General features: G+C 36.4%; 3 protein-coding genes and 1 long non-coding RNA gene across 4 annotated transcripts; 3 read left to right on the top strand and 1 right to left on the bottom strand.

Annotated features, from left to right (window-relative positions):
• Window positions 1-3274: 3274 nt before the first annotated feature.
• On the bottom strand, window positions 3275-5123 carry LOC121415368 (fork head domain-containing protein FD5-like). Its single transcript, XM_041608551.1, has one exon. It carries the CDS (start codon window positions 4481-4483, stop codon window positions 3443-3445), a length of 1041 nt encoding a protein of 346 aa, XP_041464485.1. The 5' UTR covers window positions 4484-5123; the 3' UTR covers window positions 3275-3442.
• A 29274-nt stretch (window positions 5124-34397) lies between these two features.
• LOC121415367 (arylsulfatase-like) lies at window positions 34398-45754 on the top strand. The gene is made up of 6 exons (XM_041608550.1): window positions 34398-34798; window positions 38101-38250; window positions 41227-41339; window positions 42096-42318; window positions 43942-44106; window positions 44567-45754. The coding sequence occupies exons 1-6, from the start codon at window positions 34468-34470 to the stop codon at window positions 45241-45243; spliced, it is 1659 nt and encodes a 552-aa protein (XP_041464484.1). The 5' UTR covers window positions 34398-34467; the 3' UTR covers window positions 45244-45754.
• A 7721-nt stretch (window positions 45755-53475) lies between these two features.
• On the top strand, window positions 53476-97037 carry LOC121415366 (activating signal cointegrator 1-like). The gene is made up of 11 exons (XM_041608549.1): window positions 53476-53571; window positions 56792-56936; window positions 58929-59093; window positions 59891-60154; window positions 61024-61214; window positions 63622-63949; window positions 71833-72017; window positions 85151-85272; window positions 91062-91153; window positions 95039-95135; window positions 96334-97037. The coding sequence occupies exons 1-11, from the start codon at window positions 53486-53488 to the stop codon at window positions 96399-96401; spliced, it is 1743 nt and encodes a 580-aa protein (XP_041464483.1). The 5' UTR covers window positions 53476-53485; the 3' UTR covers window positions 96402-97037.
• A 15379-nt stretch (window positions 97038-112416) lies between these two features.
• On the top strand, window positions 112417-113441 carry LOC121414769. Its single transcript, XR_005969909.1, has 3 exons — window positions 112417-112426; window positions 112810-112929; window positions 113402-113441. It is a non-coding gene; the product is annotated as an uncharacterized LOC121414769 (long non-coding RNA).
• Window positions 113442-138296: the final 24855 nt, after the last annotated feature.

Raw genomic sequence — 138296 nt, 5'->3', positions numbered from 1 at the left:
CAACACATCAACAGAGAAAAAACAATGGCACATTAATACCTTAAAATAGTGGGTGTCATCCTTGAGATGTCAGAAGAATAACAGATTATTATACATTTTTTTAGATCTTTTGAAATAAAAAGGACGATAGCAATAAAATATAGTAATAATGAAAGTAGAAGGATATGAAAAGAATCTATCAAATGATTGACACCATTTATGCCAGAATTAGCAAATGTATTTTGCAACAGTTTGTTACCAACTCATTAGCGTAAGTTGTATGTCAAGAATTAGCAAATGTTTATTGAATCCATTTGTTACCTACTTATTTAGCGTAACTAGAATGTCGTCTTAATCATGTTAATTTGATCTCCATAGACCCTTTTTTTAGAAAGGAATTATGTTTCTTTGTAACGGGCTTTGTAATACATAATTGCCAGCTAAAAACGTACACAAATTAAACTGCGATCCATGCAGCTATATATACATGGAGCTATATATATAGACAAGTACGAGTTTTACCTCCCATGGTTTCATTTTTCAAGCGTTATTTACCTTGCCCCCCCCCCCCCTCTCTCCCATTTGGTATTAAAATAATGTACCTGATTATTGTAATTAAATGATTCAAGTAAGTCAACTTGATATCAATATGTGATTCTTTCACAATACACTTTACTCGCACATATTGTTTTTAGTTTTTTTGTTTAGGATTGAGTAAACCTTTCATCTGCATACCCATATACAGAGGAGGGGGGCGTCGAGTGTGGGGGTATGTTAACAAAAAAAAAAACCAGACAACAGAAAGACTGGGATTAATCAAAGCTGAAACCATGAGAAAAAATATTGTTTGAAGAGAAATAAATAAAGGAAAATACACGAATAAAAGTGGGTTAATGAATTGCGGGGAAGAGGGGATTGAGAGAAAGGAAGGGGAGGGGAAGAGAGAGAGAGAGAGAGACAGACAAAGATTGAACGGAAAAAATAGCACACAAAGTAGATGAATAACCTATTGTAAATCATGTCGAAAACCAATCCCACACTCAACCTTTCTCTCGTCCCTCCCCCCCCCCCCCACAAAAACCCGAGCTAATCTTTCACCTGTACATTCACCAATCATTCATCTATAAACTCACGATGCAATTAAAAAAATCCTTCAAAGGACTAGGTTCAATTCGTTTTGTATACGTTTTATATTCAAACTACTTTTATGACAAAGAAACAATGCCACAGAAAAGAAGACACACATTTTATTAAAACATGACACGATGGCACTTCTGAGAATGGGTGATGCAAATTACAAAAGTACATGCATTTATTGTTTTTTTTTATTACGACTTTCATTACAGATTCGTTAAAGACTGAGATGCAATTGATCAAATTCTAAGGAAATGTTGGGATTTATTTTAGTTACTATCTTTTGGGGACCATGACCGTAGGCAGAATTTTATTTCCTGGGCAGGCAAGACGCGTAAAAAAAATCACAGAAACACGAGAACGATGGAGCAAAGCTAAGATTTCCATTGAGGTGCTTTAGCATTGTCTAAAGTCAGATTTAAAGATTTCGTGTACGCTCTTGTGATTTTTTTTTGTTATTTTCAGTAATTAATGCAAATTTTTAAAATTTCGGGAGGGGGACTGCTTCTCTGCCCCCCCGTAAGGACATCAATCAACTATTCTAATTTTGAAATATAATGATCAATAGAACCTATACAAATGTTTCCCTTCAAAATCTGTTTATGTCTTTGGTGAATTGTTAAATTTCAAATAAGTTAAAATGATTAGCAATTGCCGTCAACAATTGAAATAAAAAAATAGGAAATAAAAAATAGTTTAAAAAATGAATTGGATAAAATCAAATAACATTCAAATGATCACTCATCTTAAGATTTATATGATTATCATGAGGACCCATCTAAATTAAGAAACATTATTGTAGCTGAAAATAATATTGTGGAAATTGATAAATGAATGAATAGATGAATGAATGAACATTCAGCATAATGTATCCGAATCTTGTAATTGGACATAGATGGCCACAATATAATGCAAATCTAATTTGTGTATAAAGATTATTTCTGATATCTTACCCTCTCGTGTTTTTTTAAGAGATAAACAACGTAATTTTTCGTATTTTTTGTGATTGTCAAGCTTCCCCGATCAAGATAATCTCCATAAATAGCATAAATTGAAAACAAATCCAAATATAGTTATTGTCGTTTCATCCAATGCACTTAACGTCGAACATTCTTGGACAATTACACTATGCCGAGGAATCATTTCCCTATCATGATCAAGCTGATACTTATAAGGAAATTTTTGTCAGAGTCAGTGGGACAATAATACGCATCGTATATCCTACAACGAAAGAGATGTTGCCTAAGGTGTAGAAAATCTCCCGAGATGATAATTTGTAAATTAGTATGATATAATTTCCAAAATACTTAGAAATGTCATCTGTATTAGTGTCCAGTGCATGATTCGATTTGTTCTACAGTTTTCAGATATAACGGAAAAAGCACAAAAAAAATTGGATCACAATATTTGAAACACGACATTAATAAATAATAAGATTTAACACAGGAACAAAATGGTGTATTGTATACTACAAAATGTTTGGCACTTTGAGTGATATCACACAGTCAAAAAATCCTTCTAACAAGGATGGAATATAAGATTTGAAGACGATATTTACAGAAATGAGATGCGACAAACGGAGTAAGTATAAAGTTTTTAAATTTGGATCTGGGGAAACATTAATGGCTCCCTCGAAGCAAAGAACTGGTCTACTTTAAATAATAAATTTACTTTTGCTGTAAAAAACAAGCCTTTTTTAATTCAGATAGTCGAAAACAAATAATATGAAACACTCCTGGTCTGAAACATACAAGTACTATTATTGTTAAATATCATGATTCGTTATCAAATAATCTAAAATTCTAAATCGTCTGCTTTTGTATTTTTGTCGTCTGTTTAAGACAACAATGCCGGATTTTTCTGACATCTTTCATTAATAGCCGATTTTTTTTGTATGTATATCTTCGTTACACTCAATTACCCGATTCGGCTGCATACCATATACCCCCCCCAAAAAAATAATAATAATAAGTTGACTTTTTAATCCGTTCTTTCTGTTCGCAGGGTTCGGGCCCCAAATCTCCTGTTACAACTTGTTCATGTTATTCAGTTTTTGGTCAATGGTCATTTACTCGACTTCGATAAAAATGGTATTGGTAAAATAAAAGAAGGATGGAATTTCTTTTAGTGGGAGAATAAAAACGGATTTTTTTGGTGGGGGCGGATCTTATCGATAAATAAATAAAAAACAGACGGGATTCCAAATCAACATCTTAGATTTCACAGTAAACATGGTAAATATTCAGCATTAGGCCTATTTTGGGGTTCTCAGTCTTGTAAATTTGAATGATATTTCACAAAGTTCGTCATTTCTGTACGTCCTTCTTTATCATAAGGACAATTTTCGATTGAAGTGTAAGTAATGTGCTGCCGTTTGAGAGTTGTATGAGCTTCGACTGGGTATCGAAACATAGCCTGGGGGTCCCGCCGCAGCACCGGCCGGGTGATGATGTGCCGGTAGATCAAGATGTGACGAGAGCGCGCTGACGGGGAAATATTGGTTTAATGACGAGTTGTAGAACGCCGATAGCGATGGAGTGAAAACATCGAAAGGTACCCCTGATGACCATGGAGTATCGGCGACATCGTTGGCAGTGTGACGGAGAGAATGCGGTGATGATATTGGAGCGTATGGATGACGCTGTCTAGCATAAGGAGACGGGTACGGGGACCCCAGATAGGTGCTACAGAGATTAAAATGGCTGTAAGAGTTAATATGCCGAATCTCCGCTGGGTCGTTTTTACTCTTGTGTAATTTAAACCTCTTCGCACGCCGTAGAAAGCTCCCGTTGCTAAACATATCCCCGCACGATGGATGCAGGGCCCAATAGTTACCCTTCCCTGGGCGGCCAGGTGCCCGGGGAACTTTGATGAAGCAGTCGTTAAGTGACAAATTATGCCGAATCGAGTTTTGCCACCTTTGTTGGTTTTCTCTGAAGTACGGGAACTTGTCCATGATAAACTGGTATACCTCATTTAACGTCATCATTCCGTCTTTTGAGCTTTCCAACGCCATCGTGATCAATGCGATGTACGAATAGGGAGGTTTGACGTCAGCGAAACGTCTTTTGACCAAGGTGCCACCAACCGTCGTACTTGATTCGTCGTCACGATCGTATTCCCTCCGCATGTCATCGTAACAGTCTCCGTTTTCTGAACTTGTTTCTGAATTTGAACTTGACTTGCTGGATTTAGAAAAGTCATCTGCCTTCGGATCATCGTAATGTACATGGCAATTGCGACCGTGTTCTCTGTGGTACAGTTTAGCTATATCTTGATTTTGATAACGCTTTAGAGTGTCAGAACTTAGGTGCCCATACGGCATTGGTATTTCATCAATGATGCTTTTCCCTTCCATGATGCTTTCCATAGTCCACAACCGATATCAAAATCAGTTCTGAGGTAAACCTGGTTCAAACTGAAAATACGTAAATACACGTAAATCGAGCTTGCTGATACTAGAAGCAAGAGCTAATTGTTCAAGTTCTCTCCGATCATCAATAAAACTGTTCAAAATGCTTTATCACAAGAAAATATCATTTATTAAGTCATTGCAGCGCTGTTAAGTTCTTCTTTGCTAAAGCAACGTAATTGGCGCCGGATAACTATTTAATGAAGATGCCCACTGCTTGACCTCAATAGCGGACTAGCTCCAGAATGCCTGAGATAAACAGAGAAAATCAGTCCAGGATAAAATCATTTTCTGTTTGAGGGCTATGTAAGTGGTGGACTGCTTCTCAACAACCAAGCTACCCTGCTCATCAGGCGCCAAGCAGACTGGATATACTCGCCTCACCTGCAATCAATAGCAACTCGGTACCGGTGTTCGGGTGGTCAAAGGAAGTGGTCAGTCTCTTTAGATAGGGTCGATCGACTGTCTGGTTGCACTCAAGCGAGAAAGAGCCCACCGTTGTATCTTGTCATGTTAACATGATGAGTAATTGCATGGGAGGGATACTGGGCATCTCACGTCCCATGTCGGCTTGGACGGACACTCGCTTCTTTGATTACGTAAGACGTGTAACACAAAATGTCATAGGAGGAGAGGGACACCAATGGAAAACAGAAGTCAAGGGAAGAAACGTTTGCTTACCTGATTGGATAATTACTGACATCGCATGAACAAGGGCCCGAGGTTAAGATTCTTGGATGTTATAAAAATGAAACGCCCGCCCACAACCTCTCACATCCTGCATAAAACTGTCTAAATTAATTTGTTTGTTGGAATTAGTTCTCAATGATTTCTTTGAGGTTAGCAATGTGTTGTATAATGAGGCCTTTTTTCATGTTCTTAATCTCCATCTCTCCCCTTGATGACTTCCTTTCTCCCACTCTCTGTCATTTTCTCTCTGACGCCCTTTATCTCCGTGCCTCTCGTCCCACTCTCTTCGTTTCCTTTATTTCATTTCATTTCATTTCATTTATTCAATACTTTCATTAAAAAACATATAAACAATGTAGATATATACACACATATAAAGGAGTATAAAGAAAACATATAAAAAACAAACAATACAAATGTACAAATGAAAGTATTAGGAGAGGCAGAAAGGCAGAGCCTTATATAAAAAGCCAATCTCCATACAGATAAGAAGATTAAAAATTGAATTGTTGATTAAGAATAGCAAATTAAGATGAATTGAAAACAGTACATTTAAATCTAACACCCATACATTCACATCAGCACACATACACCAGTCATAATCAAACACCAGCAAACACACACACACATTATTCTTATTTAAAATATCAAACTGTTACAATTTAAAGGTACCTATGTAATAGTAAAAATTTCATTTTTCTTTTAAAAGTATTCAGCGTTGGACTCTGTCTTATTGTAAATGGTAATTCATTCCAAATTAATGGACCCTTATAAAAAATTGTATTTTGGTAAGTTGAAGTTTTTGTTAAGGGAAAATGAAAATTGTTTGAATGCCTAGTTTGATATTCATGAATATTTCTGTTCAGTTGGAAATATGATATGATAGATGTTGGTAATAATTTGTGGATACATAAATACATGAATATTGCACATTGGTAAACATATATATCAGGCATTTTCAGAGTCTTTAGATTAAAGAATATAGGGCTGGTATGGGCAAGGTATTGGCTGTGATAAACAAGTCTTATAATTTTCTTTTGCAGCACAAAAAGTCTATTAGTATTTTGCATACTAGAGCATGCCCATGTAAGAATACAGTAATACATATGTGGCAATATCAATGTGTTGTATAAGATCATTAGAGTTTCTTTGGGAAAAGATTTCAGTTTATAAAATAAACCGATACGTTTGGATATTTTATTTCTGTCACTATCTTATGCGTCCTCACATGTTTCTCCCCTGTCTCATATCTCTCAGTTATAAGTGCAATTTTAATAATATTCCCAATACATGCAGAGGTTTTGAAACCACCACACATACGCTTTTTGGAACGTTGATAATCTATTGTCTAAAGCCTTCCTCACAAAGCAGCCTTCGTCGAAAGTCGCTGATTCAAAACAGCAGTAATCGTCCGGAGGAGCGTTTCATCAACATTTTTGTCCGACAAATTGTCAGATCTGACATCGTTCCTTCATTTTGATTGGCTGAGAGGTGCTGTTCCTATGGTAACTGTCGAATAAACAGGACTTGTCGGATAAAACGACCGACAAGTCCTTTCATGAAACGCCCCCTGGACTCTAGACAAATGATGTATTTGCATTTTTGTCAATCGCAATTATCAAGCAATATAAAAACAAAGCAAACCAAAAAGAAAACACAAAAAAGTCACGCATGTTGTAAAAAATACTGTTTCACTTTCGATGTTTATAGAAAAAAGTCAGTACATGCTGCAAAGACATTCGCTCTGCAACGAACCCCGAAAGTAGATATTGTAAGATGTAAATGTTATGTTTATTTATTTGCTTGTGATATATTGTCAATATTTATTGACAATACCCCTGGGGAAAAAGAAATAATAAAACCAAAAAAAGGAATGAAGAAATATACAGCAGGATTAACTTGATAATTAATTTGAAAACGTATTTTTAATATATCTTTTAATTAATTTTTTTTACAAGTTTACCCAAAGTTCAGTGCACTTTACAAATTAAAACGCCCCAATTTGATTAACTTGATAATGACTTTTTTTCAAGTTTGATATTTTTCGATTACTAAACTATCATTATCTGAATAAACAATAAGTTTTTATTTCATTATTTATATCTCAGAGCTAATCGTTCCATATTATGACACAAACCTGCGAAAGAGTAAAATATTCTTTTACTCGCTTATCTTATATTCTAGTTTTCGTTCCTTCGACTGAGTAGAGTGATTGCATTCCAGTATGATGTATAAACGCATATTTCAGTTTGTTAACATTCCTGTATTATAAAAGTTATACCCAATTTCCTTTCTTATCTGTAAATTTGAGTATTAATGTTGTAAAATGATGCATTTCTAAGGTAATAAACAGTTGCAATAACCAACGAAGAATGAGAAGAAAAAAAATTAGCTTCCCTCCAGTGAATTCGCGATTTGGTGGGGAATGAATAATGCATTATCTATCAATCAGAGCTATGTATACTAGTCACCTATGAAATAATTAAAGAATCATACTTCCTACTTAAACTTTCTAATTATTTCTAGTGAACCCAAACAAAGTGGTAAAATCTATTTTAGGTCAATTAGCGTTGGTAAACTTACTCGATTCCGTTAATGGGTGTGTGTTTTTTAATCTGAAGTTTTTTAACCTTGTGTGAAGCCTATGAACTGTTTTTTTTTCAACCCTTATTTGATTTATTTCCCAAAGTTTTTAAGGGAAGGGGTACTAGGTTGGGCTTGTTTTCTCGAGACCGCCCCTAGGCTGTTAAGGTTGCTTCTACATCGGCCTTTGTATATATATTCTTAGCAGATACACTCGAAGAGAGCCAACTCCTTAACAATTGCAACCAGGAGGAAAGAGTTTTATCGTGTCAACAAAAGAATAATAACTTCCTTCTTTCTCTGTTAGAAAACAGGGAATACCTAATTCCTCCCAAATTTCGAATTTTTATTCCCACATAGGTTTTTTTCACGATATGAAGTGTTAACCGTGAAAATTCCGGACAGTTTGATTCAGTACTTGAGAAGGATTGGAAAATACATTCCTACTTTTAAAACTCTTAGAAACACCATGTATTAAGCGCTATATGATTATTATCACCATTAATTTGTCTACAGGGTCTTGTGAGTTTGTAATGAGCTATTCCTATGAATACTTTCTTAGAATTTCTTCCATTGAACCACTGGCAGATCCAGGGAGGGGGGGGGGGTGGGGGCGCTCGTGTCCCCCCTTTTGAGAGGCACGATTAAAATTTGTAACATAAGTGCGCCCCCACCCCCGTTTAAAGTGAAGACCCTTTTTTTTGCCTGTAAAATTGTTTCGTGGACAAAACATCTTTAATCTTTGGTTAAAAACCTTCTTTGTGTTGTTTTTTTTTTTTGCTTGTCAAATTTTTCCTCGGGAAAATGTCCCCCCCCCCCTTGGAAGAATCCTGGATCCGTCCCTGCATTGTACCCAGCAACCGAGGACGTCCCCGGTCCTGATAACCATGTCACAAGGGCCGCGGAACGGTTTTCAAGGGGGGGGGGCTGACCATGCAAAAAATCACAATCATAATGGTCATTTTTAAGTTTTCGTATACGGTTGTTGATCCTGTGGATGAAATTTGAACAAACCTAATTTCATGTAAGAAAATACAAAACAAGAATATAGGTATGATATCATCGCTTTGTTCGTTGAATATTAATGAATACATGCATAGAATAATTGTTTCACCGAAATAATAAAAATCTTTAAAATGTCAAAATTTTCATATTCCTTTAACGATTTTTATCAAATTTTCAGTGTTTTGTTTGTCTAATTTGTCTTTACCTGTCTAAATCATATGATATTCATCCTGGATAACCCTTTAAATTGCGTTTTGAAGATTTTATCATCAACGTGTCAGCCAGTTATGAACTTTAAGCACCCCATAAGTAGACATTCAAGTTAGGTAAAAGCGCAGTGTTGATTAAAAAATCATCAAGGAACATTCGAATAATTTGTTTTTTCTGTTTCAAAAACGGAAAAAGTGAAAACAGAAAAGTTGGGAAAATCCGTGTCTATTTTCATCATTTTAAACAGAAAAACAGTAGTATTTTAATAATTTATATCAGGGAAAATAATCGTAAAAATGAAAAATCGGAAAACGAACTATTTTTCTGTTTTATCAGTTTCTTGCTTTCCCTTCTTCTATTCATGAATTGAAAATTAAACACGGGGAGATCAGTGCTCTCCTTTCGTATCGGCCAAAACTTAAACCAGTCATTCGGATCTGCAGGCCCGATCGACTAGCCGTTTGGTACTATGGCGGTACTAATCAGCTAGCCGTTTTTGGACCGCCGGCCCCCGGTTCTATTCGACGACCACACCGGCGGTCAAAGAGATAGAGGCAGAACTTTAATCTTAATGAGATATCGAATATCAGAAGGGAATGAATAGAGGTGCCATTTAAATTTTCAAAGCTTCCTCGAATGCAACTAAAGAGCCCAAATCAAATTGTCTCTTGTACCGGGAGAGGGCGCAACATAACTTTTGCATAGAAATTGCATTGAATTCTAGCACGCAGCTGCAGCTTCAACATTATTCGATAGAAGGATGGAGAAAGGAATAGAGAAAGAGATCAATTTCCCCCAAGAATGAAATTTGAACATATTTTTTTTTCGGAAAGGGGTGGGAATGGGGGGAAAATAAACAGAAATTGTCTAAAGGTGAGGGATCGGAGCGACTGGGCTAATTGGAGGGATTTTTTTTTGTATTTTAGATTGAAATATAAGGCTGGTGCGTAGTGTAATTTTGTGACATATTGTGATTTTATCTGTCAATTTCTATTGATTCTCTATCACCACCATCATTTTATACCGCTAAACATGCGGGAAGCTGATTATGAAAAGATAGTACTTCTATAGTAAAAGAGCTTAGGCGCGTGTGACCATGGTGACCATACATCTAAATCTGCAAAGCAGCGGCAAAATAAATAAAAAAAGAGTAAAATTTTTCTAAAAACATGAATCTTCGAACCAAGATCAATCCCTAGGTAGAGGATTTATAATCACAGTATTCACTTACGCTTTCGGCAATTATGGCCAACGATATTAGTTGGCAACTAATTTAACAATATTTTATCAAGGGCCCTATGCGACCTGTGTCTACGAATTTGATTATTTTTAATATTAATGTAAATTTTTTCTCGAAAATTTAAACAGGGTGTCCTGATCAGCACAAAAAATACAATATATCCATATGAATCTGAATCTTTAGATTACAAGGTCATATTGTGTTAAGATTTTTAAAGGCGTAACGGCGTGAATAAAATTATGTCATGATTATTACATAAAAAAACAGTGGCGGATCCAGGAAGGGCACACACGACCCCCTCCCCCTCATTGAGAGCCATAGTAAATAAAGATGAATTTGCCGTGCATATATACGCAAGTGAAGACCTTTTTTTTTGCTTGTCAATTTTTCACGACATAAATCGCCATTAATTGGAAACGAGGACATTTTTTTTAAGGGGGGGGGGCTTGTTATTGTTTTTCTGTACAAAAATGCCCCCCCCCTGTAGAAATCTTGGATCCACCCCTAAACAAACCATCTTGATGAGGCAAATAGGCGATTATCGTAAGCAATTAACTTTTCAAAATAATTTTATTTCATGATTAGAGAATTGTTAAAAGAAACAGAGGAAGGGATAATATAATTCTGTGTTCATAATGCGTGTAAGATTCGAGGTGCGATTTCAATTTAACATATTATAAGATACCGCCAACTACGGCAGTATAACTTGAAGCTCTGATCAGCAAACTGTGATCTACATGTTAGGGTTCCATGGTATGAGCCTAATTACTACAGGAGGGCTAAAGATGTTCATTCGACCCAAGATTTTTTTTTTCAATTTGATATTGCTAATTGACAAAAGTGTAGGAATATAATTGAAAATCTAACACTAATTCTAGAAATGGTGACTACTTAACTTCCTTTGCCCAAATTGGGAAGATATAAATTGACTTTGGACCTATTTTTTTTGACTGGCGGAAGAATTAGGGCTATTTTACTGTTTGAGTTGATAAATTTGAACCCATCATAGCTATCTTCATAAATGACGATTTATTTTTTAAATGAGCTGGCTACAATACCCTTCTCTGGTCAGATATGGAATGTCAGATATATATCCTAACCAATGGTAGTAAACATTTGACCCTCTAATGTCACGTTTATTTTTTATGAATTTTTCATGAGTGCCTTTTTAACACATAAGTCTATTGGGAATGTTTTACGCGCGTGACACCTAGATCAATGGGTAGGAAGACAGCCAGGCCGGTTATCCAGGACCCGATGAATTCGAAATATAGTCAACCCATTAGGCCTATATTACACCATGGACAATGGCTTAGTGAATGAAGAGTGTGTGTGATGACGTAATGATAAACATTAAAGGCCCGAATTCACAAAAAACCTAGCTCCTAGTTTTTGGTGGTTTAAACGCCCTCCTGGTTTAAACCTCCTTTGTGAATTCGGGCCTTTGAGGTGTGCAGAACATGGCTATGGGACAATATTTTCTTAAAAGTTGCAAGCGATAAAAGCGAGCAGGAATTGTTTTTTACCCCTTCAAAATAGAAACAATTTTAGTTTGTAATAGATTTTGACCTAATATTGAAAAATATCATATTCCACCTTTTTGGCTTTGCTATCCCGTTTTTCCTCTTCGCTGAACTTAAACATGCTGAAAAAAAATACAATTAAATCATTTTGGGGGAGATGGGGGCAAGTGCCATCTAAGCCCCTATTTATACATTAAAGTGATTGTGTGCTTGTGAATAAGTGAGGGTGTGCATGGGTGTGTGTGGCAGAAAGAGGATTGAAAGGGGGCTCAGATAGGGGTAGTTTTATTCGAGAGAGAAATGTACGAGAAAAATGAATAGGATGAAGATAAGAATTTGGAGGTACTGGAAAGATTTAAAACTAGATTAAATTTGAATTTTTACGTGTGTATGCATTCTCCTGTAGGATGGGGGGGGGCAGTTCCGGACACTTAAAAATTTTGAAGCCTTCTTTGTTTTTGTATTACACACTAAAATTATTTCAATAGTTGTAATTTTCTTTAAGTTTGTTCGCTATAATATTGCAAAACATTTTGTACTAAAAATTGATGAGAATTTGCTTGATAATTGTTTCCAAATGGCCGTTTAAAATTGATTGTCTGGACACACAGCACCTGGGTATACCTTGTCTGACTTCATAATATATAGGACATCTTGACGACATGGATGAGGTAATAAGTCCAACACAGTTTATGAAAATGAAATCCTAATTCCAAATTGTAACATGTTTTCTCCAGGGATACAGGATAAACGTGGAATGATTGTTGCATGATTGATTGATGCATTCAATACCAAAAATCATGTTATTTAGGATTTTTTTAAGGAATTCTATTAGCAATCTTCCCGGCTACTTAATCATTTTTGATACCATTCTTGAGAAAGTAACCTTCATTACATTATTAGGAATGACTAAAGATGAAAAATTATATTGGAAATTTAACATTGACAGCATATGTAAAACTATTTCCAGAAATATCGTAACAAACAACAAATTAAGATATTGCTTCCAAACTTCAACTCCATTAATTTCACTTTAGTTCTACCCTATCTTGCTTGGGGAACCGCTTCCAAATTTGATCTTGACAGACTACTTTCTTCAAAAGAAAATTGTTTGTACTATTTCAAAAGGTTTTTACTCTCATACTAATCAAATTTTCTATTCTAATAAAATATTGAAAGTCGATGGTCTTTTTTCTTTCAATTAGGACAATTTATCTCAACCCAGACAAAATACACGAGAGGCGAGTAAATGCAGTTTCCGTGGAGTTTAATAAATTGTTTCTGAAAAGCATCTTCCAAATGATGTATACCGAAATGTCAAATGATGTGGCATCAAATAAAGCCAAAATAATATAATGCAAGAATTAAAACATAATAATACATGTATAAACGTAAAGCCTCCTGAGATGTGTCATATGCGAAAACAATATAAGTTATTAAACCATATGTTGAAATACATTGCAAAAGAATTGGCAAACATTTTTTTTTTTCAAATTTATTCACTAAAACCAGCTCAATACATAAGTACCCAACAAGACATTCAGACTCTTTTCGCATTCCATTAACAAGAACAGTATAGCAAATAAAATATTTACATTTATTGGCACATGACTAAATTCAGGAATTTAACAGATGGAAGCTTTAAGTACCTCACAGCTTGCATGCCTTTAAACAAAAATTGAAAAACACATTGCTTTCCAAATACATTTCACCTCAACATCGATTGACTTGCACATTAGATATCTGATAACAAAACACAAATATGGGGCACTGCAAGAAACTTATGTTCCATTGCAAATCAAGCGTAAGTCTTAAATTCAAATTCAAGCGTAATAAGGTCGAGTTGCAATAGCAGTTCAACTACATGTACATGTTTGTCTTTAATCAAAGGACTTACCCTTGATTTGGGACGTGTGATTGATTAGAAAATTTCTTGCAAAATGCCCTAATAACATTAAAATTGTTTTTTTCGTTTTAAGTTGTGTGTTCTTATTTTCGACAAGCTGTATTCCTGTCCAAGTCAATTTTTTTAGTTCTCTCCAAAACTGTGCTCAAAATCGTTTCCAAGATCGATAAAGATAAATTTTCTGTTGCATCATTATCAGTCCAAAACTTGCACCGTAGCTCCTGGAAAGAGTGAAGAAAAAAATGGCTATATCCAAATCAGTAAGAGGACATGATGGAATCTCCCAGATTGAAGTAGCGAGCAGAGACCAGAAGTCACCAGAGTCAGCAAGTGTGCAGATATGTGTGTAGAAGAGAGAAAAAATAAAGAAATAATTTAAATAATCAAATCAAAGTATGAATTTCATTATCTTGATGATTGACGACGTGCGGTGGCATGTAATTCCCGGTCAACAACAAATAATAGTAGGTTTAGACACCTGAAAAATTCCACTCAGAACACTGCGTTTTTAAACAAAAACAATATTTGAATCAATGTCTCACCATTTCAATTTCAGTTTGACGCATCTGTATAGGCCTACTTCATGAGCTTACAAAACATCTGATGATGATGATGATGTGCATGCGCTCATCAATAACAAGGGTATCGTCAGGCAGTGGATAATGATAATGGGGTGGGGGGGTATCCCTTCACTTTTAAGAGTGGGGACATCAAATTATTTGCCCCCTCCCCCGACAAACACACACTCTTTGACGAATCCTAGCCCAAAAATTTATCATACTTTTTTCAATAGTATAATGCAAACTGACTCTTCCCAATTCACCATATGCCATGCAATTTGCAGATCCTCGACTAAGCCCAAGGAGGCTTTTTAAAAACTTCTAATGAAACATTTCAATACCATTTACATCACCAAACCCCCAAATTTCACTTCCATATAACAATATTGGTACGACCAACTGATCAAACAATTCACATTGAATGTCCAAAGGCAAACTCAACACCTTGGCCTTACTTTTAAGATTAAACATTGCTCTCCTAGCCTGATTAACTTGCTTTTTCATAGCCTTGAAGGAGCCTCTACGACTTCAAGAGCAGTATCCCCAAACAAAAACTTTGGATATTTACGCACCTTTCCACGTGAGAAAATGACAACTTTTGTCTTACTTGTATTAACAGATAGTTTCCACTGCTCACAATATTGATGAACAGCCGATAGAGCAGACTGGAGTTCTTGAGCCGACTCAGCCAATATTATTGTATCATCAGCATATAATAAAACTAAATAATCGTAAGAAAACTTCCACATCATCATTACTCAGGTAGTCCCTTATTAGAGAAGAGCACATATTTAAGCCTGTATAATAACGACTGACAAAATATTCAAAATCATTTAGAAAAACTGCAAAAAGCAAAGGAGATAAATTTTCACCCTGACGCACTCCGATGTTACAGGTAAAGAAATCAGAAATGTTACTTTATGCATACTTTATGCATGATTTAGCATTTTCATACATATTATAAACAACACTAATAATCTTCCCATTGATTCCACGTGAAATCAACTTCGACCAGAGGCTAGATCTGTCAACAAGGTCAAAGGCTTTTCTGTAGTCAACAAAGGCACAGTAAATTCTTTTTGAATTATGTAGATACAAATCGATCAATCCATGTAAAGGTGGTGTCACACCTTGGCGTTTTAGACAGCGTATGCCCGACGTATCAAAATTTCTCTAAAACGTCGGCATACGCTGAACTTTGATATTTTTTTTCAACTCTGGGCGTATACTTAGCGTATTCATAACGAGTTGGACGTATACATAACGTATTAGGTAACTTATATCGAACGCTTCGTTAACTTATAAGTAACGTATTCCAACGAATGCTTAGCGTTTTGCTGGCGTACACAACTTATGCCCTACGATAGCCTAACTTACGCATAGCGCGCGGCAGCGTATCGCTGACGAACACGTGTCGTAGCCTATAAAAAGGCTGCCGCTCGGCGCTGTCACACCTAGGCGTTTTAGACAGCGTATGCCCGACGTAGGAGGAATTTGGCGAATACGCTGGCGTACGTCGAATACGTTACGAGTAAGTTTTGCTCTAATCAGATATTTCAAAAGGACTCATAGATTTCAAATTGGCTGCCCGGATGGCAACCATCTTAACAGGGGTGTAGTCAAGAGTAAAGAGTTCTAAACTTTAGCAAATTATTACTTTCGTGACCAGAATACCTTGCTGAGCAAAGTTTTTATAATGATTCATATTTTTCGGGGGTAATTCTTTATGATGTTTTCACCGAATTAATCTATGTGTGCACCTTTATTGTCACTTTCACTTTATCACATGGCCCTTAAATGTCAGTATTTACTCTACTATAAATGTTTTCGTTTAAAAAAAAATAATAATGTTGATATGGTTCCGATCGATTTGACATAAATTTGCACCTGCGGAATTTAAATCAAGTTCCACGAGGTATTGGATAGAGCGCCCCCTGCTCACGTTTGAGAGACATAGGGAATACAATTTTTTTGTACTCCTGAGACGCCCTCGAAATGCACCTCGAGCGGGCTTGTCAGGATAACGTATTAATACAGGGCAGGAGAGGTGGTCTTGCACAATTTCCTGGGAACTTTTCTTTCCTTTCTTTCTTTTACTTTTCAAACTGACATAATTTGAACAAAGAAATTATCATATTTTGGAAAAAAAAAGAAAAGCATATTTATAAGGCAACAATAGTCAAAACTGACTAGTTTGCCTATTCAAAATAACAACAACAACAACAAACAACAGCATACGTTAAGAGTACGCTAAAACACGCTGGTATACGTCGTCATACGGCGAGATCGTCGAAAAATTTTGTGCAAGCACAAAATTTTTCGACGTATGCCAGCGTATGGCTCATACGTCCCGCACACGCGGGCCATAAGTTGTAGGCAAGTTACGCGATCATTGATACACGTTGACACACCTTACTCGTAAGTTACTCATAAGTCGATGTACGTCGAGATAATGTCCAGCGTACCCTAAAACTAACTTCTAACCTATGAGTAACGTGCTTTGAACGTATGTGTAACTTAACTCCAACGTATATTGACGTATGAAGACGTGCTCCGGACGACCACAAAACTTACTGAACGTGTTTATAACTTACAGCTACCGTATAATGGCGTATTGACAACGTTTATAGGAATTGGTATATAAAGGTGGGGTTCACAGGAGTTTTCTTCGGCATGGCGGTGGTGTATTGTGCGGTTATGATTTGAATAGTCGAGCGGCAGCCTTTTTATAGGCTACGACACGTGTTCGTCAGCGATACGCTGCAGCGCGCTATGCGTAAGTTAGGCTATCGTAGGGCATAAGTTGTGTACGCCAGCAATACGCTAAGCATTCGTTGGAATACGTTACTTATAAGTTAACGAAGCGTTCGATATAAGTTACTAATACGTTATGTATACGTCCAACTCGTTATGAATACGCTAAGTATACGCCCAGAGTTGAAAAAAAATCAAAGTTCAGCGTATGCCGACGTTTTAAAGAAATTTTGATACGTCGGGCATACGCTGTCTAAAACGCCAAGGTGTGACAGCGCCATAACCGCACGATACATCACCTATCAATACCACCGCCATGCCGAAGAAAACTCCTGTGAACCCCACCTTTATATACCAATTCCTATAAACGTTGTCAATACGCCATTATACGGTAGCTGTAAGTTATAAACACGTTCAGTAAGTTTTGTGGTCGTCCGGAGCACGTCTTCATACGTCAATATACGTTGGAGTTAAGTTACACATACGTTCAAAGCACGTTACTCATAGGTTAGAAGTAAGTTTTAGGGTACGCTGGACATTATCTCGACGTACATCGACTTATGAGTAACTTACGAGTAAGGTGTGTCAACGTGTATCAATGATCGCGTAACTTGCCTACAACTTATGGCCCGCGTGTGCGGGACGTATGAGCCATACGCTGGCATACGTCGAAAAATTTTGTGCTTGCACAAAATTTTTCGACGATCTCGCCGTATGACGACGTATACCAGCGTGTTTTAGCGTACTCTTAACGTATGCAAAACTTACCCGTAACGTATTCGACGTACGCCAGCGTATTCGCCAAATTCCTCATACGTCGGGCATACGCTGTCTAAAACGCCAAGGTGTGACAGCGCCTTTATGTAAATATGTGATCAAGGGTACTATGATTTTCTCTAAACCCTGCCTGCTCATCGCCTAGAATTCCGGCACATTCCAAATAATTGGATAGCCTAGAGTTAATACAAGCAGTGAACAATATTTACCTACACAACTCAACAAAGTGATACCTCTATAATTATTATCAGGACCATCCACTGAACCTTTGTTCTTGTACAAGGGTTTAATCATACAGACACCAGGCAGTCGGTACGACACCAGAACATGAAATAATATTAAAAATCTTAACTAACATAGCTACCATATGGAGGAGCCGTGGTGTAGTGGTTCTGACTCTCGCCTTGTAAACAGAGGGTCGTGTGTTCGAATCCCACCGCGGTCTGGCGTCCTTTGGCAAGGCGTTAATCCACACTTTGCCACTCTCGACCCAGGTGCTAAATGGGTACCCGGTAGGATGTGAAAGTCATTGTAGCTTGTCCAGTATTGTGTGCGCCTCACAGGCGACTGACTGGAATACTCCCCAGGGAGTGGAGGATGTGCACACAATGTGTGCGGGAATGACTGATTGAATCCGATGACCGGGGTAATAATATATCTGTAAAGCGCTTAGAAACGTCGTTCCGATGGATTAAGCGCTATATAAAAGCGGATTATTATTATTATTATTATTACCATAGAATTAGGACAATTTTTCAAAAACCTCATTTATAACATTATCAATTCTACTCGCTTTGTTATTTTGTAAGCTTTTGATGATTTTTGAGACTTCATCATATTCAAAATCTCGATTTATATCTTCATTTAGAGAATGACTTATCTTAGTAGGATCAAAAGAGTGCCCTTCATCAATTTCTGATGCGTTTGTCTTCATACTCAACTTGCGAAAGTGTTCCATGAATTCATCTAAGGAAATTTTGCTGCCCTTTCCGACCGATTTACACTCTTTATTCAAAATATTCCAATATTCTTTCGAATTAGACTTCTTGAGATCCCGCAAAGATGAATGTAACTTCTTATTATCTTCTACATTTGTTCCTGATAGCGCGTTTATTGGAGCTTCCTCCGTTTTTAATTTATCTAATCTGCGCTTATCCCTTAAATATTCTTTTCTCCGACTATCGCATATATGATCAAACCATGAAAACGTACGTTGTGGACTCTTTGCATACGTGTTTCATACGCTATATATCAATCGAGCATCTGTCCTCTGTGATTTCATTGTTCGCCCATTTTGTCCATTGTCTAGATCGGATGAAAACGGATGGAGCCACCCCGAAATTCCCCGTGTCCGCTGTGTTACGAATACATTTTATGTCTGTCGGCCAGTGGGACCAAGCGTTTAGATATATATGCATTTCGACATTCTTAAGAGTTTGGGCTGAATAAAATCACAAGCAGATATCTTGTCCTTGCAGTATTCTACTACTAGTTAAAACTTAGGTATAGATTCGAGTGCAATGAACGCACGGTTGAGACTGAAGAACCGTACTACTGGATATTGTATATATACGTAACAAGCCGACTTCTTGATTCAATGAAAGCATCCATTTGTAAGAAGAACGAATTTCAGAATGTATTTAGCATACGAATGCTATAAGCTGACGTGTGATTAGCATACGAATGCTCAACCCATTCGATTGGAGGAATGCTCAACCCATTCGTATGCCACAAGCTGAAGTTTGGTAATACCATACACGTGCTTAACACACAAATCGAGCTTGGTGATTGGTCCATTAGCTCACGCAAAGGGTTGATGGAGCATACGTAAGGTAGTTGGCGTTAATGAGCGTCTTGGCCTTCCATTCCATTCCTTGAGGTTGTCATCGCTGGTAGAGTACGCCCTCTTGCAATGTTCTTGAAATAGATTGGAGGATAAGGTGGTTGTCTTGTTCACGTGTAACGAGAATATCAAAGAAATGTATTAGTCCAGGATAGGCCCCATAGAAACTTGACCAAACCTTGTTTTTTTATATATACAATATTTTTTGATGGTTTCTTGTCAATTCGAGGGTGCTGATTACGAATCTGGATGATGCCACTCGTGTAACCTTGAGCATTTTCCGCAAATTGGCAAAATCCAATATGGCCGCCAAAATATGCAAATTACCCATGAAAATCCTAAAATTGTCCGAACATTGGCTATGGAATGCATGAAAGCGTGTGGCAGGAGTAAAATACACTCTGAAAAAATAATTGTTGACAAAATATTTATTTTCCTGATATTCAAAATGGCAGCCATAGTCCATTGTATACTCTATTATGTACAATATAAATAGGGAAACCAATTTTCACAAAAATGAGCACTAAACCGCAAAAAATTGCAATGTATGAACGAAGTAATATATATGCAAATCATCATTACTAAAGAGATATATCATTTATTATATCATAAATGGGAAGATTTCTGTATTTTGATATCTAAAATGGCCGCCACTGGCCCAAACAGTATTGCGTACAATGGCAATGGGGGCCAAAAAATTCACAAGAGTGATCACTAAAATGCATATTATTAAGATTACACGAGTGGAATACTGACTATTATAAAACATAACTGTTAACGAAATATATCATTAATATGCCATGTATGTGATGAATGTTGTATTTTGATATTCAAAATGGCTGCCAAAGGCCCTAAAAGTATTATCCACAATGAGAAAGTGGGCAAAGAAATCACAAGAGTAATCACTAAAATGCATATATGTGTAATAAATTAATGAGATACTGTTTAAAAACATATTTTCTAACGAAATATATCATTCGGGTTTAAAGTGTGTGTTAAATACTGTATTTTTACTTTCAAAATGGCCGCCAGAGATATTAACAGTATTATGAACAATGCAAAGTGGCAAACCAATATTCACAGGAGTGAGCACCATAAATGCAGGTATTAGTGATCTATGAGTAAAATATTGTCTGAAAGCATAATTTCTATTCAGCAGTTAAGAGATATCATTTATTCTGCCAGTTTTGTGATAAATACTGTTATTGGAAAGTCAAAATGGCCGCTACAGGCCCTTACGATATTATGCACAATATGAATGGGAACAAATTATTTCAGCAGAATTTGGCTTTGCTTGGCCAGATGGTGCCAGGTAAAAATGGCAGAGGTAATAATGGCAGATGTAAAAATGGCAGATACTGAGGTAAAAATGGCAGAAGTAAAAATGGCAGAGGTAATAATGGCATAGGTAAAAAATGGCAGAGGTAAAAATGGCAGAGGTAAAAATGGCAGAGGTAATAATGGCAGAGGTTAAAAATTGAATTGAATTGAATTTATTACCAAATATTACTGTCAGGGTACAATTAAAAGGAATAGTACATCACATATAAACAAAACATTTGGTAAATGGAGCTAACATAATAGCAAGATGCTAATCGAGGTTAGCCCCAAATAATGTCATTATCATAGTTTTAAACAATAAATTTAACTAAATCTCAATATTGTACAACAAATTCAATACTAATTCTACTTATTACTGTTGCAGAAAGTTTCGATTATTTTCAGTGAACATATTTACACTATTTACAAGAAGAAAAAATCTTAATTATTCACAAAATCTTTACATAGAATTATTTGTTTTCAGGCAGTATTTTACCATATCAAATTAATTATAATCTTCCAGTAGCATTAATTTTAACGATTTGCTAAATGTCTTACGACTGGGGGTGTTTCTAATATTACTTGGCAGGAGATTCCATAAAGTAGGACCAGAAAATGAAATTGATTGTTTTCCCAAATTGGTATTATTTTTCTCAAGATTAACATTTCGCTTTTCTCTATTTCTTGTATTGTAAGGATGATCTATAAATGAAAAATAATCATTAAAACTATGTGGCAACCGATTATTAATTAAATCGTGCATAAATACTCCTATCAAATATTGGTAGTGTTTGAAAATATCGAGAATATTTAGATTATAAAATAAAGGAGCAGAGTGGTAAGTATGATGGTTGAACGTCATTATTCTAGCTATTCGTTTTTGTAGTAATAATATAGGGTTCAAGGTTGTTTTGCACGTCCCACCCCATACTTCCAGACCATACGTTATATGTGGTAAAATAAATGAGTTGTATAACATAACTAAGATTCTCTTTGTTACATAATTCCTCAATCTATAAAGTATTCCAATTTTTTTGCTTAGCACATTGCAGACAATGTCAACCTGTTTCTTCCATGTAAGGTTTTTGTCGATACATATACCAAGAAATAATGTTGAATCAACACACTCTAATAAAGTTCCTTTCAGTGACAATTGTCCTGATATCAAAATATTTTTTCGTCTATTTTTAAACAACATATATTTAGTTTTCGTAACATTGATTGTCAATTTGTTGGCATTGCACCATGCTATTATATTGTTTAAATTGAGACTAATTTCTGATAAATCAATGTGTTGTTCATCACAATTGAAGGTGTGAAATAAATTTGAGTCATCCGCAAAAAGTCGGAAATTGAAATAATTTGATGAGTTTGCCAAATCGTTTATATACAACAAGAACAAAGTTGGACCCAAAACTGATCCTTGTGGGATACCGCATGAAATCGACCTGTATTCGGAATTTACACCATCATAATTAACAAATTGCTTTCGGTTTCGTAAATAATCATTAAACCATTCTACTGCCTTACCACGAATGCCATAGTGTTCTAGTTTCTTAATGAGAATAGAATGATTAATCGTATCAAAAGCTTTAGCAAAATCGATGAATATTCCTACTGTCACCTTTCCTTCATCAGTATATCTTGTAATTTGATTAATAAGATTTATCAGTGAAAGTTTCGTACTGTATCCATTTCTAAAACCATATTGGTGTTCATATAATATTTCATTATTTTCTATGAATTTCATCAATCGTGCATTCACTAGTTTTTCAAATATTTTGCTAATCGCTGGTAAAATTGATATTGGTCTATAATTTCCAGGTAATTCTTTATCTCCCTTTTTGAAAACTGGTATAACTCTTGCAACTTTTAATTTATCTGGAAAAATATACTGAGGTAAGATTAAATGGCAGAGGTAAGATTAACAGCAGAGGTAAGATTAACAGCAGATAAAAAGAGCAGAGGTATAAATGACAAGAGGTAAAAATGGAAGACGTGACAATAGCAGAGGTAAAAGTGGCCGAGGTACACTATTAGAAAAAACAGAAGATTCTACAGAAGAAAAAAAAAAAACAGGTTTTACAGAAAAAAACAAATAATTTTGAAGATTATAATAACAGGAGGGTTTTCCACAATTTTCTAAAATTTTACAGAACAGATATGTTTTAAAAAGCGGAAAACAATTTTATTACAATAAATTTGTATCGGTACATGCACAAAATACCAATTTTCTGTAAGTCTATACAAATGCATGCATGTAGGATTACACAGTGCAGTAGCTAATTACCAAGAGGGTGCTGCTTATGGTGTACAAAATACTTCCGCTTCCAAGGGTTATGACCATCAAGCCGTCTATATCATATTGGATGCAATAGTAAAGAAGGTTCAGGGTCTTCTTTTATGCAAAGAATCTGAACCAGACGGTACCCTTCGATCGACCCCAAATTGGTTTACCAGTCAAGATTATTATTGATTTTCATAATCAGTTACATATTCAGTGCCAAACCTGGGAATGCATGCTTATTGTCATTCAAATATTTAACAAGAATAGTACAGACGACATTACAAATTAGGACATAATATTCAACCACAATCATTCGTGACAATTTCAAGGTCTAAGCTTTTCCTGCTATGTTCTTTTCCCACCTCTAACCCTCTCTGTCTCTCCACCTCTCTTATGTCTACTCTTCCTCCTTTTTGTAACGGTATTAACCTGGCAAAACTTTAGATAAAAAAAAACAGCTAGACAAAAGGGAATGTTACAAAAATGATGAATGAGAATAGTGCAGTTTCATTTTGCTCCTGAAGAATTGAATGAAAAAAACATTTGTCGTTTGATTTCTTTTTAAAAAGCCTTCACGGTACAACTCCAACGAATTCGTAAATAGCATTGTTAGGCCGATAAAGACATAATGATATGATAAAATGCCTAACCGTGACATGCACTTCTAATTTAATCTATGTACATGCGGGGGCTTTTTGACAATTCATTTCCGGGTTTGAGGCTGGCCATATTTTACCTATAGCTGTCATTTTTACCTCTCCCATTATGACCTCTGCCATTTTACCTCTGCCATTATTACCTCTGCCATTTTTACATCTGCCAATTTTACCTCTGCCATTATTACCTCTGCCATTTTTATCTCTGCCATTTTTACCTCTGCCATTATTACCTATGCCATTTTTACCTCTGCCATTATTACCTCTGCCATTTTTACACCGGGCCGGCCAGATGGTGATGTATGAGTAAAATATCGTCTGAAAACATGATTTATAACAACATATATATTATCTTATGTAATTTAGGTGATAAATACTGTATTTCAACATTCAAAATGGCGACCAGTGGCATAAAGAGTATTATGTTCAAGGGCAATGGCCGGGGAAAAAATGTGACAAGAGTGAGCACTAAAATGCATATAATTGAGATAAACTAGTAGAATACTGACTAAAAACATCATTGTTAATATGCCATTTATGTGATAAATGCTGTATATTGACATTCAAAATGGCCGCCATAATCCCTATATTTATAATGTACAATGCGAATGGAGAAACTAATTTTCACAAGAGTGAGAATCATAAAATGCATATGACTGTGAAATACGAGTAGAAATATTGTCTTAAACATGATTTCTAACTAAATACATCACATATTGGTTGTGGAGGTAATAAATGCTGTACTTTGAAATCCAAAATGGCTGCCATAGGTCCTAAAAGTATTATGTACATTGTAACATTGGACATTTGACTCTAAATATTGCCTATAATTGTGAATTCTGATGCAAGGGTGAAATGTTGTCTAAAACCATGATTTCTAACAATATATATCATAATTTCGTGTATTTAAGGTGAGAAACACTGCATTTTTAAATTGAAAATGGCCACCATAAGCCCTTATCGTATAATATACAATTTGAGTGTAGACAAATAATGTTCACAAAAAGGGCATATGGCAGCCATTTTGAATGTTGAAATACAGTATTTATACCACCTAAATTAAGAGATGATATATTTTGTTATAAATCGTGTTTTCAGACGATATTTCACTCATACAGCACCATTTGGCCAAGCAAAGCCAAATTCTGTTGAAATAATTTGTTCACATTGTGCATAATATCATAAGGGCCTGTATCGGCCATTTTGACTTTCCAACTGGCAGAATGAATGATATCTCTTAATATAAATTATGCTTTCGGACAATATTCTACTCATAGATCACTAATACTTGCATTTATGGTGCTCATATTGGTTTCCCACTTTGCATTGTGCATGATACTCTTAATGTCTATGGCGGCCATTTTGAAAGTAAAACTACAGTTTTTAACACAAACTTTAAAACTGAATGATATATTTCGTTAGAAAATATGTTTTTAAACAGTATCCCATTAATTTATCACATATATATGCATTTTAGTGATCACTCTTGTGATTTCTTTGCCCCTCTTTCTCATTGTGCATAGTACTTTTAGGGCCTTTGGCAGCCATTTTGATAATCAAAATACAACATTCATCACATACATGGCATATTAATGATATATTTCGTTAACAGTTATGTTTTATAATAGTCAGTATTCCACTCGTGTAATCTTAATAATATGCATTTTAGTGATCACTCTTGTGAATTTTTTGGCCCCCATTGCCATTGTACGCAATACTGTTTGGGCCAGTGGCGGCCATTTTAGATATCAAAATCAGAAATCTTCCCATTTATGATATAATGAATGATATATCTCGTTAGTAATAATGATTTGCATATATATATCACTTCGTTCATACATCGCGATTTTTTTTTGCAGTTTAGTGCTCAATTTTGCTAAAGCTAGTTTTCCCTCTTTATATTGCACATAATAGAGTATACAATGGACTTTGGCGGCCATTTTGAATATGAGGAAAATAAATATCTTGTCAAAAATTAATTTTTCAGAGAGTATCTCACTCCTGCCACACAATTTCATGCATTTCGTAGCAAATGTGCGGACAATTTTAGGATTTTTACGGGTAATTTGCATATTTTGGCGGCCATATTGGATTTTGCCAATTTGCGGAAAATGCTCAAGGGTTACACCAGTGGCATCATTCAGATTCGTAATCAGCACCCTCGAATTGACAAGAAACCATTAAAAAAATATTGTATATGTAAAAAAACAAGGTTACGCCTCTTCTATCCTGGACTATATGGAGTCACTGTCATTGGCGTAACTATGGGGGGGGGGGGGCATGGCACGTGTGTTACGGTCTTAAACTGTAAACTGTTGCTATAGTGTAACTCGCTCCCTAGCTTATTGAAAATGTGTGTGCGCGAACTGCCTCTGTGTTGTTTGGTACCATTTGTTTGCACACCAACGCACCTGATGCATGCATAGGATCCACTGCATGCACACTTACATGGTCGCCCATGATTTGCTCTAAATGAAAAAATATACTGCAGGTTTTTTTACCAGGTAATTATATATAATTATAAATATATATATGAGGAAAAGGGGAACAAGGGAGGGAAGGGGTCAGGGGATAGCAGCTTGTAACCAAAAGTTTCACAATCCTTTACTTCTTGATAAAACGTTGGCATATAGATCTTACTTGAAATGAAATAAAAACGTCAATTACCAGCTTATCAGTATTCGATTTTAGATTTCAAGCATGACGGGTTACAGGGTACTAGACATCGAATTATATTAAGAAATAATCCAGGCTGAAAATGCGAAGTAGCTTTTGTTAATCGACGGAGTGGAACATGTTTACGAGTCGGTCAGTCTTCTCTTGACCAGTGGCATTATGAGCGAGAAATGAAAATGAGAGAATAATAGATTCAATTCAATTCATTTCTTTTATTTCATTTCCATTCAAAACATAATACAAAGTAATATAAAGCAATACAAATCAAGTACAATTTTATAGAAGGGCATTCTTACTTCGTAAAACAGAAAAAAACAGTATAATATAGAGCATTAATAGAAATGAGGGGGATCCACTAAAAGCAAAGCTTGTAAAGTGTGGATCCCCATTGGAAATGAAGAAATTATAGTTGATTTATACTTATATGCGTACATGCATGTATTACAGGAAAGAAAAAGAGAGTAATAGATGCGTAGCTTAACTGAAGGTCCTAATTCAGAGCTGCCATCCTTTCTGAATCAAAGGTTGAAAAAAAAAACCTCCGCCTGGAATTAAACCCGGGTCCCTGGCTCTGAACGCCAGTACCTTAACCAGTAGACCACTCCAACTTCGGCTTGCGGCTTCTCATTGTCCATTACACTCATCTGCACCAAAACAATTAAGACAAAGAATCAATAGAAAGGTCGGAATTTTGCCTGCCGGTTAATTGAACTTGGTCTCGTCTAACTGCTGGCCCGCCTCCGTGGTCTAGTGGTTTTAAGGCATTGGCTTTCAGAGCCAGGGACTCAGATTCGATTTACGGAGGCATTTTTTAACATTTGATTCAGAATGGATGACAGCTCTGAGGGACCTTGAGTGAAGCTACTCATCTATTATTCTCTCATTTTCAATTGTTTCACTATATCTATATTCATATATCACTATATAAGTTTTATAGGACTGATTCAGTGTATGTATTAATACGTGTATGGGAAGAGACCCTCTTCGATACCCAAATCACCAAGCATTGTCCTTTCAATGACTTCATTTATGGTTCGAGTATCAGCGCCTGCAGGTCTGGAAAAAAAACTAACAATAAAAAGCTTTTCTAAGCTTCTTCAGTAGACTGTCATTACAAAATCTCAGACTATCCATTATCTTTTGTGTTTTTTTTTTTTTGGAGTGGAGAATCTTTATACAAAAGAATAGGATAAATCTTCCATACCTGGAAAAACAAGGTTCTGGGGTTGATTTGTGTTCTACAGTGCGTATCCAAGAAAGGTTTACACTTTGAAAAAAGCCCTGGGAATTAAAAAATATACAACATGTGGGTATTTTTTTTTCACTTCTAATCTTGGGTTTGGGTCTCATCTATCCAATGAAAGTAAAAGTTTTGACAGAATGTTACACTTGAGAGAGCCCCAGTGGCGTACCTAGGATTTTCCACAGGGGACAATTCTGCCCCCCCCCCCGTAGTGGGGTACGCTAGTGGTGAGCACTGTCCATTTTTTGTAAAGCTCGCAGAAATCTGTTTCCGCAGAAATGCTCGTTTTCACGAGGTGTCAAGGGGAAAGGGCGGAATCAAACTTACCCTGCGAAACATAATTAGCATAATTTAACAGTTACATGTAAAATGTTATCACTCTATTATCTAGAAACATGAAAAGATGAATAATAGAGCTTTTCTAAGGTATAATAGCGAATAATTCATTTATGCAAAACGATTTTGATTTTTAAGCAATATTTTATTAATAATAATGTTAATTATGTCAACTATGACAAATAAACTCTTCAAATGGCAAACTAGTGTCATAAATTAATTCCTCATCAAAGAAAACTGCATGTAGAAGCGATATATTATTCATTTTGTCAGGCTTTCTAGATAATTCTTGACGACGAATTCTATACATTGCATTATGATCAATAAATTCGTTAAAAATTAAAGTTAGTTTCATAATTGAATTCCTCGTCGTGGAAAATAGTAGTAGAGCTGTAAAATTCTCGTTTTCAGACTTTTTAGACAATACAATGGCAAAGAATTCTAAATACTGCACGCATAGGCCTATATATTATTTAGCTCATAATTTTTTTTTTACTAGTTCTCACAGATACAATAAAATACACATTCGTAGAAAGAGAAAATAGTGTCATAATGAAATCCTTGTCATAGAAAATCTTAGAAGAGATGTATTACTCATATTTTCAGATTTTCGAGACAATAGAGTGACAAGGTAATATATATGTTGTACATACAATCATTAGCGTACCTACGGGCTCACCAAGGCTCATCAAATCACAATCTTGAGGGAGCATGTTCAGAAGGGCAAAAACAATATTTGACAGTTCATTTCAAGTTTAATAACGGGAGATGCACAATGGTTGAGACAACGGGTCACGTCTTTTTCATGCCTAATTCCAACAATACTGACTTTTTTGTTTTTATTACTTTTTAGTTAATAAACTACTAAGTTCAGGTTAATTCGATGTAACTTTTTAAAAGACAAAGTCAAATTTTCTCTGGTAAAGGTCTTTTTCGCAAAAGGTGATGAACTTGTGGATTGCCCTTTATTTTTCGGTTTATTTTACTCATCCATCATTCACATTTTCTTTCAAGTTGGTGCACTAATTCCTCTTATCAATCATCAAACTTTCTTATGTTTCTTTGTCCTCCGAACATGCTCAACTTTATGATTTGATGAGTCTGGATATGATTAAGGAAATGTCCCTGCTCAGATCCTGGATGTAAAAAATGGGGGTTATCATGCTATAGACAATCCGTGCTGCAAACCTGGAATGGGCTAAAATGTACCACTGTTACGTAACAGAGTGTGTATTCAATTACATTTTCATAGACGTTTGATCAAGAGCTTTGTACTAGTGAAAAATTATTTTAGAATACTACCACAATTTAGAATTAATTCAGCCCTCTATCAGACGGACATTTTTTTTGTGACACACTGCTTTCTCCTGGACTGTAAAGGTTTGAACAGGTCCCACTGCATTAAGGATGCGGAGAGGATGTACAACGGAAAAGAATCTTGCCATCCGTTGGAAAACGTTATGTATCCGTCGTGTACTCTTTGCATACGTGTTTCATACAATTTGTCTCTTTCGGGCAGTGGGACCGGACTATCCTGGACGAGCTGAAGAATTCTATGGCTATTCATTTTTGTCGAGACGTACCTCGGGAATACGAGATACTTTTTAATACCATCAATCAACTTTTAAGACGCGATCCAGGCAACTTTATTCCGAGGAGCTATTTTTCCTCTTTACACTGTGTTTCACTTGACCATAACGTCCATGAAGACATCTTATCGATTTATTCTGGGACGTCCTTGTAAAATTAAAGGTATAAGTAAGTGGGTAAATAATGCGATTGCAGAATTAAGTGAAGCAAAGAGGATCGGTGATTACGGGGGAGGAAGATTAATAGGAATGAAAACAGTCAAGAATACATGAAGAGAATTCCTGGTAAATTAAAGCCACCCCCTCCACCCCCCCCGTTTGAAATTACCCTATTCCTTTCTTCTGTCGAAAGCCCGATTTGGGGCAATCGGCAGCCTTGTGCAATGGACATTTTATCGAGACGGACCCCGGGAATATACGGGATATTAAAAAAAACACCAACTATCTTTTAAGACACGATCCAGGTAACCAACTTATCGATATATTCTGGGAATCCTTGTAAAATTAAAGTATAATTAAGTGAGTCAAGAATGCATGAAGAGAATTTCTGGTAAATTGAAGCCCCCCCCCCGTTCAAAATTACCCCATTCCTTCGATCTCTTGGAAAAGATAGAGGAGACACTAATCTATATGGCCATTCATTTTGTCGAGAAGTACCCCGGGAATACGGGATACTTTTTAATCATCTTTTCATCTTTTAAGACACATACGATCCTTGCAATTTTATTCTGAGGAGCTATTTTCCCTCTGTGTTTCACCCGACCATAACGTCCTTGAAGACATCTTAACGATTTACGGTATTGTTAAGTTCTTGTAAAATTAAAAGCATAAGTGAGTAAAGAAAGCGACGGTAGACGTTGAAGCAAAGAAAATCGGTATTTACGCGGGAGGACGGTGAATAGGTATGAAGCAGGGGGCTGGGGGTGGGTTTCAGCCCCCTTTCTCCCCAATTTTTTTCCAAAACCGTGTACAAAAACGTACAAAAAAGACCACATGATTGTGATTTTTTGCATGGCCAGCCCCCCCCCCCCCCACTTTGAAAACCGTTACGCGGCCCCTGTGAAGACAGGCAAGAATACATGAAGAGAATTTCTGGTAAATTAAAGCTATCCCCGTTCAAAATTACTCCATTCCTTTCCGTCTCTTGGAAGCCCGATTTGAGGCAAACGGCTGTCTTGTGCTACATGGAAAAGCAGCTTATTGATCTCTTGGAAGCAATAGAGGAGACACTAATCTACAATTTACACGTAGAACATCTATTAGTTCATCGAAGCGTCTCCTTGAAGGGGTACTCCAGGCTAAAAATATTCATACCTAAATGAATAGAGAAAATTCACGTAGCAAAATACTGAAAAAAAATCATCAAAATCTGATGTCAAAAAGCGAAGTAATTGAATTTTAAAGTAAAGCAATATACTGTGTGAAAAAAAGTTATATACACGTCGTCATTATTATTCAATGGGTGGGCTGATGATGTCACATTCCTACTTTCCCTTTTCTTATGTTAATACATGAATTCATAATTGATTCATGTTTCAATACATGTGTGAATGATATGTCTCCCTTGTAATGAAATAAGTTGAAGCAATAAATATCTAATGCACTAATGCTAGTTGTAAGAAAAAAAAATGAATAAACCTTAATTTCATAATAGAACAAATGGAGATATGACATCATCAGTACTTATGCTTATTGAATATTCACGAAGACTTGCCTAGAACTGTGACACCGGAGTAATGCAAATCTTCAAAATGCCATAACGTTGGGATGGGGGATTTCAACAGGCTCGGTGTGGAGGATAAGCTTCCATGATCCATATTTTCGCTAGATGTAACTTGAGGGTTGTGTAAAAAAATATATATATATATGATAAAAAAAAAAAACAAGGGAAGCGGGCCTTGGACATTTATGGTTTAGTCGAGCGCCTAAGTAACTCGCTGTTCCAGACCAGCTCTGGGTCAAGTCGTACAATTTTGAGTTTATAAATGCCACGTGCTAAAATAGCCCGCGCCAGACTGGCAGGAAGGGGGGGGGGGATCGTAGATAGCAAAAACATTCATGAAATACTTGAAAATCGAAAATCACTCAAAATCATAGGAAATCTTCTTCCAATGCTTATTGTTAAATGCATTCACTGAACAAGCATCAACTACCTCTTCTGGGAGAGTGTTCCACACATCTATTAGTCGGTTAGCAAAGAAATTGAATTTATTCAAACCAGTAAAAGAAGTACAAACAAATAGTTACATAGTAATATCTGAAATAATGACAGGTTTTTGACCCCAAAGAAGCACAGCTTGTAATCAGGGGCCCCCTGACATGATATTTTACTCAAACATTATGAGAAACAAGTGGAGCGCCTCTGGCAGTCTCACCTGCATCGCGCAATTCAATATAACAGCAGTGCTGACTTTGAAAACTACTATGAAATAATTATTCACAAAAAACACCATTCATATAATGATAAAATACTACGTTCATTGACAATAAATGCCATTTGACCTTGATCATGCGACCTAAGACTTGTCAGTGATACCTGATTACCCCTTTATCTACATTTTATAAACTATATCTATTAACTATGAAAGTTATGACAGCAATCTTCTAATAATTACCCCCAAAATGGCCAAAGTTCAATGAATTTAAATGAACTTTGACTTTGGTCATGTGACCTGAAACTCGCATGAGATGTTTTATGATACTTGATTATTATTAATTATGCTTTTGTCACATCTGGCTTAGATAATTATTATTGTTATTATTTTGCACCGAAATGATTTCATGACAATAAAAGTGGCTTTACTACAAAGTTTTTTTTACTTAAATAGACAAAATAAATAGACAAAATACTGAAAATAGCTGGGTGACTTTGGCAGCCCCCCCCCCGAGCGATAAGGTTGCCAGCACCTCTTTATTTATAACAGTTAGATAAAAGGTTACTCCTTTGTCTTAAAGTGATTTCAAATGAATGAACGATGGTTTACTCCATAGTAGAAATGCCATCTGCCTCAATAGGGACTTCAAAATGGCAAATTTTCCGAGAAATAGACAAACTTCGGAAAAAGGATGGGGTGCCTCTGGCAGATACCCCCCCCCCTGCGGGAGGCCTTACGGCCAATGAACTCTATAAAAGAATTACAATTTAAAGAAATTTGAAAAAAAAAGAGTTTGAAGAAAGAAAATAAATGGAATATGGTTGGGATCAGGTTATATCCCCAGTGAACAAGAAATGCTAGTTGATTAATGTAGCGTTTGATCTCAAACTAACGGCACTACAAGATTGTGAAAGTAGCCTATATATGGTAGTTAAAACATATCTGAAATGTTTAGAAATATTGCCAAAATCTTAGTTTTGTTATGAATAACGCATATTTAGTCCCACTGGAGTTATAAAGAGCGCCTCATGTTAAACAACACAAATCACTTTAGCGTATTAATTTTTTCATATCTACTTGAGATGCAAGTGGATATTGGCCATGAGTGTATTCCTATTTTGAAGGTTTGATATCTAAATTTCACTTTTAAATTGTTACTGTAACCTTAGAGCTGTCACCCAGCAAATTTTTTTATACATGAATGACGTATTTATGGCATATACAAGCGGAGATATGGCAACTTACATTTAACCTAACCCTTAAAGGTTGTTGTTTTTTTGTTTTCAATTTTTGATTTTTATATAGCTCGTTCGGTTCGACTGTAGAAAATAAGTGATACCACAATCTGAGACTACTACCCACCTAGCAGTGATCTAGAAGGTCCATACTTCCCTCCTATGGCTTCAAACTCCTTATGAGATTTTGCTCCCGGACTATAAAGGCCTACATTTCATTGTTGTTACCACATTATTGTTATGAATGTGTGTTTAATTATTCACAATCTTGGGATTGCCTCCTAATTGTAACACCTCATGAATGGAATCCTGACAAAGCATGACTTTGAAAGAAAAGGGATGTGACAAGATGGCACATGGAAATGAACTGAAATGAATTTAAAGGCGTAGCTCAAATCAAAGTTCCCCAGAGCTATCTGCCCTTTGGAAAAATTGGTGATGTCGAAATAAATGTCTCTGGCGGAAATCGAACCCGGGCCCCCATCTTGGATTGCCGGTGCCTTAACCACTAGACCACAGGGACGGGTTAGTGGCTATATAGGGCGACCCCCATTTCGATTGACCGTCAGATGAACAGATTTTCGACACTATACCAATTTTGATTTCCTTTGTCGTGTGTAGGTGGGTTTTTAACAAGGACAAGCCGCCATGCCCGAGCCGGATCAAATCTATTGCTTAGATAATTACATGTACAGGCGACATTATACAAATGAGAGAAATTATACACGTACAACAGCTTTGGCACCTCTTGTATTTAAATATTGAGAGAAATTAATGAAGAGAACAATTGTAGGCTTTCACTCTTGTTCGCATGATCGTTTGCGATCATTCGGTCACAATGTTGCACAGAATCGCAACGGTTGTAAGGTGCAGTCGCACCACCGATTGTGAAAGGGGCTTATAAATGAACGATATGGAAAGATGAAGACTCACAACCCCGAAATCGTTAACAAAGTGTGACGCGTTTGATCCAGTGAATAGCTTACTACTGAAAATGGATGCATAATCATCAATTCGTGTCAATCGATTTGCATCAGTGAATCTTGAGTGTATATAAGATCAGTTCTTTTCTTGCTGCCGGCACTGTCTTCGGAGCAATATCTCTAGGACAGGTTGATACAAGAGAGCAGAAACATGAAGTTTGCATCCCTCGCCCTTTTGCTGGGAGTCCTGTGCCTGACTGCCGCTCAGGAAATCGACCCAGATCTTCTTGAGCAGCTGAGGCAAGATCATCCTGAATTGTTGGACCTCCTCCTGCAGGGTGGCGCATACCGCGATCCCTTGGACCGACCCAATGTCATCCTCCTCGTCGCCGACGATATGGGCGTCGGTGATCTGACATCGTACGGTCACCCAGCCCAGGAACCAGGTTTCATCGACGAGATGGCTGCCGGAGGTATGCGATTCACCAATGGATATGTGGGCGATTCAGTCTGCACTCCCAGCAGATCGGCCATCATGACAGGTAAGAGGAAAAAGAGAGAGGAGTGGGGAGAGATAAAGGGAGATGAATTAAAGAAAGAAAGTAAGAAAGAAAGCGTAAGATGAAGATAGGAGAGGAGGGAGGGGGGGGGGTAGTAAACCAATAGGAGAGAAAGAGATAGAGAAAATGCAGAGAGATGAAGAGATGGAGGTGTGGGTATCCAGGAATAATTGCAAATATCATGCGTGAAAATTGTTAGTTTGCGTTTATTATCTTGATTATTAGCGGATACTAATAGAGTAAAGGTAAATGAAATCATAAGATCAAAAAAGTAATCCGAAATAATTGTAAAGACAAAAGAGAAGAAAAAGGGGAAGATAAAACTGTGATTGGGTAAACAGTACAAAAGTCGGTCTCTTTGATTCGCAGTCTACGATGCCAAATAAGTTAAAGTCTACTGTTGTCATTTCCAAGTTTACATTCTCCTTTTAAAAACACACAGAAAGTACAAGCCATTTTTTTTAATGAACGTCTTGAAAAGTAACCTTGCTTATTAACCAGGGTCTTAAAACATATAAAACGGGGGTTTCGTACAATCACCGAAGTTCAGTTATACCATACTTTCTCTTACTTTTTTTAAGCGAAACCTTCTCATTTTTTCAATTGATATCCTTTTCTTTGGAGCCGAACTATTATGATTTATATATCTAATTTGTGAACTTTACCTCATGACTATAAGATTATATATCATCCCTTTTACATGATTATTATACATGATATACACTTTCGCTTAGACTGACATTGAGCTGGATGTTTGAAAATAAAATTCATCTATAGATTTTCCCTTAATTCAGACTTTTACTCGACTTCTATTCTATCCACAAAGTATGTTTCCTAAAGGTTAAATGGATATGAGCAACATAGAAATTTTGGGATTGCGAAACTTCCTGCCTTGAAATAATAAACATGATAGAGGGATTGGTATAATAACGATGATAATCAAAATGGGGAGGATGGGCAAAGAAAGACGATGATGATGACGATGGTGGTGGTGGTGCTGCTGCTGAAGAAGATGATATTGGCGATGGTGTTGTTGCTGATGTTTTTGCTGCCACTGCTGCTGATGATGGTGGTGATGATGATGATGATGATGATTACAGATTATTAACATTATGTAGTATCTTTATTCTTTCCCGACATGCTTGATGTTTTCCGTTTGGCCGAGCTGTGTATTATCAAGATTTTTCATTGTTTTCGTGTATACAATATGTATATATATATATATATATATATATATATATATATATATATATATATATATATATATACATATATAATTATATATAAATGAGGGACATACTCATTTTGTTTGAGGGCGTCTTTCTCAAAACAGTGTGCTATGACTGACCACTCCCTTTCAATGGCTGTTATCATTTTCCAATGAAATATTATTATTAATTCATTTTATGCTGTATTTTTTTATTGTTTGCATGGAAATGAATAATATATCAATTAATCAATCAATACTTGTAGAGACGTTAACGTCGATTGCCAAACGCCAAAGACATTAGACTGTTCAAACAATACGTTTTGAATTTCATCTATAATATTGTAAGTATTACTATAAATGATACATGTATCGTATAATCAATAATTGTCGACGGTAAATTCCCATTTTCTTTTATATAATGCCTCTTTTAAGAAATATGCAAAATTGACATAGCATTATAGTGCAATGCAGTTTTTTCATACTCTTTGCGAATGGTAAGGTTGAGGAATATTTAACACTCGTAACACACACACTTCGGCGACTTTCCAAAGCTTTCAAATTCCCTTATTCTTTGGCTTAGTATACATGTATGGCTCTTCTTCACAATAAGAAAAGACAGTTAAAGTGTGTACCCTAGCTCAACACTGGCAACTCCTTTCGATACAAACATTTCAACTTATAAAATCTGAACGATCAATGTTCCGAATAGTGGGGTGAATATCAAAATCGAAAATTGCAGTCTATTTCTTGCCTCCATGTACAGGACTAAAAGTAAATTCAATTCCAAATCGTGATGACGTCATCATTGGCTGCGACCTGAAGTCAATTTGGACTTTACAACCACAAGGCTTGCAGCATAGCAGAATTCTCATTATTATTTCAGGCATTATGCCGAACTTTGAATAACATTTTATTTTGAACTTTCAAATTTAATAAAAACTGCGACTTTTTTTAAATCGCGCCGTACATATAGTCGGACCCTATAGCGCGCGCCGTATAGCTCCATGGGTACGCCGTAATCACGGTAATGCACCTGTTTTGTTCATGTTGGCACACTCTATTTTTGGCACACACATTTACTGCCTTGGAGGCGAAACTTTACTACATATTTTAGGCAGCATTCATTTGGGCTTTCAAAATGAAAATTACACCTCTATTGAAGGGCACAACTCTGCACCATACAATGGCACAAAATGTGGTCAACTGCTTCCTTAAAGGACAAGTCCACCCCAACAAAAACTTGATTTGAATTAAAAGAGAAAAATTCAACAAGCATAGCACTGAAAATATCATCAAAATCGGATGTAAAATAAGAAAGTTATGACATTTCAAAGTTTCGCTTCATTTCACAAAAACAGTTGTATGAACGAGCCAGCTACATCCAAATGAGAGAGTTGATGATGTCATCCACTCACTATTTCTTTTGTTTTTTTTTATTGTTTGAAATATGAAATATTTTGATTTTCTCGTCATTGTCATGTGAAAGGAACTTTTCATTCCTCCCTGAACACGTGGAATTCCAATATTTTAACACTTTCAGGCAAGGAGGTCCCAATCGTCAAATTCGTAAAAATTGAAATATTGTATAATTCAAACAATAAAACACAAAACAAATAGTGAGTGAGTGACATCATCAACTCTCTCATTTGGATGTAACTGGCTCGTTCATATAACTATTTTGTGAAAAATAATCAAAACTTTGAAATGTCATAACTTTCTTATTTTACATCCGATTTTAATGAAATCTTCAGCATTGTGCTTTTCTGATTTTTCTCTATTGATTCAAATCAAGTTTTTGTTGGGGTGGACTTGACCTTTAAGGTGCTAAAGGCGTCTTCGGGTGCAAAGTTGCGCCCAAAATGGGGATTCAAGTAATGCAATGATTTAGAAAGGTATCGAAAATTTCTTCATTACGTCTTTATCATGTTTATCAAAGTTATTGAAATATATGAAAGTAATCCTTCTAACCGTCTCTCTTTTACTCATTCTGTCCCCTTTTCCTTTCTCTCTCACCCTCACTCTCGCTCTACACCAACTCTCCCCAACTTCCATTCTCCCCTCTTCTTCAACCCAGGTCGTCTCCCCATCCGTATTGGTACCTATGGAGAGATCCGAGTCTTCCTACCCTGGACAAAGACTGGTCTCCCCAAGAGCGAAGTCACCATTGCTGAGGCCATGAAAGGAGCCGGTTACGCAACAGGCATGGTCGGAAAATGGCATCTTGGTAAGGGATGATCAAAGTCTCAGAAATAAATGTGTAGATTTTCAAATATTAATCTGGAAATAAAATGAAAGACGTTAAGAATATAGGCTTTAACCGACAGTGATCCGCGATTTATAAACTGCAATACTATATAGGTAAGCCTATAAGCTTCTAGAAATTCCAAGAACAATCACCTTTATAAACAACACATCACATTCTCTTCAGAGATTTTTTTTCTTCACTTGTTTTCGTTTCGCTCTCTTAGACTTTTTAAGTCCCTCTGCTGATTCAAAGAGGAAAGTCAATGAAAACTAATTCTTCAGAGAGCACCCATCCACACAAATCTTTCAAGCTATAGAACATGTTGTTTGTGATATATTTCAGTACCCCTTATTACATATATTATGTATACCCCTTTAGGGGTTACATATATTATGTATACCCCTTTTTGGGGTTTTTGTGAGGGGCATCGTAATCTGTGTTCTTATCTTTTATGATCGCTTTCTATTCATCATACTATCACGATAATCTTTTACAATCACCCCAAAAGACTATGAAGCGAATACTGATTCAGAATATAAACCGGTCGAATGATCTCCAATCCATATAGAAGACTCTTACCTGAACAATGCATCTAAAGGTGTAACAGCCTTGATTATGATTATCGATGTGCAATACCGTGCAGTTTAAACAAATCTCATCTGATTATAAACCTTTCCAGACTACCGAAGCATTGGTAGCAAGGGTGGATTCAGGGTTAGGTTGTGTATGGGACATAATAATCCCATTAAATATATTTACTGTAACTTTCAACATATTCAACTGGGGGGGGGGCACACTTGGTAATTTTTATTGACTTTGGCTCTCAAGGGGGGGGGGGTGGGGCAAGGGTCGGATGTGCCCCCACCCCTGATCCGCCACTGATTGGGAGGTATTATCAATTGTTTGAGAAGAGCTATTATGCCCATTGCTTCACTTCGTCTATTATTTGAAAACAAACTTTAAAAAAAATATCTTACATCTCTAACTCTCCTTGGAAAAAAAACATGTAAAAAACAAATATCACATTCGTCTGGTTAGTAATAAGATTGTTTGGAACTTTTATCCATACATAGTCAAAATTTCGTTTCGACGAAGAATCCCATGTACAACTATTGCACTTTATTACTAAAATCGGATTGCTACTGATCACGTTACTTACAAGGCGTCTGGATTGAGCATACATGCACATCCATCTAAAGCTGAAGCACAGGAATTATATATACTTACAATATATTGCATTGTACGAGCATGGAATACATCATATATAATATTAAATTTGATGACTGTTTCACATTTAGGAATAATATTTGAATGTTGGAAAATTATATAATTATTTTTGTCATCGATTTATTCATAGTTCAGTATGTTCCTCACCTCTCCTCTCTCTTAATTAAATCAATGCACAATATTCATCAATCACTCATCAATGCCTCTTTTCTCTTTGACACATCATATAGGGTTAAGAGGGTTAATATCACGAAACCACATGGTTGTAACATAAATGATACAGTCAATTAATTATCTTAAACGCAACTGCAAGTTGCCGCAATCCACCCCGACGATTTGACGGGTCCTAAAATTATATAGCGACATAACAACTGTCAAGAGTTTTGAAAAGACTACTTTATTGTTCTCTCGCGTTCTACTTTGCATTCTTGGCGCAAACAAATCTTTATCCATAGTAAATGGACGTGTTTATATGAATAAAAGTGCCGAGTGAATAGCCAGGGGGAATAATAAATCAGAAAGTCGTATTAACAACAGACAAGTGGCCTGGAAACTCCTCTTTTGAACTGGACATTTCTGTAAGATATAAAGCATTTTATATAAATCCATCAAGGATGACAAGCTTTCAAAGAAATGTATTTAGGCCGAAAGCATGGAAAGCGTGGGCGAAAATAGGCTTAAGAAAGAAAATTTCAGGTAACAGTCTAGAATAACACACTAAAAGTCTTTCTATATTCTCCTTGAGGAATTTCCGTAAACCAAGATGGCGTCCAGAATGGCCGCCATTCCCAGAAATGGACATAACTCACTAATTATTCACGCTTTACATCCAATTTTTATTCTTAGGCACCCTGGCGCTCGTTTCAGAAAGAGTTGCAATCAATCGCAACTCTAAAACTTATGCGCAACTTCATTTTCAACCAATCAACAGCGCGCATTTGGGACTTGCAATTGATTTTTTGACTCGCGTTTAAACAGAACTCTTTCTGCAACGGGCCCCAGGTCGACTTGTGATTACTCTAACCTGTATTAATAGATTTTCTTTTACCCCCCTAATTTAGACCATGAAAACAATATGCACTAAAATTTGATTTCAAGGGTGATGGATATGAGTGAGTTATGTCCATTTTCATTAATTAATGCTTTCACTTTCGGTGTTTGCTTCAATGGAGCACAATATGCCACAGAGAAAAATATTCTCCGAAAATTATGAGCCATTTGTTCATAATAACGGAAAAGAAAACCCTTGGTAAAGAAGAAGTGTCTCGGCGTTGACTCAACAGTGTTTATCAAAGAAAATCTCGTTTAACGTGCAAGGAACGTCATTTATCCGTAAGAGTTGCCCTTTGCGCTCTTTCTTCTTTTTTCCGCTGGGAAAGTGACTAACACCATTCGGAAGCCTATCTTTTTGGCCTTCTGAAATTGTAAAAATCGTTCTTTAAGAGCAACCATAATTAGGCTGTTTATCAAATCAAAAAACAAAAACCGTTTAAATTTTGAGAGCATCTAATTCTATAGTATTATTCATTAGCTTTGAATGAACGCAGAGAAACATCGTCTAAGCTCTATAAAGAGGATTGTTTTTTTCAACAGCTATTCATAGCAACATCCATGATTTTATACAGTTATGTCGGTTTCCGCGATCCATCAAGAATGCGTATCTTAACGCGTGATTAAATCTATTACCATAAATACCATCATCTTACTATTATTATTTGCTATCATCAGGTATCAATGAGAACTCACCGACAGATGGAGCACATCTCCCATTCAACCATGGATTCGATTTCGTTGGGCATAATCTTCCTTTCACCAACAGCTGGTCTTGTGACGATACAGGGGTAAGACATCTATATACATCTTGTTTAGTGGTAAAAAAGGATAGTTAAGCTTTTTTCTACCGTATATGCTTTTATTGCTTCTCAATTTTATCATTACATGTTACCTGGTTTCGGAACCAACCTACAAAGTAAAACAAGGGATTGCATTTGAAAATTTACTTCAAATGCCAAATAGGTTTATTGATAGTGTGTAAATTATGGATATAGTACTTCTATTGCCATTCGAAAGAACCCTCAAGTTTTGAACGTGATCGAGTTACCTCTTCTCTAACTTAGAATGCATGCAGGCGCACATCGGGGTCTAGTGTTATCTTTCAATATGGTCAGGAATATATATAGGTTCTTAATCAAAGTTTCCGCGTAATTTGCTCTGTAATTATCTCACCAACAAAAATCAAACAAGACGAAAATTGGAAAGTTGTGAGTTTTATGATCTGACAGGACAGCTCCCTGACGACGGCAAGTTGTACTCAAGGAGTTGTTGTTTCGGGGATTCTTGCCCGATGTCAATCTGGGGAGTGTTTCATGAAAAAGAAATAAGGGATTTCACTGACCAATTCAATCGGAGTCAGTCAGATGCAAGGATTTCGGTAGCTTAAAATCACTTTTTGTTAGTTGAACCGCTCCTGTGTTTTTTTTTTGAGGGGGGGGGGGGTTGGTCCATGTGAGAATATGGAAAACAATCCTCATTTGATTTGTCTTCTTACGATTAAAAAACATGGATTTCTGTGTGCTTCTTCACGTTTGCGCTTATAGCTTCACAAGGACTTCCCCGATAGCGATAAATGCTACCTCTACTACAACGCCACTCTGATGACCCAACCGTACCAGCACAAGGGTCTCACCCAGCTCTTCACTAACGATGCTATCGGTTTCATTGAAGACAACGCAGCTGATCCCTTCTTCCTCTACGTGGCCTTCGCTCACATGCACACCAGTCTTTTCTCCAGTGACGAATTCGCTTGCACTTCACGACGTGGTAAGTGCAATTATGTAATATTAAAAAAAATGGCCCTTTGTATAATAAAGAGCTCCTCATCTGCGACAACTTTAATGTAGTAGCTTCCATGGTAACGACTATTTAGCCAGTCGAAATCAATATTTCCATGGCAATTTTGATAATTGCAAAGTTGCATATATCTTACGAAACGATAACCTATAGCACCAGAAAGTCTCTGACAATGGATCCCTACAAACAACAATAATATTGCGCACATATCCACCTTGTTAGGTGCTCAGGGCGCTCCTATATTACCCGGCTAAGCTAGGCGTTCATAGCGCACACAGCAGCTTCTTGAGGAATAACTTCCTGCCGGTATCCATTCACCTCACCTGGGTTGAGTGCAGGACATTGTAGATCAGTTTCTACAAGACTGAGAGTAGAACATTTCATTAACACAGAAAGGGGGAGATATCATGTTTATTGTAGCTATAATAATGTTATATAATCATACATGTATTATGATTGTGAAATATTTCAATCGGGAGTGGTGGGGGGGGGGTGGTGCCGATTCATCATTTTGTTAAATTTGGCCTCCAATTGCAATCATCCACCGTTTGTTGGGGAATCCTTATCTTCCCGTCTAGACAACGAAGAACAACACCATTGAGACTGACCTCACACCCTTTGTATGGTGTCAACTTAGCTTGTCAAAAATCCTTTTTTTTCGCCAAATGACAAAAATAGGGCTTTAGAAATTAGTTTGTGCCGACGGCAGTTGCATATACACAACACATACCAGGTTGTGGCCTGTATTTATGGAGAAGAAGAAAGAGTGAAGCAAGATCTTTTGACAAACAACAAGGATTGGGTGACCAATTTACAAGGCTCTGTGAACGAGTTTTAATTAAGGAAGACTTGGTATTTATTTATTTATTTATTAAACAATATTTTAATAGGGTGCCCTTTCAGCCAAAGCTGGTATCAAAAGGGGCCCTAAAAGCATAAAAACAATACATGTATATACAAGTGGTATGAATTTGGCAAGCCCTCCCCCTCCCCCCAAAAAAAAACAAAACAAAAACATTCCAATATGGAGATGATTTCGGCTGCATTTCTGCTATTTCAGCATACCTACCTGATTTCCAGAGGGTGCTGCTCCCTCTTCCCAGCAGGGCCATGCTAATTTCTAGAACTTAACGGTCATGCCGCCATCCTTGTATATAAAGAAGCATGGAGACAGTTTTATACCATGCTGGAAAATCATGGACAAGAGGGATACATTGATATACTTAACTGATGAGAGTTAGCATCATCTTGACTAAGGTTTTAATTTAAATTTCCATTAGAGAGATACTTGTGTATCTCTTCTTTAGTTCTTAAAGCCTATCTTTAGCATTTGGTACGATGGTTTATTATATATTTTTTTTATTCATGTTCATGTTGAGACTTTAGTACTCCTGATTTGAGATCGGTAGAATTTAAACGAATTCCATCTCATTTTATATGTACAGCCTTTTGCTGGAAACAATTTTACAATTGATGTGTATTATGAATTCTTTAAGAAGTGTGAGGAATCCAATAGGAGCATCGATCACTATAATTATCTTGTAGAGAGCCATGAAACAATTAGGAACCTTTTATCCTCTTTTAACTCACAAGGACGTTACGGTGATAACCTTCTGGAAATGCACGATGCTGTTGAGAAAATGGTTGCATCCTTGACTGAAAATGGTATCCTCGACAACACCATTATCTTCTTCATCTCTGACCACGGACCTCATCGTGAATACTGCTTAGAAGGAGGAGATGCAAACATATTCCGAGGTGAGAGCAATAGTGTGTGGTTAAATGTTTTTACATCTACAAATAACGGCAGTGTCGTAACAGGCGGGGGGGGGCAGTCTGCCCCCATTAAATATTTGCGGGACAACCAAACCAACTCGCCGGTGCCCCGGAATGTTCAAAGACCACCAGCATATTAGCTTATGACCCAAATTTGAAATAAAACGTTAGTACAACTTTTATTAATAAGAAGATTAAATCATGGAACAAAGTGGAGTTCAAAGTTCTGAATCGTCATATGGAGATTTTGATCAAATTTTATGGCTATTCCATTCCTCTCAAAGGTATAAAAGCGAATTGAATTCGTAATCAAAATGACGTCATGGCAAAAAGCTACGATTTTATAAAGCCAATTTGGTTATTACTCCAAACTTTAAGGAGGATCAAGCGGATTTTGACAATGTTGATAATGAAGAATGCTATTTATGTTTTTTTTTCTTAGGTGGCAAGTCCCATTCTTGGGAAGGTGGTCACCGCATCCCGTACATTGTTTACTGGCATGGGACCATTACTCCTGGAGTCTCCAACGAACTCGTCACATCAATGGACGTTATTGCTACCGCAGCTGACCTCGGCGGCACCACTCTTCCAACAGACCGTATTTACGACGGAAAGAGCATCAAGGATGTCCTCCTCAACGGAGCTTCATCACCCCATGAGAATTTCTTCTATTACTGCAAGGACAACTTGATGGCCGTCCGCGTCGGCAAGTACAAGGCCCATTTCAAAACCCAGCGTGTCCGCGCCCAGCACGAGTACGGTGAAGAATGCGCAGGTGGTTTCCCGCTAGAGGACTACTTCGATTGCAATGAGTGCGAGGGAGATTGCGTGACCGAGCACGACCCACCTCTTCTCTTCGACCTCCACCAGGACCCAGGTGAAGCGTATCCTCTGGAAGCCTGCGGAAACGAAGATGTATACGTAACCATCAGGGAAGCGGTGGAGGCGCATAGGGCTGTTTTGGTCAAAGGGGAGTCTCTACTTGATACGCTCGACCACTCCATCGTACCATGTTGCAACCCAGAAACTGACTGTGTCTGCAACTATACGCAAGAGTCGGGTATGCCAGAATGCTACCAGGATCTCGTCGAAACATCTGCAAGGTACTTCAAACCATAGAGTTCCTGATGATCCGCACCCGGCCAAACGTGACAGACGACTGACCAATGCTACCCTCCCTTATTCGATTGTCTTCCATTGTTCTATAAAATATATTTTCTAACTGTCGGATACTATAGTATTTCTTTGTCGAGGTGAATGGTATATCTATCTAACTTTTGTAGGCCTAATTTCCACTATTAAAGAATCAAAATTGAGAACCCCTTGATTATTCTGATGTTCAGTGAACTTTTTGTTGAAAATATTCCTGACTCAGCTTATGATTTGGGGGAAGAATTGATTGGCTTTTGCGTATTATCATGCAGTTGCATTAGTTGATGATTAACAATGAGAAAAAAACACGAAACAACCCAGTTCGTGATTCTACAAGTCCCATACATTCATTTGAGAAGCGACACGAGTCATGCTTATCTATCCGATGTCTTTCAGCTTTATCATTTCCATATTGCCTTGAGTGCCTGAGCCATTTACCATGTTACAGATACAAATAAACTAAACTTATATTGACTGCAATCTCTGTCTCGAATTTTTCTTTTTTGTGTGTCCTTTTATTTAATGAATTAATTGTCACTTAATTACTGCATTAATTATGACTTGATCTTTATAGAAGAAATGAAGGAACAAATAAAATAAGATAAGATCAAAATCTATCGACCCCCGATCGGGAGTATAAAAGTCTCAACAAGAACATATTTACAATAATGGATTTTGCGTATAAAAATGTACAAATAATAGGAGAAAATTATTTTTTTTACTTCGTTCATATATTGTGTGCATAGAAGGGAGAAGGGGAAATAGAAAGGTATGGGAAGAGGGACAAAGATAAATAGATATAGAGGGGGAAGAGAGGTGCAAGAAAGGGCGAAAGATATAGAAAAGGAGTGAAAAAAGATGGAGGGGTTGAGAGAAAAGTATAAAGGGAATGAGAACCTAGAGCCGAGACGGAGAAATAGCGATAATATACTAGAGAAAGAAACGAAAACAAAATCCACCGAACTCGGAATGATCGTCATTTTTTGTACGGTTGTCGAAGTTCTCAACAATCACAAGTCCTAGAATCTTTGAGCGTCCTACGATTGTCAAACCCGAAAAGGCATCGATTATCATGTTTAGGTTAGGTAATCCATGCTAGTATAGGGACTTTTCGCAAATAACGCGACGCAGAACGAATTCTAGTACACATTTGAAAATGCCTGTCAAATGAACATCTGGGAGGCTTCAAAAAATGAACAGCAGTAACTTTCGGAGCAGACGAAAAAAACCCACAAATAATTCGTTTGTTCAGAGTGAATACAGGACAAAACTGCTGATTTGATTCACTGATTTTCGACAAAGACTTCTTGGTTGCTTTTGGCCGTGAATGGCATTTGACCATACATTTGCTATGTTCTTGAAAGTTTTATGCGTTGTGGTGTGAAAACTCCCTATTATTTCTCAACACAACATTTTGAACACAAAAATCAGGGTCAGTCTATTACCCCCCACCCCCTAATTAATTCTACATGTTTTCCAAGCTGCATCAATGACAAAAAACCCTTCTGATTAGTCTCGGAGTACCCTTTGTAATTTCTGTCCATAATGGTTGATCAACTATTGCTATGATTTCTGCTTGTTCAGAATTGGCATGGATATATCGAACTGAAGTCAAGCGAGTCCCCTCCGTTCCGAATCATCATATCCTTTTGACAATTAAGGTCACACAGACACGGGTCTTTCAACATGTTTAATAAGCATGGATCTATTAACTGTAACAGAAACGGCGCCGGGCTATACGAATAACCAATGTTCGAGGGTTCGAGGCCGACCTTAGCCTCGAGGCCGCTTTTGCCAGACCGCAGCCTCGGCCTCACATTCCGCTGACTCGACCTCACCCTTGTCCTCGGCAAAAAAAGGAAAGGGCGTGAAATATTTAAAGGGGAATGAAACCTTTGGAACAAGTAGGCTTGTGTCGAAACAGAAAAATCAAAGAATGAGAAAAAGGAAAGTTTAAGAAAAATCAGACAAATAGTTATGAGCATTTGAATATTGCAATTGCCAATGTCATGGAAATCCTCCCATTGCCAATGTAACGTCAATGCAATGTCTCTTATTGCTTTTTATTATGGTGATACAAGCTCTTTATCCATGATGTATTCTTTAAAAATCTGTATTACATGTCATTTTATAGAAAGAACACACGATGTACTAACAAATGTAATAAAAGGGGCAGTTTAAGTGGAGTAATAGGGAGAGTTGTTCACAAGTGACATCACACATCTTTGTCGCATTGCCAATGTGATAATCTCCATAAAAATAGTGATCGCAATATTCAAATGCTCATAACTTTCTCATTATTTGTCTGATATTTCTCAAACTTTCGTTAATCTGTTTCTTTGATTTTTTCTGTTTTCACACAGCTATCTTGATCCAAGGGTTTCATTCTCCTTTAAGTTTGTTCTGAACATTATGTCAAGATTTCGGTTACATAATCAGATTTTTGTATCAGGCCTACAAAGGTCAAACAATATTGCGCGCTCGCTCGCAGCTTTAATTTAGAAATGTTGCACTTTTAGAAATATATGCACTATGTCTAACACCCTCAAAATCTTTGGCTTATTACGCTAATTACTTGAATCATCCAAGAACTTGTTTCCATGTTTATAAATCTTTACGTACATCGACGGCTGTCATTAGTTTAGATTACATTTGAAGGCGATAATAATACGTTTAAAAAATGTTTCCAATAAAGAAGTCTGCAGCTTCATATGGTTGTTCATAGGGATATATTTGTTTTATGGGGAATTAAGGGGGTGACAGAAGTCTTGTATCCGTCTTGGGGGGACTGCCTAATGGACTACGTACGCTCCCCAGGTCAATGTTTCCTTATACCCAATGGGAGGCCGCATGTTATGTACACACATTTGCTGGCGTACAGAGGGGGCCTGGGGACCCAAATCAAAGATCATGACCAAAAAAAGTGAAAAGAAATAATAAAAATGATGGGGTAAAAGAAACAAATGTAATATTTTTTCAAGATTATGTCAAAATCTTACACAAACTTAGATTTTGTTTGAAAAAAGTAAGAATGTTTGCTCGTTCGCTTCACTCACTCGCAGCTTTTTCGAAAAATTCGCCCCACACGCCGTCATTAGTCCTGGCCCCTTCGAAATGTTTTCCTCATTACTCTTCTGTAAACGATTAACTATCGTGATCTTCTAAATCCATGCATAGCATTTTGATAAAGAACGAAAGAACGTACCCGTACAGTATATGCCGTGGTGAAAATAAAAAATGCAGACCAATATTTTTTTTTATCTTCTATTTGTTTTCTTTAAGAAGTGTATTTAGTATAAAGGAAAAAAATAGATCCTTAAAGGCTAATTGCTTTTGATTTTAAATTATGAGAATATGTGATCATGGCCAGTGGCGTACCGTGGGTCACGGCATTGGGGGGGCACCAGCAAAAATTTCGGGTCACTTAGGGAGCGCGCGAAGCGCGCTCAGTTGTCAGGTATACTGACCTAATTAAATAATGCGAGCGCGAAGCGCGAGCTGAAAATTTTTGATATTGAGGGCTAAAAATTGACATTATAAGCGAATTGTTTTGTAATCATGATACTTAACTGTCTCGCTAAACAAACAATGCGAGCGCGAAGCGCGAGCTAAATTTTTTGTATATACTGACCCTAAACAAGGAAATTTTAAGGATTATATTTTAGAATCCATTAAGAGTATAGATATCTCACCATAGTCATCTTATGCTATTGCCATCCTTTGCTAATTTTGTTAGAATTACATCTAAACACAGTCATGAAGCACATTTTGTAGTCATGTAATCATGATTATCATACGCATCTTACCAATCAAATACTGCAAGCGCAAAAGCCCGAGCTGAAAATTTAGGAAATATAGACCTGAAGAGGAGCATTCTAAGGGTTGTTTGTAGGAATTCTCTAAGACCCTACGTATTTGACTAACCAAATGATGCGAGCGCGAAGCGCGAGCTGAAATTTTTGTATATAATTAACCACAAACATGGATATTTTAAGGACTATAGTTACGAATCCATTAAGTCAGAGTATACATATCTCACCATAGTCATCTAATGCGAGTGCCAAGCGCTTGCTGTTTTTGTTAGAATTACATCTAAACACATGGAGCACTTTTTTAAGTCATTGTAATCATGATTATTAAACGCATCTCACTAATGAAATACTGCGAGCGCGAAGCGCGAGCTGAAAATCCAGGAAATTCAGACATGAAGAGGGGCATTCCAAGGCTTGTTTGTAGGAATTCACTAAGACCCCACGTATTTCACTAACCAAATGATGCGAGCTAAAATTTTTCGATATTCAGATCAGAAAAATTGACATTTTAAGGACTGATTTTAGGAGTTCATGAAGAGCAGAAATCTCACCAATAATGCGAACATTAGCACGGACGGGAAGTTTTTTATATCAAGACCTTAAAATAGGGCAATAACTTTCAGTAGTCATGAAAAAGAAGAACATATCACTACTTAAAACAATAATAACTCTAATTGCGAGGAAATATATTATTTTGTTGTATATTGATTTGAAAACGGGAGGCTTTAGTACAGCAGGTCTACATATCTCGTTATAAAGTCCAGGCGAGCACCAGGAACAATGAAGACACAATTAAGCAAATAATGTTTCATAAAGTTGTGAAAAAATGCTTCTTATGTTATACAACATAATATAATATAACACTATGATAAACAACAATTTCTTCTTTCCCCCACTACGTTTCTCTTCCTTTTCCCCTCTTTTTCTCCTTTTCCCCGTTTTTTTTTTCTTTGCCAGCCGATTTGGGGGGGGGGGGCACGTGCCCCCCATGCCCCCCGTAGTTACGCCACTGATCATGGCATTGAATGAGTATTGTGAAATTAGCAGTGGCCGAGTGGTCTCAACGCCAGACTAGACTCTCTGGGAAGTGTTTCATGAAATGACTTGTCGGAGGTTTTATCCGTTTTATCTGACAGTAACTATAGTAACACTGCCTCTCAGCCAATCAAAAAAGTTGTCAGATCGGACCATTTGTCGGACGAAAGTGGCCTTGTATCCCAGCCACGGCACCGGCAAGCTGAGTCGATTTAAATGCCTTGACAGTGGCGTACCTAGGATTTTCCAACGGGGGGCGAAACCGGCCGAAAAATTTGACAAGAAAAAAAAAAAAGGTCTTCAATAAAAAAAGGGGGCTTCAATGAAAAAGGTCTTCAATCGTACCAAAAAAAAAGGTCTTCAAGCTCGTCAGGGGGGGGGGGGGCAAAATAGGTATTCTAGCTCGTCAGGGGGGGGGGGCAAAATAGGTTTTCAAGTTCGTCAGGGGGGCAGGAATATGTCATTTGCATTGGTTGTGACTCGTCAGGGGGGGGACTGCCCCCACTGCCCCCCCCCCCGTAGGTACGCTAGTGTGCCTTGATCATGGGCATCGGTCCCAGTCCGTGACCACGGTATTTAATCAAGAACGCCCTTGTGTCCTACCTTTAAATGAATGGAAATAAAATGCTGGATTGGCAACTGTGTGCTTGTTTAAATGAATGAATGAATGAATAAATAAATTCATTGATATGAATAAAATACCGGTAATAACGCGAGTAGTCAAGAGAGGGCAGCAAATAATGATGGTGCAATGTTGACGAACGTGGACTTCCCCAAATCCACTTCTCGTGTAATTTGCTGATGCCTGGAATTGTTCTTTTTGAATAATATGCGGAAAACACTTGGCTTAACTTTAGAATACAACGCATTATCTACCGAAAAGAACGGTAAGTTTTTCATGAAACGGCTCTCTTCTTGTATACATGTTTAACTTGTTTTTGCAAGTCTAGATGATAGTTCTTGACATGTCTTCGGCCCAGCTGTTCGAAAATTCACTGTACGCTACACCGGTGGTTACCCGTACGTTCCCTTGCAAGTGCCGCTTGTTATCCGACGCCACCGCGCAGTAAAACAAAAATAGACCCTGGCCTGGCCGGGCCTGGCCCTGTGGCTGTGTCATAGCATAAACCTATATATTTCATGATATATTGTCATATCTGTGGAAAATTGTTACATTACTTTACAACTTGGAATTTTTGCTACATGCATTTTTTTTTTGAATTAGTGACTGGTTTAATTAGGCAGGAATAACGGTCGTTTCTTCTGGGGATTTATTAGACAATTTCTGACATTTATTTTTACTCCTATTTTGGGGCAGGCCTATACTATTGATCTAGCCTAAGTCAACTATTGGTGAGTAGAGCCAACGCAGTTCAGCGGAACAACCAAACATAGACTCATCATAGAGACTGAAACTTTTTTGGTTTACATGTTTAGTTTAGGAATAGAACTTGGATTTGGAGTAACGTTTGGCCCTACAAATTACAATCCAATGAACGGATAGATCACACTGTAGGCCTAAGTTAGACGTAGTGTAGTGTAACGTTAGTGTTAGAGTGAGGCATCACAGTCACACTTCAGTTCCTGACATTGGATTTTAAAGGTAAGCCTAGAGGCTAGAACTTTACAGAAGTGTGTCAAATAAAGGTTGCAATAATTGCATCGGCCTACTTCTGCCAATGCGCCAATTGTCATGAGCAATCAATTTGGTTATGTAAGATGGTAACCCAGGGAGCGGCGCTCAACGAGGGAATGTTGATTCTAGAGGTTAGCCTAGAACTTTTATTTTATAATTGAAGCAATCAATAAACACCTTAGCTTTAACTCATTGAGTGCTTCGTGCACGCTACGTATCCTACTATAACATGCCACACTCGTGCTCGCACGCCTACTATTGATTGCTTTGTGCTTGCATTGTTTCCTACCCTCGCCTGCTTCGTGCATGACTGCGCACATTCGGAATAACAATCATTGTTACGCCGTTTTGCATTGTATTGCGCATCGCATGCACGCCGTAATTAGCAGTATTGTGTGCAGTGTGAACTCTGCTTTCTGACAGATAAACTTACTCACGCGGTTTACATTCGACTTTTTCGAGTATTTCTACATTTTTTACAAGATATGGCTCCGCCTCTGAGAGAGAAGAGACCTAGGTTTTTGATCCATACAAAACACTCCGCAAAATGGAACTACTTGATACAACTCATATTTTAGCGGTAAAGATAATAAACAATCCACATAATGAGGACATCATTATAAGGGGTATGGAATTTCCTACAACTTTACTACACAATATTTTGTGGATAAACTAATCGTTAGAGAGTTACAAGCAATTGTAATCATGACTATTGGAAGGAGTGAATACGACTCGCGATCCCAAAATCAATGTGGCACAGGGGGGTTTTGTGGCTGGCACAGGGGATTAGCATCGGATTAGCACTGTGGCATTGGCTTAGTAGTGTGCGTGGCATGTTAAGAGTTAAATACAAACAGGTTCATGAAATTTGTTGGATCACCACCAGTGTGCTTTCAAATGGGAAGGCTCACCTTGCAAGCATTTTACTATGTATGCAAGTATGGGTGTGGGTGCATGTGCGTTTGCCCTGGATATATACGAATTAAAAGTTGTTGTAAAAAGCGTGATTGAATGATTAAATTATTGAAGCTAATTGCTTTTCTGTCTTTAAGTTTGATAAACAATAATTTGACAGATCCCAAAACAAGACATGTGCAAAAAAAAATGGATGAAAATACAAAGAAATACATGTAGCCTAGATAAATTCAAAGAACAAAGAAATACATAAACATTGACTCTGATATCTGAGCTGAGCACCATACAATCATTCATATACATGTATGATGCAAATGTTATTTGTACCAAAAATTATAAACGTTTGAATTGAAATTATCACATTTATTAGCATACATGTAATGTTGCAAAATATGCATAAATTTAGGCCTACATAATTTTCCATGTAACTGCAAACAGAATTAACCAATTTTCCCAAATGGTACATGTGTGTATGCAGGTCTTTGCAGTATCCATGTCTGAAATTGAATTTTATTAAAGGATATTGTAGAAATAAGATTCTGAATGGTCAATTTGGCAGCCATTGGGTTTATTCAAATTAGGTGGTGAGAAATCAGCTTGGGAACTGGTCTGAGTGGATTCAGCTCATTTGAATCGTGTGAAATAGTCCGTTTCACAACTTTTCTCTAGAAGTTGTAGGCCTCTTTTTTTCAGAATGGCTCTAGTCTATAATGGCAATTACATGTACAGGACTTCCATTTGAGGTAACTTATATGTGATCCTTCAAGACTTTTTCTTCGTCATTACTATGCAGGTATACTGTCAAGGCAGAATGGCTGTTTCCCCATCTCTGGTGACATGGTGTACTGAAGAGCTTAATCGCCTACTTGCATCAGATGTGACTCCTGAGTGGATGAGGTATGTATTTTCACAAAAGTTCAGCATTTTTCAAGTGTGGGGACTGTTTCACAAACAGTTGAATATTACAAATACATGTACTGTGCACAGTCACATTTCCACTATGGTTGCCGTTCGGTGAGTTGAAAACTGCCGTCTTAATATTTTTTGTACCAGCTGCATACATGTATACACTATAGGTGGTTTGAATAGAAATGAATAAAAAGACTATTCGACTTGCCGTATGCCCGTACGGCCGCCGTAGGGGAAATATGACTATGACTGCTAATATGCTCAATAACAGACATGCACATACCGTAAGTAACGGTGTATTAACCGCACCCGTGTATTAACCGCACCCCCAACTTTGGACTAAAAAAAAAAAAAATCTTCTCACATTTACATGCATATTTGAGGTACGAAGAAACAAAATCTAAGTTTTTAAGATTTCAAAGTATCCAAAGAGATTACCGTTATGCGGAAATCTGCTGTTCTTGATCAATTCATCTACAAATGTTAGAAAGAAAGAACGGTCCCGACAATATTGGCAACTTACACACTCGCTCACCTCACAGTCACAGTGTACACACACACACAGCCATTACATTACAAACTACGAAACAGTACCAGTCATGCCAGTACATCTTATCAAATTATGATCTGTGTCTTTCCCAGCGTAGGAGGAAGAAACATTCACATTTCTTGCATCACAACCTCACAATCACTTTCAGAAATTTGATGTCTTAGCATGAATTTTGGATACGGTATTACAGGAAGGTTCAAGAAACAAAGAAATTGACATTTTTTCCAGTTGTTTTTTACGGCTTCGTGCCGTCTCTCTCGTGCATGGTTTACATGGTATCTTATAAAAAGCAAACAGGAAGGAAAAAAAACAAGCTGGCGCGAAAAGGGACTTTGAATAGCTATAGCGCCAGCTTAAGTCGCACTATAACCATATTACAACGCAATCTCTAAGCTCACTCAACTCTCGCTCAGCGGTGACAAAATATTACCGAGTATGCTTGGCGTCTCTTTTAAATTAGCCAGGGAACTTCACTACTTTGAATCGAGAATAAAGTCAAAATTAGTGTCATGAAGGTGGGTGCGTTTGTTATGGACAACATTTAATTAAGATCGTAATAATCGCTTCCCATTACCCGCGGCTCATACCCTTCTAAACGACATTGCCTGGGCGGCTACGCCCGGCCACTCGATGTGTTGTGAACTGGCAGACATCGTTCATGTATGGGAGGGGTTACGGCGGGCTGGCTCAGACCCGTCACCGTGTATAAACCGCACCCCCGACTTTTGCTTCTACGCCGAGAAAAAGGTGCGGTTAATACACCGTTACTTACGGTAATTTTGTACAATCACTGATGAATACACAGTAGGGCAAGTTTCCCACCATGCTTCAACCAATGCAGTGATTTGTCTTATTCCACATGCAATTGAACTGGAAATTAAAGTGCAACTTTAAGTCAATCTTATATCCATGTGAAGCAATCCTCTTGTTTTCAATTTCAAACTCACAAAATAGACCACACCTCAGATCACCAAGTACTGTTATTTTCGCGGGATTAATTTTTCACGCTTGACAGCTTCAAGACATATTCAAGGGTTCTAGAATTCACGTTGCACACTCCATAATTACAAAGTCACTTCCTTCTTGCCCATCTGTGAATGGTTTTAATTAACATTTCAGCAACGAAATTGAATTTTCTGATCATAATTCTAGCTCTAAAGCGGCATAACTCAGCATTGTTTTGATCCAATCATGAGCTTTTGTGACATTTAGCGCAACATTCGTTGCGGCGCGGACATTGGGGAAGGCAAATAGAGGCGCTGCTAGCTGCTGGCCTGGTATGGATGGCCGAGCACCGGATAAGGACCGGGGGATTGTGCAAAGTGCATGGGATCAATCAACAAACATAGGCAATCGACCCTACGTCTTCTTAAAAACTAAACAGATCTACATGTAAACACTCACCAATCAAACAGCAAAAGCATTAATATTTTAACCAAAATCATATTTTAAATACCGATCTGCAACTGTTAAAAAAATAATTGCATTGCTTTGGAACAAATTCTCGTGATGCATATGCTATGATTTTGGAGCTCAAGCTTGCTTGCTTGCTTACATGTAAATGCCTCCCTCTATAGGTCAAATTATGCAAACTCTTTGCCATAACGATACAAGCAATTGAACGCGGTTCAAAACTTGCATTAAAATAGATGCTCATAAATTTGCCTGTTTTAAATTCGCGCTCGTCGATCTTGCAGCGAAAATTTCAACACCGCTAAAAATTTCCACTTTTACAGTAGGGCATGGTTGAAACCTCCTCTTTCTATCAAAACCTCTATTAAAGACTTAGCCAATTGAGATCTATGAGGATATACCAAATCAGAATTGGCAGTCACATTTTGAAGTGCAGATGTGTGCATTTCAGGTATGGAAACCGCAATCATCATTTTCCTCTTTCTATTCCAACTCCACCTCATTGTCTTTTCAATTCAGTTCAATTTCAATTCAATTTATTTCCACTTTAAAAAGCAACAATATATACAAATGAATACACTGTTCAATACATATTAGTATAGTGGGGATCATAAAAAGCACAAAAGATGGCTTTTAAAAAATGACCCCCTTTTACATGTACCTTCTGATACAAACATGGTATTTACTATTAATTCACAAATTATGACCAGCCACGGTGAGCCACCCCAAACCAACAATACATGTAAGTCACCCAAAATGAATATTCAGATTTTTATTGAGTTTTCAAAAGCACATCTTTAAGCTTTCAGATGGTATGAAACTTACCAAAATTGATCAACAATGACCTACACAAGTACTTGATTGAATGCAGAAGAAATTAGGCAAGGGCTTCACAAAATAAGGAGAAAATAATGTTTGAAGTTTTGGGTTCACTCAATCATGAGATGTGTACATTGTGCAATTTATTGACATTTCCAAGCAGTGTGCAAAAAGTTGTGTCAAAGAATGTCTGGTATCTTGTTCTCTATTCAACTTTACAACTTGAAGCTTTGATGATAGAGTACATGTAGTATGAAGAATTGGAAGCTTACTTTAATTATTATTTTTTGTGGGCCAAATTACTATTTTGCTATTTACAGAGAACCTTCCCTGGCAAGTTATTGTTGGTTAATGGGTGGTTGGTCCCAAGTTTTAGTTATGTTTTATCAACTTTCCATATTTTTTTTTTCTCATCTGTCTTCACAGTTATCTCCTTGATATTCAGGATGATCAGGAGCTTGAAGAATATCTAAGCCAACTTCTAGATAACTCTGATGAAAGAAGCACAACATTCATAGAAGAATTAATGAAAAGAAGAAGCAGTGGGCCAGCTCTTCCAAAGAACTTCACTGTGAGTATTTAAACATAAGGCAAAGCTTAAAAGGCTGATGCATAATTTTGCCTGACGATAATGAAGGGGTTCAGACTGGTAGTGGGAGAGACACTACTTTAAATTTTCTAATTAATGAATTACCAGGGTTTCAGGCCACACCATGCACTGAGGACAGCTGTATTTTGGCTTTGATGTCAATTTCTTTCAGAGTCTGTGTTAGACCATCTCTGCTGTATTTTCAACGATGTTGTAGCCGTAGGGCTCCACACTAACCCTTTTTTCTACTGGTCCGACCTGATCATGTCTGACCAGTACATACCGAGTTTTTCCATTTTTTACCGGACCGTACCTAAAATTTACTGGTAGGTGTTTCATAAAGCTGTTCGTAAGTTAAAAGCGACTTTAAGAACGACTGATGATCCTTTCTTGTGGTAAATGGTATATACATTGGCGATGGTTAAGCGCGTAAGAAAGGTTCACCAGTTGTTCGTAAAGTCGCTCTTATCTTACGAACAGCTTTATGAAACGGCCCCCAGGTCCCCAAATAAAGAGAAATATGAAAGAGACTTTGAGTTTATTTTGCTGTCTTTTATTGCTTATTTTTACCCCCTCCCCCCCCAAAAAAAAAGGACACACACAACATAATTCATGAGAGGCATTTTTTGAGATGACAGAGCCATAATTAAAAAATAGGTGAACATAGATTTTTTATCAGTTAGATATAATCTTACTGGTCATGTCGGACCAGTAAATCTGTCTTTTTCTGAATAGTTTCTGACCCAACAGCAATTTTTACCGGTCTGGGAACGTCGGACCAGTGCCAGTGTCGGACGCTGTTGTAGGACTAAGCCTGTTCATTGATCAAAGTAGAATGTCTATTGCTGCTCTCCTTCAGACAAAGTTAGATGCACTACTTGTGGTGGCATGGGTGCTTCTACAGTGTACTGGTCCATGGCGCTACAAATATCATGTTCACTATTATTTGAACTTTATGCAGGCATGTGGGCTTTTGTAGAGCTAAATTAGTTTTCTGAAATGGGCATTTGGGCTGACTATTAATGTCTAGTATCACAAGTAATTTCATTTGTGTGAATACATTATGGAAGCGCTATATTTCACAAACCAAGCTTGTAGGTGTGTAGCCCGTGGGGCATCCAAGTCTGTCAGCTGTGATTGACTCTTACATTATTTTTCTCTTGTACAAAAACATTAACATTTGCCTGAAGAATTCATAAAAGGAATGTCACACAATTATACACCTATCTTTTTAAGCATGCAGAGTAAAATAAAAGTATTGTCAGCAAGATTTATTTGGCATTTCTACTTCTGATCTATCCCTTTAAGGGAGAAAGTGAAGCAAGAAAACAAGATTGACCTGCTGTAGAGATCTTTCTCAATTGTTTGATGCTTGTCAGGGTGTATTTTTTTCACTTTCATAAAGGTGTTTCTGATTCGAGCAAAATGAAAAAAAGATGAAGGAACAATTCCTACATCAGACTTTATAAATGCCCCCCAAGACTGGTGTAGGTTTTGTCAGAATCTTATGACCATCTTGAATCTTTCAAATCCATATGATGCATACTGTGAACAGATGGTAACATTTAAGTAGAATTTCAGCCAGTTTTGTTAATTTTCATTTCACTAATGATGTAGTATTTCAGCACTTTCAGCCCATTTATCCGTCGCTTGCCAGTGACAGTAAACTCTGATTGGCAGTGAGGAGTTTCCTGTTCCCAAGGTAGTGTGTTATACCATTATGAAATCAGAGTCATTCTTGCAGGCGATAAATAATTATCCATGATTCTTTGCCGCATATGATCAACTTTGGCAAACTCCCAGCACAAGAGGTGTGGTATAAAAAATACTGGTGATGTCATTTGACCAACAAAAGTGTGTATTATTAGTTTGTAATGAAGTATTATTGTGTAAATATCGATTGAAGAATTCACAAGTTCTTTCATGTATTTCAGAATAATTACCTGCATTTGTTCATTTTGATCATTGCTATAGGTTTATAGAAAATCTTCAACTCAAGAAGAATTGAAAAAGGACACCTCAAAGCACAAAGGCAAATCGAAAAGCAAGGAGAAAAGAACAAGTCTGGAGACAGTCTCACCGTCAAATCTGAAATCTAATACATCACCACAATTGCCATCACAAATCCAGCCAAATCAGGTAGCACCAATTCCTATGCTCTTCACTTCCTTACACTTGTATTACACCATCACATAGGTGCACTGTGAGGAGCATGTTTATGTCCAATGACATTCCTTGGATGATCTAATTTAATTCTCGTACTTGACCATAGTGCATCACGTTTTCAATAATAAGCAGGAAAGTCTTTGACTTTAGCAGTTTTGCTTGTCAGAAAACCTACATGTACATGTGCTAATGTTTTCAATGGGGATGAATTATACTCTGGAGTTCAGGCTCATCATTGATGAAGATGTTTATTTTTGAGTATTTCATTATAATGATATCTACTTGTAGAAAGAATAATCTTGTAAAACTTCAAAATGTCTGTGGTGCTGTTCATTGCTCCTGTCCAGTCAATCCATTTCCCAATATGTGTACACCCATTTGCTGATTGCAGAAATACTTACAATCAACTGCAAACCCAAAAATTAAATGCAAACTGTATTTTCATCAAATCAGAAGTTTGGCAATGGGGCCCAGAAGATGTTTCACTTTTTTTAAAGAGACTTTTCCTAATGAGATGTCATGTCACAATATAAAATTTGTTGTGTAAAGCTATTTGTTTTTTTTTTTAACACCCACATTTACAATTATCCTTGGTTAAAGCCAAAACTCAAAGCCTTGGAAGTCACAGCCACATCTTCCATCTTCTGCTTCTCGGTGAATAGTTACAAACTCTACATACAGTAAAGATGCAAAGATTCCGGACTTCATGATTACTTGCTCTGAAAATTATGGATCATCCAATCATTCGACACGTTCTTTTCTTCTTCCAGCTCCAACAACAACCGACCGGCAATGGCCTCACCCATGAGGTGGATGATCATGCTCTAGCCCTTCAACAAGGAGCCCGACGGAAGACCAAATTTGTTGCACTCTACAGCCAGGAAGGTGAAGCCCGAACTGCCATTCACCTTCCCGGACGACATCCTTGCGAGTGCCAGGCTCACAAGCATGCCTTGGTCTCAAACTGTCTAGAGTGTGGGAGAGTGGTATGCAGTCAGGAGGGGTCAGGCCCATGTTTGTTCTGTGGTGCTTTGGTAAGCTAGGTTGATGTACTTACTCCATCGCATACTAGACAACCTGTATGCAACCTATGCAGATAAATGTTATAGTATTTCATGTTAAAGTAAAAAAAAAGGTTCCATAATTTCATATATAAATGAGAAATATGCCAAGGACTGTTCTTAGTTTTAAGCTGAATAATGAGGTTGAAAATCATTGCTTTTCCAAATCTTCTTAATACTAGGAATAATAGACTTTATGAACTTATTTTGAGGTACTAAAAACCACGTTTTCCCCCTGCAAAAAAAACTAATTCTAGATAATTTTCAGATTTTCATTGATTACAAGTGGTGTTCCTGCTATTTGCTGCTATTAGGAGCAATAAATAAATCAGTCAGTAACATTGTACCGTGAAGCAAAATAATGACTAATGAAAGTATTGCCCTAAGTATTTCCATCTTCAAATAAAATAGAAAAAATTATTATATTTGTTAATAATTACTGCAAAGTGGGATATGTTCCAATATTATTCCAGGAGACTAGTCTTATAGTAAATGGTAGCATTTAGGTTGATGAATGCACTATATCTGTAATGTATTGTAGGGAATCGGATATATTCATGTATTAGTGGAGAGCTTTATAGGCAATGGATCACTATAAAACAAAAATCATTCCTGGCTTTCTATTTGTTGATTTTTCTCATTTCTCTTTTTTATCTTATTTTATTTTTGATTCCATATTTATCTTTGCACCTCATATAATATCATGTTTTGTAAAATTTCTATGTCTTTTGACCTTGTTTATTCTCCTCTTCTCGTCCTTTTTTGTTCTTCTCTCTTGTATATATTTTTTTTGTTATTTTGTTATCCTTGCATCTTTGCATCTTGATGTCGTCCATTTGCAGGTGTGCAATAAAGAGGAGCAAGAGATCCTAGCCAGAAATTCCAAGAAGAGTGAAAAGTTACGGAAGAAGCTGATGGGAGACACCCTTGTCAATGGTGACGCACCATCTCAGAAACCATCGGGCAAAAATCCAAGCAGTATCGACCGAGCCATAGCACACAAAGACAAGCTTATTGAGTTTGATAAAACAAGGTTTGTACAGGATAGAGTGTTGTCCTTTACCGTCACCTCAGCGGCATTATTAGAACAGGCACACTCGCCTCCCCTTCCCTATTATTACTATTATTCAATTTATTTATTAGGTAAAGAATCACATGAGTAGATATGTACATTGTAAAATGTGAGGATCAAACACCATAGGAAAGCCAGAGGCTTGAAAAGCAGGGGGATCCATGACAGATAAATAATAACAGTGATACAAGAAATGTTGTACATAAAACTTTTTAAGCAATATGGGCGTCAGCTTTCTTTATGAGGAGTGGATATTTTTTGCTGGCCACACGCTTAGTGAAAAGCACTAGAAAGACCTGTAGTAGATATATCTTTGGGAAAGCAGACTTGATTTGCTGGGAAGCTTTGGATAAGCTCGGCTTAGCCTCAGGCAACAAGGGAAAGTGAGATAGTGGCTTTACCATGAGGCAGCTTTCAGTGACATTACATACATGTAATGTCTGTTGGTCATTAATCTCTTCCACACTCTGTGTGATTGGCATCTGTATTGTTTTAAATTCCCAATGTAAATCATCGCACATAGCACTTTAATACTGTATTGTCATAATATAACCTGCACAGCAGTGTCTATGTTCAGGAGAAGAATTCAAAGATCCCAACTTCAAAGACCATGGGGGCATGTATTTGTGATACTGTGTGAGATCTACAGATGTTATGTATGAGATCGGACTAACAAATATTGGCTTTGGTATTAGAAAGAATTTTTGGATGAGCAGGAGACATTAGGAGCTTTTAACCTCATGCCTATAACCATATAGGGACAATGATCTGTTTCATAGAATGATATTTTTAATTTATGAACATCTGTAATTCTCGCTAGAGGGTATTCATTTGTCTCGCAATCTACGATGGTCAACAAGGAAATTTGTGATCACTCTCGCAAAGAGTGTTCACTAGCTTACAAGTTCACGAGCTTTCGAGTGCCGCTGCAACTCTTTATCAAGTGACGAAAATTATCTGATAATGCACTCTATTCGTACTAATCTCCAGGACCGTTGGAGATTAGTATAAATAGAGTACGTTATCAGATAATTTTCGTCACTTGATACAGAGTTGCAGCGGCACTCGAAAGCTCGTGAACTTGTAAGCTAGTGAACACTTTTTGCGAGAGTGATCACGAATTTCCTAAAAAGCCAGTGAACACTTTTTGCGAGAGTGATCACAAATTTCCTTGTTGACCATAGCAGATTGCGAGACAAATGAATACCCTCTAGCGATTATTTCAATCCGCAATAATGAATCTATTTAGTATCTGTAATTCTTTTTCAAAATTAAAGGAAAATTTTGTCTATAATAGTATACATACACACATACATAACAGGTACTGCTTTACCAAAAATATGTTCAAGCAGTTTAAAATTAACAACTAATATTAATGATAATGAAATTACATTGAACAGCAAATGAACAAATGTTTCTAAGGGAACAGGTGCATGATCTTAATGCCCTTTTCGCTCGCAGTTTAAGGAATTTGCCTAGAAGGCAATCTGGCCTACATGTAGGCATAACCCTAATGCAAAACATGCAAGGACGATTCCATTTGTGTCGTATGGGACATTTCGACAATAATTTCTAGTCTCTTAGCTAAATGCTTGAGTACATTTTTTTTCTTGTTCCAATTATAATGTTATAGTCAGCAGTTAAGTGAGAAACTTATTACCAACAAAAATGTTTGATTATGGGTGAAAATAATGTGTGCCATACGGGACTCGGACATCTCCCAAATTTACCAGTCAACAAAAATCACTGTCCCTACTACATGGGGCTGAGAATGTCATCGGTGGGTGTAAAACAAAACTGCTGGAACCTGTGTGTTAAGATGGTTTACTCTTACACATGTATGTGTATCTATTCAGTATGATTATTTACTCCTGGGTCTGATCTTTAACATCACCATCTGAAAAAAACAGGATTGGCCATGGAGACCACACATCCGCCCCAATTCAAATGGTTTTCACCATGAGGCCTGTCCAAGGTCACACTCGCCTTGTGGTGATTTTTTCAATTTACACCCAGGAATGTTGTTTTGAAAAGTTGTCCAGCCAATCAGAACTCTGGATATCATGCTACTCAGAAATTTTATTTTGTACATGTATCTTGATGGGAGTAGCTGGATTGTGACCCATTTTCAAGGTGCCACATATCATGCACGACATTAAGAGAAAAGTACAGAGAATGAGCTTTACAATGATATAGATATTATTTGGGCTCAAAATATAAAATTTTACACAATTTGCAAGAGAAAACAGAGGGAGAAAATTGTGTTTTGAGACATCTTTTCAGGCTTTATCAAAATATTTCATTCAAAATAAATGACTTTTAAATAAAAAGAGTATATCAATTGCTTGTATGTTACTATATTTTACAGTGTAAGGAGAACCAAGGTTCATGATGACCAATCAGACTACTTCTCTAGCGACACTAACCAATGGCTGAGCACCAAAGAGCGAACTGAACTGAAGAAAAGGGAAGAGGACCTTCGGGAGAAGAGACATGGTTCCAGACTTAACAAGAAGTTCACCCTGGACTTTGCGGGGAGGAAGGTTGTTGAGGAGGAGGTGGAGGAGATGTACAACAGCCAGGATGAGGTTGTTCAGAGGGTCATCTTTGGAAATAAACCGAGAGGCGAGGAAGTGTCCAGGGGAGGGCATGATGCCACAATATTGAACCCCAGCATTACAAGAGAGGCTCCCAAGGTAGGAGTGCTGTACTCACAACATTTTTTGGGGGGACGGGGCAATTTTTTTATTTACAAGCCAAAGATTGTACTTTGTTTAACAAATTTTCGGCATTACTCCTATTTTGCTGATGTGGTTTACGGTACACCATGTGGAGTGTTATAGAAGCAGTGGATAGAAGAAGAGGAGGAAGTGGATAGGCGAGAAAGTGGAGATTTGAGAATAGAGTATTCTTTCTTGAGAATAGTCCTGAAAAGGACTGTAAACCAGAAGGAATGTTGAGTGAGAACAGCTTGAGTAGTAGAGCTGATGAGGAGATGCTGGCTTGCGTCGGCGAGTAGAGATGATGAGTAGTAGAGAGACTCGACGTTTCGGACAGGTTGACTGTCCGTCTTCAGGTTTACAGTCCTTTTCAGGACTATTCTCAAGAAAGAATACTCTATTCTCAAATCTCCACTTTCTCGCCTATCCACTTCCTCCTCTTCTTCTATCCACTGCTTCTATAACACTCCACATGGTGTACCGTAAACCACATCAGCAATTGTACATGCCACCATGCAAACCTTCAAACAACATCTTACTCCTATTTGTTTAAGATCAGCATGCTCGATCTGTAAATGAAAATCATAAGATCATAAGTCAGAAAAAATTGGAACCAGTGGGACCCGAACCCGCCATCCACCGCCCCCCGGGCAGCGACTCAACCACCAGGCCATTCTGGCTCACGGCTAAGCCACGATGAACTGGAATTCAAATACCCTCGATCCTCTTCATTCTGACTCATTACTATTACTGTCCCGCTGGTTCCAATTTTTTCTGACTTATGATCTTATGATTTTCATTTACAGATCGTGCATACTGATCTTATGATTTTCATTACAGATCGAGCATGCTGATCTTAAACAAATAGGAGTAATGCCGAAAATTTGTTAAACAAATTATAATTCCCTCCTATGAAGGCCTCTTGATTTACTAAAGATTGTACTGTTGGGGATTTCACCTGCATTTGCATTAGTCACAAAAATACAAATGGCAGGTGGGATAGCTCAGTTGGTTAAGGCCACCGCACACCTTACGACTGTTTGCGATCCGATTTTGGAACAAATCGTACTTTGCTCATTTTCTGAAAATGTGAATGGAACATATAATTTTATTTGAGGTTAGAATTGATTGAAAAAATACTAATACAACAATTTTTAAAGATTGCAAACTTTCATTTTGGAGTAAAGGCCAAATTAGTTTCAAATCGTATCCAATCTTACGACTGCTATGACGTCATTACAACTAGATATTAAATTCTCTTTTATTCTAAGAAGGATGATAGCATAGTCATAGATTTGAACATAGGTATTCGTACAATGATTTTGAACATTACACAGTAAGATATTCCAAGTCTCAATATTAGCATCAAATTCTACAACATTTTATTCTGAATTCGGGTCACACCAATCGTAAGGTGTGCAGTCGCCTTTAGAGCACCTGTTTTGGATATTAAAGATGACACTCCGTCCATTGGAAAGGATGCAAGTGTTGGTCCCTTGTATAGATGGGCCACAAGTATGCATGTGAAATCAATTTACCATCCATCATAGATTAGGGGGTTCACCCGGTGTATTGTATCTACTTGTCCCTTTAGTTTTTACTTTATGATTTTTATTGCTATAGATTGAAATTGTCAGCAGCACTATATCAGTTGCAAATGACATGAAATCGATTGCTTTTAATCAGTAAAGTATAATGATACATTTATGAATTTTGGCTGCATACATAATTTGTTTTGGATTTGTTCATGAAATCACATGTTTTAGCATTTTTTTGTCTGACATGCCCTTACAAAATGATGCATAACATTGTAACCGCGTACCAGGCGTTGAAGGAACAAAGTCATGAAACACTGTGGCGAAAAATTTTAGCATGAAAAATGTTAAAGGGGGGCTAAAGCAGCCCCCTCACCCCCCCCCCACCTATCCCCCTAGGCTAGATAGAGTTAATCCAAAGTCCTTTCCATGTCATGGAACTCTGTACTTGAGTGGCAAGATTCTGCACTTGACATAACCTTTCAAGACCTTTAATAGATATTTAGATTTCATTGCAGTTGAATTGATGCTCAATGTAGACTTTTGTTGTACAGGTATTTCAATAGATTATGCTAGATTCATTTCAGTATTGATAAGCAGTTATCAGCACGCCATTTCCGTCTATAAGAAATAAATATCAACATCGCACGCTCATCTCTTCCTGATTTTGGTGTGGATTCTCCCTATGGATCATTAAACTAGCTCACAGAATTCCCTTCAGAAGTGCACAAAACGTGATAAAATGACCAATCTGTGTGTTGCATACAGATCAGTAACTAAAGGACAACACTTATACCTTTATAAGCCCCATGATGATGATGGTGATTTACATTCATATGTGAACAGAACAATTTCGCAAACCATGGACACTTCTTTTTTTGAGGGAATAAAGTTTTGCAAATATTTTAACCTGCACAGCTTTGATACAGTGCACTCACAAAGCAGATAATTTTACAATATACAAACTCTGTTAACTCTAATTATATAATCTGTTATTCTTAAAATTTGAAATTCAAAGATCTAATATCTCATATTTATACCATTCTTATTTTTCAAAGGTGTCTTCTTGCTGAATTAAATCCTTGAAAGGATTGTCATTGAAGTATAGACTGCTCTATCCCTCACAATGTGTGAAGAGTCACAATTGATGTTTCAAGATATTTGTGTATTATTTTGTCATAAACAGTTTACAGCTTTCGTGTCTCTGCCAAAATAGCCAATTTGAAGTAGTGACAGGAATCATTAGTCTTTTTTTTCTATCAAATGATCTATTTTGTACTGATTTTATTCAAGACTTTCATCTGTATACTATGATTCTCTCTTGTAGAATACCACTTTGTTCTGGTACGATTCACCTTTTGAAATACTATTATTATTTGTTTGGTGTCACCTGTGCCTCTGAGGCGAAAAGCGAACTGAATCACTACATGTACAGTTGTCCTCAAAATTATTCATACCCCTTGTGGAAAAACATTATTTGGTAGATTCTTTACTAGTAACAGCTATTGTGATGTAACTTTCTTTGTATCTTTTGTCTGCTTGTTGCTATGCATGATTTGACATATGAGCTGGCAAGTCTTCATTAGCATAATAATAGATAGGGTCAAAAGTTATTTTTTGCACTTGTTCAGAATTATTCATACCCTTGCCAATACCTCAACAAAAATGTCCTTTTATGACAATGCGCATTATTTTCACTGTCTGGGAATGTGCTATTCTTTGTTCTATAGTTATTTCAAGATGTTCAAATGAATTAAATACCCTCTTTGTTAAACAAGCCATTAAACAATGATGGAAAATAGCATCTTTCTAAAAGGTTATAAATGAGGAAAGCATTCTGGTTATTCTCAGTCTCTGATAATCATGGCCAAGAAGGAGCTCAGTGAGGACCTACGGCAACGTCTTGTGAATGCCCACATTGAGGGAAAAGGTTACTAGGCCATTTCAAAGCAGTATGACGTCCCTGTGGCAACAGTCCAGAGCGTAATCAAGAAGCACAAGAGGTACAACACTGTGAAGAACCTTAGTGGGCGTGGCAGGAAGTGCAAGGTGTCCCCTAAACTTGCCAGGAAAATCTGCAGAGAGGTCAACAACAACCAACGGACCACAACCAAGGCCCTACTTGAAACGCTCGACCGGTCAGGGACGAAGGTGTCCCGGTCCACCTTCGAGCGAGTCTTGCACAAAGGAGGTCTCCATGGACGCAGGCCTCGGAAGACACCATTGCTCAGGAAGAAACACCTGAAGGCTCGACTGGCCTTTGCTAGAGGTCATCTCAAGCAAAATCCAAGCTTTTGGTCAACCATCCTGTGGTCTGATGAGACGAAGTTGGAGTTATTTGGCCATATGGATGTTGAATACGTCCTGGAGGAAGAAAGGGGAAGCATACAATCCAAAGAACACTGTGCCAACCATCAAGCATGTTGGTGGGCACATAATGCTATGGGGATGTTTCTCTTCCAGTGGCACAGGGAACCTCGTTAGAGTCAAAGGAATCATGAAAAAGGAGGATTCCATCCAGATCCTTGATGAGAACTTGAAGGAATCTGCCAAAAAACTCCTGCTTGGCCCCAACTGGAAGTACCAACAAGACAATGACCCAAAGCATACCGCCAAGCTGGTGAAGAAATGGTTCAAGGACCATGATGTCAACATCCTAGAATGGCCAAGTCAGAGTCCTGACCTGAATCCGATCGAGAACTTGTGGCGAGACCTGAAAGTCAGAGTGATGGCTAGGAACCCGACCAACCTGACCCAGCTTGAGGCCTACGCCAAGGAAGAATGGGCCAACATCCCGCAGGAGACGTGCAGGAAGCTTGTGGACACTTACAGGAATCGTCTAGAAGCAGTCGTAAAGAACAAAGGCTATGCTATTGACTATTAATGAAAGGCATTGGACTCAGAAAACCTAGGGTATGAATAATTTTGAACATGACATTGTTTGAATATGTATGAATAAAATACCCCTGAAAAGAGAAATTTCTTGAATTGTGCACTGTTGTTATTCTTTCACTAGTAGGTCACACATAAATCATAGAGAAACTTGATAAAATGCATTCATTTCATCACAAACATGAAAAATCACAAATATCAACAAGGGTATGAATAATTTTGAGGACGACTGTATGTCCCGCAGGTCTCTCCTCCCGATATAACTGATTGGGGGAATGCAGGTGGACAACTACACCGGGGTTTCCCCCTACTCTTATACGAATAGTGCAGTGGGTTCTTAACGTGCAAAGGTGGTGACTCTCCTCTACATGGGGCCTCCATTTAACGTCCTATCCGAGGGACGGAGTGTTTTCCATTGTACCATAGCGTGCATCTATGAAACATGGGAGAGACGTTTACACACAACGCACTGGCTTCAGTCATCCGCCCGGGGTGGACTCAAACCCACAATCTTTAGTTCAACGGGCAGACGCGTTACCGACTGAGCCAACACCACTCTCATAAACATTGAAATAAGAAACACACTCCTACGGTCAGGTGTATATGTCAACTTGGTTACATGTACAAAAGAAACTGATCATCGCCTTCCTGCACAAAGGCTATTAGCATCGCCTTCCCGCAGAAAGACAGTTAGCATCGCCTTTCCGCAGAAAGACTGTTAGCATGCGCTAATGACCTTTGTGCGTGAAGGCGACGCTACTGGCCTTCCTGCAGGAAGGCGATGCGAAGTGCGCGCTTACGCCCTTTGTGCGGGAAGGTGACGCGATCATATATATATTCCTCTCAGTCAAAATGAACAATGTTTTTTCACAGGCCAGTTTCAATTAATAAAGCAGAATCCAAATTAGTAAAGATTATTGAAGCTAGCTTGTGTAGAAATTAGGCCCGGTTTGAAAGTCCATTTTTGATGCACGTGTACACGGCGTGTTTTTCGGTCGTGTACACATTGTAAACACTGAGTGAGAGTGAGTTACAGTATGTTTTCAGTGTTTCCTACATGTAGCCTAAGTCACGGTTTTAAAGCTTACCTGAAAAGTTAGAAGTATCAATCCACAAAAATTGGTGCAATTAAAAAGTTTACTCAGCTTAGCAGCGCATTAAATTAATAAAGAATGCAAAAGTAAATCAGTGCAGGGCCCTAGTTAGCACCGACGTTCGTTGGATGCGCATTTTGCATACTGTACCATACATGCATGCACAGATCGTGGCAGAATTAAGTGTAACTGAAGTTATCGATTGAGTTTCATTATTTTATTGCCAATTTGAGGAGCGTGTGTTTGTAGGCTTGTAGCATATGTTTATGAGCGTATAACACGTAACTGGAGCAATGATCGCTGTCGCAATTGGTGATTCTCAAATTGGCTCTAAAAGTGATTGAAGAACGCTTTCGAGTCTCGTTAGGTGTTATACGCTCATACACATGTGCTACATGTACAAGCCTACAAACACACGCTCCTCAAATTGGCAATAAAATAATGAAAATCAATCGATAACTTCAGTTACACTCAATTCTGCAGCGATCTGTGCATGTATGTATGGTACAGTATGCAAAATGCGCATCCAACGAACGTCGGCGCTAACTAGGGCCCTGCACTGACCGGAGCATACCCATTTCGTGTGGTACAAAAACTTGAGTCTCCAGAATAAATGTGGATTAAATCAGCGATTTTGGAAGGTTAATTGAAATATATCGACATATTAGTGATTAAAACGTGCAGTGTCTTAGAACTACATGTAAGAATTAATGTGAGGCTGTGAGCTTGTTCACTGATTTTACAGTTCCACGCAAGCTTTATGCAGATGCTACCGTGTACACGGTGATGGAATTTAGTACACGTGCACTGACTTGACCGTGCGTGTACACGTGTACCCGAAACGGGCCTAGTAGAAATATTGTTCATTTTGATCGAGTGGAATTCTGCAGTGCCCATGTATAGTTTGATAAGTTTCTCTTGGAACCCATTTTTTATTTACCATTCTCCACCCAGTTGTAGTAAATGGGAATTCTGTAAACATGTGGGAGCCTGATCAGGTTAGCTGTACTTGAACTAGTGTAATAGTATGCAGCAGTTACAAAATTTGTTTAAAGGACAAGTACACCCCAACAAAAACTTGATTTGAATAAAAATAGAAAAATTCAACAAGCATAACACTGAAAATTTCATCAAAATCGGATGTAAAATAAGAAAGTTATGGCATTTTAAAGTTTCGCTTATTTTCAACAAAATAGTTATATGAACGAGATAGTTATATGAACGAGCCAGTTACATCCAAATGAGAGAGTTGATGACATCACTCACTCACTATTTCTTTTGTATTTTATTATATGAAATATTTTTATTTTCTTGTCATTGTCATGTGAAATAAAGTTTCATTGAATTCATTCCTCCCTGAACACGCAGAATTCCATTATTTTAACATTTTGTGCTTCATGTAATGAGGTCCTAATCATCAAATTCGTAAAAAATGAAATATTGTATAATTCAAACAATAAAAAAACAAAAGAAATAGTGAGTGAGTGACGTCATCGACTCTCTCATTTGGATGTAACTGGCTCGTTCATATTTATAACTATTTTGTTAAAAATAAGCGAAACTTTAAAATGTCATAATTTTCTTATTTTACATCCGATTTTGATGAAATTTTCAGCATTGTGCTTGTCTGATTTTTCTCTATTGATTTAAATCAACATTTTTCTGAGGTGGACTTGGCTTTTAAAGGGATGCTCCGGGCTGAAGATGTTTATATCTCAATAAATATGGTAAAGTTCACAGAGCAAAATGCTGAAAATCAATCAAAATCGGATAACAAATTACGAAGTTATTGAATTTTATAGATTTGCATTATTCTGGTGAAACAGTGCTAGGCATGTCTTCATGAATATTTATTAAATTGGCTAATGATGTCATATCCCCACTTATTCTTTTGTATTTTTTTACATGAAATTGGGTTTATTCAATTTTTTTTCTACCAAGAACTGAAACAATTGGATTGACAAGTGATTAGTTAGTTATTTCTTGCTGTTATTTATTTCAACATAATGGAGACACATCATTCACACATTACGAAAATTGAAACATTTATGATTTCATGTAATAACATAAGATAAAGGAAAGTGGGGATGTGACATCATCAGCTCACCTAATGAATATTCATTAGGAAATGCCTAGAACTGTTTCACCAGAATAATGCAAATCTTTAGAATTCAATAACTCTGTTATTTGTTATCCGATTTTGATCAAATTTAAGCATTTTGCTCTGTGAATTTTACCATATTTATTGAGATATTTCCATCCTCAGCCTGGAGCATCCCTTTAAACAAATCTACCATATATATATAAATGTTGACTACTATTATATGTATCATTGCAGTTTGTTTCCAATGTACCCACCAACTCACACCAAGGATCAAGCAATCAGATATCATCAAGAAGTGAAGGATCATCGAGAGCCAACCATCGAGTTCAGGATAAAGAATTGATGGAAATGTCTGATGAAGGACAGTGTCTTAGCATGCACCAACCATGGGCATCGTTGCTCGTTGCTGGTATAAAGAAGTAAGTCCAATTTTATATCAGTTTATATCAGGTGGCAGCATCTGCCACCCATGACAGTACCTTAGCATGCACTCAACAATGGGCATTGTTACTTGTGGCTGGCATAAATGAGTGAGTCCAATTTTACATCAGGTAGCTAAACAAGAGTTGCATCTATTCAATAGAGGGGGGAGTGGTGCCCCTCCACCTCACCTTTGCTATATAAAGGGACTGAGACTTTTATGAATTTTACCATATTGCTATGCCTTTGCTCTGTTACATTAATTATCATTGGGTGTGTCAAACCTGGAGGTCGGGAGTTCAAGCCCCATCTACTTCAGACCAAAAGACGTTAAAAGATCGGAGATGCTGCTACACTGTTAGAGTTCAACCATGTAAGAGATAGAGCAACATCGATCTCACACTGCACAGTAGCTGCTGGGCCCATGATCACTTGGGCAAAATGAATTTTTGTAGTATTTCTCTTTCAGATTCTATTTCAAACAATAAATACAGTTTTCATTCAAAAAAGATTTCAAAATATATAATTAAAAAAACCCCTAGATTTTAATTCGTCATGCGGACGAATTAGGTGGTCTGTCTTTATTCTCGCCATCATGATCACTATTACCATGTTCATGCAGATCAAATGATCTTCATGATGACAACAGAATGTTCATCATGGATGGGATACTTGTGAAAGACGGGAGATGATAAAGCACTGTGAAAAGGGTCTCTTTGATGTATGACAATATATACATGTGATATGAAAAAAGTAATTATAATCTGTTTTATCTTGCTAAATTTTAACTTTTATACCTTTTAATTATCATAAAGGATCATGTAAGAGGTGGTAAAAAAAAATGGAAAATTTTTTTGTTTACCCCAGGACTCGAACCTGCGCCCCCGAGAAAGCAAGTCAAATGCGTTATCCATTGAGCCACGATACTCCCCATAGAGATTACACATAAGCAATTTTGAGAATTACAATTCCAATTTTGCAAGCGAAATACGGGCATGATCCCGGCATCTGATCAATAAATGGAGGTGCACTTCCCAAAGCATAGAATCTCAGCTACAACATACTACAAGCTCAGGGAAAACTGACAAGAAAAAATGGAGATATGGCTCACGAAATAGAGGAATGTCGAATCTAGTTTTGAGAAAAAGTCATGTCCCATAGAGATAACACGCAAAATACATGTGATATGAAAAAAGCAATTATCATCTGTTTTATCTTGCTAAATTTAAACTTTTATACCTTTTAATTATCATAAAGGATCATGTAAGAGGTGGCAAAAAGAAAAAAAATGGAAAAAAAAAATCATCTTGTTCACCCCAGGACTCGAACCTGCGCCCCCGAGAACACAAGTCAAGTGCGTTATCCATTGAGCCACGATATTCCCCATAGAGATTACACGTAAGCAATTTTGAGAATTACAATTCCAATTTTGCAAGTGAAAAACGGGCATGATCCCGGCATCTGATCAAAAAATGGAGGGCACACTTGCAAAAGCTTAGAATCTCAGCTACAACATATTAAAAGCTCAGGGAAAACTGAAAAGAAAAAATGGAGATATGGCTCACGAAATAGAGGAATGTCAAATCTAGTTTTGGGAAAAAGTCATGTCCCATAGAGATTACACGCAAAATGAGGAAAAATGACATGCCTCTTTTCATCGCTGTTTTACGCAATGATGCGTTTCTCAAAACGAAAATTCATGTTAACTGAGGAGAAAGAGTACATTCTAAACTACAACATATCGAAATCTGGGCGAAAAACGATCTATATTCGAGAAGTTACAACCAAATTTGCATAAATTTGATGACGTCATTTTTGAAAAAATGAAATTTTTAGTTTAGGCGCCATTTTGATGACGTCATGATCAAATTGAGGGACAATGGTGACATGAAATCAAATCTACAACTCATACTCTATCGATATATGAATAAAAAATTGGGGGTCAATGGACTATTAAAAGAGCTACAGTGAATTTTCAATAGGCCATATGCCATGTTTTTGCCCATATATGGCCTATAGTGAGAGCTCGCGCGCACACGTGCTGCAAACTTTAACGGGTGTTAATTTACTTATTATTGGTCTTAGAGAGCTAAATTGGGTATCAAATTGCTCAGAATTATATTATCAATGCAATGATGTAAAAAAAAACGGTGTTTCTGCACTGCGTTAAGGCATTACGCGCGGAAAATGCTTAAAATGACCTGAAACATACTCTATTTTGGTCAAAAAGTGATTTTGAGCATTTTGAAATTTTGACGCGTGCGTCATGACCTCCAGGTGACCTTTGATGACATGACCTGATGACCCTTGACCTGAAGTTGGTGTGATGTTAATTTGATCGATTTTTGATAATCGATAATGGAGATATGATTGATAATGTGATTTTACAAAATGGCGCCTAGATGACGTCATCATGACCTGATGACCTTGGAAAGCTTATTCTGACGTGTCCATGTCAGATCCTATAAATGACATGAAATTCAATGAAATTGATCAAGTCTATTTTTAGATAACTTGGCGACAAGAAAAATCCGTAAAAGTAAATAAATAATAATAATAATAAGATTAGATTTTAATTCGTCATGCGGACTAATTAGGTGGTCTGTCTTTATTCTTGCCATCGTAATCACTATTACCATGTTCATGCAGATCAATTTGATCATCATGATGACAACTGAATGTTCATTATGGATAGAATACTTGTGAAAGACGGGAGATGATAAAGCACTGTAAAAGGGTCTCTTTGATGTATGACAATACATGTGATATGAAAAAAGTAATTATAATCTGTTTTATCTTGCTAAATTTTAACTTTTGTATCTTTAAATTATCATAAAGGATCATGTACGAGGTGGTAAAAAGAAAAAAAATTGAAAAAAAAATCATCTTGTTTACCCCAGGACTCCGCCCTCGAGAAAGCCTCCGCCCTCGAGAAAGCAAGTCAAATGCGTTATCCATTGAGCCACGATATTCCCCATAGAGATTACACGTAAGCAATTTTGAGAATTAAAATTCCAATTTTGCAAGTGAAAAAGGGCATGATCCTGGCATCTGATAAAAAAAATGGAGGGCACGATGGCGAAAGGTTAGGATCTCAGCTACATCATACCAAAAGCTCAGGGAAAAGTGACACTAAAAAAGCGAGATATGGCTCACGAAATAGAGGAATGTCGAATCCAGTTTTGAGAAAGAGTCATGTCCCATAAAGATTACACGCAAAATGAGGAAAAATGACATGCCTCTTTTCATTGCTGTTTTACGTAATGATGCGTTTCCCAAAACGAAAATTCATGTTAACCAGGAGAAAGAGTACATTCTAAACTACAACATATCCAAATCTGGGCGAAAAACAATCAATATTCGAGAAGTTACAATCAAATTTGCATAAATTTGATGACGTCATTTTTGAAAAAATGAAATTTTTAGTTTAGGCGCCATTTTGATGACGTCATGATCAAATTGAGGGACAATGGTGACATGAAATCAAATCTACAACTCAACCTCTATCGATACATGAAAAAAAAAATTGGGGGTCAATGGACTATTTAAAGAGCTACAGTGAATTTTCAATAGGCATTTTTTTGCCCATATATGGCCTATAGTGAGAGCTCGCGCGCACACGTGCTGCAAACTTTAACGGGTGTTGATTTCGTCATTAATGGTCGTAGAAGGTTGATCAGGGTATCAAATTGTTCAGAATTTTATTATCAATGCAATGATGTAAAAAAAATGGTGTTTCTGCGTTGCGTTAAGGCGTTACGCGCGCGCAGAATTTTAAAATGCTTAGAATGACCTGAAACGTACTCTACTTTGGTCAAAAAGTGATTTTGAGCATTTTGAAATTTTGACGCGCACATGCGCGCGCGCATGACCTCCAGGTGACCTTTGATGGCATGACCTGATGACCCTTGACCTGAAGTTGATGTGATGTAAATATTGTTAATTTTTTATAATTGATAATGGAGATATGATTAATAATGTGATTTTACAAAATGGCGCCTAGATGACGTCATCATGACCTGATGACCTTGAAAAGCTTATTTTGACGTGTCCATGACAGATGCTATAAATGACATGAAATTCAATGAAATTGATCAAGTCCATTTTGAGATATCTTGGCGACAAGAAAATCCGTAAAAATAAATAAAGAAAGAAAGAAATAAAAAGAAAATTCTGACAAAATTAAGAGGTGATCTGTCAAAGACAGACCACCTAATTAGTTCATTCATGAATTTAACAACAGCTTTAAAAGGCAAAGCAACCTTATTGGTGCTGCTACAAAGAAAGAGCAAATACAAAAAAAAATACATGTACACCTACATGTAAACATAATAACATAAAGGAGGGTTAAGCCTGGAATATGTGAAAAGGTCAAGTGATATTTTGGTTATTGTGTAAAAATTATTTCATCCTCCTTTTGAAAAATTACATAGAATGACTATTTCTTTACGCAATGGTTGATTATTCCAGATCATGGTACCTTTTAAAAGAAATAGATTTGTGTATGTTGTTATTCTTGTCATTGGCAAGTGAAAATTAGAGGGACTATACATGTACATGTATGTGTTGGAATGAAACATGCCATTAAAAAGGAAATAATTTTGGGAAAGTTACTGAACAATCCTATGTCTTGACCAGCTCCCCTTGATAAACACAGCAGGGACTTTATTACCATATGAGTGTCACAGACTTAAGTTCCACAAGATAAGGGTATCTGATTGAACCAGGGTGGTGACTCAAGTCATGATGATGAATACATTGGGTGATTTGAAGTTTATTGTTGGTGTTGGAAGCATGATTGTTGAATTTCAGGGGCTATATTTCTTTTTAGTAAGGGTAGCTCTCATTATTCTGCTTTATATGCAAATTGATTTTCTATAAACTTTCTTTGATATTGTTGTAGCAGATAATGGGACAACTTTAGAAAAGTTGGTCACCTGAAACTTGCATTTAATTTGGGAATTTTAGGGGGGAATTTGGGCTGTCTTAAGGCAGGTTTACCAACTGCCCCTTTTTTCCAGGAGTTTCCCCTTTTTTAAAGATTTTTTATCAACCAGAAAGAGGAGCACTCCATTTTCCATTTATTTAAGATAAGAAATAAGTAGCCCATATGTGTATTTGTGCGTTGGCGGCAGAAGCTGAAAATATTAGAGGGGGACCACCAACATTTTTTGACAAGCAAAAAAAAGGTATCAACCCAAAAAATTTTATAGGGGATGCAGGAAACAAAATTGACAAGCAAAAAAAAATATTAACAAAAAATTGAGGATGGGATCGTCCCCCCCACCTCAAATTTAGGGGGGGGGGGACACGTCCCCACCGCTTCTGCCGCCTAGATGTATTTGTGTGGTGGGGTATGGGTGTGTTTATAGGTGTAAGAGTAATGTAGTTCAACACTTGTCATTTCTCAATGTTAAATGCATGTATACGAATGCTAAATATGTCTTGATTTTTTTTGTTAAGTGAGAGAGACACACCTTACATCGAGCAAAAAAAAAATTGTGCCGCAGGTTTAGAACTCCTTTTTGTAATTTTCAAGTGTTGACAGGCTTGATAAGGGCAAAAATGGCCTTTATGAATTGCCTATGCTGGTAGCATTGAATGTTTTTATGATCATTATGGCTGTCAATCTTTCAGTAGCACTTTAATCAAAACCTGTGATACCTCCAAGTTTAAAAGCCTTGGGACATTCACTATGGAGGCGCTGTGATGTAGTGGTTACAACCCTCATCTTTCAATCTGAGGAACTTGTGTTCAAATCCCAACTATGGCCTGCTTTCCTTCAAGCAAGAAATTTATCCACATTGTGCTGCACTCAACCCAGGTGAGGTGAATTGGTAACCCGGCAGGATTAATTCCTTGAATGCACCAGGCGTAATATTCAGTGTGCTGGCCATTTAATAGGCAACTAGGTAATCAGCACTTCATATATGCTATTATTATATCTATTATCATTATTATTTATCATAATTATTATTATTTTTATTGTTGATATTATTATTATTCTAAGTATTTCCTTTGTTCATTTATCCCTTTTGAAATTGTTGAAATTCTGTAAAGAATTTAGACACAATGCTACATTTATTTGAAAATATCTTGAAAATATTAAAAAAAACTGCAGTAGTACTGTGTGAACTTCTTTTTCTCTGATGGCCATCATACACGTAGCTTCCTAAGGCTTGATATAAGACATTCCTAAAATATTGTTTGCTTTATGTAACCTAATCCATTCAAATGTCAATGTTTTGGTAGGTTATAATAGGAGCCTACAAGAAACCAATCATAGATGAAGAAAAATATATTTCATCCAGCATCAAAAAAACATTTTGGTTTCCTTGTGAAGCAGAAATACACAGAAAAAGCAACAGTTTACAAACAAGCTGGAAAAGATCAAGTATGAAAATTTGATTTATCAACATTTTAATTATAAATTCTCAAATTTATGTGTGTTAAGAATGAAAATGTGATTAATTACATGTATTATTGATAGCAATACAGTATATTTTTTCTGTGGCAATCATGTTCCATAGTTTGCATTTTCTGCTTTCACAGCAGTTATACCATATTTCTCTCTTCCGGGTTTTCCCGCTGACTTTGTGCGTATATTTGGCTGCAGGCGATATTCGTGAAAACCTGTTGAAACTAGTTTGTGAAGCAACATAGTGTAGATAATGCATGGCACGGCTCTTGTAGTGCATGATCCAGTATTCCCAACTTTACCATCAATCCTGGTCCTCTGCATCACATGTAAAGCAAAAGAGGGACCTCTTTTTTCCCTGTTGGGACGGATCTGAGTATTTTGGAGAATTTGGTGGAGAAAATGCTGTTTCTTTCTAAAAGCAAAGACAAATCAAACACACCAATCAATCAGACTAGGAAAAACAAGGGAAAAAACTAAACAAGCAACAACAAGCACGGCGACTCAAACATCCCAACTTTTTAGTATACGTGATCATTCAAGAAAAATAAGCACTTGACAAAATAATTACGGTTCGATGACTTCAATTTATAATTAACATGATTCGAATGCTTTCTTTGACAATTTTACAGTGTTTACAACTCAAAGAAATGCCTGTATGATTTATCCAATAAATTGAAGACAGTACACGTTATGTCGAATATTCAAAGAAATATATAGGAGCTCTATCAGTTTATAACAGAGTAATTGATTAAGTGACAAAATAGGATATAAACTCCATACTAGGCCAAAGCGTTGAGAAGTTGACTTGTCTACAAAAGTTGGTGTCTACTTGGCGAATTGAGTTGTTTGACCTGAACTTGGAATGATGAAATACGTAGCTAGGCCTGTCGTTTACATCGGAGAGTGGAAACGAGATGAATCATCGATATCAGGACAAAACTCGTCAATGGTGAGGGTCTCAGTGGAACCTGACAATTATCAAAATAAAACAACAGTGTCCTAATACACTTATCGTCGTCGAATACAGATAAACGACCTCAAAACGTGTAACATCTCATAAAAATGACAATGAGAATTGTCTATTTAGCAACAATTCTAAATAAAAATACAAGTACATCATGTAAAACCAGGCTATATGCCTTTAAGAAATTCGACGAGAATGACTTTCATTATGTCAAGGTCGAATAGCAATGTTCACTCGTACATTGGAAAACTCTCCATAATATCGACAAGTGAAGATCGCTTACATACTAAGCTGTCTAACAATGACATATAAATCAACGTAAATAATTTCAAAGATCTATTTTTTTTGCTTATAATATTCGACATTTCATGTGGATGACACTTTACTGATACAAAAATAAAGTCGTCTACAAACGTACTCAGCATTATTTCTTTAGTACAAATACTTTGTCAAGAAATTAGTTATATCAAATCTCTTTTTACTAGAAACGTTATTATAAATATCAGAGTACATACCCGATAAATATCAGGAAAAAAAGACATAGGTAAAAAGTCAGCTAAAACAGGAGTCCATTTCTCCTCTACAAAAAGACCAGCCCAGACAGCATCGGTGAGGTACGCTGTTGGGAGCTAAGCCGACGATCTCGGGGTGATATTGGTTCAAATCCCCATAGAGAAAGATGTAACCAAAATTGAACACTGACGACTCTACTGAAGTATCAGCAACCGGGCTTTTTTTAAGAGTCCCATATCGTCAATTAAGAACGCACGAAACGCCCTTACAGGGCGAGATCTAATTGGTCATTTTGCGTAACCAAGAAAAACATTATTTACATATTATTACTAAGTTCGTGTCTCTTAGGGTTCAACACGTATTGGGAATGCTTTCTTTTGAAAATTCACCTGCTGTTCGGGAAATACTGTCTTTAAAATTAACAGGTGGATATTTCTTTGAGTCCAACTAAAAAAAACCTAAATTACTTTTGATTCTTTTTTTTTTTTACACAGTATCACATAAACGAGATAAACGTGTTTTTTTTTTTACACAGTATCCCAAGAACGTCTTTCAGGCTTCTTTGATATCCTAAAATAAACTCAGAAATTGTCACTACATCCCCAATACCAAATTTTATATCATTTTAATCTAATATAACTATGCCAGCCAGTTAGGTGTCTATTTCCCTTGGTACATGAATTGACAAATTAGAAAATTGTTTACAGTTAAGACTGAAAATTTGTGGAAAATGTGAAATGAACAGAGATCTCATAGGCTTTATTTATCTATTTTTCTATTTATTTATTTATTTATTATTTTCATTTCTTTCTTTCTTCCTTCCTTCCTTTTTTTCTTTATTTCTTTGTATATATATTTATACGCCCTCCTATGGGACGTATTATGGAATCACTCTCGATGTCCGTCCGTTCATCCACCTGTTAACATTTCCTTGTAAACGCGATAACTTCAGTTTAACTTTTCCTAGGCAGGCTCATATAAGTCGGTGTGTATGATACTAGAAGCCTATTGATTTTGAGGTCAACGTCACAGTGACATGTTTTCATATTACCCAATGTTCTGCAGTCCTTATAAACGCGATAACTTCAGTTTTTGACTTAACCTTGGCTCATTTTAATTTGGTGTGTATGATACTAGCATGGATTTCAGGAAGCCTGTTGATTTGGGGGTCAAAAGGTCAGAGGTCAGGGTCACAGTGACATGCTTTCATCTTACCCTTGTAAAGTTCTGGTAAATGCGACAACTTTAGTTTAACTTACCTTGGCTCATATTATTTGGTGTGTATGATACAAGCATGGTTTCCAGGTAGCCTATTGATTTTGAGGTCAAAGGCCAAGGTCACAGTTCATCTTACCCTTCTAAAGTCCTTGTAAATGCGATAACTTCATAGGCTCATCATAATTTGGTGTGTATGATACTAGCATAGATCCTAGTAATTCAATTGATTTTGAGATGAGAAAGTCAAAGGTGAAGTTGCCGCCTACCACTTTTCTTGCATGATTAATAGCTCCATTTTCCATGTTACTGGCGGGCGTATTGTGTGCTCGCCTTAGCGACACTCTTGTTTGATTTGACGTGGTAGTCTCCAATCAGACCTGCTTTCCCAGAAAGCCCTGTATACACATTAGAAATTCATGGCAGATAATGTTACTTATAATAAGCTTTAATACTAAAACATTATTTGTTTTGCTTTGACATTCAGTTCCCAATCATCTGATTATACACTTCTGTAAAATAAAACCCCCGTTTTTTAAAATAGTATTTTGTAATGTTTTCTTCTCCACTCAAATGTTAAAACAAAACCTGAACCAAAAGATGAGCATTTGTGCAATGCTTTTGAAATTTGAATTAGTGGAATGCTTCCAAGGGAGTAGGGAATTCAGAATGATCTCAAGTAACGGTAGAAAAGATCCCACCGTTAATGATTGCATTTTGATGTTGCAACCGGTACACAGTGTCCTCGTTTCCGCAAACCTTCAAACCTTTTTGCATCCCAAAATGCCAAAATGAATGTAGGACAACTTTGTGAACTTTGTAGTTGGTAAGCTTGTCCAAACTCTCTTGAAATTCAGATACATCATCTTTTGTAGTTCCAGGGGAACAAATTTCCTCTGCTTAAGCCATTATTGGATATATTTATCAGATGACATTTCTCAGATTTACGTTTGATTTTGTTTTTTTTAACCAGCTGAGAAGTCAACAGGGTAGAGAGTTAAGAAGTAAAGAAAAACTGATCTCTCAGGGAATTTCATGTGACAACATGATTCTGATGGGAAGAATTGAGGGAGTGTAATTAATTCTTTAAAAGGTTTGTGGGGGAGTATTGAATCAGACTCTTGAATTTATATGAAATTATTTTGAAAAGAAAAATCCTGTAGGTTTTCTGTTGCTGAAAGTCTGGCACATTGACCATTGTCGTACCAGTTACAAATATAAACATGTTGTCTTATGACGAGTTTCTTTGCAAGAGTAATTTGTTAATTTGGACGGGAAAATTGAGGATGTGTGACCTGCTTTTCCTGGCCTGCTTCCATTTTTTTTTCATAATGATGTGTAAATAAAAATTACAATTTTATGATGTAGGTAATATAAAAATCCTTGATTTCTGTTTTTGTTTACTTGGTTAAGTTCTAACTTGTGATATCCATTCATAAGAATGTCTTTTTTGGACCAGAAAGATGCCATCTGAGTCTGGAAAGAAATTTTCAATCAAAAACTGGCTGAATACCAATAATTAGCAGGGATAGCAAAACCTACATGTGATAAAACTTGAATGTATGAAGTGGGTCAAACAACTGTTGCCAAAAACATACAGTTCTCTGTGTCTTGGGTGAATGGAACTGCAGGGGAAATTGTTACTGGTGCACTTGTTAGCTTTTTCATTGTGTCCTTTTGCGACTAAGCATGTCAACACAGTTGATAACATACGGGCAGTATAAAATTAAGCTCGAAACACATTTTTTTAAAACTTCATCTATTTGTTGTTCCCCAATACTCTCTTTGTAGCCATACATGTAGGAGAATGAACCCTTTGTATGCAGCCCAAACTCATTATCAGGGGCAGATGCAAGGTTACACAATAGAGCATGGGTGCTAGGCACATATTTTTTTTGTCACTTTTCCCCCAAAAAAAGATGCATTACCAAATTAAGTTCTTCGTTTAGAAAAAAAAAAGGGATCAAAGTTTATCCTCACTTCTAAAGTGATATTATGTGATGCTGGGCCCACTAGAGCTGAAGTGGCTATCCATAATTTGATAAGGAGAGCATAATAACATGAAGTATTTTTGTACACATTTTGATCTATAAGGGCGGGGATATTTGCACCCTGTGCGCCCCCCTCCCATTGGATCCATGTTTATCAGAATTGCTTCAATGTTCAATCGCATATCTTTACAGTACTATGCAATAAGCACTTTACATTCACATACTGTATGGCCTCTATTGCCTGTAGAGGGTTTATTCCAAAATCTTACATTATTTTGAATTTCAAATTTCAAAACAAGACAATATGGATACCAGTACTCTATCTAGTATGTACATGTAGTTCAGATACCAAGGAAACAAAAATATTTAACAATAATAATGAACCAATCACAGTAGTAGAACTGTAGACCATTTCTTCATTATTATTATTTTTTTTTGGGGGGGGGGGTCCTATTGAAATTAACAAAAAGAGACTTTTGACAATCTTAAGCCAAAAGCTTGAAAATGATTGAGAAAACAAGAGGATCAAAAACAAAATTTGATGAAATATGATAAACTTATCTTTTGTTGCAAAAAGGTAGAAATAAGAGGAGGATACCAAATAAAAAACTCATAAATTCTATTTTTACTGCTGCTGAAAATGATTGTAAAGTTGGATTTGCTTATAATCATGCTAAAATAGAATTGAGTTAATTTTGTTGATTATTAGTATTTGCAAATATTGTTCAGTATAAAGTTAACATGAAGTGCAAAATAAATGGTATACTCTGATTCCATGTAATTGGGTATCTTTTTAAAATCTATTCCTAAATGGGTCCTTTGGTAATTATAATTTTGTTTTATCAAAGTTTTTTTTTCATCGATCATAATGAATTTTACTGATTCAAGGTCAACTGTGTCCATAGCGGTTCAATTTTCTTTTAAAAACCATGTTGGAACAAATTATAAATGAAACCTCAATAGATATTTTAAATGTTAATAATGTCTTGAAAAAAAAGATATATCAATGTAAATATATTTTAAAGGAATAGTAAATTCAAATATGAAGTTTAACTTCCTCCCCCCTCCCAGACCTTGACAATATTTCTTCCTATCATATTTAAAGAAATGAGATTCAATTGTCAAGTTCAATTTAAAACATCAACAGATTTTCCAACAATTATTTTTCTAAGAGGAAAAACAAACCCATACAAGCTCTACTGTCTAATATTAAATTGTAAATTCCTACATAAGTTGAAAATGCTCTCCTACTTCTTCTCTATACAGTATGTTGCAAATTGTTCTCTATCGTTGGCGCTTTATGTCTTAATTAGCATAAAGCATACTTTTCAAGTGTTCATACTGTACATGATAATTATGTTCATTTATTATATTACAAGAAAAAAATAATTTATTCAATGCATATATTGCTAAGCACTCCTGGCGAAAATCATGCTTCTGTTGGAACAATAATTAAAATATGTACATGTAATTTAATGATTAAATTCCAATAATCTTCAATGTATTAAATTATTGGCCTACTTATTTGGGCACCAAAATAAGAAGCACAGTGGCGTTTCTACATGTACGGGTCGGGGGATGGGGGTTAGTGGCTTAAACCCCACCTCGGCTCCCTGGAAATAATAAAAAAGGGGTTTGGGATCAAACTCCAAACCCCCCCCCCCCACAGGGAGGGGTTCAAGCCAACTTGTCAAACCCCCTCTCAATAGCAAAAAACTAGATCCGCCACTGGAGCATATTCTGTCTTCTTTTGAAAGAAAAGGTAGAGTTGAACTTGACTTTTAAACTTCAAATACATTGAACCTATTTTTGCTGGCAGGATAATTTAAAAAAAAGGGAAATAAATGCATTATAAAACAATCTCAGTAGTGAGTACAATACTGTGTGAAACTGTTCAGTGTTAACTAATGGTAGGAATACCTGTCATATCATATGTGAACTGAATCATCACGATTGTTCATCTGATGTCAAGTGTTAATTGAATTTCATGGTTATTTTCTGCTCATACCTGTCCCTCCTTCCCTGCAGGCACGAGGGTAGGACCTGGTATTCCCCTCACAGGGGAAGACTATGGATAGCAGCGGCAGCTAAAGTAGCCAGCCAGGAGGAAATTGAAGCGGTGGAAGCAACTCACAGGCAGATTCATGACGGTAAGATACCCAGAATGCCATGCTTTCGTCAATTTCCCATGGTGTTTGAGTACGATGTGCCCTTTTACGTCCCTTTCTCTTTCTAAATCATTACTTGTGGTGTACTTCATCTCCATTATTTTGTTTTTGCCTGTCCATTCTTGCAAATGTGGAGTCCTCAAATGATATCCAAATACATTTTTTGAATTATGTTATATCGTAATAGTTGCCATTTATTACTTATTTTGTATCTTTCATTTACTCTTATCCTCACCCCCAAGCCATCTGTGTTTATAAGAGTCACCCTTTGATTAAATTGCTTTCATAGTATATCTAGGCTAAGATGTGCATATAACTGTTTTGTGAATTTAAGCGAAACTTTAAATGTCATAACTTTGTTATTTTTCATCCAATTTTGATGAAATTTTCAGTGTTTTGCTTGTTGGATTTTTCCCTTTTTTTTCAAATCAACTTTTTGTTGGGGTGGACTAGTCCTTTAACTTCACTTCGGCCAGTGATTGTGTTCTTCTCCATCCATATGCTTCATTTCATTTTTTTTTCTAAAATTATGTTCTTTTACTGTGTTAATGATGCCTCTCTCTTCATTCTGTTCTGAAATTCTCTGTTTGTCTCTACATTTTGATTTCCCATGATGATACATGTAGATTAATTGCTTCATTCTCCCATTTATTTCTTTTTAAAATTTAATTCCCTGTTCTTTCCTCCCTCCATTTCTCAATTTGCAGTCATTTTCAGCCAACATCATTGGGTTTAATTATGTTATATTGGTCTAGGCTTATTTCTTACCTAGTCAGAAATTCAGTGACATATACATGTATCTAGGTAGGGGCAATGGGACACATGCCCCAGGTACCATTAGCAGGGGGCACATAAGAAGGGAAAAAAATGCCCCACCTCTGTCAAAAGTTAAAAATGGGGGATTTCAGTGCCCTTGAGTTGCATTTTTGGATGGGGTTCAATTTCAGCATTGCCCTGGGTACTAATTTTGCTAGATACTATCCAAATAAATATTCATTGTTCTTCTTGGTTAACCCAGAAGCCTCTCATGTTAATGAACATTGATGTACATGAATTATGAAACACCCAAATATGAACAACCACCAAGATATAAAAAATACCAATCGGTCTCATACTTAAACTAGATTTAGTACTCGTTGAAAAGTCATCATTAATTTGTAACAAGGCTAAAGAACTACTTATAAAAAACAGCAATATTGAAAATGAAATGAATACAACGAATAAAAATATCAAGAAGAATCATAATGAGGGGGAAGGTACCAATCTTGCTCTCTTTCTTTCTTGCTTTCTTGCTTTCTTGCTTTCTTTCTTTCTTTCTTTCCCTCTCTCAGATTTCTCTTCATTGAGTTTGATACAGTAGGCCTAAATGCATGTCTTTGTGCTACATTTACATGTACATATATATCAAGTGCTTTATTGTCACCTTTATTTCTTTTATTTGGGGGGAGCATATTTCTTTCCTTCATCTTCTAATCTTGTCCTTTGTACATGTATTCTTTTGCCCTTGCCTTCACTTTTCTTCCCAGTCTTCACAGTTATATGCATACTCGTCTCTCGGTAATATATCCAGTGCTTCATCCTATTGATTTTTTTCTCACTTTGTATGAAGCCTTGAGTGTTTCATTTATTCCGTTTTCTATCACCTTATCTTTCTCTCTGATTTTCTTTCCATTCCCACGCTTACTTCACTCCTATTATTATGGTTCAGTGTTTAATCTCATGGCAATTCTAAGTGATTCATTGTTATTTATTTATAGATCCTGCTTGTTCCTCAGAGATATAATGGGATTATTATCGGAATTAATTTCACATTGGGCTTATTATTTTCAATGTCTGTGCCATGTTCTCAAGCGTCACTTCGACTACCTTCATATTTCATAAAAGCTGAGCGTAGGAAACCACCTAGAAGCTTCGGAACGATCTCTTATTTTTATTAGTGAGGCACACCAGTCTGTTTCTGTACCTTGTTCATTCCAACATGTCTCCCATCACAAAACTGGTTATTACCTCATTCCGCCCATCATGGTTTATAAGCCTAAAAAGCGGAATGAGCGGTTAGAGGCAGCGCTTAAGTTGAAAATCAAACACCTTGATGATTGGGCTTCCACATGAGCGGATGATGTGAAGAATGGTGCCCCCGAGGGAGTCGACTCGTGTTCCCTCCCAATGTATCGGAATTGATTTGAAATCCTGCTCGGTCCGAAATGCGCTGCCTTGTTTCATTAATCAAATCAACTTGGCTTTGATGGGTTTGTTATTGTGAGATAAAACTTGGGACTTAAATACCCAATTGAATGATCTGCAAAGAGGTCTTATGGGAGCTTACATTCAATTCATAGCAATCAAATTAACTGTGTCAATGGCCTATCGGAGGATGGCTAGGATAATTTGGTTTGGTATCAAAGATGTGTTTTCAAGTATTGAAACTTTTTTACTGGTAATCATTCCATCCAAAATTAATTGGTTTGTACATAATTTTGCAGGAAATATTAACACCAGGCATTGCTCTGATGGGATTTAATATTACTAAATGTTTTCATTGATTTGAGGTCCCCATAGTAAAGGTAAATAACACGTGGGAGTGTATATTTCTGAGATATTTGCTACAGCTCCTGTAGATACATGTATCCATACATATAAAAATAATTACCGTAATGGAAAATATCCCCTTCAGTTCAACTGAAAAAACTACTGCAAGATATCAACGCTTTGTATTATTGTTGAGTGGTTGAAAAACAAGGGGGTGGGTATTAGCAAGTTTACAATATATATATATGTGCAGGATAAGCAATTATGTCATGATTTGAAACAAAACACTGCTTGAAATGATTAGTTTTCATATGATTATTGGTGTACATGTATGATGGGTATAATCATACATTGCATTAATTGTGCACAAAATTGCATTAAAGGGATGGTCCGGGCTGAAAATATTTATATCTAAATATATACAGTAGAATTCACTGAGCAAAATGCTGAAAATTTCATCGAAATCGGATTACAAATGATAAAGTTATTGAAGTTTAGAATTTAGAAATATTTTGTGAAAACAGTCTTCATGAATATTCATTAGGTGGGCTGATGATGTCATATCTCCACTTTCCGTTTTCTTATGTTATTACATAAAATCATGTTTTTCAATATTTCATACTTGTATGAATAATATGTCTCCCTTATAATGAAATAAGTTGCAGCAATAAATATCTAATGCTTTAAATCAGTTGTTAATCCAATTTGTCTAGTTCTTGGTGGAAAAAAATTGAATAAACCTAATTTCATATAATAAAATACAAAAGAATAAGTGGAGATGTGACATCATCAGTCCATCTAATGAATATTCATGACGACTGTTTTCACAAAATATTGCTAAACTTAAAAATTCAATAACTTCATTATTTGTTATCCGATTTTGATGAAATTTTTGGCATTTTGCTCAGTGAAAATACTTTCAGCCCGGACCATCCCTTTAACACTGATTGTATTTGGCAAAAAATAAGAAAAGAATAGTATGTATTATTCTAAGAAAACAATTATTGATTTTATAGTTCTCTTCGAAAATACCCAGTGAAATGTGCATCATTCAATTCTGTTATCACAACCTGTTCACAAATGAGAACCCAACAACATCAGCCATACTACTTTTGTGCAACTGACATGAATTTGTAAATCTATGGGACCAATCGGTACAACCTTCTTTTTTTTCTTTGACCCATTCATGTTTGTAGTTGTCTTGTCTGTGATTGTTTATGTATACTTTCATAGTTGAAATTAAAGTTTGATTGGATATATAACTTTGCTTATCTACTTTGAAAGCAGTTTATCATGTTTCATCTGAATATGGCTTGGGCCCTGTATCAGAAAGGATAGCGATTAATCATACGCTTGATCTTCACAATTAATTTTACATTGTAGCTAATGCAATCAATCGTAGAAAAATGTCTTATGATCATTGCTATTAAAGCATTGTATTACAGGCCCCTGAAGGGGGGTGAAATGGTTGTATTTAGTTTACTTGAACATAAATCATACACCAATCAGTCATTGAAATGCAGACTAATGTAGTATCAGATACGTATTATGTAACACTGCTCAGGGAATTTCCCTCTCTATGAGTTTGTCCTTGCCTTTAGGGTCTAAGATGTAATTGAACTCCCAATTTCCAAATATCAAACGATGAAAGGCCTGTCTGGTTACACAATAGGTGGTTTCAGACCGCCTCCAATGTTCGTCAGTTCCAGGTATTCTCTGATCGGGAAATTTACCCCGATCAGCAAATACCAGGTATTTTGGTAATGTGAAAGCAAACTATGCGTAATTTCCCCGAAAGAATATACCCGCTAAATAGTAGGTACTTAACGAAATTACAAGAACTTTCGCAGGGATTTTCCCAAGGTCGCAGGTATTTTGGCAATGTTAAAGCAATTTACGGGAACTTTTAGCCTAGCGTGTCATTGGGCGCGGGCGCAGTAGGTGGCTGCTGGGCTAGTGATTTTGAATCTCCCGCCTTGCCTGCTTATCAGACCATACTGCGCATGCTCGTAACTTCAGGAACTTTTTCGCACCCTTATCCCGAAGGGTACATGTTTCGGGGCGGTGTAAATGCAGGAATAATTAATGGGTATTTTTTAGCCTAAAAAAGTTCTCGTAATTTAACGGGGATTCTTATGATCGAGGCGGTTTGAAACCACCTATTCTAAACGCAGTATCGAATGATGACTATGATTGACTATTCATTGGCGATTGAAATTACTGCTTGATGGGAAAATCTCCCCCCTGTGGTCAAAGAAAAGGAACAGCTATTTTAGAGGATGACGGTTGGTGGAATTTAGGATGGTTATTTAGATGTGGTTTAGAAATGAAGGTGAAGGTAGAAAAAAAAGAGAGAGAGAAAAAAGAAGGGGGAAAGGACCAAATGCACATTTTCCTATAAATGTTTCTGGCCTTACATAGATGAGTACATATTGGGTGATTTCATATCGGGTGTTGGCGTGGGTGTTGGAAGCACAATTAGGATTGCTTCTGCTAGCTCAAAACCTATTCTGAGTTTTTAAAACTGAACCAGATCACATTGTTGACATCTCTACAACTAGTGGGTGACTTTTCAGGACCATCTTCATTTTATGTGGGGTGTGTAAAAGTTGACCGAACACCAACACCAAAAGGTCAACACTGAACTTTAAATCCCCCATTGTTGTTACCTGTTATGTTGTTCATCTATTGCCCTTTCCTATGATTTGATTGAAAAGGGTGATTTATGAAAAATAAATATTCTCTTGTTTCAAAATGAGAAATTTAAAAACAACACTTTTAATAGGAGACAACGACAGATAGTTGCTTTTCTCTTTTCTCTGTTTTTTGGTTTGAATTGTGTTCTTTGATGCATTACAGTATTGTTTTGTTTTGTTTTATAGTTTCATTATTAAGTGTGCGTGTGGGGGGGGGGAATTGGAGAGGTTGGTATGTGTTCCATATTTCAATGCCTTTATATACCAAAGTCTACATTTCTAAAACTTGATGCGCCAAGGTCTTATATAAATTTTGGGTAGTCATCGGACTAGCTACTCAATTCATTTTCTGCAAACCCTAGCAGCACAGCGAGGGTTATCCACTGTTACAGAATTTTCACGTTATTTGAACAAAGAGTGTAATTCTCTATCTACATTCGGCATGTTTTGTGACAATTAGGATACATGTAATACTGCTAGTAATAATTGATATAACTGGTAAACCAATTACCACCAAATATATTTTCTCAATTTTGAAACTTCCAGATGCTGATTTTCCAAAGCACTACCCCACTGGTTGTCTCCTTGGTTGCGTTGACATGGTGGACTGTCTATCTCAAGATGACTACAGATCTAAGGTATGGTGATGATCAACAATTGATCCTCAATTTTTCTAAATATTGTAAATTTGGTGTAATAATAATAATGAAACGTTTTTGTATAGCGCAAAAGCAAAGTTGCATGTGGAGATGGAGGGGTTCTGACATCATTTGTTTACAAAATGGTGAATAAGTTGTGTTTTAAAGCTATTTCTAAACTTTTTGTATGGTTGTATATTTATAAGATATTCTGGCAGATTATTCCATAAAATAGCAGCTGCATGTGAAAATGATCTTTCCCCATATGACTTTGTCACAGTATGTGGGACCTTTAATGACTTTTTACTTGAACGTAGCATTCTGTCAGGTGTTACCAATTCTTGTCATAGTTCAAAACCCGCCTTCACCCGACAAAGGAAACTATACACAACAAGTGTATAGGAGAGGGATTTCCATCCATGATTGCTTCATTTAGATTCCTTGTCCAGCATTTCTACCCGTTTTCAATCCATTATCAGCTACAGAGATCAACTACGTTAGACGAGTGTACAGGACCGTTGTGCCTTTGATACATCAGAGTAACACCATCTTGCAAAAATACTGTATAAAACTTTCAAACAGCTTCATTTTTATTAGTGTGTTAGAGTTCTATAAAAGCCCTATATATATATATATATTTATACAGTGGGTATTAAAAAAACGGGACAGATGTGAAAAGTCTATACAATTTTTGTTTCATATTATGATGTCTATATTTTGGTGTTAATAGGTACTCTGAGGTCTTATCTCTCAAATGCCATTAAAAATTTGAGTTTCGTTCTTGAGCGAACACAGAATGTTTTTATTTGGGGTTAAAAAGGAGGCTTGCGCCAAAATGGCATAAAATGTTAAATATGATGATCAGACTTTTGCTAATCAGCAGACTTCCTCTTAACCTTTTCATTATCTTTGCCATAGTTTTTGTCTCACCTGCATAGCAGAGTGAGACTATAGGCACCGCTTTTCCGACGGCGGTGGCGGCGGGGTCAACACTAAATCTTAACCGAAGTTTAACTTTTTGAAATGACATCATAACATAGAAAATATATGGACCTAGTTAATGAAACTTGGACATAAGGTATATCGAGTATCACTGAACATACTGCTTGAGTTTCATGTCACATGACCAAGGTTCATTTAGGGTCAATGAACTTTGGCCGAATTGGGGGTATCTGTTGAATTACCATCATAACTTTGAAAGTTTATGGATCTGATTCATGAAACTTGGACATAAGAGTAATCAGGTATCACTGAATATCCTGTGCGAGTTTCAGGTCATACGATCAAGGTCAAAGAATTTTGGCCATATTTAGGGAATTTTTTGAATTACCATGTATCTCTGTAAGTGTATTGGTCTAGTTCATAAAACGTGGAAATAAGAGTAACCAAGTATCACTGAACATCTTATGCGAGTTATAATATTTGTCAAAGTCTGCTATATATTGAATCGCGTGATGCAGGTGAGATCGCCAGAGGCATTCCACTTGTTGAATTATGCGGTTAAAATTAATTTTCAAATCTGTTTAATTGCTTGAATTGTTCTGTTGTTTCTTTTTAATATTTGTTCTCTTTTAGCTTTGAATATTGCCTTTGCCCCCCCCCCCCTCCCTCCATGAAAAAATAATGACCAAGAAAAAAAGTGGAAATGAAATAATAGAAAAGATAGAAAGTGAAATAGATGAAATATGTTTATTCTTATTACAGTATATGATATTCCAATAAACATGATGACACGACATGTACATGATAAAAATATTGCATGGTAGATGAATGAGTTCAACAAACTGTTAGAGACATTCATTACTGGAGCTGATGTTTTTCAAAGTGACCGATGTATGTCGCCTTTTAAAGTGGGTTAATGTATTTTTTATGTAGCATGATAGGTATTCAGGCTTAGCATTTTACGATTTACGCACAAGAAAATACATTACCAGTATGACAAAATTTCATCTGCTTCCTGTCCATTGTTTGCTAGATTAGTTTTTCCAAATTGAGTGGGTGTGCTTCGCTTCGTCCAGGGCATTAATGAGTCATCTTTAATACTTAATATTTGGAAAAAAAATACATCAACAATCTCCTGTAATGGGCTTTATTCATCCACCTTTCAAAAAAAAAATCATAAGATTGTCAAACTTTAAAGGTCATAGTGGTATTTAGGATAGCGTCAGCAGTGTGAAAGCTTTGTTTGGCCTCTTCTGCTGTTTTTGTGTGAGCCATTGAAAAGATTTGATAAGATAGAATCCTGAAACAATGATTATTTATAACTGATTCACCCCCACCTCATCATTTTTCATAACTCTGTCATGTAAAAAAGTTGGCACCAGGCTATTCCATGAATTTTTTCTTTCAAGTCTTTCTGAACATTTGAGACCTAATTTGCGACCCTTGTGTATGCAGTTTTGAAATACATGTCAGAACCCAAATTGCTAAAAAAAAATTGAATTTGTGTACAAATCCCATGTGAATTGTATTTTTAGCCAAAATTCATTTATTATTGCTACTTTTACTGATTAAACTCAATTAATTTCATCTTAATATGGTCAGAATGAAGTTGCTGATGATTTCCTTAGATTTAAAAGGCAAAAAAAAGAAGGTCACAAGACATAAAAAAAAAATAAAAAAGACAGAAGTGTGATATTGAATTCATTGATACCGTTTTCATACTGAAGGCGAAGTGGAGTTACTCCGGAATAACTCCGGATTGAGTTCATGCGCTTGTACTGCGGACTGACTTTAAACCCCCTTTCATATTGGCAAGCACCACATTGGTGTATCCGCAGTCGTTGCCATGGTTTCCAAGCGAGTTCGTGCCATACGTGTGGCGAGATCACAGCGATAAGCGCATACCGCATTTCTGGTGCGGAGTAACTCCGTTTGTAACCCTCTTCTCGAAGTGGGTTGAGTACTCCGCTTTGAATCCGGATCGATCTAATCTCAGAATTTTCATATTGCCCTCCAAAGTGGAGTAACTCCTCCTGGACTCCGGACTAACTCCACTTCGGCTCTCACTATGAAAGGGGTATTAGAGCGCCTCCTGTCAGAATGCTACAGAGAGTCTGTGAATGAAATTAGAAATTGCAGTGCTTTATTTAGAGCAAACTTTTGATTTTATGCATATATTAGGAATTAGCAAGTAATTAGCAATAAGGTTTTGGAAGAATTTGATCTTGCAGTTTTTAAAAATTATACCTTGGGTAATTACGTGCATGCTGATATTTGTCACAAAAGCACAGAAGACACCGTAGAACACATTTCAGCATCCAGAAAATGGCCGTCTTTTTAAATAGGGTTAAACTCCATTAGGAGATTATATACTAACAAAAGAATGATTGGTTACTAGTAGATTTCCTACAAAATGATTTGTAGGGAAATAGTGGAAAGATGTTGATGAATAAGTAATGCATTAATTAATCAATCAATCAATGCCAGATTGAATGCACAAAAAAATATCCAAATGAATGAATAGATGTCTGAATATATAGATGAATGAATGGATAGTCCGGATGTAAATTAGAGGACTTAGGAGAACGGATTACTGGACGGGTCATGGGTGACAAATAAACAAGTATAAATAATGAATGAATGGATGGATGGATGGATGAATGAGTGTATGAATGAATGAATGAATGAATGGATAGATGAATGAATGGATGATGAATGAATGAATGAATGAATGCATGGATGATGAATGAATGAATGGATGGATGATGAACAAATGAATGAATGAATGAGTGTATGAATGAATGAATACTGAATGAATCAATAAGATGGATTGATGGAAGGCAGATTTTAGATGGATTCCTTGCTTCTATTTTACATCTTTTAAAAAATGATATTGTAATTAATGTACATGTAAATATTTCCTTGTATTATTATATATTACAGTTCCCAGAAGGCGAGTCATCATCGCCTTATGTTTTCATCTGTGAGAACCCACAAGAATTAGTCATCAAATTTCCAATCAAGGGAAAACATAAAATATGTAAGTATGTCTATTTGTGTTTGTAATGTTCTTAACAAACCATTCTTACTGATCCAGTTATATAAGACTGGACACAGCATTTGCACAACTATTTCTTTGGTCATCTGTTTAAAACTTCATTTTTTAGATGTAATGAAAAACAGTAGCACATTGAATGTATGAAAAATTGATTTTCATACATTCAGTGTATAATTGTTTTATTGCGTTTAGAAGGAAATATGTAGATTGTCGTTATTATATATGCAAAAGAGCAAGTATCCTTTTGATTTGCCAATTTGCGAAGCAAAGTCATTTAATATTTTCAAGCGTGAACAAAGACTTCATACTGTATATTGTTAAATGTAGTTTGTGTAATAGGCATTTGATGAATCTCTTGTCATCTTCAATATGGAAAAAATGGCATATTTCAAAATATTTGTTAGGCATTTTTTTTGTAACGTCTACAAAATATTTTCATGTATTTGCACTATGCATGATTTCAATTTTGTTTCTGCTTTTAAGTATCATTAATCAATCTTAGTTAATTATTGTTGGGATATTTACCTAGGGTGCTACATAAGAACTTGCCCGATTGCGCGTGGCAAGTAAAAGTTAGAGTCGGGCAAGTGTTTTGAAATAAAAACCAAAACTTCATTTTTTAGATGTAATGAAAAACAGTAGCACATTGAATGTATGAAAAATTGATTTTCATACATTCAGTGTATAATTGTTTTATTGCGTTTAGAAGGAAATATGTAGATTGTCGTTATTATATATGCAAAAGAGCAAGTATCCTTTTGATTTGCCAATTTGCGAAGCAAAGTCATTTAATATTTTCAAGCGTGAACAAAGACTTCATACAGAAGAAAGCAAAATTCTCACAGAATGACCAAAATTAGGGACAATATGATACATGTATATTGACTCTAATTTTGGTCATGGCAGGCAAGAAAAAATCACTTCGGAAAAAGAAATGTCACAACAAAGTCTATTAGTTCATGTCAAAAGAGAGAAAAGGGTCAATGGTTTATAAAACCGCAAAACTCTCTTTGGAGAGGTAAAAAAAATTTTCAATGTTTTTTTTCAGGCAAGGGAAATAGATTTTGGGGCAAGTACATTCCAGCTATTTCAAAATTTGCCCGACTGGGTAAGTGCTTCTAAAAGGTTATGTAGCACCCTGTATTTACCAATGCATTTCTTTCCTCTTTTCTTTTTCCAGGGAGGTTGGATGGCGCCATGCATAAATCAGCTAAAAAGGGCCTTAGGCAGATTCTTCAACACTCGTGATAAGACCAAGATCGACAGAACTATGTAGCAAGATCCGCCACCTGGAATCCACTCGGCATTCATGTTGTGGTTTCAGGTGTTTGGGATGGAATACCAATTGAATGCATAAGAAACAAAACTCTAGATGAGACAGAATCAATCCTTAAAAGAATCTCATTACCAATGTCGTCCCATCTTGTTATCAGTCAACAGTTGCTGACTGTATGGAGTTCTGGAGATCTGTTTTGGAGATCAGGAAAGATGTGCACCTTGTAGGGTAGTGATGAGTATTGTTGAGATTTATAAACCAGATGCATTCTATGCACACGGATTATGAGGCGTAGATTCAACAATTATCTGATGTACATTTCATTGATTTTTTTTAATTTTCAATGCAACAAGGCAGAGACGGAAAACCAAAGACTTCACACCATGTTTCAGAGAGATAGAACTTACATGTAGCTATAAACAATGCGTACAATATTCTCCCATATTCATATCTGATGGCCATTGGTCATTGATCCATACCTTTTATCTATACATGCATGCTTAGCTGTCTCCTCTACCCTCTGGAAATTATTTTCCTGTCCGTTGATTTTCACCATCATTCCCAGTGCTTCTCTGGCTTTCTCTTGACCTAATTCTACTGATTCAGCACTCCATAGAAAAAATAAGCTCTTGATCCCCGACTCCATATTTGACAAACAACTTGGAGCATCATCACCTTTGAAGGCAATCCCTCTCTTTGCATGGATATGATTTTGACAACAACCAGCTTCACATCATCGCCCGACTGGCAGAAGGGTAGGAGCTTCAGGCCTGGCATGAAGTCTCTAAATCAAGCATGTGCTATGTGGTATCTACAGTGTGCACAAATGTTCACCGTGCTTCTCTTTGTTACAAAGGACATTGTGCAAATTTCCTGTAGAAGAAATTATAACACTGATGGATGTCAATAGAGTTACGATCGAAACTCCTTGTAAGATCCAAACTCCTTGTAAGACAGGACTCAAAATAGTGTTTTTTTTGTAACACTAATGTTGAAATCCTCTGGAGCCAATATATATAACTACTTTTACAAAAAATAGATGTATTTCTTTTAGAAAATACACTGATATATCATAGAAAAAGAACCAATCCTTTATGATTCTTCAGATAACCTTCATGTCGACAGTGCGTTTCAGAAAAAAGGAAACCAAGATTCAGTGTAATGTTTTGCTATCATGATCATAAATTTGCTTCATGAAATGTACATGAATGGAAAGATATACTTCTCTTCCTTCATTTAAAGCCCACCTCAATGGTCATAATGCATGCATGACTGAGTTAAAACAATGGAAAGTGCTGTTACCAACTTTCCATTTGCACAAGCAAATTGCGATTTTGATTTAATGTTTCTGGTTTTTAATGCTGTCTATTCAGAAAACAAAGTTCATAACTTAAATATCCATCTTCTTTCATATGAGATATCACACGTAATATGATTGACGCATGGTCAAGAAAAAGTTGCTAGAAAACATGCTCGATTACTACCTACATGTATTCGACTGATCGTTGAAAAATCATCATTTTGTTTTCCCAACAAAGCAGCAGACAATAGGCTAAATGTGAATGGTTAACTGTTTTGGCGGGGAAGTAAACCCCCTTTATTGTTGCAATAGTAATGATTTTGATAATATAACATGCATATATGCTCAATTTCTACCTATTCGACGAATCATTGAAAAACATGCATTCATTTTTCCAATAAAGCGGAATACAATGGACTAGAATACGCAGTGAGTGTGATCATACAGTTGGCATGAATATGATGTTGTTTGGATTCTTTCAAATTTGTGAAAGGTTGCTTGAAATTACTGGATGAGGCAGGGTCAGCGGAATGTTGGATTTGGAGGGGCGACTTTGTTTAACAAAACAAATATTCCAAGCAAAAAACAGCTTTCTCCATTGCACTTGCAAAAATAATGCAACCTGTTTCTGCTTCGCCCTACCCCCAGTGAAATGTAGCGACAAATAAAAGGGCTATTAAGTTTGAGATACAAAATCATCAAAATTATTTCTATTGCAAAATTGAATTCCCTTTGCCATAGAATCCAGCCCGAGAAAATCCATGGCGTTAGCCTGTGATCAGCGTCTAATCTTATTCTAAATAACAATAAAGGGCTCCCCTTCCCCTGCCAGAACATCAATCACCATCAGCCCACTGTCTGCTGCTTTGATGGGAAAACAAAATGCTTGTTTTTCAACGATGCATTGAATAAGTAGTAATCAAGCATGTTTTCAGGCAACTTTTTCTTGACTATGCATCAATCATATTTAACGTATGATGTCTCATATGAAAGAAGAAAAGATGGATATTTAAGTTATGAACTTTGTTTTCAGAATAGACAGCAATAAAAGTCAGAACAACTAATGCAAAATCGCTATTTGCTCATGCAAATGAAAATTTTGGTAACACCACTTTCATTGTTCTAAATCAGTCATGCATGCATTATGACCATTGAAATGGGTTTTGGATGAAAGAAGAGAAGTGTATCTTTCCATTCATGTACATTTCAATTCAGTAAATGATAAGTTGTCAGCCCTGATTCTCAATTTGTAGAATCTGGGTTGGATGTTAAATAGTGAGGCACACCCAGGGACTTAACGGACAAGTCCACCCCAATAAAAAGTTGATTTGAATAAAAAGAGAAAATTCCAACAAGCATAACACTGAAAGTTTCATCAAAATCGGATGTAAAATAAGTAAGTTATGACATTTTAAAATTTAAAGTTTCGCTTATTTTTCTTAAAATAGTTATATGCACAAGAAGTTAAAATTAAAGTTATGGAAGTATAAATATATTTGGCAAAGCCAATGGAGTTAGTAGAATAAAAAATGAACTTTCTAATGCATTTATGATTACAGCTTTTTGGGTCACAAAAATGAAGAAAAAACACCTCATTTTCATTTTACAACATGAGCTACACTCCATGGCAGTTTTCTTTAAGAACACACAAAGTTGATTTGTAGATTAGTATTTTTGGTGGAATAAAACTCCAATGTTGCTATCTTAGAAGAGATTTACTGAAACACAATAATTCCTGCTCATGGGGGGGGGGGGCGAATATTTACGAAGTCTGGAGGCCATTGCAAATAGAGTTGTAATCAAACACAGTTTCCAAAATTAAAGTTCCACTTACATTTCAACCAATCAAAAGTGCTATATAAGACTTGCATAGGATTTTCGTAGTTGTATTTAACCCCAAATTTTGGTGCAACAGGCCCCTCGTATTCTATTTGACTTTTAATGTATCAGAAATATTATATTTTTGGATTTAATTGATTAATTTTCCAAACTTGGTATTTACTCGATGCATTTCAAGGATTGTTTCTTCTTTGTACTGCATTGTCAATAGTAACGTGTTACACCTACGAGTGCTGCAAGGAGTGTCTTTAGGGAAAAATTATTCAAGACTTTGTTGAAATATTTATTCCATGGACTGAAACTGCTTATCAAATTTTGCAACCCCCCCCCAACGGTGTTGTCCCTAAAGGATGATTTAACCCTTGTTCTCATTAGATTTATTCTAATTGATTGTAGAGCCTTCAATTTTGCAGGTTTATCCATCTACATTAAATTATAAATTGCTGCAGGGAATTCTTAGCAGCAATAATTGCTTTTGACCCAATGTCTACTAGAACCAGGCGATTCCTGCCAAATCTTATTGATATTATTACATTCAGTAGATAACTAGTTGATCATGATAATAGTGATAGATACATACATGCATACACATAAATTTACGCACTTGTATAGTGTTTTTCAGTCAAAATATGTTCAAAGCGTTTCACAATGTAACATAACAATGAATAATTCTTCTCTACAAGTGCTTACAATATAATGAAGAAAATAGATAGGTTTCTACTTTGTCTTCTAAATACTACCAAAAGACAGTGACTGGATGTTGCTAAGGAGACTATTCCAAATACTGGGACCAATGAAACTGTTGACCTATCTGGTAGTTCATTCTTGGAAAATGTAGATGAAAAGGGTCTGTTCTATATAGCACATACTGAACCGTGAGATTGTTGGACTGGAGAAAACTTACATGAAATGCATCATGGTGTCGGATTTCAGATGGGTCTATGTGCTTAATCCACTCTGCAGGGTTACACTTTGAATCGGACCAGCCTGTATCCAATGACCGGGCGAATGAAATATTGTATTGCTTTGATACGTTATTTCATCTTATCTCTTAGTGGACCATTTTTATAAATGAGTTCTGTAATCTGATTGGTCAGTTTGTTTGTGAGGCAAACCCATATTTACCTAATTCACTCTTTAAAAAATATCAAATGGGTAATATGACCCCATATCACCTGTTTGATCTTCATCTGCTGTTGTCATAACATTGCTTTCATTGTTACTCGCATGCCCAGTGCTGATATCAACCACGTAACGAGACCGTATTACATGACCGTATCGTATTTCAAGCATTGCGCTGGGCACTTGTATTTGCGCATCAATTTTGATGGCAAAATGCGCATTCTTTTTATTGTGATCATTGTGATGTTAAGACTTCCTTTCAAAAATCACTCTCAAAATGCAGGGTTTTGCTTTTTTTTTTAGTTCTATTCTATTCCCCTATTTTGCAATAATATAAGGATACACAAGATAAAATCGTTACACTCTGCTTGTTATGAAATACAGGAAATATCTCCATTCAGGTTCCATAGTCCATTCTGCCTCAGGCAGTCAAGTTGATTCAGATATTGCTGAAGTTGAGTCTGATAGGTCATGTTTAAACAGGACCAAGAAGATTACCCTTGATACGAAGATCAAGCTCCTCAATTTGATTTGAGTGAATTTCTTGAATTCTAAACACTCTAAAATATTGTCAGGTAGTGCACTCTCCATCTCTGGTGCTACTTTGGATCTATAACACATGCTTGAAATTTTCTTCCCCTCTGGCCTCATGGAATATGGAACCAAAACGTAGACATTTCCGTGTTACTTGAACAAGCAGGGTGTCGCTAATGATATTCATTGCTCTTTGACAGCAAAGTATTGTTTTATTATTATTTTCATGTCATGATGAATATTGGTGGACAAGATTGGTATATGTGTGTGAATTCATCACACAATCTAAGTGACTGCACTTGCCAAACATGGCTGGTCATTACCAGTAAATGCCAGACAGGAGTTTCGTGAAGATGTTCATAAGTATCTGAAGGTAATATTTCATTCACGACTATTGATCTATTCTTATGCTCAGAGAGGTTTTTTCTGTGTTTAATAACATACAGCGAGAATAATTTTCTCAACATTATCAAATTTGGACATCCGAATGCTTGATAACAGAAAAAGTAATAATCTATGTAGGTTAGCCTTGATGCCTAGATGGAAATCAATATATTTGAGATTCACATTTAGTACACCAGAACATGTCACCTTTTAAAGTCATCTACAATAAGCTAACAGCTATATTTAATACTGTCTTGGTCATATTCCTTAAATGAATAGTATATTTATTTTGTGAAATACTGATTGAGATACAATACCTTTCCAATTAAACCACAGTATTGCTACTCCTGACCTCAGCCATATACTTAAATGACATTTTTATTTGTCTTAGCGACAAACATATTGTTTGAGGTTGATTCAACATTTTCTTTGTTAAAGACATATTTTAATGATATATTCCACAGTGTATCAAAATTTTTGCCTTATATCAAGAGCATGATGCATTCAGTTTACTTTATTGACTTGATAGTGCAATTTATTTGACAAGTCAACAATCATTTAAAGTTATAGTAATATTCAAAGATGAATAGGAGCACTGTTAAACAAGAATGCTTTATTTTTTTGTCAGATATTATTATTGTATTTATGATATATGCTTTCATGGGGAGATTGAATCCATTCCGGTGCTTATTCTGTATAAAAGGATATATTCAGTTGCACCTGGTGGAGTTTCATGACAAACAATTTTTAACCGCTTTGGGGCAATCCATAGATATGAACATCCCCTATATGTTTGATCTTCCATGAAATATTAGTCTCTGTTTTGTAGCATTAATGGGACTTTGTCACGCTCACAAATGATCATGGCATGGGCAGTTGAAAAAGTGAAAGTGAGAATAGAGAAGTGGGGGTTAGACTACAAAAAAAGTTGATTATTTTATGCATTGGTCCATTTTATGTTCCATATCTTTCCTCGTTTGCTAGAGTCATCTCAATCTCCATTGCCGAAAATTCTTGCAGCTGGGACGAAGAATGTCTAATTGCTTGGAAAGCAATTTAGCTACTCCACTGATTAAATGTCAATACAGTTATTTTAAATTTATTTCCACCATTTTGTAGTCGGCGAATTATATTCCTCTACCTGTGAAAGCTATGCCTTTTTTTAATGAGAAGCCGCATGGATTTATGCAAGGTGCATTTATCTTGCTGCTTATTGTCAAATGTAGCCATGAGGGGAATATGAGATAAGATTCTCATTTAAATTATGAAGTAATAAAATATATACTTACTGCATTATATCAGTGCAATGTGCCATTATGTGTTAGTTTGATTTTTAAGAATCTACTGTACGATGTTAACTATGGTGATGGTGATGATGATGATGATGTTTATGATAATGTTCACAATATTGATGTATGTTGATGATAATGAGAATGATTATGGTGATGATGATGTTGGTGATGCCAATAATGATGATGACTTTAGTAAAGGAGTGGCAGCGGATGAATGGTGTTGATGATGCCGATAATAATGATGATGATGACGGTAATTGAGTGGTTGTGGTTGAATGGTGTTGATGATGATGATATTGGTAATGATGGTTGTAGTTTTAAAGGGTGGTGATGATGGTGTGGTACCACTTAAGAGGGAGATGATACTAGGGGAAAGAGCATGCACGCCATGACTTTTTTCAGTCTTTATAAACAAAATGATGAAAGTGGGGGATAAAAAGCTTAAAACAAGAGTGGGTGGTGTTCCTCTGTATTACACCTGCTGCATAATTGAGAAAAAAAACCTCACCTATCGGTCCTTATGCACCTCCCCCCATGTAGGCATAACCATTAGCGTACCTAAGGGGGGGGGGGCAGACTGCCCCCCTGACGAGTCACAACACATGCAAGGGACCTATCCCTGCCCCCCCCCCCTAACGAGTCAAAACTGATCCCTGGCGAGCCGGCCACTTGAACTTGAACACCTTTTTTTATGGGAAATGTCCTTAATTTGCATTTGAAGACTTTTTTTCCAATTTTTTTGGCGGACGAATTTGCCCCCCCCCCCCTTTTGGAATGGAAAATCCTAGGTACGCCACTGGGCATAACCTTAATTTCCTGGTTCCTGAACATGGCTATGTCTCGTTTCTGATTCTAATGATGATGATGGTTTGGGCGTTGATCAATTAGAGTAATCATGATGATGTTGATTAAAACTTGTTAGTGTTGACGATGGGGATAATGCTCGATCGGTGAAGATGGTAATAATGAATATGATAAAAACGGTGATATGGTAATGACAATTGTTTTGTTGGTGAATCAGGCATGCCGATTATCATAATTGTGACCACTATGATAATGATGTTGATTATGCTCGATGGCAAGGTCATTTTAAGTGGTTAACTGGGCATTTGTAATAACGCGGTAATGAGACGTTGATTTTACCCTAAAATGCAAGAAATGTACAATTTTGGTTTCTCTCTCTCTCTCTCTCTTGCAGGATACTCTAACATAGTAGATATGATATTTAAGTACATTTTTTTTTAATCCACAGACGGCCTCTTGATATATCCTTAATAGAAGAAACCAAGGATAAAATGTTGAAACAGAGAAACATTAAATGCGAAATGATATAGGTATTTTTGAGCGGGAGATAGGGGACTTTCAAAGGTACAGGAACTTAAAAAACAGATAGCGGAACTATTTTTCAAGTTCTATTGAAACACGTGACCGTGTCTCCCAACTCAACTTTTTTTGTCAATTTTGATATGATTACAATCAGATTGTAATTCAAAATTTGCGGTTCTGACTGATATGAGCTATAACATTTACTTAACTTGCTAACCAACCAATAAAAAATAATATCATTGTTTTGGTGTTTGTTTTGTTTTTTTTTCCGTTAAAATCTAAACGTCTTCCATTATGTACCTCCATGCTTCGCTAAAAAACAACATCAAAATTAAAAGACAACACTTAATTTGATGATATATATATATATTTTTTTACTTTTTTATTTTTGGTTATGATCAACACTTTTTTATGTTTTAAAGTATGTAGTTCGGCCTACCATACCTGCTGTGAAGTGGGTCACGAGTGTAGGAGTATGAACCGTTTCCTTCAAAGCGGTACAGGGTGGCTTTTGAAGTTGACAGCACGGGTGCATCAATTCCCCCGATGTTCCTCTGAAAACCCATCTATGAAAACTGATATACTGTTAGGACAGGTACTGGATTACCAGATGCAGACAAGTGTTTAGTCTGAAAGGGTAGGGGAAATCTCATTCTCTTTTTTTCCTTCTCCCTTAGATTCCATACAAGATTACAGCCACCACCCACCTACTCTCATGTTTTGTTTCTCTCGAGCTCTCTCGCCCCTCTCTCACCCTCTCTTTCTATCTCCCACCCCCCCCCCCCTCTCTCTCTCTTACGTACACCTCATAGGTGGATTGTTATTATACTACAATAAATAACAATGAAAATTTAGTTCCGAATTTGATTCCCTTTTTCATTACAGGAAATAGATCAATCATTAAACAAACAAAACAAAATGAAACATCTTATATCAGTTCTGGTTAGTCCACAAATATAATATTTCAAATGATATATCAAGGTTGGCAGGCGAAGATTCCTTAAATTAAAGTTCAGAATGCTGGCGATGATGATGACAGGTTGGTGATCTCGATAAGAACTGAAAATTCCTCTGTCAACTGAATAACTTCAAACAGTTCGTTCATGGCGTGCAAATAATTCCACAGAAGATAAATGTTGTATTCCAGTTGGAAATAAACTATGCTCTGACATAAAGCCTGGTGCGAAACTCTGAGTTCTGATCTGATATGATCATGCAAAAACAGCTAGCTTATAAATTTTCACTATTCTGGTAGCTTCTAGTATATTGTCTATAAAAATAACATTCTGCCAATTTCTAGAACAGTCAACTTCTAGAAGACCCTTGATGACCTCAGTGAAATTAACCATGTAAACAACAAAGCTAATCCTATTGTATTTTTCCATTACTACTAGGGGTCGCTATTGTGTAGCAGTCTTTATTATTTATCTTTGTACATTTCAGAAATACCAAAAATTACTCATTGGATATGGTGCCTAACAAAGCTTAACTGAGACATTCCGGAATATTCTTATTATGCAATGAACTTCCTTCGAGAAAAAAAATTATATGTAATTCTCTTGCAAATCATCGTATATATAACAGGATCCAGGGGAGGGCAAGGGGCGGGGCCCTCTCCCTCTATTGGCGGCACAAAAAAGGGAAATAAAAAGAAGAGCAGGGATAGGAGAGGAAAAAGAGAAAAGTGGAAAAAGGGGGGAAAATTCGTAACATCTTTCATGTCATTATAAAAAAATTATGAAAAATCATTCGTGTCATTAAATACAATTTTGGCTCGAGCTTGGCGCTCTCATTGCCAGTTAATATGAGAAATAGATTTTGCTCAATAGGCTGGAGCTTAAAATATCCGGTTTTTAAGTAAATATACAAATATTTCAGCTCGGAGATCGAGCTTTCACTATTGGTTTGAATTTTAAATTGATTTTTAAAGTGCTCTAAAAAAATGTCCTGTTTTATGGTCAGAATATCTCAAATTTTGATTTATGAAGTACCTATTCTCTTCATGTATTCCACGAAGTCTCAAAATATCCCTTTCAGCTGTGAATGACAAAACTTATTCATAGTGGTAATTCGAAAGATGGCTGAATTAAGCTTCATCAATTGCAAAGAGGGATCAGGTGCTTGTTGCAATCTATTCCTCTAATTGTGTACAAGAAAATTAATAGCAGCATTGAGTGCAATTGCAATAAAGGTCTGTGACACTAAGGTTTCTACAATGACCAAATAAACTGGTTCAGGGTCTTGGTAGATGAGATTGTTCATGGATCAAAATAATGCCTGGCTGTTGGAAAGATTTTGGGCTCATGTGTAAAACCCCTCATGCCGGTCATTAAAGGCTTTAATTGAGGTTGTTTGCCAATTGTTCAGTAGATCGAGGCCAAGGAACGCTCATTATCGATTGTAAAATCAGTGTGTGAGGGTGTGTATGTGAGTGCGTACTGGTGGGGTCCGAATATTATATTAGGCCCTGATAATTTGAGGAAGGTGATTTTCAAAAATGGCAAATTGAAAATGTGATATTTTGCTTCAGATCAATTGTCCTAATATTATTGCAAATTGTAAACATAAAGAAAAACAAATGAAAATGTGATTTGCATTTAGGCTTAATTATTACAACCATAATGGCGTACAGCACATTTTATTATTAATATGCTTCAACAAGGAACATCAGCTGTGGCTACTTAATCACATGATAATTATTCTCGAAGAAAACAAGTTTTTTAGGCTTGAAATAAGCTTATTTAAAATTTTTATGCGACCATCATTATGTGCTTATACACTTGTGATATACTGTTAATACTGACGATGATGATGATGATGATGATTACGAAGATGATGACGATGATGATGATATTTTATTAAACTTCAGGGCGCCTTTGGAATGTAATTTTGCATAACCTGACAGGCCTACCCTGCAGTATAAAAATAAAGAAAACCAATAATTTTATTATTATTATTATTGTTGTTGTTGTTATTATTATTATTGTTATTATTACTATTATTATTAAAGTTATTACTGATTATTATTATTATCATTACCGCATTAGTACCATTTACTGTATGATGCATCTGTCGTCAATATTGGTAGCTTTTACACAAAATGTTTGTTCCGTGGAGCCATGGTATTTTGATTGAAATTTGGGCCCCCTTTTTCATCGGTAGCTTCACAAAGGTTACCACGTTCCCTGTAATGGGACTGGCATCTAGTGAAGACTTTACTATACAGTGCGTATCAAAAAAAAGTTTACACTTTGAAAAAGCCCTGGGAATTCAAAAATATGCAACATGTGGGTAATTTTTTCACATATAATTATGGGTTTGGGTCTCATCTATCAAATGAAAGTAAAAGTTTTGACAGAATGTTACACTTGAGTGAGCACTGTCCATTTTTGTAAAGCTCGCAGAAATCTGTTTGCGCAGAAATGCTTGTTTTCACGCGGTGTCAAGGGGAAAGGGCGAAATCAAACTTACCCTGCGAAGCATTTCTCATAAATTTCCCTAGCACTTTTAGCCAATTGAAATAAAACAGATACATTCAAGCATTTTGTAACAATTTTGCCGCCCAAATTTGACATTTTAACACTAAGTAAGCACAACCTTTACCCTGTTTGTGCCAGCTGGATCTGAGGACATAACTGAATCTGAACAAAAGTTTATATCAGCCATCTCCAGCACTTTTCACTAAGTTTTTATCATTTAAAGTGGCTTTACATTTCATTTTTCATTTAATACTTGTTTCTCCACACTTTTCCCAAGCCTGGCAATGATTAACAATATGAAAATCAAGCCTAAGCCATTTCATGTAAATCACAGCTCAGTGTAAAGCAAATATCGTCACGATGGACTCGGTGTGTGGGGGAGTGGGGTGGGGCGCAATGCACTCTTCGAAGTGTTTTTGGCAAGGTAACAAGTTTAAAAAGGTAAAAGATATCTTCAAATCAATTTTACTAGCTAAATTCCACGTGTTCTTCATGATTAAGGTCTACTTTTATTCGCATAACTATTTCAAAGTTCTGCGCAAATCATTTTTCACCAACTTTTCAAAAGTACTAAGAGGTGCCCACTCAAGCGGGAAATATTTTTCGACAGTTATATCGTCATTTGCTTAAATGGATCTGTACCAATGCTAAAATGTGGAAAAATCATCAGGATATTACAAATATATAATTTTACAGGATTTTTTCTAAGTGTAAACTTTTTTTTGATACGCACTGTATATATGCATTATGTTTTTTGTTTCATTTCGTTTTATTCTGCGTTCCAAACCACAATCCGTAATCTTTTATTTTATCTATATATATATATTTATCATTTCATTTATTTATTTATTCATTCATTTATTCATTTTTTATCATTTTTTCTATTTACTTATTAATTCTTTTATTTATTTTTTATTTATTCATTTATTCGTTTTCCACATTATCGTCTCGGTAGCTTTCTTCATTCGAAAGACTGTTTACCGAGGGGTCCGCTACAGCTCTTATATTCTAGTGACCGTTAAAACAACATTTTTGGTAATATATTCATGACATGTCTATCTCTTTAATATTCCAAAAGACATTTTTTTTAAAGAATGATATCGATTTCAGATTTTGGTCGCCATCTGCGCGGTGATTTAAACATACGAAATTACCAAATGAACGACAATAATAACTTGGATACAAATACAAAAAAAAAATCGAACATACATAACATTTCAAGAAATTGAATATGTGTCAAGTGGATCAGACCTCACTCCCAGCCTTGGGATTTACACAGAATCATTGGTATTCACACACTTTGGATATCAAGTTCAGTTAATTGGCACAGAAAATTTTCAAGAATATAGTCACATTAGAATTTTAAAAAAGTTAGTACAATGTGAATCTAACCGTTTAGTGCTTAAGCTACAAATGTAATAGAACGAGTCCAATAGAGGCAAAAGCATGAACTGTTAATAATATTTCCGTTGGTTGATCAGTCGTGGTGATGGGAGGAGCTAATTGGATAGACAGCATTATTTGGTGATAAAACTTGCTACGATAATAAATTTGCAATATCGGTTCAAAGCTACTGAAATCTTTCAAATTGAGGATATTACATTTTTTGTTACAGAATCTGTGCATTTGTTATTGTAACAAAACTTGGAAAGCAGGACCATGATGTAGCTTTATCTGAGTTTTAGTCGAGTGTCGATTTAAGCCGTATCCTTATAATTATGAAACATGAGGCATTTTCAAAAACATAGACACTCAAGGATTCTTTGCATGATTATAATGTCAAGTTTAGTCACACATATTAGGTCTTGTCTAAAGTAAGTTTCATGTTTCCACTTAATATGTTGTTGAGGCTTACAACTGGAGGAGGAAACTGTAGATGAATAGATGATAGTATAGTTGCTGGGTTGATAGATATGGCAGCATATTGTATCAAGAAATATAAATAAATCTAATGCATTTGAAATGAGCTTTTGTGGGCATTGTTGAAGATTGATGAAAAGACCGACACTTTAAGCAATGGAAAACGAAACGAATATATATACTATTGTCATGTAAATGTTTAATTTCAATTTCGGAGATTGAGGTACATTGTCGATAAAAGACAACCTCTGTCGTATGGTCACCCTACTTCTGACAAGATAATTACTTCGGTGAATCACAAGTCCTGATGCATCAATGCCGAGTGAGATAGTAATGTAATTGGTAGAAATAGGGGAATGTTTTCTAAATAATTAATCATTTTTTATCTTCATCCATCTCCTGACAAGATCAACCTAAACCCTATTCGAATCGTCTACTGGGTTTTTATAGGGTGTATTCCGTTTAAGTGAAATCGAATCTGGGGGTGTTTCACAAAGATTTAAGTATGACTTAGGTCGCACTTAAATGTCGACGCGTACATGATATGCAACGCGCAATCTTATTGATCAATACCGTGTTTACACATTGACTCGGCTCGCGTGTTGAATCCGCGAGCCAGGTTGAACACTGCGAAGAAGGGATCCGAGATCGCGTTCATACGTACATATGAAAAGGCGAGTTCAACACGCAAATTAAACGCGGGAAATTCACCGCCGGAATCGAATCTTGTCCGTGCGAACAACAACAATGCCAAAAGTGAAAGCGCGCGCAGTGACCTAGGCAAAGACCTTATATAACTAGACCGAAAGCTGCGCGCGCGTTCAACACAAAACAAATCAGATTAGGCTCCGCCTACCGCGATCATTTGAAGACAAAAATAAGCCCCCATTGACATTCATGAGCGTAAATATATTCATAATCCACCCTTTAATTGGCTAAGAGCGTCATTAATACGCAATTTCCCCGATTCTTTGTCATCGATACTAGTGGTATCGTGTTACAGAATTAATTATTCATTTGACCTCATTACGTCATCTAATTTATTCATTCTGAAACTTTTCTTTCCACACAAAAAAGGACCTACGAACACTCCGGTGAGTACGTATAAACTGATATAACCACATGAATTCAGTGGACTATTTACAAATTTCACACTGTATTTTGTGATCATAGGTTATTTCTCTACAAAATTAGAGAGTTTTCTATCATTCTTCTGTTAAAGGAAAGCAGAATTTAGTCTTTGAAATTGAAGTTAGATTGTCATCGTCGCCCAGTGCAGCCTGTACGTTGCTTGCAGTGTTGCGGTTATGCCGCTGTGTTAACCACATGTATTTTGTACGGGCTCCTAGCCGATTGGGCATCGAGAGAAATTCGGGCCGGTTTGGTTCACCTCCAATTAACAAGGACCAACCACGATTGATTAATTAAAACAAGAAGAATGAAGCTTCTTTTTGTACACTGTAACGTTAGATCTAGAGAGAGATGGAGATCTGCATCTATCTTCAGTAGATCGAGACCCAGTCAGGAATAAACTGTGAAGTGGAGTGTGGATGAAAATATATTGCCTGTCATTGTGTCAATCCTCACTTTCAGTTTCAGATATCAAATTTATTTTGCATAACTTCAGGCTTCTGCATTAAGCCCCCACCCATTTTAACTTATTGTTATTTATAAATATAGTTAGACTCTTTTTTAGAAATAACTAGACCAAAAGCTTCAGTCTCTCTATTTGGTTGTTCCGCTGAACCTAGTAAAATGTCAAAAATTGTTGAATAAATCCCCAGAAACGACGGTTATTCCTGTCTAAGAAATAATATGCTGCAGCTCTGCATGTTTGTCTTATTATCAATAGATAGGCCTAACGTTAGATCTAATTTCTAACTTGGTTAAGAGAGGATCTTGTGTTGCTTATTATTTTAGACTTATGCCGTTACGGTACTTACTTTACTTTTATTCATCGATGCTTTCTAATTCTAGGCCAACCTAATTCAAATCTAGTCATCTAAGTTATACTTTCCCAACCCGCGACACTTACCCCCTGGCCAGGGCTTATGATCTAGGTCTGTAATTTAGGCCTAGATCTAGGTCTGGGCCTAAACGACTCCATTTACGTGTACGAGTAGGCCTATGCCTGTCAGTGTCAGTGGACCAAGGACTAGATCTAATCTTGGTCAATAATGGCAATGAAGTTTAAACTTTTAGCCTGGAATAAAAGTCAGAGTCAGACATCAAATCCATATAGGCCTAGATCTCGGTTTAGAACCAAAAGTCCAAAGCTTTACTTTGTAGGTCTAGATAGATCGAGAGTCCATCGTTACTATCTAGATCTAGACCTACGAGTAATTTAGATACGCGAATGCTGTTGCACAGCTCTGAGTCTTGGACTAGATCTATACTTTCTTACAAATAGATCTAGACCTAGTGCATGAGATGAAATTATGTTAAAGTCAAATGAAATAAGATTCGGAAATAAAAAGATGCAGATGTTTCTTTTTATTGGGGGGGGGGGCTGACATGTGAAAAAAATTTAGAGAAACCTAAAATTCAGAAAAGGCCAGAAGTAACCAATATTACCTATGGCCGTTTTGTGCATTTTCTAAAATAAAATTGAAGGATGTCATGCAATTCTTTTTTGATGAAGGTTTTCACATTTCAGCTCTTACCCAAATCCCTCCCCTATACATACGGCCATGAAAAATATCACTCATTATTGTACTCTTTCTTTCACAAACAGGTTGAGTTTGAAGAACAAGAAAAACAGGTTGAGTTTGAAGGACAAGAAAAACAGTATAGAGGTCCTACCTATATGGTTCGAGATGATGATTATAAGTGCATGCATCATTTCGCAGATTCTCATCCAGGTATAAAAGTTAAACTAACCCATTCAAAATTACAGATACATTACATGCATTGAATGTTAACCATGTTTACATTAGATAAAAATAACATGAGTCACAAAGAGGTAGGATCTGTACTGAATATACACTTCTTAAATATACAGGCTCTCCAGTCTAAAGTAGAACCAATGTCAAAAGTTATGTACCTTGGGCAAATTTATAAAACAAGGTCATGTCCTTGATCTACTACCAGTATTTAAATTGCCTTTTTATTTCCTATTTGTTTATGAACAGAGCAATATTTATTTTTCATGAGTTACATTTTATAAAATTCATTTTATTGATTCTTTAGTGTGATATTCATATTTGTAGATTTATGATTTTTTTGTTTACATTTTGTCTAATAGGATGATGCAGTTTGACAATTTCCATGGAGGTGATTGATGATGATAAATAATTGGTGAAGTAGGCCTAATAGAACAGTGACTGGACCACAAAGAGAAATACAAACTACAGCAGTTATAGGAGTGAGTGAGTTAGTTAGTGATTATTTTTGATAATGGAGGTTGTTCACATTTTTTTAGCAACAAATAGACCTGCCTTTGAAAAACCCATTTCAATTTTGTTTTTAGATTATAGTTAGTGTCGTTTTTAATTACAGATCAAAATATTCTGTGCAACAAAACATATCAACTTTAATTCTTACAATTCATATAATTTACATATGTTAATTTATATATTGATATTTACAAGAAATCTCTGACATTTTTTCAAAGTATACATGTAGTTAGAATGGAGAGTGGTATGTAAACTGTGGAGAACATGTTTAAGTGATATGCTTTATAGAAGTACAAGTTTATAATTAGTAGAAGTAAGATTTCCTATGTTATGTGTTGAAGAAACATATATATGCATAGTCTCACTTTTCTTAAAACATTATATGTGTTATAAATCATGACAATTTAATTGATTTTCTTTCTCTATTTTTTCAATCTGCAGGACTGGTGTAACAGATGTTTTCATTCAAGAAATCCAACAAGTCAACATTGAAGACTTGGGAACCACGTGATGAAGATGGAAAAGGTTTTTTTCCAAGTCCAAATTCATGACGTATGAAATTTTTTATTGATTTTTATTAAAACTGGTTGCAAAAAGAGAAGCTATAAACATACAAATAGGAGCGGTGGATTGAAGTTGAAAGTGGGGGGGCACAGGGAAAATGCTGTTTTGTGTGAAATTTTTTAAAAAGTTGCGAGCGAGCAAAATTTTGACATTTTAAAAACAAATATCCAATTTTGTTATAGATTTTGACAAAATATTCAAAATGATATATTTCACCCTTTGCTTTCCTTTTTCTTTTTTTTTCTTAGTCGTGATTTTTTTTTCTTGGGGGGGGGGGCAGAGCATTGGCGGCGGAAGGCAAAAAATTTTAGGGGGTCCACCTGAATTTATCCACCTAAATCTTAAGAGACCACAAAAATTTCCAGCAAAAAAAAAAGGTTGTCAACCACAATTTTAGGGGGGGGCCACAACAATATTAAGGGGGGGTCTACCTGAATTTAGGGGGGACGCAGGAAAAAAATTGATGAGCAAAAAAAAAAGATTCTCAACAAAAAATTTAGGGGGGACTGTCCCCCACCTCAAATTTAGGGGGACAGGTCCCCCTATCCCCTCGCTTCCGCCGCCTATGGGCAAGAGTCCTTCAAGCCCCTCTCCCCTCCATCTGTACGAAACTGCTTATATACTCCACTCACATGAATTATTAAACTTAATGCACAAAGGATTTCCTTCAGAAGTATATTATAGAAATGAAAATATTGTTTTCTTGTTTCAAAGGGCACTTGTCATGGTGACCATAAAACAGATCCTTCTCAGGTGAAAGGGGCACAGAACAAGTTCTTTAGGAGCACTTTTCTTTGGTAAAAGGGGGCAGTGATTCAAGAAAGGGCACTTTCATGAAGGCGAGGGGGCACTTTGTAACACGTGAAACGGGACCTCAGATGGAAGGGCACAGAACACGTTTGGGGGGGGGGCATTTTGGGGTAAAAAATACCATATAAGGAAGAGCACTAATTGGTATTACCTAAAACAGGTTCTCATCAGGTGAAAGGGACACAGTACACGTTCGTGAGGGGGCATTTTCTTGCATAAAAAACGCACTTTTCAGTGCTTCAAAAAGTAGGGGGAATTGTGCCCCCCCCCCCCCCCAGCATACAAAAACAAATTTCTTTTGGTTCAAAGTATTAACATACGCTTAAGAAAAAGGTAAAGCTTAATCCTCTGATAATGTGATTTTTTTTCTGGATAATTAATAAATTCACCACTAACCAGAGAATTCCTTCATGTCTTTCATTTGTGTTCATATAGCATTTGTACAGAGCTAAAATGAAAGGGATTTGGAACTGGCAAAATTCAAAATGAGATCCAGAGAGGGAAAGAGTGATGAGAAGTGGGTCGAAAAGAGATGAGAAAAAAATGGAGGGGCACATAATTATGAAGAGATAATTTAGAGGGGTGGTGAGAGAGCTGATGTTGAAAGTAGGCACAAAAGGGGGGAAGAGAAATAAGACAAGATTTTTGGAAACCAGGAGACAGATAACAAGTGGGAAAATAAGGAAATATATGAAAAGTTAAGTTGCAAAAGGGGCGAGGGCCACTCCAAGAAAATTTTTTTTTATTCTCCTATATTGCAATATTCTTATGCGAAAATGAATTTTCATGATATCCTACCATTAGAAATTTAAAATTGGTTATAAAAGAAATCTACTTATCTTCATATTTTTTAAAGATATAATTTTCCAGAAAAATTATGTATGAACCTAACCCCTTTTGAAAAAAAAAGTGAATTTTCTTTTTTTTAGTTCACTTTTTTTAATGGAATTTCAAATTTTCTACACGGTATCATCTTATAGAGCTACTAAAAATCATTAAGACATAAAAATCAAATTTGATTAAAATGGACCTAACCCTTTTAAAAGTGAGCTCTTCATATGTAGGAGAAAGGCGGCACAAAACAACATGTTAAAATGATTAAATGAAAAAAAAAACAGAGTAAGAAATGCTGGAGAATAAAGGAGACAGGAAACATATTGAACATGATAAACTGGGGCCCGTTTCATCATGAGTTACAAGTATGGTAACTACGAATACCAATCATAATCAAGGTTCCCACGGTTATCACAATAGCTCAGTGTAATTCATTATGAAACGGACGCCAGAAGAAAGCAGGCACGGGGATCCATGAAGATTTTTTTTTTCACTTCTCGAAAATTGTAACAAGAAATGGCTCTTTTAGTGGTAAAAGTTATTTTTTTTTCAGTATTCATACTCAACCAGTGATAATGAATACAATCATTGTAATAACCATGATTTGCCCCCACCCCCCACCTTTTTACCTAATCGCGACTTGATCTACTCTTTTCATCTTCCCTTTTAGAATTAGCATAGGCCTATAAGACGCAATAAAAACATTGTTTTGTTTTTAAGTGATATCGCTTGTGATATCGATACTTTATAAAGCGCAACGTATCGTCTCAGATTTGCGCTTGCTTGATTCGCTGAATCCTTCGCGTCACGAGCGCGTAACAAAATGAATACATTAATGAATTTTCCAAGTTGACCTTTGTCATTGCGCTGATGTGCGTATTGTCTAATACACGTACAAAACCACAGTTGACGAGGGAGCATCGTACGAAATTAATATTAATGGGGGCTTATTTTAGCTTCTAATGGATTAAACAAAATGGCGGTAGCTTCGGGGGACCTAGGTCAAGAGAGTTCGACACGGCTTTCTGTTTACACACGAAAAAATTGGGCAGGTGAGTATCGGGGCGCGGGTTGAAACCTTCGATTTTGTTGGGAGATTTTTATTGATCAATACGCAGTAGTGCGCGTCCTCTTGGCATGATCTGACCAATGCTGTCATGCCTTTTATACTGCGCGCAACTAGACATTTAAGTGCGACTCTAAGTCATACTTAAATCTTTGTGAACACACCCGCTAATGGAAAAAATGGCACCAGCTTCATATGACGATTATTTTTTTGTATAAAAAATTCTCATCATCGTCTCTCGGAACTCATGACTTTACACGAAATTGATTAATCTCCCCATTTTTTAAATACATTCTCAAAGTAAGGAAAGAACTAAACAGATTATATATTGTCACACCACCGAAATCAACTTCAAAGCGATCAGAACTAGTATGTTATTTCGAATGGCTTGTAATCCGTTGGTTTGGAGTCGGTTTCGTTGGTGTAACTGTTCAGTAGGGTCGATCCACCATCAAAAGGTTGGCAACGCTAGTACACTAAAGTTCTGTGTAAATCCAATGGCCGGACGCCACCCTGCAAGTATAGTGAATTCATACATTCATTGATTACATGAAAAAGATAAAGCATATAGATTTAATGTGTTCGAATAATAGATGAAGAGAAATTTTGTTCATAGTTGTTCTCACGTTCTTGTTGATATTTTAGAGCCGTTAGCCATGTTAGCGAAGGAGGCAATAAAAAATAACTCTGATAAATAACTAAATATTTATTTAAAGATAGAATCAGTTCGGTTTGGAAATTGGAATTCGGAATAACATTCGAATATTGAATATATTTATGTTGAAATCGCTATACTTAAGTATATTATTTTCTTATTCTAATTATTTTTGCTTTTATTCTCCTTTCTGAGAAATGTCACATCTATTTCACGATATCGGTAATCATCAGATATCAAAATACAAACAGCCGGAAGCAATGCACACTTATCATTTATTCATGTTTTCATTACGAAGATGGAACGTTTATTTTGTTTTGATTTCTAAGGTAGTGCCCTGTAAAATTATACAAATAAAAGCATAACTAAGCCATTAGAGAAGCATGAAGATTTAATACGTTCGAATAACAGATGAAGAGAAATTTTGTTCATAATTGCTTTCACGTTCTTGTTGATATTTCAGAGCCGTTCAGCCATGTTAGCGAAGGAGGCAACAATTTAACTCGGATAAATAACTGAATCCGTTCGGTTTGGAAATTGGAATTCGGAATAACATATTCGAATATTGAATACATTTATGTTGAAATCGCTATACTAATGTGTATTATTTTCTCATTCTAGATATTTTTGCTTTACATTCTCTTTTCAGAGAAATGTCACATCCATTTCTCAATATCATTAATCATTAGATATCAAAATACAAACAGCCGGAAGCAATGCACACTTTAATATGTATTCGTGTTCCATTTCGAAGGAGGAGCATTTATTTTGTTTGATTTCGATCACGATTGTATACAGAGCGTATCAAAAAAAACGGGACAGATTTGAAAAGTCTATAAAATTTTTGTTTGAAATTATGATCTCCATATTTTGATGTCAATAGGTGCTCTGAGGTCTTATCCTCCAAATGCCATCAAAATAATTTAGTTTTGTTCAAGCTTGAGCGAACACGGAATATTTTTATCTGGAGTTAAAAAGGAGGCTTGCGCCAAAATGGCATAAAATGATAAATATGATGGTCGGACTTCTTGCTAATCAGCAGACTTCCTCTCAACATTTTCATTATCTTTGCCATAATTTTCGAATTATGCGGTCAAAATTCGTTTCCAAATCTACTAATTTGCTTGAATAGTTCTGTTGTTGTTCGTTTTTAATATGTTCTCTTTCAGCTTTGAATATTCCTTCTCTAAGCAAAAACATTATTTTTTTCAACCGAAGTATGGGAGAGCGTCAATCTTTTTTCAAATCCTTTCATTGTGCGCTACAAAGGTTATGGTGCCTTTGAACAGTTGCATACTAATGGGTGGGGGATTGGGGTACCCACCCCCCACCCCCCCAAAAAAAAAATCATGACCAAGAAAAAAAGTGAAAAGGAAATCACAAAAAACACATAGAAAGTGAAATACGATATAATTTTCTGAATATTATGTCAAAATCACAAAATTTGATATTTAATTAAAAAAGTGGAAATGTTTTGCTTGCTCGCTTCACAACTTTTTGAGACATTTTACCCGATCTGCCTTTTCCTGCTCCTTCAAAATCAATAGGCTACACCACTGCCATTGAAAGACATGAATCCTTTCCTGTTTGTCATGCCAAGCACATAATTAAACTTGAAGGATTCAATAACCCTTGAAAATAGGATTCATGTCTTTTAAAAGTACCATAACATAATTTGTTTCACATAATAAAAGGATGTGAATAATTACAAATATTCACTAGCGTACCTACGGGGGGGGGGCAGAGAGAGCAGTCCCCCCCCCCTGACGAGTCATAACCCATACAAAATACATATCCCTGCCCCCCCCCCCCCCCAGACGAGCTTGAAGTTTTTTTTGTTTTTTTTTTTTTTGCTTGTCAAATTTTTCGACCGGTTTTGCCCCCCCCCTGTGGAAAATTCCAGGTACGCCACTGCAAATATTCCCAATCAATAATGCAAATCTTCTTACTTGGGTTGACAAAAAGTTTTCTTATTTATGAAGGAAACTTCAAAGGTAAAAGAAGTTTAAATGAAAAACAAAATCAGGTAAATAAATAAATTTGTAAATGAAATTTGACAGCACAATTAGAAAATTATGGCAAAGATAATGAAAAGATTAAGAGGAAATCTGCTGATTGGCCAAAAGTCTAATCATCAAATTTCTCATTACTGCCATTTTGGCGCAAGCCTCTTTTTGAACCCCAGACAAAAACGTCCCATGTTCGCTCAAGCATGAACAAAATATTTTTTAATTGCATCTATTAACATCAAATTATAGATATAATAATTGGAATCAAGTTTTTTATAGACTTTTCAAAACTTTTCAATCTTTTTTATACGCACTGTATAACTCTTTCGGGGTACTCATCAATAATCATGTCTCTCTTGACAACATGACATTGTTCTTGAAGGAAGTGGGTTACTAATCTCAGTCATCTGAAAGACGTTTGATATCGCGGCACCAGAGGAGATATCTGTATACCGTAAGTCGATCAGTGAGTCAAATTCTTTCTTCTCAAGGTTGAACAAAACATTGTAGTACGAAAGGAAACTTCTTGGCTAGACAGAGAAAAAAGTTATGCCACACTGTGTACTACAGTATGTTTACCGTGTGGATTCAATCATATTCATTTGAGCATTTTTAACAGTGTGTATCATAATGCCAGGAATTGTGCATAAATACAGTCCATTATAATAATAATAATGATGATAATAATAATAATAATAACGATGATAATAATAATAATAATTTACATTTCTTGTATAGCGCATATCACATTCTGAATAATGTCTCTATGCACATCCAAAGGACTTGGATATTATTACCCCAGCTGTAGCTTGGCAGCCGTAATTACAGCGCACACGCATTTCAAGGAATAAATTCCTGCGAGGTACCCATTCACCTCACCTGGGTTGAGTAAAGCACAATGTGGATGAATTACTTGCTGAAGGAAACTACGCCATGGCTGGGATTTGACCCCACGACCCTCTGTTTCAATGTCCGGAGACTAATCCACTGGGCCACAACGCTCCACCATTTGAATCATGGTGAACACATTGTGAACAAGGGACCGTTTCATCAACATTTTTGTCCGACAGGGTGTCCGATCTGAAAACTGGCTGAGAAGCAATGTTACTATGGTAACTGTCGGATAAAATGGGATTTGTCGGATAAAACGTCCGAAAGGTCCTTCATGGAACGCTTTCCAGATTGTGAACACCGTATTCTTTCCAACAGGTTGAATTCCTGTTAATTTCCGTATAAAATGAATCGTGTAGAGGAATTGGAATTTTATATAAATTCTTCCATCAGTTGCAAGGGATTTTAAAATCAGATGTGTCGTCAGAAGCGACGATAAGATGGGATTTTTAATTCGCTCGCTTGGGGGCGTAAATAATAATATGTTCTAATAATGCAGTAGATCTCTACGCACGCTATGAGAACGTTTTTGCCAAAAGGGGTGTCTTTGATTTTGTGTAATTTTGTGATACAGCCGAATGATGTGAGTAGAATTCTTTCTTATCTTGATATCAATTAGCTATACTGGCTTTTTAAGCATGGTTGCACGATGAAATATGAAGTTTGAGTTGCTGAGCATGATGAAAGAATGATGCCTTATTATAACGTGAATCAATTGCTCACGTGGAAGATTGCATTGGCGTGCATGTGAATGTTACGTAAGTGTGTACTTGGACATGGATGGCGCCTTCGGGCACACGATAAATGCATTGTTATTTGCATAAGAAAGAATTGAATGAGAGACTGTTTCTCTTTTTTTCGAAAATGGACCATTCTCAAAGGCAGTTTCATTCATTTTTGCCATTTTGATAGTTTTTTTTTTTAGAGATGAATTTAGTGTACATAATTATGTGACCTCGAAGGATGTCAAAGATCTCGTTTTTGCTGAATAAGCTCTACCACTTGTTCACTGCTACCATCTGGCCTGTGGAGAATCTACCTGTAGGACTATGGTATGCCAATGCTGTATAGAGCACACACTCTAAAAAATCATTCAAATATCACTTTTGTGACCAAAATTACTAATTTCCATACAGTTTCAATTTATTTATCATTAGTAATGTGGGAATAATTTTTGTATTCACCAGGGCGCTCAAAAACATGAATTTTGGGCATATTTTTGTGTACGCCCTCTATTGGTGGAAAGTAATATGGCAAGAAAATTTTCATTTTTTGATCTCTATTTTTAATTAAGAAAAAATGATATAAAGAATCAAATTTGAATAAGAGCCAAGCAATATGAATTAACAGGTCTAATGCCGTTAGTAATGGAAACTGTCAGTGTAAAAAAATCAAGCATTTGCCCCCCCAAAAAGAGAAAATAAGCCAAACATTGCCACCCTTATTTTGTCACACATGGAGATATAACTGAGAACAAGGTTATATTATAACCTTGTTCATTGAATGAGTGAGCTCTACCTTGATCATGGCAGGGCATTTGAAATGCAGTGGGTAGCCGGCTACTACTACTACTAGTCCCACACGACAAGTTTGTTTTTTTGTATGTTACTTTCTAAGGTAACATTCTTTCATTATTTCTCTTATCCTTTCAACTTTGATGTGAAAAAATATATTTAGTAAATTTACGACACAAAATGATGTAAATTTTGATAAAGATTACTGGATCCATTGATTAGCATAAAGTTCACGCAGGAGAAGCTCCACAGAGGAATAGGGCGGCCGCCCCATATGTATTGACCTCATTGGTTCTAGGAGTGGCCGCCCCTATTAAAGATATTTTAAGTAGTAGAAGAGAAAAAGTAGACGGGAAAGAACAGTGAGGTGATCGAATATATTATGATACCCCTTCAATCCTTTGAGACCCCTCCCCTAAGCCACCCTCACGACTTTTAACTATATTGACTTTTGAGAAGCTTCTTACATTATAAAAGCTGATGTATTAAGGCAAAACATGTTTCTAAGGGTAACTGGCGAACAATGACAATAATAAAATTAGCATAATTAAGAAAGCTATAGGCTGACTTACTGGTCTGTAAAGTCTTGCTTTTCAAAACAATGATGGATTTGATTTTTTTTTACTAACATTGACAAATTATTACCAGTTGACTTTGTAGATAGGAGGAGAGGGTGATAAGAAGATGACGATTCGCTCATATTTGTGATAAATTACTTAATGATAACTAGTTTGCACACTTTCAGGTATAACAAATATCACAAACAAATCTATAAAATTTTGATGTTTCGTATGAAACCAAAAACATACATGAACAGAAGAAAGGTAAAGTCATTAACAACGCTTAATTCCTTCGAGGAACATCGGACGATTGCCTATAAATTGTGATTGTTAATTTCTGGTTAACAAAAACCGGACACCCCCCCCACCATCCATCATGTAGGCTATGTTTCTGTTTTGTAAAAAAAATAAAATAAAAAAAATAACACATCTTGAGGATGATTTCATCTTTTAAGGAAACTTGCTCAGAGTAGATTTTTATTGCTTTACTTAATAACTTTACTTTATAACTTTATAAGAAAAGGCATTCGCCTTTGCTTAAAAAGGTATCAACCGTAGTTCATATAGTGTTTGCAAGTGAATTGTGGTAAACTTACGGGAAACAATCTTCTTTTAGGACGATTCTACACCAATATTGACCTCTCCCACTTGTATTGGATGATAAAATTCCCTTACATTTACCTAAATTCAATACATAATTACAATATTATAGGCCCCGGAGCAGAGGTGGATCCAGGATTTCCAAAAGGTGGAGGCACAAATTTGACAAGCAAGCAAAAATAGGTCTTCACTTTCAAAGGGTGGGGGCACACTTCTGTTTCAACGACAATTTTACATTACAAATTTTAATTTTGCTTCTCAAGAGGGGGAGGGGAGGGGCACGGGCTGGCTATGCCCCCCCCCCCCTGGATCCGCCAGTGACCCGGAGTCTTTTCCTCACAGATGAAACGACTTTTATCAGATCAGGCTATTTAATCCTAATTCAGTAAAATTTACAAAGAGAATAAAGGGACGAGTCTGTATAGTGAAATCCTTTTCAGTCCCATCATTGCCATTATAAAAGGGTAAATGCAATCTCGGAGGGTTTGACATTCAGATAATAGTTCTCTTCTTCCTCCGCTTCTTTCTGTTAGTTGATCTTTTTAATGCGTCTCCTTTCAAATCATAAGGAAAAAATCAGCCAGCATGGGTGTGATTATTTTGCATGATGATACTTAGAATCTAAATTAAAGTTCAGTGTTGGCTTACTCAAATTGTTGCTAAACGTATCGGTTCATACTCTAACTCTGCTTTACATGTTTTAGACTACAAAATGCATTATTGCCCATAACAGGCGCGTAGCCAAGGGGGGCGGTGGGGGCGGTCGCCCCCCCAAAACGTCCCCAAAAAGAAAAAAAAAGAAGGAAAAAAAAGAGAGGAGAAAAGGAAAAGGGAAGGGAGGAAAGGGAAGAAAGGTAGCTTTGTGTTTTTTTTTTTATTCTTATTTTTTTCTCATTAGAGAAACTCCTTCACTCTTCGTCTCTTCTTGCTCTAAATTTATATATGAATTTTGCTTCGGCGCTGCGCGCGGTTAAATGACAATGTTGAAGATCTCCATTGTTCCCCCACCCTTTCTCTGGCCCTGTTTTTCCACCTCAGCTATATGTATTTCTTACCAGTTAAAGTACAAATGTATACATTAGTATAGGAATTTATCTTTTTTTTTTACTTGATCGCGCAACTTTTGGTCGGGTCGGCTGCGGGTGGGTAAGATCCTTATATCAATTTCTGCCGTCACCTCCATAAAGTCAACTTTCCCGCTTTTCAGCTCATTACTAAACACCCATAATTTTTATGGGGGAAACAGGTTCCTAAATCAAAAAGAGGAAGGTATAAAATTCGTGTCGTATTAAATAAGAAATACAATATTTTTATCAAATTCTATTAAACTTCATTTTATTTCCCTGCACATTCATCTCCTGTCCTGTTTTGCGCCCTCAGTTTGAAATTTTGAATGACACTATTATATATATTTCAAAACGAAGCGGTTCAGGATAAGTCAAAGAAATTAGGCATCCTTTTTATATGATTACAATAAATCACAGAAGTTTCAACTTTTTGTGCACTATTTTGATTTAATGAAGTTCAATAATCTTTAAAAATCAATTGAATTAGAGCCGATGGGGCATTAGAGATATCTGTATTTGATGAAACGTCCGCCCTTTGAAATTTCTGAGTTTCATTGCTCTGCGCGGGGAGGAATAAGTTCCTCCCGGCATCTACACTTCTTCTCCTCTGTTTTTGCGAGTTAAAGATATGCACTGTTGCTTAATTGTTTGTAATCAGATATGATCTTTCCAAGGGAAGTATTCAATATATCTTTAAGAATACCCTTTTCTCGGACCCTTTTCATGGCAAAAAAATTGATAGAACGCTTTAGCTTCCGCGCTTCGCGCGGGGTTATTATCATTTTAATTTCCTCCATTGTATTCCTTTTTGTGCGTTCACCATCACTTTTGAAAACAAGTTTCATAAAAACAAGGTTCAAAATCATAATATAGTGAATTGGAGCTGATATAGGTACTAGAGACAAGAGAGACGGCTCCTTTTCATTTCAATTTATGAAACACCAAAAGCTTCGCGCTTCGCGCGGGAGGGGGAAACTCCCCCTCCCTGCACCCACCCCCTAGGGAGCGCGCTTCGCGCGCTCTCTAAGTGTTGGCACGCTTCGCGTGCATTTACCGCCCCCTCCAAAATGAAATCCTGGCTACGCGGTTGGCCCATAATGCATAATATTGATATTGTCTATAAAAGGGTAATGTTCACCTGCCCATTTGTAATACCAAAAGAGCACTAACTCTCTTTTTTATGAAGTAACTCATTGTAATTCAAACGAATATCATAGAAGCATAAATAGCTCAATCACAGAATGAGCAGGCGTTCTTGTTACTTCGTATTTCCCTTTCTTATACTTCTATGATCAGGGCTCCGTAACACAAAGGATTACAAATATGGAAGAACCGCACTGATTGGTCGCTGGCCAGTATTTCAAACCTAATGCGCGTGTAACATTTATATTGATTGGTCAGTTCATTTAGCGATTGATCGCTAATCTTTGTGTTACGGAGCCCTGGGTCCTGTATCACATACGTTAGCAATTAATCGTACGCTTGATTTTCACGATTGACTGTATATTGTACTAAATGCAATCAATCTTTTAAAAGTGTTCTACGATCATTCCTAAACTTTGTGTCACCTGCACCTGGTGCGAGTGTGTGTCTGGGGTTGTTTGTGATGTTTTATTAATACATACATATATATGTATATATATATATATATATATATATATATATGGGTGTGTGTGTGTGTGTGTGTAACTTGTTACTTTGCGTTCTAGCAATTCCTGTAATTTTTTACTTTATTTGGTAAACTAATTATCTCATGCTAATATTATGTTTTTGCACCTATCATATACCACCTGGCCTAAGCATTTTATTTGATGCTGATGAAGTACACTATGTTTTTTTATATATAAATATAATCATATGGTTGACATAGATTGAACTTGAAATGTGGCTGACGGAAAGGTACTCATGTCATTATAGAAGCTAAATTCGAGAGGTTCTCTCGAATCAACCGGAATGAACTCGATTTCGTATTCTCTGTATGAACTGGAAGGTTCAGAGTAAATAGATGAAAACCACAATCTAACTATTTTACATGGATAGCTCTATATCTGCTAGAATTAGGAATCCAATACACATTTCAATTAAGCTCTGAGAATTGGTTAGGAACAAAGATTTGTATAAAAAAAGTATTAAATTTAGAGATAGATTAACACTGTTTTTTGTCTCACCTGCATAGCAAAGTGAGACTATAGGCGCCGCTTTTCCGACGGCGAAGGCGGCGGCGGCGGCGTCAACATCAAATCTTAACCTGAGGTTAAGTTTTTGAAATGACATCATATAAGTATATAGACCTAGTTCATGAAACTTGGCCATAAAGTTAATCAAGTATTACTAAAAATCCTATCAGAGTTTCATGTCACATGACCAAGGTCAAAGGTCATTTAGGGTCAATGAACTTAGACCATGTTGGAGGAATCAACATCAAAATCTTAACTTGAGGTTAAGTTTTTGAAATGACGTCATACCTTAGAAAGTATATGAACCTAGTTCATGAAACTTGGACATAAGGTTAATCAAGTATCAGTAAACATCCTGCATGAGTTTTATGTCACATGACCAAGGTCAAAGGTCATTTAGGGTCAATGAACTTTGGCCGAATTGGGGGTATCTGTTGAATTCCCATCATAACTTTGAAAGTTTATGGATCTGATTCATGAAACTTGGACATTAGAATAATAAAGTATAACTGAACATCCTGTGCGCATTTCAGGTCACATGATCAAGGTCAAAGGTCATGTAAGGTCAATGAACTTTGGTCATGTTGGGGTTTTTTGTTGAATAACCATCATATCTCTGTAAGTTTATTGGTCTAGTTCATAAAAAGTGGACATAATAGTAACCATGTATCACTCAACATCTTGTGCGAGTTAGAGTAGTTTTCAAAGTCAGCACTGCTGCTATATTGAACTGAGTGATGCAGGTGAGACGGCCAGAGGCATTCCACTTGTTTAAAGAACGGATCTTCTTTTCATATCTTTGCATTATTTTCAAGTAATAAAACTATTTTAGGGTGAGTTCAATAGAATTCCAACTTTTGGTACCACATAAGTTGAGAGATCGCCCCAACTTTTTTTTAATTAATTTTTAACAGACACAGTAAGGTTACTTTCATTAAATGATAATAATTTAGAGAGAACATTTTGTTCGAAAACTGAGTGAATTGAATGAGAAAAAATTTATACACTACACTCTAAACACAAATCAGTCAAAAATGACTAGTTAATAGGGTCAGCTGGGTGCAACTGTTCTTCTAGTCATATTTGATTATTTTCTAGTCATATCTTACTAGAAAAAAGTTATTTCTGACTAGAATATATGTCAAAAATGTGACTATCAGTGATTGCCATATCAGTTGCTCCCAGCTGACTACTGGTCTAGTCAATTTGACTGATTTGTTTTAAGAGTGTAATTGATTGCGTTTCCTGGATACATGTCACATAATTCTACTTTTACTAAATGTTTTATGTTGTGGGTTTGTACGAACAGCTCTTTTGTGAAGTACGTAATTCCCCCCCCCCCCCCCCCCCGATGATAAATGTGTTGGGCGATTCCATGCTAGAAAATCAGCCATTTTCACAACATATTTCAACCTGCTGTCCAAACAAACGAGGTACTTCAATTTGTATTGTGGTAATAATGAAGTTCTACCGTGTAGTCGTGTAAACAAAAATCACAACCAACCAAAATATGTTGTTCATTTTCGAATTAGAGGTGAAAATGTTGCCTGTCGTATGGGACATTAATTTTATGGGTCCCTTTCGACACGCAACATTTTCATCTTTAATTCACCCAAAATCAAACTTTTTTTTGTTGATTATCAATTTTTCATATGACTACCCATCATCGCCCTGTTATGAAAAAATATCAAAATATTATAATTCTCATATAAATTGTTGTATTAAAAATTTACTTGTTTAAGCATGTTAAGTGGCCACAAACCTTTCATTAATATAAGTTAAATTATTAAAAGCACTGGTAAACGGGGCTTGTATCTTCGGCAAAGATTATTAGTGAATAATACTTTATTCAAATGCAAGATATCCTTAATATCAAGTGAAAATAAAAAAGGGGGGTAAATATACCCCTGAGTCACCCCAATAGAATCATAAAACATGCACTTGACTTTATGTTATAATTTGAACAAACCATTGAGCAACTATTACCGGTTCTTATATCACTTAATTAATTCTTGAAAACAGTAAGGAGAATGGAAAACTCTTCTTAAAAATATAATTTCCTTTACAGTATTTCCGATCTCAGCTCTGGAATGACTTTCCGCCCTTTTACACGGTGAAAAAATCGTAATTTAAACGATGATTCCTGTGCAAAATAAGGCTAATGACGAATTTTTAGCACGTGTGAAGCGAAAACTACGAATTCTAATCATAATCACGAATTCAAATTCTACTCTGGAGGTGAATTCCAGTTAGGTTTTGCTCAAATTATGGTACGAATTTTACGTGTGAAAGGCTTGACCTCCAAAATCTGTTTTGGGGCGGAGCTTACGTGTCCTTTCAAGCACTTCCGTAGATAATAATTATTGTCATGCGCTCGTCGAATCGATGCAGTGCTTTGATTGACAATTATTCACCAAGGACACAAACCACTTTCGCTCAGGAATTTGAATTCAAATCAGTTTCCGAACTTGACGTGTGAAAGGTCCGATGATTCTAAAGACGAATTACAATCATCAATACATTTATGATTCAAGATTCATGTGTGAAAAGGTAATTTGAAAGTTCTAAAATGTGGTTTCCAAGGGCAATTATTGTCTTTTTTTCCACTCAAACTTCTCAATTCGAATAATACTGTTTATACCAATATTGATAGACGAATTGTTGTATGGTTTTGGATATTAAAATTTAATTGAAATTCAATTGAAATACTATAAGTACACAAGGTAACATTGCATGTTTTAAAATGAATATTGAACTGTTTATACAGGCATGTAGGTGGCCAGGGAGATCCACACTTATTAGACGAGAGAGAGAGATATGAAGAAAGTGGTACGGTATGGGGAAGCGAGAAGTAGGCTACAAGAAACCGGAATGGGTTGATCTTTGCGGACACTGAAAGAATATCATGCCTTGCAATAATTCCTCCACGTTTATTCAAACTATATACTCTTATAAATAAACATCATTTCCTCTTTTTTTACATTCCCGGAGGCGTTTTGGGGTTTCTTTTCTTTTTCATTTACAGTAAGCATATCAAAATACGGGGAAGAAGCGGACACGATGCTTTTGTAATCAATCTGTCTCTGTGGGCAAATCATTATCACACTCTGTATAGGGTATCCATTTTAGGTATTTTCCCAATACTTTTTTTTATAATTCAACAGAGTAGATAAGGGATTATGCAAATCGTATGTAATTGCATTTGCGGGTCACAGACTGCCTTTTGAAGTATAAAAAGACCTCAAGTCCTCCTCAAACTCGCTTCCTTAATTTTAAATACAATTAATCTGCATAGACTAAAATACAAAGAAACATAGGCGTGTATTTTCCATTCATCCACCAATCATTATTTATTATTTGATTTAAAATCGTTATTCTTTTCCGGTTAAGAATTTTCCAAGTTTTTATCGTGTTATGATGCAAGGAGAATAGCAACAAATAACAAATGTATTTAATAAAGTTATTTTTATTTTTTCTTGCAATGATTAGAGCAAAACAAATATGACAAATCATATCTTACATATATTGAGAGTCACTTATTCCTCAGTATTATCCTTTATTAAGTAATAATATTAATGATCCAAATAAACTTGCAAAGATTTCTTTGTCCATGTATAGTATCCCAGTTTGGTATTGCGTTTGTATAAATTCAAGAAAAGAAATTATCGCAATTTTTCATTATGTATTAACCTTTAACTAATATGTATTAACCTTTTATACCGATTTTCTTTTCGTATATTTGTAAACCCCGACTAGTGAGGAGAGCTTCATAACAGAAACTATTTTCTCTTTTAGTCATCCTCAGGCACTAGTCGGTGGTAATTTCTTCCTCTTGTACACATTCTTTTTGTCTTTTGCCTGTCTTTTTAGAAATAAATAAATGAATAAACGATATAAACGATACATGGCTTTTTTTTCTTAATTATCGCGGGTTTTTTAAGAAGTTAATAAATTGATACAACCTTAGATTTCCTTCCAGTGCGATTCCGAAAAAGAGCTGGCCTGCTAAAAAAGAGAAGACATTTCCATTCTTCCTGCTTTATATTGTCAACCCTGGAGATTGCAAGTAACAGTTATGGGGTATTCATTTCCTTCAATTAAGAGTAGATTTGCAATGTTTTTATTTTCTTCAATAAACGCTGGATTGCTATTCGAAACGGGGGATTTGCCGAGTCTGGAGCGGTTCAAAATGCGCGTCGCCACATTTTGAAACGCAATATAGGCAACTTTCGTTTAATTGCATGCGTTTCTGTTGTTTGATAGCACTGTGTGATGAAAAGGCTAGATATTATATGAAGGAAAGGCTCAGACGCAAATCTTTTCACGATTCCCATCAATCTTCATGGCATGCTAAATGAAGAAAATTATACAATAGATACATAATGAAACAGTGTTTGCTGTGATGATATTTATAAACGAGGCATGCATCGTACGAGGATAAAAGCTGAAGGTGGCCGAAGAAAGTCCCAGAAAGCGAGAGGGGGTCAAGGGGTCGAGAGGCCGAGAGGGAGGGCGGGGATGGGGGAGATGATAAGGAGGGGCATGATTATGCTGTAATGCGTAGTAGTAGTAGTAGTAGTAGTAGTAGTAGTAGTAGTAGTAGTAGTAGTAGTAGTAGTAGTAGTAGTAGTAGTAGAAGTAGTAGTAGTAGCAGCAGCAGCAGAAAAGTAGTAGTAGTATAGTTGTAGCAGTAGTAGTAGTAGTAGTAGTAGCAGCAGCAGCAGCAGCAGTTAATAGTAGTATTCCTCCTGTATTTGAAAATGATAAGGAATGGGGTTTTTGTCACATTCACCCTATAAACAAACAAAACAGTGATTATTTTGGCACCGAGACGCAGAACGCTTCCAAGAACATAGAAAAACGATTGGCAATGAACAGCTGCGAGGTATTTGTTGAAAATTTGTGAACCTGTTTCGTTCTCAGTTCGGAGCAGACGAAAACTTGCAAATCAAATCATGCCGGAAGTCCAGGACGATCATAAACGAAACTGCTGTTTGGATGCACCGATTTTCGATAAAGACTGCTTAGTTCTTCTTTGTCATGAAGGGCAATTGCCAATAAATTTTCTATGTTCTTGAAAGCATTCTGCATCTCGGTGCGCAATCTCCCTACTAGCCACGAGCAAATTAAGTCAAAGTCAAACAGAAAGGATCAAATCACACTTATTCAGCGAAACTTCGTGGCCCGAACGCTCTACACGACACCAACAGACCCGGTTCTCGAATCAATCTGACAAAAGATACATGCATGAAATACTACACAGAGTGAGTCAGAAAAAATATGTTCTCTAAATTTGAAGTCTGTAGTATGAACATTTAATCATAGATTTATTGATATATCCTGATAGAATTACAGGGGCTGATCCAGCTTCCGCCAATAGGGGGGGGGGGGGGGCGATTTTTCCCTATATTTTCCCCGATCAGCTGCTCAAAATTGATTGTTTGTTTCTTCAAAAGGGTAGCCCTAACTGTCACTATGCCTTTATTCTTTTAAAACAAAAATATGTATTATCTCAAAAGCCTTATTTAAATAGTGCGAGCGCGAAGCGCGAGCTAAATTGTTTTTTGAAATTTCATGTATTTTATCCTGAAATTTGAACTTTCTGGGCAATGTTTGTGATCCTAACCATATCTGTGTAACAAAATAATTATTGCGAGCGCGAAGCGCGAGCAGAAAGTTTGAATATACACTCTAGACTGATGAAACGAGGACCTGGTAAAGACTGTTTGCAGTTAGCCATGAATACGATACATATTTCAATATTCGAATAATGCGAGTGCGAAGCGCGAGCTGAAAATTTTTGGCCGTTCTGTCCTAAACAGTGAATTCAAGGCACTTTTTTTAATCATGAACAGGATAGGTATATAAACTAAATGATTCATGCGTGCGCGAAGCGTGAGCAGAAAAACTTAGATTTAGACCTAAAACGGGACACTCTCTTCATGTAAATCACGAAAACTGGTGGGCAGTTGGGTATCTTCCTACATACATAATGCGAGCGAGAGGTGCGAGCAGAAAATTTTTGATGTTTTGATCGGAAACTGGATAATATACGCACGTTTTAAATAAAGAACAGCTGCATATCTGAATAAACGTGCGTGGGCGTGTTCTAGATTTAGACGTAGTATCGAGGCATTTTGAATACAACTTTTATAATGAAAATCAATCGAGCGCGAAGCGCGAGCTGAAAAAAATTATTTTCCGAACTGAAAAAGGGTTAATTTAAGCACTATTTGCATTGAAGTGGACATGGATCGCACTTAACGTTATTTTTCATTAATATTTTGATCTAGGACCGGGACATTCTAAGAACACTCGTCTTCATATAAAAATGATGACTATATATCGTCCTATTCCGCTTCCTTAGCGCGAGATACACTTGTCGATATTCCATTCGGAAAAGGGGACACTTTAATTATTTAGGAATTAATAAAAATGTTATATCTTATATGTTAATCTAATAAGCGTAATGAAACAAAATTTATTGATATGAAGGCCTGAAAACCAGACATTATTTTTAAGCACCTTTGTAATAATGAGAAGGATGCATTTGTAAAAATATATTTCTAACAGTTGTTGCGAGCGCAAATCACGAGCCGAAATCTCACGAAAAGGGTATTTTAAGCAGTTTGTTATCGAATTATTATAGAGGACTACATAACTCAATCATAATGCGGGCGCACGGCGCTAACTGATACGTTTTGACAATCAGACCTGAAAAGGTATATTTTTAGAACTTTATGGAATACACGAAGAGGATATGCACATGACAAATCAAATAATGCGAGCTCGCAGCGTGCGCTAAAAAAAATGATATTTATACCATAAAACGCACATTTTACAAAGCACCTTTTTCAAATTAATTTGTAAATCAAACAAAATAATGAAAGCCCGATGTCCGAGTGGAAATTATGTTTTGTATATCGGCTTCAAACTTCATATTTTAAGCTAAGAGTGTTAATAGAGGGTGCGTGTGTGTGTGGGTGTGTGCACATAGGTGTCTTTTGCGTGCGCACAATCACTTTTCTTTTTTTCACGCTTTGTTTCATTCATCAGCCAGTAACTTAGCGCAACTGAGATTTCACGACCTTCTGAAGATTGTCTCGTAGTCAGTCATGCGTGCCAAGATTCATATAAAACTGGTTCCAGACAGGAACGGAACAGGTTTTCAACCAAAATTTAAGGATATTGTGTCCCCTAAAACAGGAGAATAGCTTTTCCAGGACTATCAAAATATAAATGAACATATTATTATTTCATAATTATTAAATAATTAAAATGTTCGTACTACAGACAAAACAACGTCAAACTGATGGTACATTTTTTTCTGACTCACTCTGTAGGCCTATATTGAAAAGAGAAGAGAAGTGACATAATTGTATAAAACAAATTACGTTACTTATTTCTTGTTTTTACCAGGTCTGCGCTTTTGAGTCATTTTTTTTCATGAACCCTCGTCTGTGAGAAAGTTTAGGTGGGAAAGACGCCATGACAATGCCTTGTCCTCTGGGTTTACGAGAGCTCCCTCCGTTACAGAAAAAACCCTCTGTGGGCGGGTACTTTTCTGTTAGTTCGTAGGGAGTAGAGGTAGGTGTAGCAAAAACGGAGTCAATTTCTCTCGTAGAACGAAACTGCCGCAGATTCTTTGACTTTCAACGTAGACGTTGGTCATTAATTAGACCTCGTGTATGCCTATCCCCGTGTTTCCACTTTCCTCTACGTCCACTCATCTTTGAAGAATATCGAGTTCTTGATTGATTTACTGATTGGTTCGAAAAGTTATCCATGCCCTTAAACCCCACTGATATATCACAAGAATACACATTACCCGGTCAGTTGTAAAGGTAATCGAATTTTTGGAAACTGAGATCCATTTCGATGAATTCAGGGTGCCGATACTTCGGTTGTTGTGACCGGGAGAGAAGGCATAAGACGAGGATTCGAGGAAGAGAGATGGCGATAGAAGCATTTTCTAGATAAAAGAAGAGAGAAAGAGATAGAGAGATCCAAATGGGGAGAAGAAAAGGTTCCAGGAATGAGAGAGAGAGTTAGAGAGGGGGAGGAGGCAGACACAATGAGGATGTCAGAGGGAAAGACAGAGAATTAGTTCACAATAGTGGGATCACGAAGTAACGATGGTAACATGATCATCAATTCAACAACGGCCTTCGAGAAAATTACACTTTTATCTCAAACAGAAAAGGGATTGGTCAAAATAACCAATTTGTTGGTGAGAATGTTTCCGACTTTTTTTTTAAAAAGGGTCCAATCAAAATTATGATAAATTCTAACAAATAATTCTGTTGATTTCTACCAAGTTCAGTCGGACAGACTGGTTATTTTTACAGATCATTTGGAGCTTTGAGCAATCGATTTGTAATTATATAACAACTACTATGAAAAAAATCGACAATATGGCTTAGAAAAACACCCAGTTTACTTCTCAATATTCGGCTCTCGAAGGAACATACGGAACTGTTACTGTGACTTTCTTTCATATTCAGATATTTCTTATTTGAAATCTTTAACCGTGAAACTTCTCTAATAACCGAGTTCCCTCTCTCGATTCGCATCACGATGTATATGTATCTGTATGTGTGTGCGTGTGTATGTGTGTGTCCCCTGCATGATTATACCTCTCTTCTATTGTTTAAGCCATGATACATTTACTATTTACAAGTAGACATAAGTTGTTTTTCTTTTTTCACGAAATACTATTTTTTTCTGCTTATATTCCTCGAATTGTATATTTGTTTTGTATTATTTTGTACTTTTGGTTTGAACAAAATATTGGCAAATGCCAGTGACGTTCTAAAAATTTAATTTAATTCACGATTAAAACTGTCCTAATAATCGTGGCGTAATCGTAGTGTTTGTATGGCCCGTATTCTGAAGTCAGGTTTAATTCAAACTCTGGTTTTAACTTGTGGTTTAACTATGGAGAGCCAGTTGTTACATAAATCTATAATAGTAGATGTTCATTTTATCAGCTAATTTAACTCCCAAACATTATTAACTGCCCGGGAAGGACAGGTATGTGACAGTTGTCTTCACCATTAAAGAATCAGTAAGTTGTGACACTTTTTGAATTTTGCATGTTAGAATTGATATGACTAGTACTATTGTAGAAATAAGTACCTTGCCTTTAAATTTGATTCTTGGGAAATGTTTTTCACCTACATATAGCTTTCTACCCCCACACTGAAAGTCATCGTGACCTTTGAAAAAACTGATGTCAAATGGCCCAACTTGCCCCATAATATGGGGTAAGTTGTGCCACCGTCTGGGGTAAGTTGAGTCACAAAAACTACATACAAAATGTATTGGGGAGAACCAGCATGTCAATTTCTTGCTTGAAGTCTTTTCACTTGCTAATCCTCTATAAATACTAACACCCTTTAAAAGGAAAAGAGCATGCAGTTATGAAAATTTGCTCCTTTCAGCCTGCATTTCAATTGATTTTTACGATTTTTTTTAAAGATACATTACCAAAAGAATTACCATGGCTCAATTTGCCCCATTCTGTTTGGCTCAACTTACCCCAATCCAAACTTAGTGCGATAATTTTGTATCCACACATTTATTATGCATCCATCATATAAAAGACTATGACAAGAATCAAGATCCATACCTGGACTAACAATGTTGTTATCATGTCTTTACTATATTTAAAGACGTGTGTGTGTATAAAGCACTCTTTTTTACATTTTTGGCTGAAATTCATACTTTTCCCTCTAAAAAACTACTTATTGTTTCAAAGTTGAAAACAATAAGGTTAGGGGTTATGCTATGGGTCATCAATACATGACACCACCACAATGTCTGACTCAATCATTATTGGCCTGGGGCTGGTGGCTCAACTTGCCCCTATGCTCAACTTACCCCGCCTTCCCCTACAGTTCACAGTAATAGTCCGGCAGCCCAGGAGGTTTATTCAACCGAAAGCCGGACAAGCAAATGACCCCATAGCTGGATGGCATGGACCTTGAAGTTTACAAAAATGCATTGCTGCCGGGTTCTATGCGTGGTCTTCCCTCCGAAATGACGTAATATATGACGTCACTACAAAATGGCCCTATTTCACCATTTTTCAGACATTGTACACATAGCATGAAGTCAAGGGAGAATATCTCAGCCAAATCATGCTTGTTTTGTATGAAACTTTCACAATGTATTGTTCGAGTAGTGCACAAGAGATATGCAAAATTTCACGAACAGAAATTATTGTTTACATATGCAAATTACGTAATGAAATTTGCATATCATTAGTTTTGGAGATTTCTCGCATAAAAAATTGTCAAAAATCGATTTAGAAATTTATTTTCTTTTGTAGTGTACTTTATTTGATATTTTTTCTCTCAAGCATAATATCATTGTCTTCATCTATATCTCTACTTTAAGAAAATATATAACAGTAATTGAAAAAGACATTATAGACTGGGATTTCAGCCCCCTTTCCAATATGGTGCGCACGTAGAAATCGTGCGTTTTTGGCCTATTTTCACCATATGGCTGACGTGTGCGAACGATATGCCTACTTTATTGATGTTTCCTGCATTTTGCATGATATTAAATCTTCCAAACAACATATTTTCTTCTTCATTATGTCTCTGGTGATCAATCAATGATTTCAGCAAAATTTGATTGCCCACTGGGCAGTCTATAGGCTACGTTTTCAGCCTAGTTTTCAACAACGAACCTATACCATGTATGACTGCATCGTTGTAGTCGAGTCGGATAAGGGGGTTTCTATGTACCATCAAAACATTTTTCACTCAATGTTTTGGTATTTGCCTAAAGTGTCTAGTTAATAAAACTTGATGTTCCCTTCCCAAAATCGTGTCCAACGGAGTTCAAAATTGATATCTTTGGCGGCCCTCTTGGACATTTTTAATGAAAATCAATTATTTTCATATTTTATTGCACAAAGTCTGACAATGGGAAATTTTAAATCAATACGCATTTCACTAGGCATGCTAGGATTTGGATAGTAGAAATCGGTTGAAATTGTTTTCTGAATAGTCCGGTTAATATATTAAAAAAAAGAATTCATCAAAAATTTTGAACCAAAATGTTCAAGTGCATTGACATCTATCTGTTTCATCTTGCATCCGATCGCCTTTGTTGATGTGCCTAACATGCAGAAAATAACGTACTTAGCGATCGATAGAAAGGTATGTATTACTTGTATCATGTGTATGAGGGTAAAAGGCATTTTCTACACAAAGCAATTTTTATGATGATTAAATCTCTTGAAAAAGATAGAAGTTCGAGGCATTGCTCTGCATTTTCATTTTGCATGCAATTACTCTCGGGCACCTTAAAGCATAGTCCCACAAGAACCAGTAAAATGTTACATACAGTACCATACCATTATCCATAGCTTGACTATTATGATATCGTGCTTTTCGGAGCCCCCAATGTGGTAACATTTTGTTTTGAGTATGTAATTTTTTCCTTTAAATCACTTTTCTCTATCAGCTACATATAAAGAAATTGGGGCATAGCAAAGCCTAACCCTCAGGGGGCTGCCAAAGTCACCCAATCTTTTTTCGTATCTTGCCAGTTTCTCGGAAAATTAGTCATTTTGAGGCAAACAGTGTTTCTGCCTTGCGGTAAAGCCCTTGTTTTTGTTTTGTAACCACATAAAGATGACAAAGTAGGATCTTCTTTATCAGTTACATATGTCTATTTTCATTCTTTATTGTAAAAAAATGCAATGTTTGAGCCCCCAATCAGACAAAAGGGCATTTCTGCTATATAGTAAAGCCAGCTTTGATTTTGGAAACCACTTTGAAATAAAAGAAGAGGCATTTTTTTCTATCAGCTACATGTAAAAAAAGTGCGGTACATCGACTGCTACCTTCTTCAGAGGCTCCAAGATTGGCAGATTTTCCCCATATTGGAAAAAATATGGAAAAGGGGTGGGTGACTTTCGGAACCCCGGAGGGGATAGACTTTGCTGTGCAACCATTTATTAGCAGCAGATTGAAGAAAGTCTACTCCTTTAATTCCATGTAGTTTCAAAAGAATGAAACTGGCTTCAAACATATAGCAGAAACGCTTTTTGCCTGAATGGGGGCTCGAAAATAGCACATTTTCCCATAAACAGGTAAAGTATGGAAAAAGGGTAGGTGATTTCGGCGACCCCATAAGGGGGGTATGTTCCAATATGCCAACACCTCTTTATATGCAGCAGATAGAGGAAACTCTACTCTTTCGTCTCCATATAGTTTAAAAGCAATAAGAGTAGTTTTACTATATAGCAGAAACACCTTTTGCCTCAATGGGGGCTCGAAAATAGCATATTCTCCCCCAAAATAGTCAAATTATGAAATAGGGTAGGTGATTTTGGTGACCCACTAAGGGGGTATGTTCCAATATGCCAACACCTCTTATATGTAGCAGATAGAGGAAACTCTACTGTTTTGCCTCCATGTAGTTTAAAAGCAATAAGAGTAGTTTTACTACATAGCAGGAACACATTTTGCCTCAATGGGGGCTCGAAAATAGCACATTTTCCCATGATTTTGCAAATTACGTAAAAGGGGCGGGTAACTTTAGCAGTTCCAAAAGGGAGTAGGCTTTA

The sequence above is a fragment of the Lytechinus variegatus genome, chromosome 5, assembly GCF_018143015.1.
Source record: "Lytechinus variegatus isolate NC3 chromosome 5, Lvar_3.0, whole genome shotgun sequence".
Taxonomy (NCBI): Eukaryota; Metazoa; Echinodermata; class Echinoidea; order Temnopleuroida; family Toxopneustidae; genus Lytechinus; species Lytechinus variegatus.
This window is presented reverse-complemented; position numbering and strand designations above follow the sequence as displayed.

Coding starts and splice junctions, on each gene's coding strand:
- LOC121415366 (XM_041608549.1), top strand. CDS start 53,486: ATGGCTGTTTCCCCATCTCTGGTGACATGGTGTACTGAAGAGCTTAAT. Junction 56,937..58,928: donor CTCTTCCAAAGAACTTCACT/GTGAGTATTTAA, acceptor TCATTGCTATAG/GTTTATAGAAAATCTTCAAC. Junction 72,018..85,150: donor CTCGTTGCTGGTATAAAGAA/GTAAGTCCAATT, acceptor CCTTCCCTGCAG/GCACGAGGGTAGGACCTGGT.
- LOC121415368 (XM_041608551.1), bottom strand. CDS start 4,483: ATGGAAAGCATCATGGAAGGGAAAAGCATCATTGATGAAATACCAATG.
- LOC121415367 (XM_041608550.1), top strand. CDS start 34,468: ATGAAGTTTGCATCCCTCGCCCTTTTGCTGGGAGTCCTGTGCCTGACT. Junction 38,251..41,226: donor GGTCGGAAAATGGCATCTTG/GTAAGGGATGAT, acceptor TGCTATCATCAG/GTATCAATGAGAACTCACCG. Junction 42,319..43,941: donor CGCTTGCACTTCACGACGTG/GTAAGTGCAATT, acceptor TTAACTCACAAG/GACGTTACGGTGATAACCTT.